The 144,179-nt window shown below is 40.2% G+C and overlaps 2 long non-coding RNA genes across 2 annotated transcripts; both read left to right on the forward strand.

Moving 5' to 3' along the window:
• Positions 1-16,239: 16,239 nt before the first annotated feature.
• On the forward strand, positions 16,240-65,945 carry LOC147648492 (uncharacterized). Its single transcript, XR_015281038.1, has 3 exons — positions 16,240-16,311; positions 64,400-64,524; positions 65,781-65,945. It is a non-coding gene; the product is annotated as an uncharacterized LOC147648492 (long non-coding RNA).
• A 48,580-nt stretch (positions 65,946-114,525) lies between these two features.
• On the forward strand, positions 114,526-125,945 carry LOC147648493 (uncharacterized). The gene is made up of 2 exons (XR_015281040.1): positions 114,526-114,685; positions 124,532-125,945. It is a non-coding gene; the product is annotated as an uncharacterized LOC147648493 (long non-coding RNA).
• Positions 125,946-144,179: the final 18,234 nt, after the last annotated feature.

Genomic DNA, 144,179 nt, shown 5'->3' on the forward strand with positions numbered 1-144,179 from the left:
GACCGCCAGCTGATACCACCGATTACCGGTGCCTGAGTTTGAAAGTGTTTGAAAGGCTCCGTGCAGTGCAGAATAAAATAGTTTATTCCCTGCTGCAAGGGGCACACGACCTCCAGTGGATCTGACAGCACGAGGGTGTGGCACAACATCCGGAGCTTGTTGCAAGACAGTGGTGCTGCAGATGTATCTACTGCGTTGGGATGGATCTCTGTCTAGATACTAAGTATATGTACAAGTGTTACCACGATTATCACTTTGAAAGAAGACAAAGTGGTCTAAGCAAAGACAGAACACATCCAGGGTGGCAGGGAAGGAGTGGGAGGGCAGCCATGCAAGAAACTAGGTAAAGGTTCATGGAGGCCTACGGTGTGAACACAAAAGCAGGGGGTTGACCTGTTTAAAAGCAGCCAAAAGAGAGATAACACAGAACTTCCAAAGTGTTTTCTGGAGACGAAATGCAAGGATCAGGCCTTGAAATACCTTATAAGAAACTACATCTGGTAAAATAAGACCATCTGAACTTTAATAATCTGAAGAAGAGTATGTATAGTTCAGGCAGGAGGGAAGAGTTTTCTTGTTTCAATTTGACATTCTGAAACAGTGTGTTAGCTTATGATCCGATCATGAACAGCAGAAAGTGGACCAGTTTTACTACAAGCTTCTGTCAGGTGCAGTAGATCAGGTTTCAGAATCCTTAGAATTTTGGAGGCATTTATCTGGAAAAATGTTCTAAACAAAAAAAAAATTCATTGTACTGAGTATGAGGGTAAATATGAGAATCAATAATTAGTTACAATGCCTTTAAAAGATGCTCTTCACTGGCCTGTTATTCTTTGCAGAGGATTTTACTTGTTTCTCCATTGTGTTCCTAATTTTTCAAGCTTCCAAGAGTCACTAGAAAGATGTTTCTTGGCACACATTAATGATTTTTGCATTGATTCATTAAGATCCAGTTTGCTTCAGGACTGCAGGTGGGACAAGATGACAGCACCCAAGGCCTATAGGGTAATGGTGTGGATCTGGCTCCACAGGGGTGTGAAAGAGCCCTGAAAGGCTGTGTCCTTGAAGGTCCAGCACCCAGACCCTGGAAGATGTTAAAAATTACTCCAGTAGTCTATCTGGCAACCTAAAGAAACAGAATGACTTTTTGAACTAATACTTCTGTTGGAGTAGAGATTGCTGTTTGTACACAAGCAAATGCATTGCTATAATTTAAATAGTGAACAGTAAAACTTCTGTGGGAAATGTCAGCTCATATAGGGCTTTTTTTGTTGTTGTTGTTTTTTTTGGGTTTTTTTTGTGGTTTTTTTTTTTTCAGGATTAAAAATGCAGGCAGCAGCAGAATTAAGGGATAATGTTCCATTTTTCTGTCCAGACTGCTGTCTCTGGCATTTGCTAATGCTGAAGGCAAAACCAGCATGGATTTTGGAGGGGATTAGGTAGACCGGCAGGCTAGAATGCCAGTCCTGGGCACTGGTCTAACCATGGGAATTTAGGGGAACTAAAAATCTCTTAAGTAGTTTTTCTAAGCTGGTGAGACTAGACTTGTCCCACAGGTGAATTGCAGGGCTAGAGTCAATGTCTGTGCTCCCTCCCTGCTGGCGTGGTATCCATCAGTTGAGAGGAAAGTCTCCGGGGAAAGTTCCAGGACCCCCTTCTTGCTTCCCCTCTGCCCCTCCCAGGGCATCTGGGTCACTATTCTTTACAGGTTTTCTTCCCTGAAATTGATTTTTGATTTCACCTTGAGCATCTCACTTTCTGCTTTCTCTGTCAATCAAAGAAGGAAAGGGACCCAAAAGAGAAAAAGTAGGCGATAGTAGCAATAACTTTGATGCTCCCCTTGCTGGCTTTGCTGTCATACCTATTGTGACTTCAGTCTCAAGGTCACTCCAGCTCTTTCACCATAGATCCCAGCAGTACCCCAATGTTTCGAGGAATATTTTCCTTTGTTTAATCTTTGTAGGTGAAAGTTATACAAAGCTAGGAATGTTGCAAAGCAGTACCCCATTATACAAAATAGAGAATGCACAAGTTGAAAACTTGTTCCTTTTTCTATCAGGTACTTTTCAGAGGTCTTAAGGACTGCATAAAGCTCTTGCATATTAAGTTTACAGTGGGCTTTAATGCATGTAGATGTGTGTGATTAGTTTTGTGTTTGTTGAGAAGGATATTCTTGACAAATTGAAAGGTTAAGTTATTGAGGCAGCATGTAAACAGGAGGAATTTTCAAGGCAGCAGTCAGTGAAAAGCAGAAGACAGAAGGGTAAAATATGGGTAAGAGGGCAGGATCGTCAAGGTACAAGCCATACACACATGTTTTTGCTAAGACAACTGTAGTCTCTATCTGTCAGGAGATCTTTTGAGCATTTCTGCTAGAAGCTGCTTAGGAGAATTCAATAAAAAAGTGAGCAGGTAATTTTTCAGTACTGGTAACAGTTGGATGATATGAGCCTTTGCATCTCATGTCTGTGTAAGCTTATTGTGGTAAAGGTCATGCAGCACTGGAGAGGATCTACACTGGAAGCTCCCTATCCTCTAGGAAAAAAAAGTTCAGCTAGATCTTAGAAAGGAAATTTTAAAGTATGGAAACTGAGAGGAAAAAATGTGCTCATCAGAGGATTTGTGGGAAAGCAGAGTTTCCAGAGTATAGCATCTCTTCCACTTCAAGCGACAAGCCCCATATTTTTTCTTTTCTGGCACATTTTAAGCAGGAAGATTTCCTTCTGTTTCTAATAGGATGCCAAAGAAAATCCATTTGTGAAGTAAGATGCCTAGATTAATACACTGTGTTCAGTTCATGGTTGGACTCAATGATCTTAAAGATCTTTTCCAATCTAAATAATTCTATGATTTTATCTGTGCTGAATCTGATCTCCTGGGATAGACAGACAAAGGTGGAAGAGACTGCAGAGGAGTCTTATTGAAATATACCTTAGGTCTGATGAATACTAATGGCATATTCCATTTACTGAGTTCAGAAGAGGGTCCTGTGATTTATGACATAATATCATACCATCCTGCACCAGTGGAGTTTTTAGCCAGCTGATTTGAGGGAAGAAATTGGAAGAGAATCAATGCATTCATCCATTTTACTCACAAAGATGAAAATTATTTCATACAGTGTAGTTATGCTGTTCTACTAGCACACATTGCTAAATGACTCATGTAAAATTCCCAAAGGAATGGGAGTAAGGAAAACAACAGGAAAAGCTATCCATAGTTATTGTAGACATGAATTAAGTACTAAATAAATACAATGGATCACAAAAAGGACAAGCATCAAAGACTGTGAATGAAGATGTTTTCCTGTCATAACCAGGACAAGGAAACATTGCTGTTCAGAAATGTAGCTTGAAGTGTGTTTCAGAAGTCAAAACAGTAGCATGAAAAGCAAGTTTCTTTACTGCTTAAAAGCTTTCTAGCATGTGAAGGAAAAGAATGAGCTAAAAATAAGACAGAGAAATTCAGGAAAGAAATAAGCAAAACTTGCTATCTCATTATGAATCAGAGAAGTAAGCCTGACAACTTCCATTTTAAAACTGGAAGGAAGCTGATTAGCAGCATGCCAATCATGCTGGGCATCACAACGTGATTTGGTTTGAATTTATTTCAGTTCTGCAGGAAGGATAGAATGGTTTCTCTCTGGCCAAAACTCTGACATCAGCAATAAATATTGATATCTCAGCTAATCAGACAAATCTGCCTTCACAGACATTTCCAGTTTATCATCATGTCAAAGTTGACATGTTAGGCTGTTTTCTGTTCTTCAAGATACAAAGCATCTGAGGTGGTGATGGAATCTCCATCATTAAATGTTCTTAGGAAAGTAGTTAAAAATCTGCCTGGCAGAGACACTGGCTGTCCTGACTGAGCCAAAGAGGTGTAATAGGTGGCCTTCTGTGATTCTGTGATAAGTGCACATATATACAAATTATCAGAAGGAGGCCCAAACCCTGAGAAGCTATATTTTCTCTTAAATAAATTTTCCCATGAGAATCGAAGCAGCCTAAAATTTGCTCCCCCTGCTCCCACCTGATATCTGAAAGCCAGATGACTTCAGATATCAAGCAGCTGTAAAAAAAATAGGGCCTTGCTTCTGCAATATGATCTTTTAGCAAGGAATTTCTTCTAGTCTGCTTTAGATCACATTTTCAGAAAAGTAGTGGAAAATAAGATTTTTGTGTGCTGATCACAACTTTGTGTTCATGAAAAGTCTTCAAAATACTTTGCTTAAAAAAACCCCAGACTACTTTTAGTTATCTAAAAGTTGACTTTTTATTTATTTTTTTCTTTAGTCTCATAATTTTGACTAAATGTATGAAAATATACATATTTTCAAGAAACTTCTTAAAACCTGGAAGAATTAAGAAATATACCTTTTTTCTGTGTCTGAAGCACAGCATAATTTAAAAAATAATGTTATAAATACAATATCTCAAATGCAACATCTGTGTTTATCTTTCAACCATATAAAATTACATAAACAAGGATTCTGCTTTTTATGAAATCTATGAGTAATTCCTCCTCTGCTCTTTCAGTTCTTATATGCTAAATGATAGAAAAGTCAGGTTTGACAGCCATGTAAAACTCATGTCTTCTGTGTAGACAAGTGATGCAGGGTGAACAGAAATTTTAGGAGTTTTCTCAGGCACTGTATAATTTTTGCACTGACATCTATACCGACATTTCAACTCTGTCTGGGTGAGACTGCTAAGAATTATAGGATCTCCATGTGTAATAATACATCTAAATATCCCGGGCCATTTGTAGCTTTATTTTCTATTAAGACTGTTTTCCTAAAGATGATGTTTGTAGTTTTTTGGTATCGACACTGATCACAGGGAAATTTTAATTCTGCAGAAATGAACTCAGAAAAGAATGATGCTAACTTAGGCTGAGACCATTTAGTAATATTTTATCAGTTTTTACAGAGTAAGAGTTATGTAGTTTCTTCCAATAACATCAAGGTGGAAGGTGTCACATATTGTTACAATTTTCTGAGATATCCTGGACCCTTAAATCAATTATTCAGAGGAGTCATTCATCACAGTACGTCTCAGTATGGATATTTGATAGGTGGTACACTCCCTTCTCTTTCAAAGTGGATAAGATGCAAGACCAAGCTTTAGAAAGCTTGCCAATTTAGATGTGTTTTTGTGAAACCCACTGCAATATGTGCATGAATAATCCAGATTCTCCCAGGCAGGAACATGTGCTGTTGCTCCTACATAAAATGCATCTAAAGTGACATATCCAGCAATTACAGTACTAGGAAGCAAATAGAAAATTAGGGCTCATCCTGTGAAGCTAGTAAAAGGTCCAAAAGAAAAGTGTACTTAGTGTCCTCTTGCTTCCTGGACTAGGAAAGTAGGTGGGTTTTTGTTTGTTTGTTTGGGGTTTTTGTTTGTTTGTTGGGGGTTTTATTTGTTTGTTTGGTTTGATTTGTTTGTTTGCTTGTTTTGTTGCAGCAATAAAGAAATGATTTCTTGATGTTTAAACTGATGGGTCAAAGCTATCATATTTTTAAATTTTGAGAGAAATTTTGAGAGAAATTTGCAAGGTGATTAATTAGACGTATCAATGTATTTTACTGCTAACTAAGGGTGCAGCCCCAAAATTTCAAGCTTTTTATTGCAAATATTATCACACAACATGACAGCTGTCATTTGAGCTAGCTCAAAGTGATAATACAGGAGCTGTGAGCTGCACCTTAGAAAGTCAGGCTTCCTTCAATCTCAGTTAGCTGAGAAGGCTGTGAACATTTTTCTTCCACTTCTTTGCGGGAAAATGCATGGCAGCAAATTGCTTTTATTATTCCTATCTACTCCTCTTCCAAAGGAACAGCAAACAAGATTTTTAGTCCCACCTTGCTGCTATAGGACAGGATGATTCATCATGGGTCTCCTCAGTGCACATGCATACCAACCAACACATATGCACATATAACTGATCATTATTTTTGCCTGCCATCTGAGTAGGGCATTAGTGTCATTTTATGGCAACATCATAGTTGCTGTACTAAAAAAAGATATGTCTTACCGTAAAACTATCACAAAGCTATTAAATGAATATCACTGTAAAATAAGCAATTATATGAATAATTGGTGTTTGGAATCTTTTTCTGTTTACATGATCTAAATTTGAAGCTAGCCATTCTTGAAGAAAATTACAAAGAATGGACAGAATAGCCCCCAGTGGTCCTTCCCAACCTAAATTATTCTGTGAGTCAGTGATTCTATGAAATTTTAATTTCTTTCATTTTGAATTGGAATGTAGTGGAGTGAATATATTATATGTAACATTCCTAGATCAGTATTTATTTGGTATGTACTACTAGGAAACCTTTGTAATGGGATAAAAATAGGACTTGACAAATGCATGTGAGCTAGTCTATTTCAATATTAACTGAATAAATGTTTACATTTTACTTTCTTTGGAAAAAATTAGGAAAAAGAATAAATTTTTTTGAAAGGCTCATATCAAGAGAATTGCATCAAGAATTTACTAAGCTGAAAAAACCAACCAGAGAAGCCCTCAGTTGCTAGCAGAAAAAGAAAATGCTATCCTTGGTGTTCAGTTGTCATTTTCATACTATCAGCAAGCCTCAGAATAACAGAATTATTTAATGTTTTTACATGCAGCGAAAGTGGTGAAACCTCCTCCTGTTCTGACTTTATCTGTCAAGCCACAAAGAAGAGCAGAGGGGAGCCTTGGGGGAGGGAGAGAAAACCACAGTTTTAAAGCAAGGTTTTGGGTCTAAGAAAAAGAATGGAAACTCAAAGATAAGGATGGTAGTGGCCACCTATTACTCACCAATTTATACATTGTACATGCTGTTGCATGTTTCATGAGAACAAGTATTTCACTTCTCTATGGCTTTGGAAATGCAGCACCTCTCAATAATGTTCATAAGACAGGAAAATGAACCTTGAACAGAGCCATGAAGTCTCCAGAAGTATTTGCTATTGGTGTATGGGGCAGGTTTGTTTGATTTGTTCATTTTGAACAAGGATAGGTTTAGATGGCAAACAAAAATCAGTGTCTGGTGCAAAGATACCATAATCCCCTGCAAATCACAATGTAAGTGAGTTATGTTGTTGCTCTCACCATCCTTGTTTGAGTGTGCCAGCTGCCTGAAGCAGAAATGATGTTACAAAGGGCAATTTATTCATGCAACTTTTCTGCTGAAAAGTACTCCCCTGATGTGATGCAACTGGGGCTTATGGTAGGATCACCAGCCTCTTAAGAGACAGGATTGCTCTCTGGCCTGTTTTCTTAAACATAGCTTTCTAAAGTAAAGCAATTTTGGGAACTTGCAATTTATCAGCTGTGTCATATCGTAAATCAGATCTCAGAGGGATCTTATGATAGCCTTGATGATGTAAGGAGTAGCTGAAATCAGTACAGAAGTGGACTGAGACATTATCCAACATGAAGTATGACACAGAAAACACCTGACATTTGTGAGCCATTCTAGAGAGAAAGTTTTAAAATAAGCATAAAATGCTGATGGCTTAAGTTTAGGGAAAATTATGCAAAATACGTGTTTTGTACATCATATGTATATTTTTATATTGTATTTAAATGATATAAAATGTATATGCTGTGGGAATAGAGAGATGGTGAGTTGCACCATAGGAAACATCATGGTTCAACATAAGACAGAAGAATTGCTACTACAGCAAAACATTTTCTTGGAAGCTGATGAGAGGAAGTGCTATTAAAGCAGTGTGACTTGTTCTGAAACTGTGGCTATTCTTGTATGAGGCTGAATTGAATCACTGACAAAGGGCTGGACTGTGGGAAGAAAATCTCCTGTCTCAGATTGAGCTGCAGCACCTGAGGACTACAATCTACATTTTTTCTGAAAGGCCAGGAAGTAGAAAATGGTGGCCCTAGGAGGGCTAATATCTCTGCAAGGGTGTCTTCTCACAGTGCTCACTCAGCACAAATGCTTTAATAGATTCACAACTGAAGTGCCACAAAGAGAAGCTCCAATCTGAGTGAGCCTGTGGTGTGCCTTGTTCAAATTACATGCTTTAGTGTAGCCACAGCTGTCTCTCAAAATGGAAAGAAAATGGAAGAAGCTGGAGAGCAAAACTGTGGCTCGTACAGGTCCTCAGGAAAATTGAGGTACAGGGGCAAGTGTGGTATGTTGATATTGAAAAAGTTGTAAGCAGTTGTCCTTGGAGAACATTTCTTCTTTGAGTAGGAAGAGACAGAGGAAGGTCTGAGTGAACTCTCTGTGTAATGTCTCATGTACTGCTCTACAGTGTTAAACTCAGGAGACCTGGGAAAACATGGACTCTGTTGAATTCACCATCAAATATCTCAGTTTTTCACTGAAATCACTGAAAGTTTCCCCTATGTATTTTTTCTCTGAGTGTGTTCACATGTGTTCTTGCTAAGGGTTTAGGAAATTGTGCAAGGAATGCTAGAATAACATTTCAGTGATGGAGTAGGGAGCTGGAAACAATCTTATTCAAAAGAAAAGTCAAGTTGCTTATGGTCTACAGATAGTCTTTTCTACGAGCTGGGAGCCCCCCTTTATTTCAAGCTGGACAGTGTCATGTGTACTGAATTTTTAAAAGAACATTTCAATCCTCTGCTTTCATACAATGCAACCTAAATTTTCTCCCACTACTTGTAGTAGAAACAGGGACAGGCTGAATAGATGCCTCATCTATGTATCAGAGTCCCATGCATTAATGTAAAAGCTTAAATGGGAATGAAGTAGTTCCATTCAGCCTAGTGACCTTGTTTTCTGCACAGTGCTAATTTCATATTTATGGCCATTCCATGGAATCTCAGTGAGCCTTTGCTAGAAAGGAAGGCTGAGATAGACTTTCCTTTCAATGGGGGTATTAATTCTGAAGCTTCAGTATTTCTTGAAGAACTCACCCTTCTTTCATGAAGATAGCAGGATATTCAGTTTGCTGCCCTGGCTGCCTCAGGCAAAGGATATCTTGTCAAGTTGGCTTATGCTGGTGATGAGGACAGTGTGCTTATAGAAACAGAAAAACCTTTCCTTTCACAAATTCCAGATGAGATGATAGATACTTCTATAGTAGCTTTGCTGCAGGGTGTCTTCACAGAAATATATGTAATCCATAGCTCTTAATTTTTGTTGGTTTATATCCTGTAGTTAGATGTATGAGTGGGATCCAAGCCCCTGCTATGCTTATCTTTGAACAGGCATTACAAAAAGAGGCCCACTCTGGAGAGCTGTATGATGAGAGGCAGGTAAAGGCTTCAGTGAACTCATGCCTCCCCCTGTGCTCAGTCCTGTTGCAGCGCTGCTTCTCTTTGTGGCTTCATTTTCCATGAAAACCTCTGTTAGTTTACACACCTTGACCTTGACTCAGTGTTGCTGTGTGGCAGGGCAGGGAAGCACAGTATCCCTCAAGGCTGTTGCTAGGACTGGACAGCCAGAATCCAGCTGGGGGCTTCCATAATGAAAAGCCTGAGTCTCAGCGCTTTCCCTGCAGTCAGATTCCAGCTAGTGGTAGTTACTTCTGTTACATATTGAATAAAGAAACACACAGATCCAATGGAGAAGAGTAGTGGAATGCTGAGAAACCTGCTAGCTTTCTGCAGAGCCTGGTCTTTCACCAGTGAGTTCACACTTTGCGTATTAACCTTTATCCTATAACAGTAGGGTAAGTCTTCAAATTCCTTCTTCCCATGTGTGCTCACAGAAATTAGGCCTCATTTAGCAGGTCTACAGCTTTACCAATTCAACAATTCTAATGTCTCACCAGCTTTTATTTTTTTATAATATAAGCAGAAAGCTTAAAATTCTGTGCTTGCAGTCCATAGTGTCCAACTCACCTGGCTACAGCTTATATGCTAGAGTCTTCTCATCTGCAGAAGAGGTGAACAAGCTCCTGGTGAGGTACTGTGATAGGTCACTAATTCAGTCCATTAGGACCTTGTTTCATGTATAAGAAAGAAAAAAGAACATTCTCTGACTTTAATCTTTCAGTACAATTTTAAATTCATAGATCTAAACCCCTAAGAGGCAGGTGCAGCCCTCTGTCATGCCAGAAATTTGCTGGCTGATTCTTTATTTGCATATGTCCACTAGCTTGAATGATAAATCTGGAGGGAGTACATTCTGCTGAACATTCCTTATAATTTCAGGACCTACTTTACGTGTGTGAAAAGTTATTTTACTTCTTAGAAAGCTGTTGTCATATCTTGTCTCACAAAGGGATCAAACCACACAGTCCCATGTCCTTGTGTTGAGTCCCATTGAAGCCTGCCTGTAGATTTTCACCTGGGATGAATCAGCACATATTTATTTAAGTCATTTGTTTATTTATGTATTTGAGTTTATTGATAGTAAAACAATAAAGACAAGTCTGTTTAAAGGATTACCTTTCTGGAATGTTATGAAGTAAAGTGTTAAATATTCTTGGCATAGTTATTCATATAGTCAATAGGCAAGATTTAATTGGATTTTATTATTAAATTACCACACAGACCTATAAAATAATCATAAATGCATGTAAACATTTTCCTATATCTTCAAATAAAAGTACTCTCCACTATAGGAAGTAAGAAAACAAAGAGTTAGTTATAAGCACAACATACCACAGAAGTATCCTAAAGACTTTGATCCATTTTTATACTACTGTGTTGTAAAATGAAGCCTTCAGCAAATCTTTTTTGTATTAAGAGTTATTCCTATGAAGAATTATTCCTCAAATCTCCCCACTAAGTGCTAACATTGTTCCTGGTAGAATCCACTTTATATACTTGAGTGCTAAAATTTACAGTGCATTTTCTCATTTGTTTATAAACCATCCTCAAATAAGCAATTAACTAAAATAGTTACTCTTGTAAATGGAGTGTAACAATAGTTAATAATTTATATTTTTCTGTTTCCAGTGTGTGATGATGTGAAAATGAATGACTAATTTGTTGTTGATATGGGAAGGAATTTTAATCTTTTATGAGAATGTCTTGGCTGTTGGTATGCTTATCTCTGAGAAAGAGAGTTGAAATTCTTCAGTGGGCAGTCTGTGAATATCATTGAGGTGGTGTTGAAAGTAAAAATAATTAAACAAGGATCTCGTAACAATTTCCTCTTCTGTATCTAAGATCCTTATCAAGAACTCTCTAAGCAAATTGTTAGCCTATATGAAACAAAGTATTATTTCAGACCTAAACCATTAATTTATTAATTTAACATTAATTGCTTCTCTTATAGGACACAAAAGCCCATTGTTACAAACAAGCTAAAAGAGCAATTTGGCTCATTTTTAATAAACATTCTCAAAAAAGTGGCTTAATGACCAATATAAGCATCATTTGTATTTCAGAAGATATGGTTGTCTTTTTGCATTCTGGGGCCATTTCCCTGTGTCCTACTCTTATGTTCATGCCTCCATTTAAAGTTCACCAGTGTGATTGAAAATGTGGGGCCAAATCAGTGTTCTGCCCTCACCACCAGCACTGCCTTGTGCAATGCCCTTCGTATATTTTTTATGCAGCCTCCTTTTTAATCAGTATAGCTGCTAGGCAGAACAAAGAATGAAGCCCTGGTCAGCTCCAGCAGCCTAAGCTGTGTTTATCAGGTGTGTACCACAGAAACACTCTTAACACTCTTCCATATGTGTACTTCCAAGAAATAATTAAAAGTCATTGTTACTGGATCTACTACCTATCTCACTCAGGGAATCACAGCATACGGAGGACTATGAATTTAAAGCACTGCCCCTCAAAGTCTTTTGGTGCTACTGTTGATGATATAGTGGTCAGTAAAGAAATGCAGGGAATAGTAAAGAAATCTTCCTAGCAAAACCCAAGAACAATGACGTGACTTGCTCCTTATACACATGCATGCTCACCCATCCTACCTACACCATTTTCACATTCTGCCATTTTCATGATCTTCATGATCTTCATGATCATTACCTGTACAAGCCACTCTTCTGTTCACACAAGAACTGAAATAGCTAAATGTGCTGCTAAGCCCAGAGACAGTCTAAGAAAAGTGGCCATTATTGTCTTAGGCAGAAACAGTGACTTAAGACCTGTTTCTCAGCATCTTTCTTTGGTGTGTGCTCTAGCTGCTGTCTCTGTTCTTCTCTTTCACCTCACTGATTACCACATTCTCAAAGCACTCCTTTTACCTTACAATTCCTGTCCCAAGAAGAGGATATCCATCTTTGTGCTTATATAGCACCTAGAATGGTGGAATTTCCATCCACTCAAACTTCTTAATGATGTTGTAGTATGAATAAGTGATGAGTGCTATCTTAGCTAGCCACTGCACCAAATCCAGTAGCTGAGGCAGATTTCCATTCTTTTCATGTATTTGCATCCCTTGCATAGTGACAAAATCTGGGCTTTGTAGATCTCCAGATACAGGAACTCATGGAAAGTAATTTCTTGGTCCTTCTCATTACAGCTGTCCTCTTTTGTTTGAGGTGCTGCAAGAGAAGGAATAGAGAGGACTGTGATGGACCCACTGGCCAAGGCTAAGCCAATCAGAGGAGGTTGCAATGCATCTGTGATATACTTAAGAAGCAAAAAAGAGGTTCCTGTGCAGATGTAATCTGGCTCAGAGAACAGCAGAGTAGAATGTGTGAGAGGAACTGCCCTGCAGACACCAAAGCTGATGAAGGAGGGACAGGAGGTGCTCCAGGAATCAGAGCTGAGGTTCCACTGCAGCCCCTGGTGCAGACCATGGTGAGGCAGCTGTGGCCCTGCAGCCCTTGGACTTCCCTGGGGATGCAGAGATCCACACTGGAGCAGATGAATGCCCAAAAGAAGGCTGTGACCCTATGGGAGCCCTGTGCTGGAATAGGCTCCTGGCAGGACCTGTGGATAGAGGAGCCCATGCAGCAGCAGGTTTGCTGTTAGGAGCTGTGACCCTGTGGGCCATGAGCACTGGAGAAGGCAGTTCTTGAAGGACTGCACCCTCCTGAAGACCTGTAGCCCACAGGAATGACTCACATTGGAGAAACTCAGGAAGAACTCTCTCCTGTGGAGAGACCTCATGCAGGAGCAGGGGAAGGACTCGTCTCCCTGAGAAGCATCAGAAACAATCTGTGATGCACTGATCATAACCCCTATTCTCCATCTCCCCACACCACTGGAGGGGAGAAGGTAGATCCCAGGGAGGAGGTAGATGCCAGGAAGCAGGAGGGGGTAAAGAAAGGTGTTTTTAAGATTTATTTTGCTTCTCATTATTGTGCTGTGATTTTGATTGGTAATAAAATCAGTTAATTTCCCCAAGTCAGGACTGTTATACCTGTGACAATAATCTGTTTGTGATCTCTCTCAGCTCTTACCTCGTGAGCCTTTTGCTATATTTTCTGTCCCCTTTCCAGTTGTGGGGAGGAGTGATAGAGTGACACCTGACATCCAGCCACGGTCAATCTGTCACACATGATCTTGTCAGCTCTTTATGACTGGCTTTGTTTTCTCTTTGGAAAACAACACAACTGGAAATTAAAACCATTTTAGAAAGAAAACTATCAACATTTATTTATTTAACATTATTTAACATTTGCAGTGGCATAGATTTTTATTCTTCTGTTTCTGTTTTTTTGGAGGAAAGTCTGTTTTTTGTTTCTTCTTGCAGTTTAACATGACTACTATATTTATTTGGTTTCATATTTAGTGTTTCTCTTTACTGATTTCATTGAATTCCACTTCTTTTACAGAAATGTAGAAAAATGTTTTTCTACAAAAATAAAAACAATGCACCTTCAATTATTTTAGATTGTAGTAAAAGTGGGAATGGAAATGCCCCATCGTACTTCTAGTTGATGCTCTTCATACCAAAATCGTTGCATATAGCTATTCTAAAATGCCTTTAGTAATAACATTGTAAGTGGTTCTCCCACTTTTCTATGAAGGGTAGAATTTACATTCCTGTAGAGTTCCCTATTAAACACTTTTCTTGATATGTCACAATTTTTTAGATGCACTTCTGACAAGTCACGTAGCTTTGTGCTTACAACACACTAGGCAACTTTCTTTTTGTTTTAAGGAGTATCATTCCAATAACTTTCTAGATTGGTACAAAAAAGCACTGAACAGTCCAGTTGTTCCTTCTTTTTGCATGCACCAAAGAATGGCATCAGAGCATGTAGAGAATATATGATTCTTATGCTTGTAAACTAACATACAAGTAAGTATATGAACATTGCTGCTGCCCTGTTGATTTTACACTGCAGAGGAGATGCTATTATTGGCTTCAGACTCAAATGTCATCTGGGTTTGGAGTCTTCCAGATTATGATTTCATCTTTGTAAATTCTAGTTTTCATAAGTCTGTTTATATGCACTGTAAACTGAAATATTCAGTCTGAAATAGTTTCAGACATAAAATGCTAATCAAAACATTTTATAGTTGAGTTATGCCTGCTTCCACTCTTTTAAAAATTCTGCTAGTGAAATCACACAATTGTATTTTAGACTAGATGCCTAACATTTCCTTGTTTTGCACTTCCTTTATCCAGACAAGCCACGATATTCAGCTGAGCAGGGCTTAGGGCTCCAAAAGGGAGATTATTTTTGGGAAAAAAAAAAAAAAGAAAAAAGAAAAAAAAGAAGCCATTTTTATTCTTTCCAAAACAGGCTTGTCATTGCGGAATTAGTTAAATCAGCTTCCCCCTTTAATTCGCTAGCTAACTTTAAACATTATGTAATTCCTTCAAATTCCAGGATAAATGCCATTATAAGATGGTACAGGATGGGGGTTGGTGATCTTTTGTATATCTCAGTGAGCAAAATAGGTGACAGGAAACAGTTCTGCCTGCTTAGACATCCATCCAAGTCCTGCTATAAGGACTGGAAGGACATCCATTGACTTCACTGGGAACTGGATGAGTCTCTAAGCATCAATAAAATCAAAGAATTCTCACAGTGAATCGGCCTATCTGGCACACGTTAAAATAAACGATTGTAAATTTTGAAAATGACTCTTCTTGCAGCATAGGCCAATTGGTCAGCTGCAAATTTGGCACAGCTGTGCAGCATGTGTCCTGGGCAGTCCACAGGAACATGATGTTCTTTTTCACTCCTGAGAGCTTTAGAGAATGAAAGAAAGGACTCAACCCATTGCTGAAGACTAAATGCTGAAATAATGGAGCTAAATAAAGACATCAACAAAAGGCTTACAAAGGTAGCATTTCTTTTGAAAGAAAATAAATTAACAATGCCCCCAAAAGATGAAATATTTTTAAGGCAAGTGTATTGCTTAATTGTATGTTCTGGAAAGAAATAACAAAATTCAGAGAATTCTCTGGCAGAAGCTGATGGAATTTGACCTTTATATCAATGCACTGTAGAAATCAGGCAGAATTCCTGAAAAAAAAAATTACTAAGCGTGTAATTTTCATCTTTTAACCATCTGTGAGGGGAGCAAAACTCATCCAAAGACAGGAGAAGCTACTGAGCCCTGGGCATCCACATTGCTGTGAAGAAATGCTGCTGCTCTAGCTTCAAATAGAAGGATGATTTTGCACACAGACTCCTAGGTGATGCTTTTAAAGCCTTGTGCAGTGGGTATGAACTCTAGAAAGAAGAGGTAGATAAATTTTCATCTGCATATAAAGCCAAAAGAGCTTAGAAAAATTACAGTCAAATATTGTGGTTCATGTAAAGCGCGAATAAGGCACAGCACATGTACACTTAGGCTTGAATGCAGCCACTGAAAAACTGGTTTTGATTGCCCTGATTTCCCACAAAGGAAGCTTCTCATGCTTAGAAAGCTGGACCAATCTCATTAATAGGAAAGGAGCTTCACCACAATAAAAGAAATGCAAGGTTCAGTATCTGTACCATGCTGTTAAACACTAATCCCAAGAGACCTTAAGTCTACTGTTCTTACAGCTCAGCATCTTGCAATTACATAGCAAGAGATACTTTGGACTTCCTTATTTCATGTCTTTGAGGGTAGTTGGCACTGGTAAAACAAAATATCACAGAATATATGATTAAATATCCCTGTGACCTAAATAAATGCTTCTCTCCAAGAAAAGTGAATTCTTGAAGAGTCTCTGCAGCTGCTAAAAGGACTTGAGAACTTGTTGGGGTTTTTTTTTTTAAAGGTATTAAAAAGTCACAGTTTAAAAAAAATGCAGTTTTAAATTAGTATTTAATTTTGGAGTCTTTAGAACTCCAGAGTTTCATCTGTGTTTTGTTTTGCTTTTTACTTCCAGCTGTTGCATGTGATCTGGAGTTCTCCTCCTCCTCTGCCTCCCTGCTGGCTCTGAATGATTTGTGACTGCATTCCACAAAGACCCAGTGTGACAAGAGCAGAAGAATACATTAAAAGACTGTTTCAGAGGTAATTTTAAAACTCTCTTTTGCTTATTCAACCTTTTTTTTTTTTTTTCAGTGAAAAGATCTGACCACTAGTAGTTTAATTTGACTCATTGCTGCTAATGGTCCATGTCCACCTCTGTTTCTACAGAAATGGATGCCAGCCTGAAGAGCAGGGAATGGTTTTAAACATAAGCTTTATAGACGTTGTCACCTACTGGGGGTCCTTTATCACTAATATCTGACTTAGAAAGTTTTCTGGTAGCAAAACAAAAGCACTGCTAAATAGCTTCTAGTACTGCTAGTTGAGGACCAAATATACCAAAATACATTTTTTAAATATATGTATCCCATGAAAATCCCAGATCCACTGACTTCTTGATCCTGAATTTTTATTGTCTTGCATCAAATTCAATAATTCACTAGATCAGAATGAGTATATTAAGTGCAATGAAAGTTAGGATGGGTGAATAAAGCATTACAAAAATGGGACAAGATTGCTTCTTTGCCTTGTAAAGAACCAGGCAAGGTGAGAAGAAAAGAAGGGAGAAAAACTGGAGAATTTCAAATATGAAATTTCAAACATTGAATATGCTCTTAAAGGGAACATAGGCATTGCTCTCCCAAGAGAACATTGGCTTTTCATAGAGACTTTGCAAGTAAGGTCTAATGCAACTTTTCTCTCTGAAAGCTATCATTCTAGGAACAATAAAAGGAATATTTCTTTAGGCTCAATAGGTTGGTGTTGTGTTGGGGTTTTTTTTTCTGATTCATGGGTAAAATTCTGGTTGGTTCAATAGATTGCAGTATTTACAGCTGAGAGCAAAATTGTTTCTAAATATACAGGGAAAACTTAAAAGCCTTTTCTTTTTCCCAGCAAAAGATTGAAAGACTTCATTGAAAATATCCATGTCTCTGACCTGTATATGTATGTGCACATATGATCTTGGACATATAAAACAGTGAGGAAAGATAACATGGAATGAGTATGTACACAGAGTAATATAAAGTATACAAGTCACTTCCACTTTTTAAATTAACTTCTCTGGTACAATGTGTGAAGGCAGAACACATGTCCTGGCATGTATGCTATTTCAGCAGATTTTGGAATATTGCTGCATGCTTGTTTTCTTTACCTTTTTTATGGGTTCACCCACTGGCTATCACCTGGTTTTAGGGTATTTGAGTCAGATGTAATCTAACATGCAGCATGCATGTTTTAATGTCTGTAGCATCTTAACAGTGAAGCCCATGATAGATTTAACATACTGAGCCTTTTGTATAGTGCATGACCCGTAGATTCCATATGTGCTTCTCATCATCTGAGGTCTTGCCCTTCATGACTCCCTCTTTGTGTACTTTGTCCATCCTCTCCATTGATCAAGTGGCAATGGGCTTTATTGAAAACAATGCTGACCAGTTTGCACCTGGTTTGAGCAGCTGGCTTAACATTGATCTTAACACAAAGAAATCTTTTTGACAATTTGTCCCAAAAGCTTTCTCTGAATAGGACCTTTGTCCTTAGACAATTCCCACCTGGAAGAATGATGTACCATTATGTGGCAAGTTTGGATTTTCAGATTCACTGGATGGACTTGAGAGAATTTTTTTCCTTGTTGAATTTTTTATGCTTTCTGAAGTGGACTAAGAAAAAGAAATGTGGTGGTGTTTATTTCCCCCAAATGCTATGGATGTGGTAGGTCCTGTCATAAGCTACAGACCCTCACTTCCCTCACTGAGCTGCTAGGATGTATCACAAGAATCCCTGATCATAGTACTATGGAGAAAACTGATGACACAGGACGTGAACATTAGCATTTGTCAGATCAATGAAATTTGGCAACGTTGACAGTAGAAAGGATTCATCTGAAAACCAACACTGTGGTTAAAAATTAGTTGAAAAAACAATTTTCAGTTGAAATGAAGTTTGCACAAAAAAATCCCTCTCAACCAGTCATATCCGAAAGGCCAATACACTGCTGATGGAAAAGTATTTGGTTGTTACTTTTGTACAGATGGCTGCATAACATTCACAGAAGGAATGATTCTAGAAGCCAGTTTTTCAAATGTCATCTTCTACATATGTAAGTGCAAATGGGTCCCTGTATATCACTTGTGCATGCAAATGATAGACCTAGCATTTGCACATCAAGCACAGATCATCTTTGGGCATAATCCTACAGATGGACAGATACAGTGTGAATCACATTTATTCAAAGAAATACAAGCTAAAATCCCTTTAGAAAGGCAGTCCCTTGGTTTCTCTACTCCCAGCAACATACAGTTGCAGAGGTAAGCAGTTACTCCTACACAATTTTGTCAAGAGAATTTTTCCATCATCTGAGTATGCTCTTATTAATCCTATTTTCCAAAGGTCTGATACTATTTTGTGAGGCTGCAGAAAGGAAGAGAGTTTTTAAAATTAATATTGTCTTGGGACATTAATAATTACACATTTACCTCTGTGCAAAAACTGACAGAAAGAAAATATGCTGGCTCAGTATTTAGAGACTGTATTATTTAAAAACATTTTGTGATATCCTTGTCTTTAATCTGTCATATCAATAATGATGCACCTTTGGCTGAGGAGCTAAGGCACATTATTTATGTTTCTAATTAAATTTAGTCACTTGAAAGGTTTTTTTTTTCCCCAGTTTATTTATTTGCAAGAATAGATTTTTACCAGAATAGCTAAGACTAAGAAATTTTGGGCCAGGGTCTCATCAAATTTAAGTTGATTCCATTGGCTTCTACACTAATTATTTAGTTGTAGACTGAAAATAATTGCCTTCATTGAGACTCACAGTAATTTGGAATAGCATTGAACTGCTAATAATATGCTATGTATAGATGTGCTAATACAAATATGATAGCTGGATATGCATCATATACCACATTGAAGGTTTTATTGCTGCTTCACTGAATGCTAGAGAAGTAGTGAGGTTTCACTCTTACTGAGAGTAGAAGCAGTTTCTCCAAACAGTATAATTTTAAATGTGCAACATGCAATAAATTACCTGCCTGAAGAATTTAAATAGTATTTATATTTCATAGGAAAACATCACAAACTTTTCCTTTTTTTAAACACAATTCTTTCCATGCCCTCTTTCTGAAGGAAAGGGAGGTCAAAGATAAAATTTTAAGCTTTTGTAGAAATTTATTATTAGCTGTGCTTCACTATTCTTGATATTTTTTAAGGACCTCAGTTAAAAGTGCCTTATTATCTTATTTGTCAGGTATTTGATGTCAATAGTGTTAACACAGGTGAAATAAAGTTCACGGAAAGTATTGTATTTCCAAAAAACAGACAGCTTAGCACGTTCTCTGTTGGTCTGGCCATATGACAAGGGGTCCTTATCATGACATGCTTGGTTTTATTATTAGAGATAAACCCTTTTGTATGTGGTGAGCTATTTGACTGTTACAGTACTGCGCTTTGGATAGCAAGCCATAAACATGTTTGTGAGCTTTCAGATGTATAAAACAATCAAGGACTTTTATAATTGCCCATGAAGAAAAAGAATCGAGTGCAACTTTTGTTTGGATTCTATAGGGAGCGCAGCTCAGATAAGTATTAACTTTCCAGCTGAAGGCAACACAGTTTTTAACTGGTTTTAGATCTTTGCATGTGCATAGCTAACTTAAGGAGGCTTCAAAAGGCTTTCAGAAGTCATGGTGCTTCTTTTTTTTTTTTTTTGTTTTCATAATGATGAGCTTACAGCACTTAAACAATGTAAGGTGCAGAAGATACTAGAGGAAATGTACATCTTCTGAGCCTACGGAGAAGGACCAGAAGACCCAAAATAGTGGAAAGTGGGTGCAGTTTTCCTAGAGGCAGTAACACACCACCAACAAAGCAAGATATCAAGCTGGGTGTAGCAATAGATACATTAAATTAATATTTCCTTCCTCTTCTCTCTGCAAATAGATTCAGAAAAAAAGGACCCTGTGACTTCTTCCCCTTTGAACTTAAATCGTTTCTTCTGTCTGTCAATTTCTGTAGCCATCTGTAGGTTGAATATGATATAAACTTTGCTAAGAAAAGCACAAAGAAATGGAGAAACTGAGTCACATCTTCAGTAATGAATAATTTTGAATGGGAAAGGAATGGACCAATGAAGCATGACAGGACAATTAGTTTTAAGACACAAGACAATTATCTCCAAAGACAGGAATTTGTAGTGGAGTCCATCATATAATTCAGTCCTAGTTCAGGGATTTGTAAATATCTATTCATCAGACCCTCGACAATAGTAGGGGTCTGATGAATAAATATTTGATATGTTTGCAGCTCAGTAAATTCAAAACCAGTTCCAGCATGGAACTGTGCAGCAGATCTGAATTCTGTGCTGGGTGTAACATTTCCAATTCATTTCAGTTTGTTTAGTGCACCTTTTACTTATGAATTATAGGGATCCTCCTGTCAAGTATCTACAAAAGATGGAACTGTGTCCAAGAACTGACAGCTATTTAGAACGGACGAAAAATTACCATGAATTCACTTTGAAGTCATCAAATGCCAAGAGAAGTTATCATAAATCCTGCCAAATTTTCTGGATGCTTTATACATGTGATAAACAAAACCCAGACAGCATTCTGTGGGCAGACATGATCTTAAAAAGCAAAGTCTACTCCTCTTCTTTCTGGTGCTGTTGCTCCATGTAGTGGTTATTGGGCCACTGAAGTCTCCGTCACATTTCAATAGCTTTCCCACATACTGAGTGCCAGGTTTCTTACACAGAGTTCTTGAAAAGACAGGTATCCTTGATCAATAGTTAACCATCCAGATTTCTTGAGCTCAAGTTCTTAGACTCACAGGTGGTTATTAATGGCTTAAGGAGAGTTTCAGAATATTTGAATATCATTTGTAATTAGGTAAGGAGGAGGGACATTTTGAGATAAATAGCTTCACAAGAATGGGTCTTCTTCAATGGGAAAGATTGTTCTTTTAAACATCATTGTTCTTCAAATATGATAAAGAAAATAATACTTTGGCCTGAAAATTTGAGCTGGGCCAGAAAAAGTAATAGTTACTTTTTCTTTCTTGGATAAGAAATTCTACCATCTTACTCTTTCGACTGTATTCTGAGAAATAAATGTAGGTATGGAAATTTTACAGTTGTGTCAGAGAAAAATCCAAGTACGGATATGTGGTAGAAGGGAGATTGTTTTTTTTGGGTTTTGTTGGGTTTTTGTTTTTTGTTGGTTTGGTTTTTTTTGTTGTTGTTGTTTAATATTTCAAATAGGTCTAGAAGGTCCAAGAGAAATTACATGTCTTGTGCTTGAATTGTTAGGTGGATTTCTGCATGTGGATGAGAGAGGCAATAGCCAGAATGTTTGGGTTCTTAAACAAGATTGGACAAATTCATACAAGTGGCCACAGATGCCACTTAATATTTTTAGCACTCACCTTTACTCTCTCAATTTGTGACTTGTGTCTCTCTTATTCAGACCCTAGTTTTAAGAACTGCTTGGTCTTTTCTTTCATGTATGTTTTTCTGCATTGTGCCTGTAACTGCAAAGTGAGCAGTTGTCTCCTGTATTTGACACCATATCCCCTTTCAGAGGGTAACACCACACATTCAGTGGCATGACTTCATAGCCTCTACAGTCAGTCCAAAACAGCAGTCTCCTTCATGTTTTTCTGTACTCCTGGAACTCTTTGGAACTTGTTCCTGGGAGTGGAATGCAGACTAATAAAATTCCAGAGTATATGAGGTTTATAAATAAATTAAAGTACTCTCATCTGAAACACTTAGAAGGGTATTTGTGAACATTAACTGTAGGCATGCACAGATATGTACCCTTACTTATCATCTCTTGTTGACTTTAAACAATTCATCCGCTGGTATACATGTGTAAAACACTTTCTCTGTTCACAGCATGCATTGCTCTGCATTTTAGCAAACACCATCTGGAATCCCATTGGCAGATGCTTCTACAGCCGCATAAGAAAGAAAATTCATACAGTACACTTCAGTGTCTCCAAAGAATTTTACAACTTTCAGGTCACAGTCACAGGTAACTTCCCCTACCCTATGTCCACTTTTAAGAGTATTTCAGTAAAAGAGAACTAAAATAAATTCACTAATCTCATTCAAGCATGTGCAATTAAATCTATGCAGATCTTTCAACAAAGGAAGAAGAACTGTCATTTAGGGAGTGCTATATAGCTCATTTTCTAATTGCTATCCCACAGCTACTTATAAGCCAGTTTATGGCTTTGGAAAAAAAAAAAAAAGAAGAAGAAAAAGAGGTCAAATTGCAGATACAATAATCACTAAGCGATAAACAGATGTTTTTAACGCACTAATGTTGGACAAAGAGAGAGTTGGACAAAGCCTCTCTTCCTCCCAAAAAAGGTACCTTTTTTGGTACCAAATTTTTGCCAAGGCTGGGCTTTTTGTTTGGTTGCATTTTGCCTGTTCTAAATCAGAAATGTCAAATGATCAGTATATTCAACTTGATTTGATTTTTCTAAATATATCTATAGTTTCTACTATATCAGATCTTTGTGATCCTGTATGTAGGGAAATAGGTAAGGCAGAATGAAGCCTCTGGACCTGGGAGACTGATGAGCTGTACTTGTGCTCCACTGTGAGGTTGTAGGCCAGGCGGTTTTCAGGGCACAGAGGAGAAGGTAAATTCCATGAATCTCTATGCACTCAGGATTTGTGCAGAGAGAGCTGGATCTTTATAAGGAATAAATATTGGCTCTAACCTGAATTGTTAAATACACCTTACCCCATCTTCAAAGATAAGGATATTGTGGAAGATTCAGATATTGTGGAAGGACACGAAATCTCAGCTCCCACTGCAGAGCATTGCACATCTCAGCCCACTGCTGGCTATATTTCTGCTTCAGATTTACTACTGCTTCTTAAGCAGATACTTCTCTGTTTAGATTTTTTTCTCATTTGGCTTTGATCCCATCATCAGGAGTTTCCATTTTCAGTCTGTAGGAGAAGGCTGCTACAAAATATGTTCAGTTTTCAGAACACATTGAATGTTGAGCTTGTCAGATGAAAGAATGTGGCTTCAGTAGTTTCAATAGATGCTATAAATATCACTTATAAAATAAGCTGCTCTTATTTAAAAAAGTTTGTTTGAAAAATGCCTATGATTTACTGGCACTAAAAAACAAAATTAATGTAGATTTACAATTTCAAACCAAAATGGACTTTTGCCTGTTCTTCTCTGCAACAGGGTAACTGTAAGATAACATAATTTTATTCACTACAGAAACAGATGACAAAACAAGATGTACTAAGAAACCAACTAGAAGATGGCTTTTTAAGTGCTGACTCGAAGTGAGTTTGGAAACATCCCCAGTGAAAAAATTATGGCCAGAGGCCAGAAGCACAGCTCATCAAGAGAGGTGGGAATCAGACTGTAGAATGAAACAAGATAAAACACATTAAATTTCTTGTGGAATGAAGTCATAAACCCCAGAGGATTACTTCTATCACTGAGTTAATTTCAATGTTGTCACAATGCTTTATTATAATTTGGATTTTTTTTCATAAATAGAAAATAGTAAATATTAAATGCTTAGAACAAAATCCAACTGTTACAGTAGAAAACTGCAGAAGTACAATGAAGTCCAAGTAAACCATCCTGCTTTAGTAGAATCAGCATGTTTTGACACAGCATAAGTCAGTGAGGAAGCTTCACATATTATGTCACTACTAGGAATCATTTTTGTCTTATGTACCCCAAAAGTCAAAAGGTACAAATGTGACCTCCAATTTAACATATCTCCCTTTTTTTTCTGGATCAGACTACTTGGAAAACTTTGCATCAGTGAACAGCAAGTTCTAAAATAATTCCTCTTACTTAATTTAATAAATTGATTTCTACTTCAGCTGAAATAACTTTTGAAAGTCAGTCTCTCTAGGTTTTTGAAAGATCCTCCATCACTGAGCTTTTACTGGTATCACTAACAGAAGAGCAAATTGATGCAGAAGGCAAGAGGTTCCCTTGGAAATACTACTCCTGTTGGTCTTGTTGGTACCTTGGCCTCTCAAATGCAATGATTTTTGTATTGGTGAATTGTCCTATATGCCTTCAGCTATCAGAAGTAATTGCTCCCAAAACAGTTGCGTTCTACAGAAAATATCTCTTTGTAGCTATGGATGCTTCCAGTAGCTGGAATCGTATTTGTAAAAGGCAAGGGGACTCTTATTATCTGCAAAGTGTGATACATTTGTCCTCCTTTTGCATATTAATCAAAATTGTGGATAGAAAATGCATAGTCTCCATTATATGGAGAAGAATTGACAATGAGAACCTGAGTTCTCATTTCTAGGTAAAGCTCATAAATTCATCTGAAGAAATCAGAATCGGAAAACGAGGATTCAAGGTGCACTCCCCACCCACTGAAGTCATTGGCACATATCCCATTGCTGTGGGAGAGCATACAAAAAGACACCATCTAGCACACTTTGTACTGTATTTAACTTTCCCAAATGAATGAGTAACAATGAATGGCTTGAGTCCCTGGATTAGCTGGCTGTGAGATAATGTCCAGAATTAACTTGATCTTCCTACATATCCATAGATAATTTAAGAACAGCTACATCATATTTAGTCACCATGAAAAACTTGGGGATTGAATCTGTAGGACCTACATGGCTAAGTGGATGAATCTTGACATCTATGCATCTTGACAAAAAACATGGATTGCAGATACTTGTATAAGTTCTCATCACCTCCAGGAGTGTGAAGTACTTCCAGCTCTGGGCATCTTGGCCTAAGTTATTTAAACTGGGAGTTGCAGCAAACTTTGCATATGTAGCTAAGGCACAGAGCCCATGCTAACTAGGTTATTCCGCCTATACCCCAAGTACAACTGACTTCAGTATTTGCACAACTTCTTTCTCCTGATTGAAATCAAAAGAAACACCCTTTCAAAACATCATGGACATAATTGAGCTCATCTTGCAGCATGACTTATGAATTGCTTTGTTGACACAAGGCAAATCCACATCAATTACTCTGTCCCTGGACAGGGGCAATGCTAATTAAGCAACGTGAAGTCCAGGTATAGAGCACTCAGCTAGTTTCTTTGTAAGTACCACATCCACCCCCAGTGAAGATATTACCCTCTGTGCATTCTTGGGTGTTTCAAGCTGTAACTGTAAGTGGCTTGAGCTGAAGTATTTGAAAGATTTTTTTAATACTCAAATTTAAAGTTCTTAGAAACACTTTTTGATCTTTCAATGGAACCACCAGCCAAATATGTTCATTGCTTAAAAAGAAGAAGGTCTTAAGTCTTCAAAGCCCAAGGATACATTCACCAAGACAGGATCTAATTTAAAGTTTTCAATTCATGTTGTTTTCACCTCCTTTTCTTAGTATCTCTTATTAAAGAGGTATTTTGACTACTCTAATTTACCCAACTACAAGAAATTTTTGAAAGGTATCTATGAGAAGTTATACTTGAAACTTCCAAATTCTTTGGTGTATCTTTATTGCTATGACATTTTAACTTGATAAAATTAATTTAAATAAATTAATTTAATTAATTAAATAAATTTAATTTAAATAAATTTAACTATGATAAAATAAAGTCAGCATCAAAGTACAATTTGCTTATCATACCAACACTGATATTTCTATTCTTCTTCCAAATATTTCACTCATTTTTATTTCTGTTGAAAAGGTTTATAAATCCTTAGTAACTCAGTATTGTCAGCTTTTTACCTTTCTTTGTCTGCTGTGTCATTTTTAATGCAGAATTGCAGAAACAGCATGAACAATACATCACATAAGCCAGTCATAGTGTTATAATCTCTTAGTTATTTATTAATACAATTCATCAGTTACTTAAATTCCTTAACTTTGTTTTCATTGCAGTAACAGTAGGATTTTGAGTCTTCTTTTGGTGAAAAGCTTTGGAATTTTTTTCTGGGAAAGAAATACAGCTTCACTTCTCAGTGTATCAAAAAACTGGATTTCACAAATGCTCTGAGCAATGAATTTCATTGGTCATTAGCAATGCTTAGCATTTATTTTAGCAGGGAGCAGGATGACGACTTGAGGCTTGTTCAGGCAGAAATGGATGAAACACAAAGTGTTCTTCCTCAATCCATGTCACATATAAATTATTAACTTTCCTAAAAATTTTTCTCCCCCTCAGTCACCTCCTGTTATGCATGAAGAGTCTTATTTTTTCCTAATGCTTTCATTTTTATACAGTCCACAGTAAAAGACTTAGTTGGCAAAATGGAGGAATTGTGCCAGCCAAATTGCAAGTACAAAAAAGTTCCTTCATTTGAAGAATTACTGAAGTTCTCCAAACTCTTCTACATTGTGGATTCCAGTAAACATCTCAGGATGCAATTCAAAGTGGAAAATCCATGCCCTAATCATGAACTTTCATGTAAATCATAAGCTGCTCTCTCCTGCTCCCTTCTCCTTCCACCCACCTCCTCAAAAAAACGAAAACAACCTGAATGGGAAAGATATATTACTATTTCTCCATCATCAGCAGACACTTGTGATAAGCACTGTGCATCACTACTCTTGACATCTTGTATATGGACAAATGTTAACCTGCTACTGGATGTCAGTTACTTCTGTCCTCCAAGTGACAGATCCATGTAGCTGAGCAGATACCTCCAGCAGAGTGAGGGTTTCCAAGCTGGCAGTGTGCCCAGTGGCACTTGCAAAACAGAGTGTAAAAGCATTTTCCATTTCACTCTCTATTCTGTCCTGAGCTAGCAACTGCCTTCCATGCTTAGTTCAGTGATACGTTAAAGTCAGTACCTTACCTGATCTGGAACTTTCCCTTCTGCTGTTGAGGTAATAATACTAATTGCATGCAGTGTAGTGAAGCAGACAGTTTGAAATGCGACTTAGAAACCCAGGAATCAGTCTTCATGTACTTCATGAGTACAAATTACAAAAAGTGACTTCATCAGGATCTTGGATGAATAAGATGAAAATTTCTGCAGAGCCAGAGCTGCAGCTGGAACTAGCTTCAGGTGTATCCACCAAAGCTAAGGCAATTCTGGATTGAATCATTCCCTCTAAAATTTTGTTTTCTCTTTGGCAGAATTCTACTCAGAACCTAAAGCAATACTCCCCAAGATGTTTCGATGTTCTGCTGTGATCGGGGTTCACACTGCACTGCTGCTCAGCACAGAAGGAAACTCCCTGTGTGCCAGCTATGATGGTATCTGCAGCAACACTTCTCATTTTGTGGGTTTCCTATCAACAGCTAGCAGTTGCCCACTGGCCTCAGAGCACACCTCGCCAGTACTCAGCCGCATGCCACCACATGAATACTGTTGTCTATCTCAGCCATAATGGCAGTTGGTTTCCCAGTCCAGCTGCAATCAAATCGTTTGCTGATCAGGTGTTATAACCATAAATATGGCAGTTAAGGCTGACAGACACTGCAGATGCTCCTTTTTTCTTGTGCAACAGGGCAAGGTGATCTTTTTCCTCCAAACACTGTAGCTCACCATGTCTCCATCCTGCTTTCTTTACTTCATGCTGCTTTCTCCTTCCCCTGCTTACCTTTGCTCTTGTTCCATACCAATCAGAGTTATTCCTTTATCATTTTCTTCAGCTGTTCTTGTTCCTTGAAAGATTCCTAGAGAATTGAAGATATCTCTCTCTCAGTTTGTCATTAAAGGGTGAGCAATTAGTTTCCTGAGCTGTCTGATCTTTAAATAAGGAGCCCTTTAATGCCTTTGAAGTCAAACACAGAGATCAGGTTTTCTTGCCTGACTAATGTTTGTCTATCATTTTTGGTTTCACACAAACTGTGTGAATCTTTCTATACTGCTCTTCTGTCTAGGTTCACAGTTTGCAGACAGGAAACTATATCTTCTGTGCTATAGTCTGAGGGCTCTAAACCAGGTCTCAGATAATTCACGGCCTTTCCTTGTCTCTGAGCAAGATACAAAATCTTTTGGTTCTTATTTTTGTCTTTCATATATGTCCCCCGGTTTGTTTTGTATAAATAGGATCTGATCTTGTTTCAAGTGTCTGCAGAAGCATGTGTAAATGACTTGAGATGACCACTGAAGTTTTTCTCAATTCTTTGCTTAGCAACAGGTAATTTAATGCCAGGAAAACAGCCTGAATTTCAAAGGTAGTGAGTAAGAAGGACCTGTACTTGTGAAGTAGGTGCAGACTATACACTTGAAGTGTTTTGTCTTCCATAAGCTCACACACTAATTTCAGCAGAATTGCAATAAAATCATATTCCCAACAAAATTACAAGCTATTTTACAGGTATAGTTGCAGATATTTTCTAAAACTGTGTCTGTACCAACATGGCTGAGAACAATTTTCAGTACTCACCTCTGTCTACCCCATGCCAAGACAAGATGCAGACTTTTATGAAGACAGCTTTTCTTTTACCTTCCAATCCTTACAGCATCCTTCATGCTGTGCTCCTGGTAGACACCAATCTCTGGCATTTATTGAAGTGTTCCCTTGTAATTGGTGTCACGTCACGATTGAAAGCCAAGCATGATATGCCTATCCTCTAACCGTGTACAGAGTTAGCTCAAGCAAGCTGCCAAGATGCAGAATGTATTACAACCATCATGCCACAGCATTTATCAGACTCCTGCTTAGAATGATGCACGATGTGACTTTCTACACATCTGTGCTACACTCTAACTAAAAGAAAGTTGCTGTTAATTAATCAGATTCTCTCAGGGAATCATAATCTCTGCAAGTTACTTCATCTGCTCTTAGGAAATTACTGAATCCATTCTCCTCTGAAGAAATCACCCCCAGAACTCAACCTACTAGACAAATCTAGCTGCAATCCACTAGTACCTTTGGTCTTTTGTGAAATAAAGCCTGCTTCTTTGAAGAGCTGCAGAGTCTCTTCTGAGCAAACAAGTCTTGAAGATATGACTGGTATACAATGCCTCCCCTCTCTTTTTAATCTTAACTGTCAATATCCAGTTTGGGAAGACTAAAATTTCAGAGTAATGATCTGAAACCTGTAACATCACATGTATTTTCCTATCCATATGGAAAAATAGTTCTCTGTGATTTTTGCCACTAAGTTCTTAGGAAGCCAGAGCAAGACAAGAATACTGCTTAAGCATATTTTTAATTTAGGAATATTATGAGACAATAATAAAAAAAAAATCTGTTGAAACTTCATTACGGGTTAAGATCAAACCTTACCCTACGAATTTCACTAGGAACTCACTTCCCATTTTTCTCCTTTCTGTTGATGCTTCAGGCTTCTTCCTAGGAGGCTAATGAGCTGTGTGTGACCATGCCCTTTGCTGGCTGACCTTTGTCTCTCCAGCCTGTAGCCCCAAAACCTTTCACCCTGATTGTGACCCGGCAATAGACCTTGCCACATGTAGTTAACTCATCATCCCTATCCTATATTTGAAATCCTATTATCAGATAACATCATTAAAACCAGCATCAACAGCAAATGAACTATAGATTCACTTTTAATTAATATCTGTATTTTTATAGGCAAGAGCTTGATTATTCATGGAGTGAGAACATGCAATGGCTGCAGTTGCAGCTGAGAAATCAGTTAATAAGTTGTAATAATATATTGGTGGGAAAGGTTCCTGTTGCTTGTGTATTGGTAGACATTGCCATGAGATATTATGATATACTTCCTAAGTCACATATGGTAGCCATAATATACTGGAACAGAGCTGTATCTATTTTGGTCATCCTTAGTGCTTGACAGCACTCAAGGCGACACCAAATTATTCTTCTGATCTTATAGATTCCTGTGGAGCTGCTTCTCTGTGTTGATTTAAGACATGTGAGAAGAGTTTCTCTTAAAGCAGTATTGTCAGAGAGCATATGGAAGTTGGACTGAATGTAGCTTAGCTTTACCCAATGGAATCAGATTCACTATGGGATTATTGAAAAACCTTAAGTATCTGAGTTGCAGGTGTTTGAGCTTTGTATACATGTTATGATTACATATGGCCAGCCAGCTTCCTTCACAGAGAGTGAAGGCTGACACATTTCTTCAAAATACAATCTCTAGAATAACACATAGTCTTGAAAATATCTCAAGTTAATATTTTCAGAAAACAGAAGTGATATATATGGTGCACCCTCTGATGAAGCATATGTTTAAGCAAATCTTACTGCATTTCAGAGGTCATCTGTGACAAATATAGGTATGCAAAGAAGGCCTTCAATATGTTTCAGAGTAGGAGGGAGTTTGAATAAGGTGAAATTTTCAGCTCAAAAGATGCATCATATGAAAAAACTGAAAACCTGACAACAATCCATGTTTTCTTATTTCATGTGTGTTGAGGTGTGTTGGGAAATTTAACTCAAATGTGGTATGATATAAAGTGATTATTTCTAGAAAATCGACGCTAGTGTGGAAAACCAGGACATACCAGGTCTGACAACCTGTGGATAGCCAGAAATAGTTTATTAGAATCCCAAGGGGGCCTCAGTCTTTTATTAATGCCTTTCAGTTCAGAGTATGGTCCTATGTAGCACAGTGCACAGTAGGCAGCTTCAGCTACATCTTAATTAATTAGGTACCTCTTAATATATTTCAGCATTGCATGAATAATGTGTGTATAAAACTAGCTGCTCAAACAAACCAAATCCACTGTATGTGAATCTTCCTTTTTTAGAAAATACAAAAAATTCTTCATAACAGGAAGGGAGGTTAGTACTTTCAAGAAGCAGTGGAATTCATTTGGAAGATACGTGAGGAGAAAGATCTTTGGCTGGGAAAGATCAAGCAAGTGGCTGCAATATGAAAGATGTGACTCTGATCTCAAGCTGAGTAAGAACTGTGAGCTAAAGGATGAGACAGATAACAGGATCTAGTAGGTTGTCTACAATGAAAATTAATTCACCAAAAACAAAACTAGGGAAATCTGAGATAATGGAAATAATGCCTGATTACATATATTGTATATTCTTATAATAACCAGCTGTTACTGGTGTCTGATTATATATATTATACATTCTGTCCATTACCAGCTGTTACTCGTAACCCTAGTAACAAATTTTACTAGAACTGCTCAGAAATGTCCAAATGGATCTTCTTCTTCTGTTAAAAAATGTGAACAAAATAGCATGAAATCAGCTCACAGGAAAATATTAACATGTGAATCTGGGGACAGACTGAGAACACTTCCTGCAAGGAGAGCTGCCAAGATTGGCTACCGGAAAAATCTCTATCAGGGGTTTGCCAGTTTGCTCAGCTGTACCTATAATGAATCCTCAGGTTTGTGACCTAAGATTTAATGGGTTGGCACCCCTGAAAGCTCCTATCCTGCATTATTCCCTAGGAATCAGCAGTCCAAGAGGGTTTTCAGCTTTGCTAATCCGGCAGAGTAGCACTTAAGAGCTGTGGTTACTTCTGTTCTTGGGAGTTTGATTTGAAATATCTGAAATGAAATCTCATTTCAAAATTAAATCCAGTATGAATTTTCCCCTTCCAAAGAAATATTGAAACTTCTGAAGACATTTTGGGGAAATTGCAGTATCATTCTCTTCCAATTTTTAATACCTAATGGAGAAGAAATTCTTACTTTTCTCAGCTCTAGCAGCTATATAACAGAATGAAAAACAGTCCCCCACTCACTTGCTCTGGCAAAGAAATGGAGTTGTATCAGAAGATAAACTTTTCAGGGTTAGCAGCTCAGGTCATGCTCGACTTCACGTAGCTTGCCTAATGGTGTTATGTTTCAGCTTTTCACTTGTTTTTTTCTTAATATGCGTTGGTCATGTCAGATTAAAAGGCCTCCCAAAAAGTGAATACATAGCCATTGGCCAGGAATTAGCAAACACAAGAGAAAACAAAGGCACCAGAATGGGAAAAATGTGAATTATTCAGAGTAAATATAGGTTAGAAAGGGAAGCTCTTTTTGAAAGGATGGTCTCTCAAGGTGAAAGTTTCTGTCCATTACCAGCTGGTATACTTTTTAGGTTCTAAGCACAACTTTCTTTCCAAGATTTGTTGAAGTAAATTAGAGAGAAAAAGACGAGGAGATTTGGAACTCCTGAACTGTTCTGGATGGGAAGAGGAAAGAGATAAATATTATCAACAAATTAGTTATAAAAAAATCCCTGACAAAAGAAGAGTTTCTACATAGAAAACTTTTAAATAAAAAAACCAAATAAGTGAAATGCTCAGTTAACATAAATACAACTAGAACTCCCTCATATAATCAGTCATAATATCCTCTTTTGACTAGAGTAGCAAAGATGTTTGTATTTCTTTGTGGTGAAAACATACAATCCATATCAAACATGTTATGTGCTGATGTTGTGGTTTAACAATGAGGACAGCTGATTAATGATGAATGCATGAAGATTTCTGCTACATTAATGTAAAGGTTTTTTACTTGTTTGCATGTTCATTGAGGATCAAGAGTCTTGGATAGATACTCCTCTTACTAACATTCAGGCTTTGTCATATAGATTGTTAGCAATACAAATGTTGCAAAAGAGATGCACTCCAACAGCTGTGCATTTACCTTCTACTTCTGGGCTCCAATCTGAAAAATACAGGATGGGAGTAATTCACTTGATTTCCACTTGTCCAAACATAAAGAAAAATAACAGTGGAACATAGATGTCGTATGCATTGCTTTAGCCACGTATACTTCTCATGAGGAAAATGCAATGAAATTAGACCTATGGTTGAAAGATGAAACAGAGGTCTATTTCTCCTGACTCTGATACACTGAAGCATCTTTCTAAGAAGCTGTGAGTGTTTATACAAACAAGATGATTATTGTTTCAAATTAAGAGAGTAATTCAGATGGTCATCTCTTTCATATTATCACAAATAATGTTGACAATTAAAGCATGAAGTTGCCACCAATATAATTGTTTGCAACCTCTATTATATTCACATACTCTCACTGTCCAGGAAAATAGATTTTCTCTATATTCCCTCTGCAAGATTTTTTCTGCTCTGTGTTACTTATTCATGGTATTTGAAACAGGAATGCATTGCCCAACTTTTTCATGGAGAACTACATCAATATTCTGCGATTCTGTACTCTCAGTCAGAGAGAAAGAAAAGGCTAGAGCTGTTACTATTTCTAATGTTTTGTTGTTTTCAGCTTTGAGGAAAACAAATCCGGTATCAGTGCACACAGACAAAATAACATTCACAGCTTAAAAAATACTTCTGCTTGCTGTTGTAGTCATTTACTGAACACTACTCTAGGACAGTGCAAATATAGGCTCTGTGTCATATCATTGGCTTTCAAGACACGAGTATAGGATTCCTCATAGTGTTAAAGCCTTTCACGGTAAATGTCTGTGCTATAAATTTTGATGTACTTCCCAGCTGAATGGATGCTTTGAGTGGAGACAGACTGGCTGGAGCTAAAGTAGTTAGGTTTGATTTACCTCTTCTTTATTATTCAGTTCTATCGAGAATTTGGAGGAGTGATATCAAGGCATGTTGATTGACTTCAGTTTGTAGATTGAAATAAAGTGAGTGCTGTTTAACCTTGGCCAATACCATACCACCTTATAATGGTATTATCAGGATGAAGTAATGTGTAAGTTTGTAAGACAGACAATGAAACCTGATGTTTGCAAATAAATCCATTGGCAGATGAGTTTTTCCTAATAATCATTCAGCGTGTGTTTTTTGTGCAAGTCCTTATGGAGTTTCCAGAATTAGAGAAGTACTTGTGAAGAGTCCCTGTGTGTGCCATTTCTTAAGCTCTATTTATATTTAGTTTGATTTGTAAAGTTTGGTTTGCATATGTTGGCCATATTCATGCAGTGCATTTCATCTACTGCTTTTTCTAGAGCTAAAACAGTTCCTGCTCTCCAGCATTTGCAGAATATTCCTCCTTACTACAAATTTTCAGCTGCAGTGTAGTGCAGTTGTAGTGAGAGTAAGATAGTTATTAGTGTGACTAAAGTGAGTGATGTATCCATTTTCTAATTTCTATTATGACACTCTATAGGCTTCTTTATAAATATCTCTATATTTCTAATATTTCTTCTCAGATAGAACAGCAGATATTTGTGGTGTCAAGTAATTCTCTCATTAGTTCTATCTAGCTTTGTCACTAAAAAGCAATATATGATTTCTCTTTTCTTCTGGAATCAAGCAATGATATTAGGGTTACTTTCCAGCTAATTGTTAATGAGATTCATTAACAGTTTTCCAGTCATTAATCCTTTGCAAAGCTCCTGTGTTCTGCTGCAAATTATAGGTGGCTTTTAAAGGATTGTCAATAATGACAGTTTAAAGTACCATGCAGTAAAAAAGACAAGCACTGGTGGGAAAAAACAGAGAAAAAAAGAAGACAGATGTGCAGCCATCCTGAGAAAGATCAGGGGTCTTAAAATGGAATAAGTCCTTGCCAGCAATACTTCAGAGGGTGGTGCAATAGTTATATGTGAATCCCTAGGGGCCTTCTGAATGGGAGTGCCTGTCAACTGTGGCAGCTATAAGTTACACTCCTCCAAGCACATACTTGGTCCTCTGCATACTTGTCATGCAGTCTGGTGGCCCAAGGTTAAGCCAGAATTAGGATATTTATATCCTGAATATTATTGCCACTAACCCACACCAGAGTTAGACACAGCTGAGCTGTATTTGGCCATTGCATTAGACTCTGCGCACTCGAGGGAAATTCCCAAAAAGAGGAGGGGAAGGGCTGAGTGGTATCAGCTGTTACCATGCAGCAAAGCGACAATTAAACACTCTGTGTGTACAGTTCTGGTTAGTATCTATGTATGCAGAAATCTGACCAGCTCTCACAGGCATATCTGCTGTTCCTGTGCACCATGCCACGCTGCTCTTGCCCAGACAAAACTGTCAGCAGCTGAAGGTGGAGCCTGATCCTGTGTTCCAAGGCCTTACTCCATATCCTAGAAATTAACTAGTCTAAACAAGGTGAAATATAGAATCCTTGCTGTCTTTTATCAAAATAGAACTCTATAAATTAATCTCAGTTTATTCCTTTCCCTCTCTGTTGATTTTCTCAGACCAACCCTTCCCACAGACCAACAAAAATGCTTAGCATTCAGCTGAAAAACTATATCAGGCTCCAGCAGAATTTGAAATAGTTGCAGCTTTTAAGCTTCCAGGTCTTTCAGAGACTATGAAAATCCAAAGAGTGTGTGCAAAACAGACCCTGCAGAGTGAAGTTGCAACAGGAGATTTAGCCTATCTTGCATGTCCTGAAGATTCATACTTGGGTTTTTGTTCCAAATGAAGAAGAAGTCTGCATACAATTGGAAGGTTATGCAGTAAAACCACATATAGACCATTGAGTTATCAAAAGAGTGTGGTTCCCATTCATTAGTTGTAGTGGATGGGAATTCCCTTTGAAGTTCTAGTATTTTAAGTTCTAAATTATTTGCTGTAAGTGACTGGCCCTATGTTTTGAATGCTGTATTTAATGCCAGGTAGAATATTCTTACAATGGTATGGAGGGAAAAAATAAAAAGACGAAATTGTGTCTTTTCTGTTAAAAAGAAAACCATGCAGTCAAGTTTGATGTTCACCAGACAGCCCAGGACAGAGTGGAGATGAGGAGGAGAGACCTCACAGATGCAGCTCCACAGATGTAAAACCAAGAGCTGCGCTCCTGACCACATCCTTTGAAGTGGTTTCTAAGCCAAATCAGTTTGAAGGAGCCTGGGAACATCTTTCATCATCTGTCTCCTTGCTGCCCTTCCTTGATTAGTGTCAATGAGTTTGAGGGTGAGGTCTGAAAAAGGCTTGCCAGTGCGGCACTCCTTGTTCTGTCCCTCAGGCAGAATTCAGGGAAACACATGCAGTGAATTGTCTTTACTTCTAAGTATTTTTTAGGTGAGACTAATATAACCACCTGTCTGATGGCTGTATGCAAGACATGAAACATATGTGTTGCAACTGACATAGTTTTGTACTGGCAAAGAGTCAGTACCCAGTGTAATTTAAATATCCTGGACTCAGTGCTAATCAGTACCTTGTCTCTGAGAAGACTGTGCTGATATTTCTAGTTGCTACAAAAGTGATTTTAAAACCTAAGCTGGCCTGGTTCTATGAAGTAGAGTGTTAATATAAATTACTTAACATTGCCATTTTCCATGATGTTATGAATTATTTTTCAGAATTAATAACTATTATCCAGGAAGGCAGCTGTTCTTATTTATTTGTGTGCTTCTGAATGACTCGAAACACATATTGGAATTACCCAACTATGGAGATGTAGAAGACAAAAACTAAACTATGACTTTATACTATGACTATAAACTTTATCATACTCTATCAAGCTCTTTTAATTTTGTTAGGCTATTCTGCTTGTTTTATAAACTCTGTTTTCTTTAGTGCCATGCTTTTTAGTCTCCATAAATTTCCGTGTCTGTAGCTGAAGTAGTTTTTCTGAAATCCAGTCAGTTGGTGTCAAGCATGACAGCCTTACTGCTATTAGGAAGAAAAGCATGCCATCATATTGAGCCACTACGTACATAATTTCTAATTCCACGTGACTTTCCATAGCAGTGACAGTGTTCTACTTAGTGGGTATTTTTGTGTACATGTCTTTCTAAATCTGGCGCTACAAGTTTCAGAGGCAATGATTACCGTACTTTCAAAAATTTACTCAAAATGTCAGAAGTTCCTCAAGTCAGTGATAAGTAGACACCATTTTGATAGTTCTCACAGTTTAACATATCTCTTAAGGAGCTAATGACTGCATCATAATCTCATCTTTCACTAAAAAATACATGCATAAATAAATTCCACTCCACAAACCAGCCTATTGAACAAAACATGAAAGTGGAACACTGCAAATTCAAGCATCTATAGGTAAATAAGCAGACCTCAATATGCATTTTTAATTCAATTCTCATTGTTTTTACCAACACCTTCAGCTTTTTGTGATGAAGATTTTTTTCCCCTCTTTTTCTTCTTCTTTGATCATTCAGTGTTGGCAACAAAATCACAGAACCACAGAATCATTTAGGTTGTAAAAGATGTCTGGGATTATCAAGTCCCACTTTCAAAGATACTACCCTCTTAAGTAGACCATGGCACTTAATGCCACTCCAAGTCGGTTCTTTCTTGATCACCTCCAGGGATGGTGACGCCACCATTTGGATGGCAGTCCATTCCAATGCTTTTCAACCCTTCCCATGAAGATGTCCAGCCTGAACTTCCCCTGGCACAGCTTGAGGTAATGTCCTCTTGTCCTGTCACTGGTTGCCTAGGAGAAGAGACTGATCCCCCCCCCCGCTACCATTTCCATCCAGGCAGTTGTAGAGAGTGATAAGGTCACTACCGAACCTCCCTTTCTTCAGGCTGTCTCTGGCTCTTCTCATAGGATTTGTATTCCAGACCCTTCAACAGCTCCACTACCTCAATGTCCTTATACTGAGGGCCCAGAGCTGGACACAGTACTCAAGGTATGGCCTCACCACTGCAAACACATCATGCTACTCCAGAGAAGAAATTCTAAATCCACTCCAGCTCTCTAGTTTAAGAAGTGAAAAAATGATCATCAGTTATCCAGTAGAAAAATTTAAATGCCTAGATCACTTTCACATAAGCATGTTTCTGGAACTGTTTTGTTTCTGAAACTGTTTACTGCCTAAGATTCATTGACTTTGTTAACATATTTGATGGGGAGACAGAAGGTGATGAGTACAGATGCATTTTGATAAGTAAATGTATAGGGCTACACACCATTTCTGCAACAGAAGTTATAATGCATAAAGTAAGAACATTTTCAGTTCAAAGAGAAATGCAAAAATTTTAAAAAGTTTCAATATATAAATTTCACTTTCTGTTTGCAAAATACATCTATGTTTGCCATATTCTTATCAGCCTAATGCCAGATAGTACCATTTTCCTTGGAACGGGTTTTTCGATGTAAGATTGTTTAGCTGTGGTCAAATCTGAAACCTAGGAAAATGCTACAGTGGTTCTCCTTTGGCAAAGTGACCTCTCAGTGCTGTGGTTTTAAAAATGCAATTGTAGAGGTTGTGTCGGTTGGTGTGGAAGAAGTAATACACCCAAATTTTCTCTGAATTAGGCAAGGAAATTCCATTTGAAGTTTTTTAGCAAGCCTTAAGTCAATCATCAGAAAGAACAGAATAAGGATGAAGAATCAATGGTAAGGGCAAACAAAATTTTTGTGAATTTACTGTAAGATTTTCACATTTAGAAAGTTAAACTTCAAGAAATCCTTCTGAAATTTTTTAGTTAATTGTTAGTTTAAACTGGATATTTTTCAGAATATCCTTCATATTTTTGGTTCTGACTCAGATGTGAAAAGATCCAAAGGAATGACAAGCAGCTAGAAATAAAAATGATGTGATCTGCAATAGACTTTTTTTTGGCCCAACTGTTCAGGATTTTCTGTGTGTGGAAGAGCCACAGAGTAGTTTTCAGAATGCAAGGAATTAGTCCAAGCTAAAATTTCTTAGCGCATCATGCCATCAAAAATGCTGTGATAAAACTACGCCACATTTTTAGAAGAAAAATATTTTTTTTGTACTTGGATTTTGAAGAACTTGACCCTGTAGTGACTATAGCAAAAAGATCTGTTGAAAATTACTTATGAGAAATAACATCTTAGTATGAAGTTGAGTAAAGAAGAGCTACCGGTGTGCAATGTGGTGCAGTCAGAAATGAAGGCAAACACACTACTGGTGTGTATTAGAAGTACCTCCATCAGAAATTGAATACTGCTTCAGTCAGACCCCTCTACTTGTCATTTGTGAGAACCCACCTGGAGCACTGCACCCAGGTCTGGGGCCCCATGGGATGATGGCCAAAAATCTAGCAAGGGCCAAGGCTTGCTACCTACAGCCTACACTGTGTATCTGCTATGTTATCTTTGCAGATGGAGAGCTGCATAACACACATCAAAAAAGGATGTGTTGGCTGAAGGAGAAGGTCCTGTATAGATAGGATGGGCAATGGCTCTGATGAACTGCACAGAATGCAACAAATTCATGTGATTGGAACTTCAAAGGGCGCTGTAGCTAAAAATATAACTTTTAGAATCACAAAGTCATAGAATGACTAAAGCTGGAAAAGACCTCCAAGATCATCCAGACCTTTGATCATCACTGTGCCAACTAAACCATAGCACTAAGTGCCAGGTTCAGCTGTTTCTTGAGTACTTCCAGGGACGATGACTCCAGCACTTCCACAGACAGTTTGTTCCAGTGCTTGACACCCCATTCAGTAAAGAAATTCTTCCTGATGTCCAGCCTGAACTTTCCAAGGTACAGCTTGAGGCCATTTTCTCTTGTCCTGGTAGTTTGCATATTAAAACACACATCCTGCAAGTACTAGTAAGTATAATGAAGAACATGCTACCATGTGTATGATCAAATTACTCAAATTGTCTGCTTAGGTCATGCTATGTGTAACAGAGAAGGAGGTAAGATTGGGTTGTGTATAAAGAAGGTAGGAATTTCACCTAAATTAGGAGAAAAACCCCAAATCACCTTACAGACAGCTGACTGGCTACCTTCCTCTCATTCCTCCCAAGAAGAAACACTTGCTAAGCTTCTGAGTAGGATGGTTGTTGTTATTACCCAGGTTAGCACAGTATTATTGCTATTAGAGCTGTATTGCAGTTAGTGCACTCAGAAATTACAATGCTGAATTTGTATGTCTGTTGCTTAATAAACCACCGTATTTGTGAACCTGTGATAGCAAAGTTCTTACTAAGTGACTGGACCCAAACTCTGGGGTTGGTTAATTGCACCATTCATGAGTCTGTGATACCACAAGTTCTTACTGAACATGATGAGACTTCTAGTGTCAAATGGGTTATAATCAGAGATTATTAAGCCTAGGCACACCCAGACTCTTTGATCTCTGAGGACCAGGCGGAATACAAGGGGGATTGTTTCCTGGCCAAATTGCTTAACCTTAATGCAACAGACCCTCAACATACAAAGGGAATGGCCTCGTTGAAGCAGGTCCAGGAGGGCATGAAGATAATCAGAAGGATGGAGACCTCTCCTATGAAGACAGACTGATGGAGTTGGGTTTATTCAGACTGGAAAAAAAAATTAATTTTGGAGGCACCACTCAGCAGCCTTTCTACAGGAGGCCTACAAGAAAGCAGAATAGGGACCTTTTAAAAGGGTCTGTAGTGAGAGGATAAAAGTTAATGGCTTTAAACTGAAAGAAGGTGGGTTTAGACTGGATCTATTAGGAATAAATTCTTCTTTGTGAGAATGGCAAGGCACTGGAACAAGTTGTTGAGAGAGGCTGTGAATGCTCCAGTGTTAAAGGCCAGGCCGGATGAGGCTTTGAGCAAACAGGTCTAATAGAAGATGCTCCTGCCCAGGGCAGGGGGGTTGGAACTAGGTATTCTTTGTCCCTTCTCAGCCCATACCTTTCTGTAATCCTATGATGAAGCATCTTTCATATTAATTACAATTTATTTAATTAGTTACTATAAACTACAAGTATAATTAATTTCAAACTTGGATGTTGTATTTAAGAAAGGTTAGTTTGGACTATGCTGGGAGAGAAATGGAGGAGAAAGAAGAGATTATGTGTTGCAAGATACTAGAAGAGTCTAGTTCACTTTACATTGTAAAACATAAACTATGAAGGAATATATTCATTTTCTAAAGCAAGGAGGAGTAATAGTTATATACAACAGCAGTTTTTGCTGTCATAAACTCAAGCATAGCCATGGCTCACATGCTGAATTAAGGAGTCCTTTAAAACAGAATAAAGGAGCATATCACCGTAAACTGGTACAGACTACTGTGCATGCAGTTGGAGAAGTCTGCAGTTCAGCACTTATGAGGTCAATTCCAGTATGGCTTGCTATGAAGACCAAACAGGGAAATGAGAGCTGATCTGGATTTTTTTTTTTTTTTTTCAGAGAAATCTGTTTCTTGTAGGAAATTCTAAATTATCAAACAAAAAATTTTCCCACTCTGGTTGGAAATTTCTTTTTACTTGAAACTTTCAATTCCTTTTTTTCTTCCCCCTCCCCAAGATTTCATTCTTCATCTGGACTGGGCATAAGTATTTTTTGTGTGAAAGGAAAACACTTTCCTTTAGGGCTTTTTTAGCAGCCATACTTGTGCATTGTCTGGCTGTACTGAGAGGCAGTGATTTACATCTCTATTCCATTTGCTCTTCAAGATTTTAATTCTATTTTCCACTAAGAGCACTTATTTATGTATCCTCTGTAACAGTAAATACCCTTTTTCTGGTTTATGTTGATTCTAAGCCAATATAAATGAAGATCTCTGTTATCTGGATTTGATCAGTGATGATTGGGTATTTAATACTCAGACTTCAAAAAATATCTAGAATCACAAGTACAGTAGCTGATAGACTTCACAGGTTTAGAAATCTATCCACAAAAAAGGGTAAAAGAATGACAAAAGGCATGGAAACTTTACTACACATGGGAAGAATGTCCATCAGTCAAGAAAAAGTCATGCTGAAAGCTTTTTCCGAAAGCTAGAAGCCTTTTTTTTGGATGCAGAAAGTGTGATTTAGTTCAGGTGACCTGACTATTTTGTTCTTTCTTGTTTTAAAATAAATTTTAATCTATTTTAATTTGAGAGACATAAGAGATCTTCCAGGGATAAGTGGGGTAGGCTACATGACAGACTAAAGAAATTCTGGACATGTCTGCAGTGCAAATATTTGAGCTGACATATATCTGCTGACACTAGAAGCCCAGGTTTTCTACATTTTGGCTCTGTGTTAAGAGACTCTAGGCCCTGAAATTCCTAGTTGCAAGGAAACTCCAGCTTCCCTGCAGGACCACTCCCCTGGGACATGCTGGATTCTGTCAGAGACAGCCCGTGTCCTCGGGAACTGATTGAAAGTGCTGGAAGGAGACTCTTTGAAAATTTGAATTATTTGAAAATCCTGTCTCTGAAATACATCCAATTGTATTCCTATGAAAATGTTTTGGATAGGGACCATTCCTGGCCACAGTTTGTAAGAAAATCCTCTACCTGACTGAAGAATGGGAAGACATCAGGTCATCCTGATGTGCAGCCTCAGAGAGTAACACATTACACAAACTACATAAACTGTAGTTTACTTGCCTTTCCCTCTTCATTCCTTCCATTTGTCCATTCCACTGCCTCCACAAATATGAAAATCCAAAGGGATCTGCCCTTCTCAGAGCTGCAGCTTTTCTTGGTGTAGGATGCTTTCACTTGCATTCTTGGAGAAGTACATGGGGGAAGTTCTGATTTGCAGCCCTTTCTGGCATGAAGAGATAACATACTGAAAACATGTTAATTGCCTAGTTGAGTTGGAGCTAAAGAAAAACTGAAATAACATCACCAATAGCTCTGTTAGATATCTTTTGTGCTAAAACATTGTTACCTTCTAAGCATACATTAAGACAGCTGGCAACATTAAGCTGAGCAGAAACAATTAGTAAAATCAGACTGAGAGATGAGATACAGTTGGAATTACCTGCCCTCCTCTTTTTCCAGATTTGGATTAATTTTTAGCTGTTATTTTTTTTATATTTTCTTATGCTTCAATTCTTCCTTCCATATCAGCATGTGAAAAAATATTGCAAGATCTCAAAAACTCCTATGGATTGGGAGATACTTGAATTGGAAATCAAGATTCAAGAAATTCACAATTCAAGAATTTGGAGAGCAGATATGATACAAATAATATTATGCATTCCTCTTCCTTTAGTTTGACTTTCCCTGAGTTTCTTTTCAGTTACATGAATAGAGATAAACTTATTACAGTGTAAAATGTCAGAGTTCAATGACTCAGACAGAAAGCATACATCTTCCTGCTACATGACCGAAATACCCTTTTAATGTAGCTTCTTAACTAAATATCTGTGATTTCAGCACATGCAGAGCCTGAAAAGTGTAAAAGGAATGAAAAGCTGGCAACACATCTAAATATAATGTTCTGTTCAATGCCAGAGTGGCAAATTTTAAAAGCTGCCTCACCACATCCCGCATGTTTTTTGTTACAGCTGAAGCCTTTTGGTTAATGTAAATGACTGTGCAGCTATTGAAACTGGTGTACACAAAACAAAAAATTAATTCATGATCTGAAACAAGAGAAAGCTACTGCATTTTTCTCCTCTGACTAAACTGAAGTTGTTGTTCTATTTACAATATGCAGCATTCTGGAGAGAGAAGGAGGTTTGTGTGGGACTGGTCTCCCAGAAAGATCAAGCAATGCAACAACAACTTTGTTGTTTAGTGGTTTTCAGAGGCACATTCAAAGCTCTTACAGGAAGAGCACATAAAAAACCTTTAAAGGAACACAGTCAAATACTAAATTTAAAGCAGAAGTGAAAATGTGGTTTAAAATAGACTAGGAAACACGTTCCAAAGAGACACCTCTCAAGGCTCTTGAATGATGTTAGAGAAGATATCTGCAAGCTAGGGCTGAGAGTGGTCTTGACAATAATACAATCATACACTAAAAGAGGGATCCTAAGATTTTTAGAAGATCTTTTTGTTTCAAATTTTGCGTGACACTAAGTACTTCTGTACAGTGCTAGAGTATGATGTAATTGCTAATTAAATGCTCTTCCCGAGACTCACAATAGCCACATCAGCTACATTTACATTATTACATAAACAGGGGCCAAACAAGAGAGTTGGATTCCAGATAGTTGAGACAGATTGACTCCTGTCTATCTGTCCTCTTTGCTCCACTTGACTCACCTTGTTTCAGCCTCTAAAAATCCACTCTGGCATAGCACATTCTTCATGACCTCACACAGTTCCAGGCCCTCTTTCCAGAAACCTTGCTCACCGCACCTCTTGCGTTTAGCTGCGCTGACGACCGCAAAGCACAGTGTCCACCGGAAATATTTGCACACAATTTCCTCGGCTAACAATACAGGAGCAGGAATATAAGCACACGCAAAGCAATCAGGGATTGATACTTCGTGTGCCCCAATACTTTGTCCTCAGGGATTTTCTGAAGTAGAGATTATTTAAAGTTTAATAGTTCCTACAACATGAAAACTTGTCCATGGTTACAAGAAATTGAGCGTGAACTTTGATTTGACTAAATATATGTATATTACACTCCAGTCCTATTTTACACCCCTGCTGGGATTTGGGAAAGTTTTTTCAAAAAAGAAAAAAAGAAAAAAGCTATTTTAACTGCTTGTTCAATTGTTCAATTGTTCAATTGTTCAATTGTTCAATTCAAAACCATATTTTGAAGATATCCTCCACTGTCAGGAAGGCCACAGGTTTTTTATTTTGTTGACCTGAAATACGTATTTCTTAAGCAGTCATTTGAGTTTAGCAACAAGGTCTTTAGGAAGATAACCAACCCACTGTGAGATTTGGACATTAAGAAGGACACAGAGCAATAGGACCAGGATTCAGAGGTTTCTTTTCCAACCTTGTGCTTTTTCTGCTTTTGTTTTTCCCTTGAGTGTTTTAAAAAATACTATCTTATAATCAACTGTATTTGGTAGTTTATGAAAACCACTAATTTTTAGGGTTTTGGTTTGGGTTTTTTTCAGTTTGTAAAAACTGTCATTGCTTTCTTGCATGAAATGTTAACACCAGCAAGAGTGTTTCAATCAAGTTGAAGCCTGTTTATCATCTCTCTTGGCACAGCCTAAATCAAGGCAATGTAATAAACTATCCGGAGAAATGCTCTTCTTCGTATTGCTCTTGGATGCAGATGAAGAAGTTGAGCTTATGAAAACATTTGTGTTTATGAGTATAATCTTTGTCCAATCTAGCTATTTTAACAGATCAAATCAATACTTTAGAAAAAATGAAATATAAAAATATATTTAAGGGCAACAAGAATACATTACTGCAGTTCAGAAATAAAACAACAAAAGATTCCTGTTTCATTTTAGTTTGTCTTTCACAATCATTTTCCTCTTTCACTCTGGATAATGCTTTCTCTCTTTGTGGCACACCCAGTCCAGTAGACTATGTGTATATTTCCCTATTCATAGATCTGAAAACACACACACTTAAATATTCTATAAGTTACTGTAACTCACACAGAAACTGTGGGTGAATATTGAAATTGTTAGCTGTGTCTTTATAAACTGTTTTATGCTGACAGTGTAACTATATGATGATCCCTTCTGGTTTTAAGAATCCTGACTATGTATGGCTTTCTAGAAGACTATTCATAGGTGCACTTGAAGAAAAAAAGGTGTGTTCTTCACACTTTTCCACTGAAATACAACTAACTTCAAAAGCTACCTTTTACCTACAAAAGGTAACTTAAATCAGCTTAAAACAAGCTATAACTCCAGAGTGGAACATTCTCACAGTTCAGGTGCTGGTTAAAAAATCAGTTTGATGCTTTCTGGAACTGATGCAAGAAATGGATGAAGAGATTTCTTTGAAACACAGGAAAGGTTTTGTTTGCATTATTTTTCCTTGCTGGATCCAGGTTTAGACTGGTTCTTATTTTATCTGTGGCCTGCTCCCCACCTTCACATGAGTACACACAAAGCGGGGGCTTCAAAGCTGACAGCGCTGGCCTAACTCTGTTCTCGTTAAAAGCATTGGCAGAACTCCCAGTGGCTTCAAGAGCAACAGGATTAGGCCAACTGTGTGTGCTTTGAAAAAAAAAACCAAACCAAAACAACTCACCCAAGGCAATAAATCTAGCATTAATTCACAAAAAAAAAAAAACAAACAGAAAAAGAAATGAAGAGAGAGAAAAGAAGAGTCATCATTCTGTTGCTCAAAGTCCTTTAACAGAAAAATTACCCCAGTTATATATTGTGGTGTAGGGTCTGTGTGTCTGGTGCATGAGGGTTTATGTTAGGCTGCTTAGGACTGTGCAGAGAGTGAAGATCCCTTCCCTGGCCGCTGTGCAGAAACTGCTGGTTGTCCTGCTGTTTAAATGGTGCGAGAGCAAGGAGGGCTCTGAGATCACAGCTCCAACTCACCCGGCCACAGAACTGCACTGGATCAGCACATGCTTCACCCTTTTCCCTGCAAAGCATGGGCTGCTCCAGCCTCTAGTGCCTTGAGGCCCTTTGCTGTCATTTATTTGACATATCTGTATCCACTTCTTCTCAACTCATCTCACATGTCTTGCAGTTCCTAAGGGGAGCCTACAAGAAGGCTGGAGAGGATCTTTTTACAAGAGCATGTAGTGTTAGGACAAGGGAGAATAACTTCAAGCTGAAAGTGGGTAGGTTTAGATTATATATTAAGAAGAAATTCTTCACTGGGAGGTGGAGTGTGAGACACTGGAACAGTTTGCCCAGAGAAGTTTGGATGCCCCATATTTTGAAGTGTCCAAGGCCAGGTTGGATAGAGCTCTGATCAACCAGGTCTAGTGGATGGTGTCTCTGCCCCTGATGGATAAGTTGGAAGTAGATGGTCTTTAAGTCCTTTCCAACCCAAATCATTCTATGATTCTATGATTTACATAAACTTTTTTACCACTCATTTACCTGTGCCTGTCTTTGAATTACCTCCCTTCTGTTGTTTGGTGGTTTAGTGTGGGGTTTTTTTTTTTTGTTGTGGTTTGAGGCTTTTTTGTTTTGTTTTTGTTTTTATTTGTTTGTTTGTTTTTTGGGTTTGTTTGTTTGTTTTTATTTTGTTTTGCAGATTTTTAAATTTTTGGGGGGAGTTGTTGTCTTTTAGGCTTTTGTGGGGGGTTTTTTGTTTGGTTTGGGTTTTGGCTATTTTTTTTTGCTTGGTTTGGGTTTTTTGTCTGTTTTTATTTCACTAAGATGTGAACCTTGGAGAAACGGGACCAAAAAATGCAATGGCAAAATAATTTGGGTATAAATGTAGTTGGTCTGGATTTTTGCTACCATTGCTCTGAGTACCAGAACCTCCACCTGAACTTTTTTTTCCTTTCACCCTTATATCACAGCAGCCTTTGCCATCTTCTGTGCTGCCACAAATGCTCAAAGCATTGACAATGCTTTTTCATGGAAAGGTGGCTTCAGAAATTGTCCAGATTCTTCTTAACTCTCACAAATAGCAGTTATTTCTCACCTTCACAAAGTGACTTGCCTCTTAGAGATGCTGACCTTGTAGCTGGTACAGTATGTCCCCTTCACTGTTCACGAACTCCTCATGCTTTACACAGACCTACAGTGTGCCATTATCACTGTGCAAGGACTTGTCCTTATCTCAGAGAAGGAGAGCATTCACACCTCCTTGCTGACACTGGAGGAAAAAGAAGAATTTTATGTAACAAAGATGTTAGTACATATCTTGTCTCAGACACCCAATTGTGATTTTTATTTCAACCAATATTATTATGTTAATCCCAAAAAGCTTTATTTGCAAATTCTTCCATTCACCCTTTATGGTATGAGGAGCTAGATGCAGGGTTTGAAATGGTAAAACTGATGATTCTGGCATCCTTTTTTAGCAACCAGGACCTTCAGATTTGCATTGCTGTAGATTCAAAGCCTTATATTCCTTTTCTGGCCTTCAGCATCATTCTTGCACAATTTCATGATCACAAGATGAATTAATGTACATTTTAAATGTGAAAGAAAATCCACAGTGCAGGTAAAGAACAAACAGACTGAGAGGGTTTTTGGAAGAATACCATTAATCTATCTGAAAATTACCTAGGAGTTTGATGGCCACACAAAAAATACAACTGTTTTTTTGCCAAAGAAATGCTCCTAACTAGAATTTTGTATCTAGATCTGGGGAATTAATTGATTTTCAGGACTCACTGGCAGATCCACAAGAATTCATTTTGCATGAACCTGGAATGAATGGTACAGCCAAATGAAAAGTAGGAAAAACAATAATTTTTGATTGACAAGAAGTTTTATGTTTTGGGAGGGATTACCTTTTCCTCATTCATTCTTTTACAAAATTGAAGTTGATTTCCAAACGTTGAGAACTAAAAAGAAAATCTCAAAACTGAAATGCTGACATTTTTCCAGTTTTGAAAGGTTTTTTTTAAAACAGCTTACACAAAAAACAAAAAAAACACCCCAAAACAACAAAACAACAGCAACTACAAAACAAAACAAAAGAAACAAAAAAACTGAATCACTGTTATTCAGGAAAAACATTTTGGCCAAAAAAGTTTTATCCAACTCCACATCTGATATCCTCCCATAGTGATTCTCTTTTTTAGTACAGAGTGGAAACATGCTGAAATGCCAAACTTGGTGCAAATTTAGTAAAACTATGCAAAAGGACAAGTCAGCACAGAAGACAGAAGGAATTACGATGTTTAGTTTTTATTTAAGCTATTAAACTAGATGATAGCTGTGTCCACATCTACCTTGCTAAACCATGCAGAACTACATATTTTTTCTTCCTTCCTTTTAGTAAACCCCGGGATACTTCTAATACATCTGCTTCTCCTTATGTTCAAAAGTTAATTGTGATCTTGGAGTGGGAAAAAGTAAATGTCGTTAGAACAGGAAATCACACATGATACAAAATAAATGCATTGTTATTTTTGTGTTTCCTTGATATTCGCCCATTTGTTATTTTTGTATTTTCTTGATATTCACAACTTGTAATTAATATTAGTGACTAATTTAAAAAGCAAAAGATGATCTTATTCCCTAAGTAAGTTACATGTCAATATTCCATCAATGATCACGGCCAACTTGTTAAACCAAAGGAGCCTGAGATTTTAATGGAAACTGTCACACAAATATGCAAACAAATACTTATCTATCTATAGGCTAATGCAACAAGTACAGAACCAAAGAGAGAATGAATTGGGGAAGTTTTAGTTCCTTCACAGACAATTCACATGTGAAACACAAACATAAAGTGTGAGGTGCTGTGGTGTGATGGGCACTTTTATGTCAGCCCATGCATAGTCGATATGAGTACAGAGACGGGTAGTTACGGCAAGTGGTTCTTTAATTTGTAGGAATGTTAATGTCAGTGAGGTTCCCATTGCCTTTACTGGTATTTAGGTTTGGCCTTAAGGTAGCAGCAAAAGCAGCTAGCAAACTTAACTTTTAAAGTCAACCTACCTTTGAAACAGAGGTTCATATCTAGCCATTGTTATGGCATGGCTTGTTGCAGTGGCAACCAGAGCACTTTCTGTATGTTGCACTTTTGCTCTCTGCAGTCTTCAGCAATGATCAGAGCAGCCCCAGTGGTGGTGTGAGACAGATTCTGCAAATCTGATGCTGACAGTAGCCTGAAATAATTGTAGCAGCAAGACCCTTCCTGGAATCCAGCAGCACAGAAGTGATACCTGAACAGTAGGATAAATGGTGTGGACTGGACTGGCTGTTGGAGCTGGGAGAGATCATCGGTGAGTATAAGAAGAAAAGGCTGATGCATCAGTACTTGGTTTATATAATCATTTGGGAAAAAATCACAGGCCTGAAGAGTGACTGGAGCTTATTGTGACTTCTGTTAAGTTTGGGTTTCCAAAGTACTGTCGATAACTTATTGGGGTAAAGCATTTATTTTGAATTAAATGTAAATTCCCATTCAGAGATGTGAGTGAAATTAGATGGTATTTTCTGTTGTTACATTTGAATTATAAAAGTAAAAGGTACATAATCTTGGCAAAGACTGAGATACACTAAGTTTGTTCCTCTGGAATTTCCCATGAGATCTAAAGCTGATTTTTGGTTCTTCAGACATTCTAGATTATGTCAATCCAGGAAAAACATATTTGAAAAGGATCTTACATTCCTTTTCCAGTACTGAACTTGGTTTTCTGCCAAAGTGGTTTGAAGAAATCTCTCAGCCAGTACAGATCTCAGACCTTAGATTCTGAGCACAAAACACATAACCAGAAACCGCTGAACTGACCTAGGGATAACAATTTACCCTGGGACACTGGAAGATAAAAATGGGTTAGTTTGGAGTTTCCTGGTTCCATACAAACAGCAAAAAAGCTGAAGCTTAGAATTTTTGAGCTAAGGTTGAAATATGTGGATTAAAGAGCAAGACTGATATTGAGAAATAGATATTGTTTTAATGATAGCTTAAAAAAATAGCCCAAACACTCTGGAGGTCTCTGCCTTCCTTGAAGTTATGGTGTGATCCCAGGAACATCCAGAAGAACGGTGTGATCTCCACATTCATGTGTGTCCTTACATTTTGTGTTCTTGAAGGCAACAGGAATTTTGTGTACCTGAAACAGTAGCTGCAATGTTCTGAGTCACTAGATGAGCTTAGGTACTACTTTGAGAGCAGTCTTTTCCCATACTTCAGGCTGTGATTCTGATCAAATGTCTGGAGAGGGTATATGCAATGCATATTGTCCCTGAAATGCCCTTCACACCGCAGTGTAGCTCCATCTTTTAATCTCATGTTTTTATACAACTACTTGATATTTGCTAACCTCAGGCAAGACTTTGGTCTAAAAAATGCACATAGTCATTTTCTCTGCTGTCAGAACAAGTTCAGACATGCATGTTACAAGTGATTTTAAAACAATGCATTCATTTCATAAAGCACTTGAATTACTACCTGGCACACATCTGAACTCTGTTTGATAACTGCAGCATTTATTTTGACAGTTTCCAGCTTCAAAGTCTTGCACTCTGATGAAGTCCTGACCACTTCATAAAAAGCAAATGATGGCATTAATGTTGCCAGCAGGAGGGTGTAAGGCACAACCATTTGAAAAAAAAATGACATGGCTCTTTTTAGTTGAGCCTCTCCCTGGGAGTTGACTGCTAAAAGTCAGCTGGGAAAGAGAGGTGAGAATTAGCTGCTTTTACAAATGTCAGGGCTCTTAGAAGGTTCAAGTAACAAGAGGTGCTGAAAAGTATATGGCAACCAAATCCTCATCTCCTGACACTAATCTTGTCACTTCTGTGACATTCTTGGCCTCTTCTAACCTAGCGTCTGGGAATTTGAGACTTAATCTTTGGTCTACCACATGTTGGTGCAGAATATAGCTGCTGCTAAATGAGACCAACCTACAAATGGGGAAAAGATCTATTTAAAAATGAAAAATCCCAGCCCCCTCATTCTTCTTTAGCACAGGCATTTTTAGAACCAAACTTCAGTCTCACACTGACCACTTAATACTTTGTAAGCTGTGTTGCTCAGTCCAGACAGGCAGGAATGTTTTGCTGTTTGTCTTGAAAGCCATCATACCATCATGTACTCCTCTGCTGGGAGCATCTACTCATTCAACACCACTGTGTAGTTCACATTCCCATTCTTCATTTCAGGAAAACTTTGTCTGGATTTGTTTAAATAGCAGGCCATAAGGGAAGTGAAATAGTATGATAATTAATATTCCATCAGCAAGATTAAATTTGCTTAGTTTTGTAAGAACACAGTTCATGGCCTGAATAGGCGGTGACCTGGTATGTTGATGGTATCATCTTCCCATTTGGTCTGCATTGTTGAGAGTTTAGATCATGAAGAGATTCCAAATACTCACAGAATCACAGAATCACAGAACATGCTGAATTAGAAGAGACCCACAAGGATTATCTAGTCCAAGGCCTGGCTCTACACAGGACCATCCCCAAAGATCACAACATGTGCCTGAGAGAATTGTCCAAACACTTGTTGAACTCTGTCAGGCTGGTGCTGTGACCACTTCCCTGGGGAGCTGTTCCAGTGCTCTGGGTGAAAGAACCTTTTCCTAATATCCAACCTAAACCCCCTCGACACAACTTCTGGCCTTGGGTCCTGTCACTGCTCACCAGAGATAAGAGATCAGTGCCTGCTCCTCCTCTTCCCCTCATGAAGAAGTTGTGACTGCAATGGGGTCTCCCCTCAAGTCTCCTCCAGGCTGAACAGACCAAGTGACCTCAGCCACTCCTCATACGCCTTCCCTCAAGGCCCGTCACCATCTCTGTTGCCCTCCTTTGGATGCTTTCCAACAGTTTAAGGTTTTTCTTATATTGCATTGCTGAAAACTGCCCCCAGCCCTCGAGGTGAGGCTGCCCCAGAGCAGAGCAGAGCGGGACAATTCCCTCCCTTGCCCGGCTGGCGATGCTGTCCCTGATGCCCCCAGGACACAGGTGGCCCTCCTGGCTGCCAGGGCACTGCTGGCTCACATTCACCTTGCCATGGACCAGGATTCCCAGGACCCTTTCCATGGCACTGCTCTCCAGCCTCTCATTCCCTTCTGTCTGTACATCCAGGGTTGTCCCATCCCAGGTGCATAAACCAGCACTTTCCCCTGTTACATTTCATATGGTTGATGATTGCCCAGCCCTCTAATTTGTCAAGGTCTCCCTGCCCTTGAGAGAGTCAACAACTCCTCTCAGTATTTTATCATATGCAAACTTGCTTAATATCCCTCCCAGCCCTGCTCCTGAGGCATTTATGAAGATATTGTAGAGCACAGAGCCTAAGGTGGAGCCCTGAGGAACCCCCCTAGTGACAGGTCCCCACTCTGATGTCACCCCATTCACTGTAACCCCTTGTGCCTGACCCACAAGTCAGCTGCTCGCCCATCAAATGATGTGTTTATCCAGCTGAGTGCTGCACATTTTGTCCAGCAGGACAGACACTGTGAGAGTACCAAAACTTCAACGAAATAAAAAAAAAAAAATCATCAGCTGGCTCCCCCTGATCAGCTAGGTGGGTTACCTTGTCATAAAAGAAATTCAGGTTTGATAAGCAGGAATTTCCTTTCATGAAGTTGAGCTGTCCATGACCAAAGACCATGTTGTCTTTCAGGTGTTTTTCAATACCTCTTAGAATAACCTACTGCATTACTTTACCAAGCACTGAAATGAGACTGACAGGCCTGTAGTTCCCTGAGTCATCCTACTGGCATGCACTTCATTCACAGGTTGTGCAGTTTGTGGTGGGATTGTGCTCAGGGCAATAGAGTTACAGCCACTTACTCCTAGGTCCCTTAACTTATGAGGGCCTGCAGTGCTCCAGGGAACTACCTACTTCTTCTCAGTTACTGCCAGTGTCAGGTATGAGGAGGTGGCTGCACCAGTAGCTTTACATGCCATAATGCCTGACACATTTGAAGTGTTGCTGGGTAACGGTTTTAGACTTTATATCTTTTTTATTATTAATGACATATATAATACACTCAGCACAAGATATTTTCGTCAAGCTTTTAGTGTGTCTTGGAGGTAAAGTCCAGTAGCATGCCTTTTGCAGCTTGCTCAGAAATAAAGCTAATAGCCTTTAATATCAAAACTTGAGCTGCTGGGAGCCTGAGACACTAGCATAGAAATATCATAAAACAACGAAGTTCATGTCAGCCCTGCTCTTCAACCCATGCTTCCTCCCAATGGCTCTGCTCTAGGATGGCTCTGTTTAAAACATCTTTTTCTACAATAGCTGACCCTTTGACACACCCTTGCAGCCACCCCACTGAGGTCAGGAGACAGGATGCAACAGTGAAACTGTCCAGGGACAGATCCCTTTAGTTTCACTCTTGCTTTTCTCCCCTTCTCAAAGGTGTGCTACTTTTCCACACAGTGTTATGAACAGGTATTTCCTCTCCCCAAATTGCCCCTCTTCCTTGCTCATAAGAAGAAGCCCCTACCTAGATATTAGAGGTCTGTAACAAGTACAGGTATGGGCCAAGAATTAGAATCTCTTAAGCTCAGGTTCAGGAAAAGTCTATCGCTTCAAAATAATTCTTGTAAATGGAAGTGAGGCACAAGGGCTCAACTTATTGCCTCTCATCTGGCAGAGTGCTTTTGGAGCATCTGGAGCTGCTCTCCATCAGAATGACCTAATTCTACATACATCCATATTGATCTGATCTGCATCATCATCAGTTCAGTGTTCATTAATGCAATTGGGTGCAGAAAGCTTTCAGGGGAAATAGATGAAGAGAGAGAATAATGTATGCTGTACTCTTAGAGTGGGAGTGAAATTAGATTATTTTTGTGCTATTCAGTTGAAACCTACTCAGTGACATTTTTGAAAGGTTCTGTGCAAAGGCCCTCCCTCTCTCCCCCTCTCATTTCTTCTCCCCTTTTTCTCTTTTGCCTGCTCCTTGTCATTGTTGTTGTCTTCCTCCTCCTCATCCTTCTCTGCACAAGGCAGTAGTGGCGATGGTGTGCACTGAAAGGTAGCTCCCCATGCAGCTTCTGCCTCTGGCAGAGACCAAAACCCCTCCTGCCACCAGGCACGCTGGTGTTCTGTTTGGCATGACAGTACAGGCCAGCAGTTTCCCCCACTGAGGGCACCGAGCATCGTGGCAACCCAGGAGTAACTCTCTTCTTAATTTCAGTGTTGTAACTGCAAATCTTCAATGGAGTCATTCCCAGTTTATCTGTGTGAGTGAAAGATAGCACAAGCACTGAATTAATTTCACAGATTCCATGCTGTGTTGAGGATCAGGTGGTCCACAGAGGAGGAACAACCTCCTAGCACATCCCCACAGGCTCTTAAAAGGATGTATTTGCTCACGTCCTGCTTCTTAGGAGGAAAAAAGCTTGTCTCTTCTTGTTATATTTCTCATTAGAATACGAACTGCTGGAATTGTTCATGTTAGAGGAAATATGCGGATGCAGAGCAGTTCTTGATGAGATGAAAAGTTAATGAGATCGCTTTGAGCTAGAGGCACCAATAATCATATACTCCCAGCTGGTATGGACACCACACACTTCTCAGTTGAAGACTCAGCACATAATAAATGCATGACATGAAAGCTTTATGGGTGTTAGCTGAGAACATACATTTTATGTACCAAATAACACTATCATGTATTTTTAAAACTATTAGGAGAAAGCACAAAGAATTGTGCTCTGAGATTTGGGGCAGAGTGTTACTGTATGCTGGTTTCTTTTGATATTATTCGAACTCCCTTTTCATTCTCCACAAAGGCAAGGTCTCTGACCATTGCTGCTTCCATTGTATGACCACTGAGCTACAGCAGTAGGATATATAACAGACAGAAAATAGACTGAAATTAGGGAGATGCGAACTATTTACAAACATTTGGTTTGACCACAATACAGCAATTATTTTGTTGTGTGATATTATGGAGATAGATTTAGTTAGTTGTATCACTTTGCTTCTATTGCAAGAGGAAGATATAGAAAAGATGATGCAAGAACACAATTAACATAAAGGAGACTTGTAAAGCAGAACTGGAGAAAAACCTGAGGGAATCTGTAGTTAATTTCAACATGCAGTCTGTGCAATTCACAGCCATACTGAAAGAAAAACAAAAGTGGAGACCAATGATTTTTGAGTGCCCCGTCACAGCTGCCATTTGGTGTACATGTCAAAAAAGTAAGCACTCTGATGCATACTCCTCTATCTCTCTCAGGAATTTTCTTGCGTGGTTAGTGGTTCCAGCCTGCTGTTTCCATGAGGGATTCCTGACCCCTCAGTCACACTGTTTCCCTCCCCATTTGGGCATGCAATTATTAATAGAAAAACATAACTTTTCTAGGACAGAGGAAAAAAAGAAAGGAAAGTTTTATCATACCAGCTTTTAGGAAATGGAAGGTAAGAAACATGTAGCACAGTCCTAATATGTTTCTGTATTAATACACTTTGATAGTCTTGAATAATTCTGTGGCATCTAGAAATGTACCAAGACAAATTCTTTTGCCAGATTGCTCTCTTTGACATTGTGACTTTTCAGTTAACTAAACTACAGCAAAAATGTAGGGAGAGAGGAAAGTACTTTGTAGGTGCTGTGATCAATTTACCGCTGCAGCTGACATGAATGCACCCGTAGTCCTACTTGATCTTCTTAATACAATGTAATCCTTAATTATCTGTTTTGACACCTAATGAACACACAACACATTTGTGAACTCCCAAGGCATGTATCTGTCTTGCCTTGCTAATCCTGTTACCCTGGCTGCTCCTCTGCTAACTCTACTGCTGTGAGTGACTCACAGATGTAGTGTCTCTCCTTGCTGCTGTACCTCTGACATGTAATCATAATAATTACTCTCCATCATGAGGAAGGTCTGGAAACAATAAAATCTTCCACCTGTTGACATATGTTGAAGTCTGTGCATGTTTTTAATCCAGGGTATAGTTGGTCAGTCTGGTGTTGAGCTTAAAAGGCCATTGCAGACCTTTTAATGATATTGATATTCTTGCTGTGAACAGTCAACTGAACAGTGCTCGATTTGACACAGCATGAAGCTATGGCATTAGAGTGGGACAAAGGACAGATGGTACTTACTCATGAGCAATCAGGCATGGATTTTTCCTTGGAGAGAGAGAGAAACATTCCTTTCCTTAACACCTGATGTTGCCGGGCTCTTCTACCTGAACATCAGTGGGGCTGTAGTTGCTAGCTGTTCCTCAGTAACAGATTGACGGACTGGTCCCTACCCTTCCTGAAACACAGAAGGAGATTCAGAGATTTATCTTTCTTAGATGATTTATTCTTTGAGGACTGAGCCTTAGTAAAAATTAAAGTCTAAAAAAAAAGGAATTCACCATGTTGTAGAAGTTAAGGTATGGTGATTCCAACTAAAATCCCTGCATTTTTAGTATCTTCTTCACTGACAACATCACCATATAACTTGCTGCATTCCCACTAGACTGAATACTAGGATGAATTTAATGATGCTGATATCAGTGGGGTGTGGGGTAGCTTTCAGGATCCAGCTGGGATAATTCAGAGGGGCATCTAACCCCTTTGCAAGAGAGTACAGCTCTCAAATAACTGTGATCAACAATTTCTCTGGTTCCACCAGATAAGCAAACTTTGGTAAGAGCAGCAGGTAAGCAAATCTTGATAAGAGCAGCAGACATCCAGCTTTTGATTCCATCAGAGCCCTCAATTTCAGCAATGCCAGATGGAAATTCAGAACTCATGAATTTGGGTCAGCTCAGCATAAATCTATTGAATTGAATCCACTGGCATGAATGTATGTCACCCAGAAGAACAGCAATAAGCCAGTGTGCTATCACAAGGGGATTAGCATGGGGGACAGGCTGTGACAGTGGTGACTGCCACAGCACATCTAACATCTTGTGGAATTTGGTGTCATTGGTGATGGTGTGCCTGCTATGGAAGCACACTCGTAAAAGGAGGAGGCACATCAATCTTCACTAAAATGTCCACACTCAACAGCAGTTCATGACTACAAGAGATGCTTGTACTATACAAGTGCATAGGACACTGTGCAAGCAGTTCAGAGCTAAGAGAAAAGTGCCACTGCAGTTATCTAAAGCAGTTCTGGACACAAGGCATTTTCTGTGCTTGACCTAAGGTGTTGGAGTGACTACAGGTCTCTCTTTACAGTTACTATGCCTAAAGCTATTTTGAAAATCTCTGTACTCTGTTTCACCATGTGATGTAGACATTATTGTCTCCCTTGACCGAAATATGGGTGAGAAAAATGGTCCTTCCACAGCCCTGCTATGTTTGCATGCAACTTGTTGTTGAGGTGCTATTAATTTTAAACATCAGAAGTCTAGTACCTTGAGCCCTATGGAAGTCTCAGCTTACTACTTGATGAATGTGGAATTTAAGCACTTTTACAGTCTTATGGTAAAGTCATATCTTGCAGAGATTTTATGAGGTTATAAAAAGTTCAGTGTGAATTTGTGACAATACTGCCTATCAAGTTTATTCACCTTCATAAGTGCAGCTCACAACCAACATAGATTTCTAAGTCTTCAGCATTTTATGGCTTCAACACTCCTTTGACACTCAACCTTTCCAATTCCTGAGAATTTCTTGAAGCCAAGGGCTAGCTGAGAGACCACTCTGCTGGGCATCCCTGAGTTCCTGGGTGCTGTCTAGACGACAGATGGGGTCTATGCAAATCACATGGAGATACAAGTTAAGATCAGTCGTCTAGCAGCTAAAAAGGCAGAGACCAGAAGGGGAGAGGCCATCTTCATAGTCTTTACAGCTGATCTTGTGAGTGAGCCTAATCCATTCAGGAGCAAGGCAGCCGGGTAAACTCACACTCCCTCCCTGGTGTGGGTTAACTAATCTCTTTGACTTTAGCTTGAAAGGAGAAAGAAATGTTCATGCTCACTGCTTCAGCTGAGTGGTGGTAACTAGCAGCTTAGGGTACAAGCAACAGCCCACATCCAGCCACTTCTGGTCAATCTGCAAAGGCTGTGCCTGTCCCAGAGCAGAAGTAACTACTGCAGTGCTAATCTCAGTAATTACAGCTTCACAAGAATGGCTGGATATACTCTGTAGTTTATGCAGTTGCTCTAAGTATTATTTAGAATAATTTTTTATGGATCGGAATTAATGATATAAATATGATAGTAAAATGCAGGGTTAAATTGCAAACAAATACTGGCAGCAAGCTTTACTGCACTGACAGGTTCCCTAAACCTTTATTCTTGTGACCTTTATTTCTGAGTATTTTTAGGATTCACAAAGTGCTCTGAAATGGACAAGACCAGAGTAGGTGTGAAAAAGGTATGTTTTCAGAATGATGGGCTGTATGGCCTCTAGTTCTTAATAATCCTGGAGACTTCAAGAGGTCCTTCAAGAGGTAAAAAACACACTATGTATATCCCATAAATCTGCACGCTTCTAATGGTCAATGAAAGGAATAAAAATCTAGTTTTATACATCAGAAAATGAAAAGAAAAAAAATTTAAAAAGAAACAAAAAACCCTATTCCTTGTGAAATAAGAATTTTGCACCTATGATAAAACCATGGCAATTCCCCTTCTGTTCTATGATGACACACACTTTAAGATACAGTGGATACATTTTATTGTAAAACTAAGTAAACAGGACTCAGATTCAGGCAGCTATTAAGTGGCTGCATAGAAAGTGAACAGGTCTGGGGAAAGGAACTTTAATTAGAAAAGGTTAAGACATAGCATTTAATACTAAATGAGAAGACCATAGCAATCACAAGGCTCAGAAAAATATTCCGTTCCTGGACTCTCTGGCACTGTTAGAACTAGAGCACTGGACATCTCAGCTGTGGAGACCCTTATTTCACATTCAAACATGTAACTCTTTTCTGCAGCCTAAAAAGCTGGCCTCTCAAGGAATCCAATGGCAAAGACTTCTTCCCACTATCTGTACCCTGTGAGATGAGTTCTTGAGCTGGCATGTCTTGCAATAACATTAAAATAGGAAGTAGAGCATACCGTTTTTGCATAACAAAATGTGTAGTATTTTTGTATAGCATGCTTTCTTTTGAGTGTTTCTTGGATAGATTTCAAAGAGAATATAAATCACAAGCATGGTTTTATTGGTCTGAGACGTACAGTTTTAGTTGGGATCCTGTTGGTGATGTTTTGATGCATTAGTGGCTCTATTCACTGATGACTGTCATCCTGCTCATGCCTGTTGTGTTGCTGCAGTGTGAGAAGGCGTTGCTGCTGGACACTGGAAGGATGGATGCAGGAGATCTTTTGCTTGGTGAAATAGTAAGAGTTGAGAGGGGAAGACAGGGACAAGGGATGATTCTCTATGGTAGCAAGCTGTAGGTTATAAAATAAAAAAAAATCCACCTTTTTAAGGAGCTGTGGGTGGTACTGACATTTTCTGCTGTACAGTTTTGTCACGTCCAAGACAAGGAGCAGAGTTTCTGAGAATGTGCAGGGAAGCAGCTCCCAGCCCAGCCCAGACACAGCAGCCTATCTATGCAACTGCAAGTGCAACACAGAGGTGCAGCCCCACTCTTTTGGTGGATAACCCTCTCACCGATCCCACATGCTGCAAGGCAACTGAATAGGACTCTGTTCAGAGAGAGCACTGCACTGCAGAAAACTATGGCCTGACTCAGATTTACATCTAACCACATTAGACCATTTTGGCAGTGCCAGCAGGTCAATCAAGTGGGTATAAATGGGAGTCAGCATTTGCGACAGCTCCAAAAGAACAAGGAAAGCTCTGCCAGCTGAGTGGTGACTATTCAGCCTGCAGTATTTTCTTTCCTTTATTTTCATTGGCACATTGTGTAATTTATATGGCAGCTTGAGTGCTTGTGGTGCTTTGTAACAGATAAAACATTCTACTAACCATGAAGGGAAATAGGACATGAAGAGACAGAGAAGAGCGCAGGTGGAGAGGATGCTTCAAACATATAGAAAAGAGGGAAAAAAAAGCCCCTGATGAATTAAAGAAGGTATTCAGTGGCGTGGGAAATGGAATAGTGACAGCACTGGTACATGCTTAAGGAGGAAAATACAAGAGAAGAAAGACTGAAAACAAAATTGCATTATCTTGAAGAGAAAGAGAACAGGGGAGTAAAATTAAGGATAGCAAATAATCTGGTTGGGGGGAACTGGCAGAAGTGGTAGACAAGAGAATGGAGAGTCTGTCAGTAATGGACAAGTCTGTTTAAGTCTGTTTTAAATCAATCACACAGGAAATAATTTCCTGAATTTAAATATGGTAGACCTGCTAGAGGCTGGACATCCTTGCAGAAGCGGGTTGGTCAGGAGACCACAGGACACAGAACTCGGTCTGCAAAGTGATCACAGGAGAGAGTATAGAATGTCTTTCTACAACTTGACAAAACAGAGAAAGGTTGAAGGGAAGAATAATTTGTAAGCAAAACAGTCTAGAAAGAATGACCTCTCTTTCTTCCCTCCTAAACAATCTAGTGTTTGCCTGTAACAAAAATTTAGATTATAAATTCCAAACTGTCTTGATGTATTAACCCTGTGCTATAGTGCTAGGAAAGATGCAGGAAGCAACCTTTTCTAAGTAAAATGAAGAATGTTGGTGAAAGTTATGTAATGTCCTCATTGCTAGAAGCCAAAGTCCTGGTGGGAGATCAAGTTTTTGGGGATTCCAAGTGGGAATGGGCACTACTAAAGACTAATATCTTAAGATTTCCTTGTCTTGAATGCATTTGTATAGCTTTGGTAGCTGGCCTCTAGCCAGTGTGGTAAGAATGGATATTCCTACAAACATTTATAATGGAAAATGGCGATGGCTAACTGTAGTAGGATTTTTATGTAACTCCTCACAGATCAGTTTTATTTGTATAAAGTCACTGCTTAATAAATCTTAGAATTAACATGGCATGAAGTGCTGTTTATTAGGAACAAAATTTGGATTTCTGTTGTATGCCTCAGAAGCCTCACCCTTTCAGAGCCATTCTGAGTGTGCTGCCATTGTTCCTTGTTTAGTTTCAAGGGAAATATCTGGTTTTGATCAGCTTTCTCCCTGTTGTTCTGGGGATTTTTGACTGACAGCTACATTCTTCTTCTTGATGACTATGAATGAGAGATCATCTTAATGCATTAAAGTTAAATACAGATTGAGGATAACTCCACCCACATTCAAAACACAGAGAGGTTCAATCAATTCAGCAGTGTTGAAAATACTCTTCTTCTATCAGGGTGACTCAGTTCACTCTTTCAAAATAGGCTGAAGAGGCTCAAAGTATTTTATTTAATATCTCTTACTTTGCTGAGACTTTGCTGATCAAAATTACTTCTGGCTTGTACAATTAGGTCACCTTAATATTTTTTCAGCTTTGAATTTGCTTTGAAGAAACCACACAGAATCAATTCAAAGTAGATCAGATATCTGTGTGAGCTATTCATCTTTCAAACTGTGTTCTTTCCAAGAGATGGTCATTTGCTTATCAGGGAAAATCAAAACTGCTTGTCATCTGAATGGAGCAATGAAAATACATTTAGCTTAACAAGGAACAGAAGCTGTGTTTTTGTGATCTGTTTACTTTTAAAGTCTATTTGATTAAATCTTTTGTTAACTTTCCTAAAACAAATAAATGACACTGATACTTTCCTAATGCAAGTCATACTTGTGTTTGCTGCCAGCTTTGTTTTTCTGTGGTGTGTTGACATTGGAGGCATAGGAATTGTTCATCCATTTTGACAATAGTTGTGTCTATAGAGAAGCAGCATTACATTGTATGTATTTTTTTTAAGTGGTAAAATATGGAATATTCACAAACTCTTTCCCTGCATTCATCATCATGTTAGCTGAGTGTTTAGAGATGCAAATTTGTAACTATTGCCAAATGAGCACCAGTTAGCTTCATCACACTGCATATCTTTCCTCTTCTGTTGGGTGAGGTGACTAATAGATTGCTTCAGGTTGATGGGAATAATACGCTTACACTCATAGCCTGAGACAAGGAATATGCAACTTGATCATTTTTGTAAAGTACGTAAGGCAAGTCACACTCACATTGTCTGAGAGATGGAAGGCTGAAGTCCACACTAAGAGAAAATGATGCCAGACAGCTTTGACCACAGATGAGCTGCTTGTATCTCCAAAGATTTTGAATTATAGCCTGTCTTGTGGGTTTTATGTGTCAGACTGTTCTGCATCAAAATTACAGTATGCTGTCACACAGCTTTTTACTTCTAGGATGGAAAAAATTTAAGAAGAAATTTAAGAATTTAAGAAGAGAAACTCCTTCTCTCTCAGCTACAATACTAAGGAAGAACGCTGTCTCTGTAATGTTAGTGAAGTGTTTAGGCAGGTCTCTGCATAACTAAGCAGCCTTGCCACCGAACGTATCTTTCTGCATAATTTCAAATGGTTATACCTGAGGGGTATATCCTTTCACTGTCTCTTTGCTATTCCTCCAGTATGCTTACCTTCCTACCTTAACACATTTACCCCTGTTGTTTTTAGAAACATGTCTTTACTGAAGGCATATGTTCCATCCTGGATTTCAAAACTCCCATTTTCCCCGATGAGCTGTGAAGACCCTCTAGATGGGTTTTGTAATGCACTGTCATCTGAGATATTCGATATTTCCTTGTACATCAATGTTTCATTTAAAAGGTTATTTTGTTTCTGCATTTAAAGCAGGACAATTTTGTAAACGGAGGAAACATCATAGAACTGAATTAATTAAATACTCAGCTTTTAACTCCTCTTCAGGTTTCTAACTTTTTTTCTAGAAGCCATAAATAGTTTGTTGCTTTGGACATTTGCCAGAATAGAATCTACGTTCTTTCAGATGGTGGAATTAGTAGATTCCTGACTCCCACGCCATGTTCTGCAGAAGTATAGCTTTAAGTATACCCTTTTAACTTGAAGTTTCTCTGGTTCAAGAGAATGCCTCATTGATGTGACCTGTGTTGAATAAAAAAAATGAATGAACCCCAATCTTTCTGCACTTTCTGAGGAGGCTGAATCAGCCAGCACACTGGTTATAACTCCAGTGGCTTTTTCTATGTTTGCTTCATTTGTTTTCTGCTTTCTTTAAAATGTTGGTAGTAACTATTCACTGTCTGAATGTTATTGTTATGTATGTTTTTAATACAAAATACAGGTAAGCTTTAATGTAGGTCGCAGTAATTTCACACTTGATTTTAGTTACACTTATTTTTTAAGAGGAGAAACCAACAGAATTAAATTACCTGTCATGTTTAAGGATAATGTAGTTTTTCATGAGAAGAACTCCTTCACTGTTCTCTGAAATAAGATTTATTCAAAATGCACATTTATTATGCTACTTTAAATTTCAGGTTAAAAAAATACAAGAAAAGCACATTACTCTCTGTACACCAGGACCTTTAGATATGGAAATCTGCTGAGGGTTAAATTTGTTAAAGTGAATGGTCCCACAAACAGTCAATTTTATGGTGCAGCTGGTAAATGTCAAATTGATTTTGTTTCATCTCAGTGGATGATCACTTTTAAATTGGATCTGTGCCTGTTGTGAAATTTCACATCATCAAATTATGCTCCTGAAATGCTGCACTTTTCAACCCTCTCTGCCCAATACAGGGCAGCAGCTTCTTTCTTTTTGCTGTTCTTAGTGAACTGAGAACACATGCTATGGAGAATGTCTTTCTAATTATGCCACAAGTACCTCTTACACTGGGGAAAAGTTGTACCCTCTGCATTGCCCCATAGGAGATCTTCCCAAAGCACTGCTATTGATTACTCAAATCCCATGGAATGGCAGAAAGATGTAACCATTCATAAGGCTGCCATTTCAAGGGGACTTAAACCAATATAAGTACTGTTCAAAAATTTTTGCAGTGATCTTCTCGCGTACATGACAGATTTTGGGCTGGAGATGGGCTTGAGTATCATTTATAAAATGTCAGATTTTTCCTTCTTTTGACAACTGAATTGTCATCAATCCTTTAATAATTGTCTATCAGTATGAAACTTTTCATTTCAGCTAAGTATTTCATAGGCTTCTTTCCACATTATCTGAAATTCATGCCTCTTTTCTTTTACCTATAGCATTAACATCTAGTTTCATCCTACAATCCAGGAAGAATTTTATGTCATCACAACAGGAATCTTTGAAGATTATGCTTGGGTTTTATGTGCTTTCCATTGTCACATCATCATCAGAAACAAAAATGTAGGAGCTGGCAAATATATGCTAGGGGAAAAGATAATCTTTTACTGACATTTTATTTTGCAGGAGAATAATCCATCACTGGCTGTTTTCATATCCATGGGGTGGTGGATCTGATGTGCTTGAGCAAACACTCTTGTCCTTGCGTCAGACATCTCTCATCACCGAATAAAACTAATCTGAAGACCTGGGTATGTTTTAAGGGGTTATCTATACTCTCTAGTCTATGTATTTCTGAGGGTGAAAAAAAGAACAAAAACACAAAACAAACCAAAAATAACCACATACAGAAAAACCCCAAACCCAATAAAATATCAGAAAAAACAAGAGCCAGTGAATCTGAGAGAAACTAATCACTTCATTTCGGAGACCCCAAATAGTATGAACATAGTATATGATATAGATAGATATAGATATAGATATAGATATAGATATAGATATAGATATAGATATAGATGATATAGATGATATAGATGATATAGATGATATAGATGATATAGATGATATAGATATAGGTATAGATATAGATATAGATATAGGTATAGATATAGATATAGATAGATAGATGTATTTATGTATGTATGTATGTATGTATGGTGTATATATATGGTGTATATATGATATTTATATGGTATATATATGGTATATAGAGAGTATGAACAAATAGTATGACATAGAAAACTGAGGGGCTGCATCTCACCCCAACACTTTAATGCCTCTGTCTTCTAGTCACCTTCCCAACTCCCTGAGGAACAGCTTTGTTAAGTGGCAGAGGGACTGTGAGTGCACTTCTAGGTGGGAGCTTTGAGGTCTCCACCCAAGTATGTAGTTGTGTAGTTGCTTTGAGTGTGTGAAAAGTCAAGCCAGCCTCGAAAATTTCCACACATGAAGTAAGTTTAACATGCACATTTTCCATACAAAGACTGTTAGTTTTTACTGAGTGATTGCTGTGGCACATGCTCACGGTTCTCTATGTGACAGAAGTTGAAAGTTCACAACAAAGCTTAATAAAAAAAATGCATAAAACTAAGTCGAAATCAAATTTTAACAAGAAGATACACTCCTCCTGGAGGATGCGTAGGTGCAGATAGTGGTAGGCTCAGATATTAATTCAGCTTTAGACTGGATGGTGGGCATTCAATGAATTCAAAGAGTTAGTCCTAGGAGGAAGATGTGGGTGAAAGACCTAGCAGGAACCAGAGCTGGGAAGTTATTCCTAACATTGGGGCTGGCCCTTTTTACCTTCCTCAAGTGTAAGAGTAAGACCAATGAGAATATTAACCTTTGCTACTCACCAGCCATCTTCCTCATATTTGATCTGTATTTAGAAATTAATCCTTTTTCCTAAAGTTTCTGACTTGTGGGATATGGGCTTGGGCAAGCTCAGTCAAGTTTTTTCCAGCTATAGTAATTGACCTGTTAAAAGAAGTTCTCTCTCTTCCCACAGACCTCTCTTCACTTATGTCCTCAATCTCCGCAGCTGCAACTCTAATTGGCACTGTGACAGGTATTGGAAAGGGCTTTCCATCAATGACAGGTGGAAAATTCAGGTTTTTGCAAGGCGCTCCTTGGTGACTGTCACTTTTTAATAAACTGGAAAATGACTCAGTAGGTAAGAGGTGATGATGACTACTTTAAGATGCCTGAAGCACATCCCCATTATAGTATTGTATTGTTCAAATTATATAACAAAATATTTGTGGTACATTTGCACAGTAAGTGAACAGGAGAATATCCAGGAAAACTGTCACAGTAATGACCTAAAATTTTTGAAAGCCTTTTATGCCTGATTTAGCAAAGAACTGGCTCACAACTGACATAAAGAATGGATGTAGTGAACTTTAAAATGTCCTCTGGATTTTGTTGTGGTTGGTTTTGCTTTGGTAATTTGTTTTTTATGAATTTTTTTAAAAATTGATTTAACTTTTATTACAGCTTCTGTTTAAAATCTTTCAACTGATCTTGCGATTCAGGTACAATGTACCAAAAGAGGCAAAATGCCTGTGCTTCTATGAGTTCAAGAGAAAGTTTTGGACTTTATAAAAGGACTAATGTAAACAGTCTTTTTAATGCTATAGATTTTTTTGTTTCCTTCCAAGCATCTCAAAATGACTTTTGAGAGTTCAACCCACAGATGGATTACACACCTAATTAAATTTTCTAAAAATCTGGACATGAGGTGCAGAATAGTGTGCGTTTCTGAGGCTGAATTAGGAGATACCACATTCATAGAATCTGAAAAGCTACCTTTCTGTGACAGTTTTATGTCTATTAGCATCATTCTCTATATGTGTACTGAAATGGACAGACTCCTAGAATATGAAGAGGAGTTGCCTAGTTACTCGTGATTTTAGCTCTATTTCAGCTGAAATATATCCAATGCAAATTACAGCATGTGGTGACATTGATGGAACTCTCCCAGCCATGAAGTCCATAAAAGTGAATGAGTAGCATTCATCTGTGGTAATTTTTATAATGGCAGAAGAGATATAAGAGATATTCTTAATTCATGCAACTCAAAACAAATTATGGAAGCTAGATACTGCAGAAATAGGGTTTTTTTTTTCAGATGTTTAAAACTGTTTCCTAAGAAAACCATATAATGGAAGTTGCTAATGTAAGAGTGGAGAGAAATCAGTCTTTTATTACGATGTGCTGTATTTTCGGTAAAGAGACAAGTATTTTATACTTTGTTATTTCGACCAAGGCATGACAACTAATCTGTGGCATGTAACAGCCAGACAGCCAGCCTGTTATATGCCTATCACTTCACTACAGAGCATGCCTGGCAATGCAACTACTCTGACTGCTAAGTATCAGAGGAGCTGTTTCTCAGGAATGCAATACTTGTCCATCTTCAGCTTAGCCCTGCGAAAGCTGCAAGTAGCTCATAAGACTGTGAATACGTATAAGAAATGCATTCTAAGGTAACTAGGCATATGAATGAAAATCTATTAGCAGCTAGCTGTTCAAGGCATGGAAATAACCCTCCTTCCTTCCCCATTAACCTCAAAAGCTACATTACATTCAAAGTCCTTGAATGATCCTATAATTATCATCTCAGTTTTCCAGGTCAAGGAAAGGAAAACAAGAGATGTGAGCATACAGCCCATAAAATAATAAGCTAACCAGCAACACTGATCTCATTCTTCATGTGGTTTGAGAACATATATTTTACCTTAGGGAGTGCCTACCCTGTCCAGTCTCATAAATAACCAGTCTTTTGCTCAGTTTTAACCAGATGTTTGAATGGAGGAAGATACTTTCACTTTCATTGATCCTATATGCCTGTCTATTTTTATTAGCATTTCTTCCTCTCCCATTCCAATTTGCAGATCTCAAGAAAGAGCAGTACAAAAAGAGACATCTGAAAAGCCAGGGCAGTTCTACAAGGTTTCTGAAGATGAGGTCCTGGGTGGTAAAGAGGAGTGCCCCATGGAGGGCATGGCGAGCAGAGCCCCACTCATACATGTCTTTCGGCCCTGCCTGTCTGGGTTACACCACCTGCTGCCCTTTGTGGTGTGGAGGACTAGGCAGATGAGGAGTAGGGAGGGAGCTGGTTTATTTCAATGAAACCATTTAAGGAGAAGGTTATGGAGCAGAACATAAACATCCTTAGAAGACAAAGCTTGCTTAGTCGTAGTTTTTCTAGCACAGCTCATTTTATTTCCTTAAATCATTTTACATGATGCATATACTTTCTGCTTTAGTCTTGCTCAAATTTCCCCAGCTTGTGTTCTGGGTGCCTTTTAAATCTGCCTTGAATGTAAGTTTGATTACTTCAGAAGGAAGTCCTTACAAGTAAAACTTGGATTATACAGGAACATATTTGTAAAAAATGCATTAACATTGCAGGAAAGAAAAATACAGCTGCACTCAGATAAGGATTGCTTCTTATTTCAGCTCTAATTTCCAGGGTTTCAGTGGTGGTTACATGAGTAGCTGATTAATGGCAGCATTCTTTCATTGTGGCTAAAGAATAGTTTGACTCAAAGCTTATTAACTAGGACGACTCTTTATTTTAATTTCAAGGAAAATAACTTAAGGATATGTGAGAGTTCTCTGTGTCCCTATCAGGCTGCTATCTCTCACTCACCCCTGCAGCTGTGGGTATTCAAATGAATGCTGTAAGCTCTTCAGGGCTTGTTATGCACTAACCAACAGCCTAAGAGGGAGCCTAAGACTTCATTGAAAATTACCTGGAAGGGTACTACTAATAGGAAATGGAACATTTAATGAACTTTCTCTCTGAGTAAATGAGAAACCCATTCTTGGCTTTTGCATAGGTGGTGTGCAAATCACTTATATGACATGCTATACTTCTGTCCAGGTTACTGGCAGGATTTGTCTTGGATATAAATTCCAGTAGGCCATCAGCTCAGTAAATAGTGGCTGAAGTTGTTGTTTTAAGCTCACTGGAGATCTAATTCTATTACTCTGTAAAGAGTCCTGAACAAGATCAAGTGCACAGCAGCTACAATTGCTAGGTAGTCCCAAGCTGCAGGTAAGTGGCAAACAGGCTGGATACATGTTGTGCTGACTCCCATGTGGCAGGGGAATATTGCTGTCTGCTTCCTGGTGCTTTGTCACATGTATGAATGGGTTCTTGGGAAAGACCAAAGGAACAAGTGTCCTTGTTGGTTGTGATTTACCTAGCTCGGTGGATTTCATTGACTGTAACCAAAAGGGATGAGCAGGGAGTCTGCCTAGTTTTCATCAAAATTTAACCCACTTTGCCATCGGATTTTGGCAAACAACCTCCTTCTTGTCAATGCCAGAAAAGTGAGGCTGCTTGGAATTGCACAAAGAACAGCTACATCATGGGGTTTCAAGGCTGGATGAGGATTTTGAGTCCCTGCTCTCCATGCAGGTGCTTGGAACATATAATATTACTATGTTTTTTATTTATGTAACATGTGAAAGTCTGAAAAGTTGTCAAGGTACAGACAAAACATAGGCTTAGGGACAGTCCCTGCTGTTTTCTGGATGAGAAAGAGATGTCAAGTCAGAAGCATTGCTAACATCTGTATTATATCAAGGGTGATAAAAGGAAAGAGTGGTCAAACTGCCAATCTAAGGAAGCCAGAATGTCTCCAGGTTTTAAGCCACACAGCATTCCTGGAGAGGGACTCTAATCCCAGCTCTGGAAATCGAGCTGAGGAGTAATGTATCTCCCAGCCATGGCATGCATTCTGGTTCTCTTTGCAGGGTTCAGGGCTGACGGGGTCTCACACCAATACTGCAAAGAAACGGGGCTGGGTCATCCATTGGTGTTCCAGAACTGGGACGTTTTCCTAAAACAGATGTAGCTTTTGATATTCAAGTCAGCTGGGCTGAGAAATGCCCTTCAGGTACATTTGCCAGTGTCTGTGCAAACTGAGGGGATCCTGTTAAAATTACTAGGCAGGCATTGGACTGCAGTGAGGGAGAAAAGTCCTGCTACATATTCTTTAAAAAGCAAGTTTGGATCCAGCACTACAGCCAAGTCCCAGATATGGCTTCCAACATTTTTGCTGCACAAAACAAGATCCTCTACTTTCCTTTTCTCCCATACACTCTGACTGTACCAGGAGGGTACAACTACTGGAGTGTCAGACCTTCTCAGGCAGGAGAACTAAAATTAACGTGAGGCAGTGATGCCATCCAAGTGGTGCCGTGGCCTCCTGCCAGAACAAGGCCTTGGGGATCTTGTTAACACCTTCTGTCCATTTTCCTGCCAGCTTCTGCCTAGAAAGTTGTAAGCCCATTGTTTAGTTATAACATTACATGGAAAAGGAGTGGAGGAAGTCCTAAAGAGAAATTCTCACAATTTTTATGAAAACAAGTATTTAGGTAGAATAGAGAACAAAATTAGTGATTCATCTAGGAATTAAAACATCAGAAGTGCCCTTGAGCAGTTGGCAGCAGCAGGTCAGCAGAGCAGTGAGGTTCCAGCACCAACCTGGTGGTGTGCACCAACCAGTGCCAAGGCCAGCTTGGACCAAGTGCCACATGTGCTCTGAGCTGATGAGGATGCATGCAAACCTGGGGGAAGCTAGTTTGCTTTGGTAGCTGGTGGGGCATTTAGGAGACAAAAACCACAGACCTGCAGGAAATCAGGACAAAATAGCTTTATGACCCATGCACCTTTAAAAAAAAAAAAAAGAACTAATGGCAAAATGACAAGCTGAGCTCTAATTTTATTGCTGTCACCTCCCAAGGCTGCTAACAGGATTTCAGTGTTTTTTGATGATAAATCTGTTTCTTTAAGTCCTTGTGGCATTTGTTTTGTCTTGCCCCTTCATCTTTATATCCTTTTTTTGTATTGAAAGGGATTTGCTTTACACTATCCACTGTGAACTTTTACTGTAGGAAACCACCTGCATGCAATACTCACCTTTAGATACAGGAGTTTTGCCTCTATTTACCCAAAACTGAGAAGCTGCCATTTTTAATTTCCTCTTTGCAAATCTCAAGTACATAAAATAAGGAAATAATATAAGGAAATAAAGAATGATGTCTTACATAGCACATAGTGAATTAACCCTCGTAAATACCAACTTTTTCAAGCAACTTGTGTGTGTTGTATGTTTATTACATCTGCCTTTTCATCAGCTGTTCCCTTGGTACACAGTGCTTGTCAAACGCTTCTTAAGACAGCAAAATACATGATTTCACCTCAATCTGTAGACTGCCTAATCCAGTTTGCTTCCTAAAACGCTTCACAGAGAGCAATAGTAATCCTTGATTTACGCCTGAAGAGCAGTGGATGGAGGAAAGCAATTAATTGTAAGGGCATGCAGTTCCTGAGTTCCTGGAGGCGCAGGACTCAGTGGAGCGGAGGGCTGCGGGTCCAGATGGCTCGGGTGGGCGAGCCAGCGGTGGCTGCTGCAACAAGGGGGGATTGTGCTTGGGTGCAGAGAGCAGGCTGGTACTGCTAGGGCAGGAGGAGCAGGGTGAGGGAGAGAGCATAACAGAGCCCAGTGTGTAAAGGAAGAAAGTCTTTAGAGGGTTTAAATGCGTGGAGGGATGGGGATTTTGATACTGATTTGGAAATGAATGGGTGAGATTAGTGAGCTAGTTGTAGGGATAAGGGAGAGAGATAAATGCTGCAGAGGACACAGGAGAGGCAGGAGACTGGAAAGGAGATCTATGAAATTAGAAAATATAGACAAGCTTGCCAAACATCCAAACCAAGCAGCCGGACAACTTGCAAAGAAATGTTAGCTTCCACGAACGACAGATAGCTGTGGCAGGAAATAAACACAATGTGAACTGGAAGTTGTTTGTACGTCTTGCAGGAGAAATTACTGTCAAATTATATATAGTATAGGCTAAATGCGCCTCAGGGCAACAAGGAACTATTTTCTTACTAACACAAGGAACAGTCTCTGTGTGTTTCAAGTGTTGCCATCAGCTGGGCAGGGGAAGAAGGGGGCTGTGATGCAGAACTTGCAGACTTTCTTGTGAGTCTGACACCTGCTTCCTTGACCAGCTGCCTGGAAAAACACATTTGAATGTTTTGGGGTTTTTTTCTCAGATGAGGAAGGAAGTCTATACTACTTCATTTTCCCAGGGGAAATCACTACTGGCAAAGTATCTGTCAACAGCATATTTTAGTAACGTATTAAACATGAAGAAACATGACGTTCTTATGTCAGAAATCTCCTAGATTAAAAGGGGAGCTGTAAATGTAGGACTTTCTTTAATAAAAGTAAAAAATTCTTTCTCTTTCAATATCAACAGGCAGTAAAGATTTTGGAAGAGAAAAAATATTTTTAAAGAACCTTCTCAGGCACTTACTCTGATCCTATTTCTTCTTGAACAAATGCCAGCAGTTTGTTTAGAAATACACCTTTTCAGCTGCTGAAGGTCAATTAGTCACAGTTTTTTCACAAGTGTAAATCCCTGAAGGACTATTGGAAATTTGAAACAGTGGAGGAAAATGAAAAAGTGAGTTAGGACAGATCTGGTGGTCTGTGGCAATGGAGCTGTGGCTGCAGGATTTGCTCCTGTTTTGTGGAGTAGACAGCAGCAGCTGGCAGTGCTGCGTGTTTGAGAGAGGTGCTCTGTGCCAGGGCTCTTGCTATCAATGCCTGGCTTCAGATACAGAGAAAATGGACTGTGGAAAATCAGCCTGCTGGAGAGGCAAACGTCCTTTCTTTGAGCATTATTTTCTTCTTTCAAAGCTGACTTCCTCTGATTTCAGTGAAAAGTGCTCCAATATTCCAATGAACAGGAGTCAGCAAATATCCATCACAGGCATAGCAGAACTGCGCTTCCCTCCTTTCACTTGCTTCTTTTTCTGCTGCTTCAAACTACTTTCCCCAGATTGGCTGCTGCTGTGTTAGAGTAAAGGAGAGTGCAGGGGTTTTCTGCAGAAAGCTGTCATGCTGTGGCCAGGAGGACCAGGAGAATGGTTCAGCCATCAGTTTCTGCAGGCCAGCACAGTTTGCTTTTGGAGTTTACCTGCAGCACTTCCCTGGTGTTATCTGCACTAATAGACCCTCATGGGTTTTTTAGCTTGGAGTAGGAGGAGATAGAGCTCGCATTTGCCTGCACTGTATAAATAGACAGTCTTGCAAAAAGGCTTATTCCATGCATTGTGGACTGAGATAATATGAGACATACTTACTTAGATCACAGCACTGGAGAGACTAGTTTGTGAAGAAACCAGTATATTTACAATCTCTGCTGACAATCATTTAATGACATTTTCCTCTGCTTAAACACAGCAGTATTTCTTATCTGTTTGTATAGGCTCATTTACCATAATAACTGTATGTGTTATACTAATTAACAGGCATAACTTACAAGTACCTTTGAGACATGAGGCATATTTATTTTTCTTTTATAAACTGAGAATCTGAAGCAAAATGTAATGCAGTGGCTTATGGTAAAATTATAGAAAATAAGACCCTGAATACTTTACCGCAGCTTCACGACTTCATCCGTCAGCTTTGTGAAGTTCTGTCTTGAATTACACTCAGGGCAATTTAGGGAAACACTAAAGTGAAACTCTGGGCAGAAACCTCCAGGGTTATGGACACCCCCAAACATCACACCTGGGACAAGCTGTATCAGAGTGGCTGAGATTTACAGACACATCCAACACTGCAGGTCAACAGGGACTTTTAACTCTAGACCAGAGCATGTCTGTGCTGTCCTTGAAGTCTGCATGGAACAAAGAAGCAGAGTTCATGTGTGCTGTTGTGACTGGGATACTTAGCTCCACTGCCAGCTGTGCAGCACAGACTACTCACAGCAGCCACAAGCAGCCACTGCTGGCTACATGCATACGTGGCACCCCATTTTCTCCCTCCAGCTGCTGTCAGTGCCAGAGCTGCTGCCCCAGGGCCATCCAGCACCCCACCCATCTGCCCTTGCTGTGCTCAGCAGTGGTGTAGGGCAGATCCTGCCACAGCAACAGGGAACAAAAGCACAGTTACCAGCAGCTGTTGCACTAGAGCAGGTATCCTTGCATGTGGAGGAAAGCCAGACTCCACTGGTTTTGTCAAGAGTTTAGAACATCCTTCAAGACACACAGACCTTACCATCCCTACAAAGCCTTCCCTTAGGCACTGTTTTGCTCCCTTTTGCTCACTGGAGAGGTAGAACAGTTCAGAAGCATGTACCTTATGCTGCTTCAGCTTGTTAAGGTGGTCAGCCTCATAGTCTTCTGTTATAGCAGAGAGGTGATGGCATCACACTGGCCTTCACTTAAAAAAATGTCTCTGCACCTCAAAATCAAAATCATCAAACACATACACAAACCCTCCTCCACCCCTGCTTCTGTGCTGTTCCATTTTCTGTACCAGTTCCATCTTCCCGGTCAGCACTACCTAAGCTGATGTGTTGCAGATTGAGTTTTCGCAAGAGCTGGAGGACTCAGCTGCATGGTTGACTACTGGCTCTGCGAGCAGAAACCACATCCCAGTCTCCACCCTTCCCACACTCAGACAGAACACTCAACCACTTTGTCACAAGACGCTTGATGTTTGCTCTTACTTGATTCTTCACCCTACAGGAGAAAGTGAGGGCCGTGTCCCTTTTTCCCAGAACCGACTGGATTCAGAGGATATCAGAGTTAGACACAGAGCTCCATTTGGGAATGGTCCTTCCCAGACATACCTGGATTATCTCTGTAACTAAGTGTCTCATTGGTTTGGTTGTGTTGGCTGGCCCAGGAGCCTCAGGGATGGGAGCAGAGGGCAGGTGAAAGTGGCAGCTGCAAGAAGGCAGAACTGCCACAGGGAACTTACAGTGCCATTATGTTGTTCTTCTTTTACCAGATTTTCCCTGTGGCAGCTACACTGACTTTTTCTTTCTAGACAGTATGCATGGATCTCCCAGGCAGACCTGTCATTTTGATCTGGAGGCTGATCTGAAGGGACGGAGCAACACATGGCTCTTTTAGGGACTTTTGTTTCCTTGGGCAAAACACTGCCAGTTCCAGCACATGTTCATTTGCAGGTGTCCAGCAAGATTTTTAAAATAAGCAGCTTTTTAAACAACGCTCCTCTTCCACTGCTCTCTCAATTACAGGCATTTGGACCTAACTTTCCACCAGGTGCCGGCCCCAGAGCATGCAGATGTACAGGACTCGAGGCAAGAACTTGCCTGTCTGGTGAGCTCCACACGGCTGCAGGAGCATGGGTGCCATGGAGAGGCTTGGATTTGGCACCTCTTCTCATCCAACAGCCTCTGCATGTGAGGAAATTAAAGATGAGCTGTCCTGAGCGCAGTGACTTATTTTGCCTCCTTTTGGGGATGAATACAGCTTTACCTGAAAACCAGCAGCTGGTTCCCTGACTCAGCATGAAGGCAGGAACCTTCTGCCTAAAATTAGCCTTCCACATACACATCTGTATATATGCACATGTGCACACAAGCACACACATGTACATATCCTCAGGACCAGGTGCCAGCCTTCCAGGCCAGTGTGGGATGCCAGGTATGGGTGCAAACAGGTACTGCCACTGTCTGAGAGCAGCCCTGGGAATGAAAGGTTGACAGCTTGGAGCACACATCTTTGACTCAAACCCTCTCTCCATGTTTTTTCACTCTCATATTTTTAGGCATTTTTTTTGTTTCTTTTTTGGTTTTTTTTGGTTTGGGGGTAGATTTTTTGTTGTTGGTTTGGTTTTCTTTTTAATTTTTTGTAGATTTCTGGAGCGGGCAATTTTTTTAATTTTTTGTTCTTGTGGTGGTTGTTTTCTGTTATTTTTTTTTTTTTTTGTGGCTATGAGAAGCTGGAAACATGCCTTAGTGGCTTGTGAGACAGAAGTGGGAAACCTGTGTGCAGCACAGACATGCCTCATATTCTGTGGATATGCCTTAGAGACCTTTGTTAGGGCGGGAGAGAGGCCACAGGGGAGGACAGGAAAGAAGGCTCAAAAAGCAGGATAGATGGGAACAGCAGGTCTGCAGCGGTGTCTCTGATCAAAGCCTTCCATTGCATTATTATTTTACCCAAGGCTAGTGTATTAATATGTTTTGCTTCTGCAGGGCACTAGTGACATTTTATTAAAGGTGGGGTGGAAGAGCTGTATTTCTTCCCCAGTACTGAAGAATCCTAAACTTGAAGTTTGGCCTGGATATCAGTTTGGTGAACCTATAAAGATATTCCTTAGTCTACTCAGAATGTGGCACAGAAAATTCTGGCTAGCTGGAGAAGCATACTTCGTACAGGAATCTGTGCTGCCCATGGAAGATGCAGTTTAGCCTAGAGGCTCAATCACAGAAGAGTTGATTTAACTCTGGGGGTTTTTATGTTAGTTGTGTGCTGTTTTATGAAGAAGTTCTGTGGACATCCTCGCTAAGTAATTCAGTTTCTATGGATTGTGATACTAACAAAAAATACTTGTAATAATTTTTCTTTTCCCTGCTTCTTCTCCTCTCACACTGGAATCAGAGCTTCAATACGCAAAACTGACGTATGAGAGCTTGGCTCACTGTGATTGCTAAGGGCAAGTAGGTGACAATATGCATCAGATTCCCTGCTTCTTTGCTGCCTCAGACTATTCTTAGAAGCAGAGCGCTGTTTTCACACTTTCTAGAATAATTTCGTATTAAGACCCTCTCCTTTGAGATGGTGGTGGTTTCTGCAGCTTCCCATCATTTTTTTTGTATTCATTGATCCACTCTCCTGAATGAACTAAACTTCTCATTTTGAAAACAGAACCTGGTTTTAGGGGATATTTACACCTCCTGATAATCTCAGACAAACACATTATCTTCCAGACAATAGTTGTTAAATGAGCTTGAAAGAAATCTAGGAAGAAGGGAAAAAGCCCTGAAAAAACAAGCTAGTTGATGTGAAGAAAAAAAAATCCATTTTTAAATCCCTTTCTTCCCTCCCCATGTGTAAGCATTTTTGCTGTTATTTACAGCCAATTTTATTTTTCTAAATAATATTGCTGAGCCTATGCCTCCACCCATCCGGCAGCTCTCATCTGGTTTTCCATAAATGCTCTGTTCATGTTCTGTTTCGTCCCTGTTAGAATCTCAGGGTCTATGGCTGAGCATAATAATTTCCTTTTCCACCTCTCCTGATCACCTAGCCTTTCTGCTTGTGTTGGACAATGGTGTGTTGACAACCCAAGTTAATATCTTACCTTCCTTAACTTATCTGCCTTATCTTGTATCTAAGAACTACCAAATGCCGGAGGGAACATCTGTCACCAGATTAGTAAGGATGGGATAATAGGAGCCGTAATTACAGCTCTAATTGTGCATATATCTAATAAAAGAAAGTCAGATGTGGTAAAAGCAGATCACCAAGGAATTCAGACTGGCCTTGTGACTTGTTTTCCTTCTGGGAAGTCACATATTGTCAGAATAGAAAGAAAGAAGAAGAGTCACAGTTAAGGACATACAGAACTTTTGCTCAGTAATTAGCTGACACAACTGTCAAATGGTTTTACAACAGGCCATATGACTGGAGCTCCAGACTCAGAATACAGGAAAAATTAGAACTGGATTCTGGAGATAAGGATAAGTTGAGTCTCAGTTAATAGATATTCAGAGGTCGAAGATATAATATCTACAGTTTCTGGAGAGACAAATACAAAGAACTGTGAGCAAAATCCCACCGGAAAATCAGAATCATATGTGCATACCGATGTATAAAAGTGCTATCTGCTTGCAATCTAAATAATAGTAAATCAAGACAATTTCAGGAAATTTTAACTGAAATAACTAAAATGAAAGAGAATAGGTCAATCCCAGATATAGATATTATCTATTTAGTTTTCTGTAAAACTTTCATCATGGTCCCACATGGTATCCTTATCTCCAAACTGCGGTGACATGGGTTTGGAGGGTAGAGAGGCAGAGAGCTGTGGCCGGTGACCCTAAGTCCTGGTGGAGGCCACTGAGGAGCAGCGTCTCAGGGCTCTGTCTAGGATTATTCAATATCTTTGTCAATGATGTAGACAGAGGAATTAAGTATAAGCAAGTTTGCAGGTGACACAAAGCTCAGCAGTGCAATTGATGCAATAGGACAGGATGGCATCAAGAGGGACTTGAACAAACTTGTGCAGTGGGCTCAGGAAAACCTCAGAAAATTCAACAAGTGCAAGTGCAAGATGCTGCATCTGGGTCAGGGTAATCCCAGAAAAGAGCACAGACTGGGAGATGAACTCACTGAGAGCAGAGAAGGATTTCGGGGTGCTGGTGGGTGAGAGGCTGGACATGACCCAGCCATGGGCACTCCCAGCCCAGAGAGCCAAACGTGTCCTGGGCTGCATCCAGAGCAGCGTGGGCAGCAGGGCCAGGGAGGGGATTCTGCCCCTCTGCTCTGCTCTGCTGAGAGCCCACCTGCAGGGCTGCCTCAGCTCTGGGGTCCCTGCACAGGAAGGACATGGACCTGCTGGAGAGAGTCCAAAGGAGACCACAAAGATGGTCAGAGGGATGGAGCACTTCCTCTATGAGGACAGACTAGAGAGAGCTGGGATTGTTCAATCTGGAGAAGAGGAGGCTTTGGCTAGACAGTAGAGCAATCTTCCAGGATTTGAAGAGGACTTACAGAAAAGGCAGAGACTGATTTTTGCATGGGAAAATAATGATAGGACAATGGAAAACAGTTAAAAACTAAAAGAGGAGAAATTTAGACTGGATGTTAGGAGAAAATTCTTTACTCAGAGAATAGTGAGGCACTGGAACCTGTTACCCAGAAAAGCTGTGAATGCTCTGTTCCTGAAAGTATTCAAGGTCAGGCTGAATGAAGTTCTTGCCAACCAGGTCTGCTTGGCAGAAGAGGTTGGAACTAGATAAATTTTAAGGTCCCTGCCAATCCAAACTATTATATGATGGTTCTATGAAAATCTTACATAATGAAAACCAATTTTAAAATGTTCTGTTGGGTGCAGAGGGGCCAAGATTTTACCTTTACCATCTGCTTTTGGATGGCAGACTAATAATAGAAGAAAATGGAAAATTATTTTGGGGCTTAGATATGATTCAGGAGGGAAGATTAAGCTTTAGATATGAATGATTTACTACAGAGATAACAAAAGGGAGTAGTTTTCATATTTAAAAGCTGTAAATCTTGTTTTTTTAAATTGAATTATAACTATCACATTAAAATTTACTGTAAGGGATAGGATTAAGGTAGCAAGTGTTTAACCTGAGTGATAGTAAAATTTTTGTGATGTGAATTGCACAGTGCCACATGATAAGCCCGTTCCCAGTATTTGCTCTGGGATGTAGCCTGGCATGCCAGCTGTGCTGAAAGGTGATGCTGTGGGAAGAATGTGGGGTCACAGAATAGCTGAGAGTGGAAGAAACTTTACAGGTCATCTGGCTCAGCCTCTTGCTGCAAGGAGGTCTGATTTCAAAGCCAGCTCACTTTGCTAGGAATTTGTTCAGTCGCATCTTGGCATGCTCTGGGGATGGAGATTGCACAACATTTCTGGGCAACTTGGCCTGTCCTTAAACTACTCATATGGCAATATTTTTTACCCTATATCCAACTGGAATTTTCCTTGCTGTGACTTGTGACTGTTGTGTCTTGTCCATCTGCTTAAATTGATAAATTTGTTTTTTCTCTAGCTATCCACAAGATCCATGTTTTAAGATTCCTATGCCCTCAAAGATAAAGCATACTTTCTATATAGGATACTAGAAGTTTCACACAAAAACACTTGTGGAAAATAATTTACTAGAAAGCTGAATGCTCAGAGGGTGAGCAGCTGAAAGCAGTATTGTTGTATCTGAAAGCAGTATAATAAATATAATTATGAGATGCTTTCATCCAGTTCTAAAAATAAATTCAGAATGTGTCCTTGTTTGGGATGTAGGTTTGGAGGTCACAAGTACCAACTCTTTAAAATTAAAAATCACATTAAAAACACTTCACAGCTCTGCAACAGACATCAGAGAGCTTGTGGGAAATCAGCCATCTGAGTTCCTCTTCTTTATCCTTGCGTATCCTTATCATATCTAATGAAATATATAGTGCTGCTGTAAACGAGGTAAAGAGCTCCTGCAGTGAGGGCTTGCAGATCCATGCAAGTGGAGTGGTTAAACTGCCCAGACAGCTGGGGTTGTGGAAGGCTGGGGTTCATTCCTTATTGAAAACACACAACATCTTCAGAAGTTTTGTTGAGACCACCTCAGTTTATGCATGCTGCTATACCCTCTGGTAATTTTTCTCTTGCTATTGTCTCTCCCAGGGACCCCTTTAGCTGGAATTACACTTACTTGTGTGCAAGGGGCGGGTGTGGGGGGGGCGTGTGTGTGTGTCTGTTTTTTTGGAATCCACAAGCTCTCTTCCTTTCTACACATCAGCTCTCAAGTGGTAGCTCTGTAGGAGGGAAGTTAGAAACATTGCTAGAAGTAGGAGACTGTTTCTAAAAGTGCACTAAGATCTTCACCTACTTCAACGTTACTGCAGATTTAGATATGTAAAGATGATTCAATTCAGCCAAAACTCTTTTATTCTGAAACCCTGCCCTTAACAAACAGATTTTTGTCATAACACTTGTCAGATTTGTCATGGCATGCATTTATACATACAGATAGATATATATATATAGTTACACAGTTATGTAGGCTCTGCCATGCATATTTTTTGAAGCATACAAATAATAGTTTGCATATACAACCTGAAAGGTAAAGCCTTCTATCCAAGTCCAGAAGATTTCCACTGCAAAATCTGATACTTTTATGATATCCTTCTCTACTCTAGTTTGATAGATGGAGGCACATATTCTAAAAATTTTACAAGATATGAAACTGGAAATTTTGAGTGCTGCCTGCAAAATTGAAAACAGTCTGACAAGCAGATATGACTAATTTCTCTATTGCTTCCATTTCACTTTTTCGGTATTCACCTTAGGAATTTATCTGAAACTTCTTTTTTAAACAATATGGCTGGACCTAAACTTTTGGAACTGAAAGATATTCATCAGTTAGGCAGAAATTATTTTAAAAGAATTTTTTATGTGGATTCATTAAACTAATCTCTGATAGCAAAGGTAAATTGTTATGTGACTGTAAAAAGAACACTAATATTTTTGTAGGTATAGGGAAAAACAGGAGGTCACTTTTGCATCTTTCATAGTTTCATTTTAGTTTAAGCAAAACCTCCTTAAATAAAGGCAACTTAAAATTTAGGAAGTCTCTGAAGTTTCAGAACATGAAAGCTATTCATAACAAATTGCTAGGCATAAATTATTGCTGTTTAGATGTCAGTGGAATGGAAATACTTTCCTTCTGTCTTAACTTGCTATTGTTTACTTAGCAAAAAAATGTTGCTGCTAAAACTTCTCCTTCACATGCATGGATGGAATGGGATTCTAGGCTCTTAAGACAGAACTTCCAAACCAAATCCCATCTTTGTTTTTTTTCTGCTCTTTGCATTGTGATTTCTGTGCAGCACTGAGTGGTAATCACTTTCCAAGTTTACAGAGGAGTGTTGTGTTTTGATTTTCATTGAGGGGTGGATGAGGATTAGCTATCTCTCTTTTGATGTCAAAAGACTGCCAAAACATTATGCCAGGCAGGAATAAAAGTCACAGTTTTGGCAGGTACTAGATAAACATCCACAAACCATAAATAATACTACGTTATTGGCATTGTGTATGCTGTACTGCCTACATGTCTCTAATTAGGAAATAAAGTCTGATGACTATTTAAGACAAGTTATTGTTATAAAGCAGAAAATTAGTCTGACTGTGGAGCTAGGATGAAAGCCTGTAGGAATAAAAACTATAGGAAACAGGGCAGTGCAGCAGCCTCTGGAGAAGGATACCTGAAGACATCCTAGAGAAAGGAGTTTCAGCCTGTGGGGAAGCACTATGCACTCTGAGGACAGCTTCTGTGCATGAGAGCAATTGCAGGATTGAATGTGGGGGCAGGTGGCTTGATTTGTGCTATAACTCTGCAATCCTGTTAAACTCCGTGTTATTGCTCTTCTGAGGAAGAAAAATTCTACTGTTTTGGGTGATCATTCAGCGGTGTTTTCCTATCATTTCTGCTGTTCCAATGATGAGTAAATGAGGAATTATATTTTCATCACAGCTCTAAGAAAAATGCAATCTCTATACCTTAGAAAGGTGGGGAAAGCATAAATTTTCATTTTAAAGCACAAGATGGAACAATCTGAACAATGAAAAAAGGAGGTGTTTCTTGTCCTTCTGCTTGGGAAGAGGAACTTTGAGTTTGTAAGCCATGGCAAATCAATATAAGCAGGTGCAGGAATCAAAAGCTCATTGCTGATTGTTGCTCAAGATCAAAGGTTCTTTGTGTCCTCCTCTAAAGGCTGATTTTTCAACCTGGCTAAATATATAAACACACAAACAAACAAACATCCCTGATCTTGAGGGATAGCCCAGATGAAGTGAATGGTGCTATGACATCCAGTTGGCTCTATGTTGAGACAGAAGGTCTTGCTGAGGGGGTTACATGGAATGAAATTACATTAAATGCTAAAGAAATTAAGTATTAGGGGGTAAAACCCAGATTCAAATCTGAGTGCAAGATGAATCCATTCAAATCCAGCCAAGCTGCAAAAACGTCTGCCAAAGGTTAGCTGTTTGACATGGTTTTACTGTAATTAAAATGACTGCCTTATTTGCTATCCTGCTAAAGTTGATGAAGGGGTGATTCCCAATTCAATTGTACTCTTTTGGCATGCAAGTAAAATTCCCATAATATATCCCACAAAAACCCCATCAGCTGCTCACACGTGGTGCTTAGACAGCGTGCTTCATCCTCTTTTGGCTGATGCTTGCAGCACTCACTTTCTCAGACCTCACAGACCCCCCTGCTACATGTGGGGAAAAGGCTGCCTTGAGTACCCCATCTCTGGGAGGTGTCACTGGCTGGCAGTGAGGGATAAGTTCATAAATAGCTCAGATGGTGAAAGAGAAGAAGAAGGAACTTAGCAAAAACTCTGAAGTGGCCATGAAGATCAGTGTCAGTTCTTACTGCTGTTCCAGAAATGTCTTCCTCCATTTCCTGCTTTACAGATCTTGTAGCACAGCTGTACACGGACCTCCCTAATACCATGCCCTGAACGGTATCTCCACAACAGTCATGAAACCCCTAAACATTCCCACATTTTGACTACATGCAAAAGTCTGCTTACATAGCAACGTCAGCAGTGGGGTCGAGGTACTCTGCTTTGGGCAAATTTCATAAAGCGTTATGAGTCAAAGGCGTTTTGTCACCTGCAGTCTTCCTGGGCCAACAGGGTGTTCATGATTTTTTTTCTTCCGTAATGAAGCCACTTGTTCCCTTTTCCTGGTGTCCTTGAAAGCCCCTGAAGAGAAGGCAGAATGTACTGGCAATATGTTTCTCTTTGTCTGTGCTTGCCATGGGTTCTTTGCTTGCTCTATTCATCTCTGCATGTTTTAACACCTCTTTTTTTACCCTTGCTTTTGGAAAGCTATCAGGACTTTCTTGTGTCATCTTGAATTCTCTTTTTAGCCAGGCAGCATGTGTAGTCTTGACTTTGCTTTCTTGTAAAGATTTTCTGCTTTCTCTCCTTGGGGTTTTCTTTTTCCCCTTTTTCTATCCCCCGTGTTTTTGGTGGTTTGTTTTGTTTTGTTTTGTTTTATTTGTTTGTTTGGGTTTTTATTGGTTGGTTTGGTTTGGGTTTTTTGGGTTTTTTTGGAGGGGTGTGGTTATTTGGTTGTGTTTTGGGGATTTTTTTTGTTAGCTTTTTGCTTTTGTTTGGGGTTTGTTTGACTCCTGATGCAGATAATTTACAAAAAAGTTGAAGAGTACTAGCCCTAAAACTGAGCCCTGGGGATCTCCAATGGTGACTAGCTACCAGCCTGATGTGACCTCATTTATTACACCTCTTTGAGTCAAGCAATTGGTCACCCAAAATATCACAGACTTGTCTAGCTGTCCAGTGAGATACTGTGAGAAACAATATCAAAATGCTTGCTAGAATCCAAAACTAGCACATCTTCTTGCTCCCCTTGGCCAGCCAGATGGATGATCTTCTAAAAGGGAATCAACTTGGTTAAGCAGCACTTCCCTCTCATGAGCCCATGCTGGCTCTGACAAAAGACTGAGCTGTAGCTAAAATGTCTTCTTATAACTTCCAGAATAACAGGTCGATGTCCTTCCTGTGCAGGGACCCCAGAGCTGATGCAGCCCTGCAGGTGGGGTCTCAGCAGAGCAGAGCAGAGGGGCAGAATCCCCTCCCTGGCCCTGCTGCCCACGCTGCTCTGGATGCAGCCCAGGACACGTTTGGCTCTCTGGGCTGGGAGTGCCCATGGCTGGGTCGTGTCTTGCTTCTCGTCAAGCAACACCTGCAAGCCCTTCTCCAGGGACTGTGCACCAGTCCCTTTGACGCCAACATCCATTGTCCACCCAGTTTGTATTTGTGCTTGGGAGTGCCTTGCCGCAGGTGCCGTACCTGGCACGCAATTTTATTGAACTTGACACTGTCCACCCCTCAAGCCTATCCACTTCCCACTGGATGGCATTCCTTTCATCTACACCAGACAGCTTGGGGTCCTTGGCAAACTTGCTGAGGTTGCACACAATCCCATTGTTCATCTTGCTGACAAAGGTTTTAAAAAAGCAGCAGTCTCAAAACCAACCCATGGAAACTATCAACTACATAATTAAATGTACACCTGGACCAGATTCAATAACTGGAAAGATAATTGTTATAAATATTACTAGGATTAACAGAAGTTTAATGGTTATAATGCAGTGCAAACCACTTTTTCCTATATTTAACACCATATTTCTTCTACCAAAAGAAGCTTCATTATATTTTTACTCTCTCTTCCAGAAAGGAAAGCATACATGGGAAGCTTTTCTTTTCTAACTGTATAAGTAATCTAAACATATAAATATATATATAGTCTAATATAGTCTGACCAATCAGTGACATGAACTGGTTAGAACATCAGCAATCAGGAATGAGAAAGGTAGTGTAATGTGCCTTGCTGCATGATACAACAACTGCAATGCACAAATCCAATCTGTCTCTTCCTCAAGCAAATTTTTAAATACAGTAGGAAGAATAGGACTTCTTTAAGTGGGTTCATTATACTTTCATTATCTGCATAAAATCACAGTGTGTCCTCATGCCTCCTAACTGAGATACAACCACCTGCAGGAGCAGGAAGTTCTTTTTGTGCAGTTCATCCAGTAAATTGTATTTTCAGGGACATGTACTGGACTGGATTTTCTTTCTCGCATCATAAACTCATCTAAAAGTGGAGATAGATTGAAAAAACCTAAAGCAACAAACAAAATAGTATTCAAGCCAGATAAATAATTGATTTTTTGATTTGTGTTAATTCTTCAAACAGCTGGGAAAGTATCAGCTTAGGTCAACAAGAAGTAGCTTAATTCAACATCTTCAACAAGCTGAAAGTCTACAGAAAGTATTTTTATTGTAGTTTAAACTCACAAGAACTAATGTGTTATTAATAGATCATATAATATTGCATTTTGTTTGTGAATGTTTTTCAGAAGTAAACAAAACATTGGATGGGATCTCCCATAGAATATCAGTGAGCAAAAATATTATCTTTCTGCAAATTAAAAATACATGAACAGCCAATTTTATTTCTTTTTCTGTGTTCAATTCCATCTTCCCTGGATTCTGATACAAACAAGTTTGTTTCTTTGAAATGAAATTTAGATATTGAAAACAATGTACTATTTCCAGCACAAAAATTATCTTACCCAGTTCTCTTTAGGCTATTGTTGGAATATCATTGTCAAGTGCTTTTAAAAATCTGTCCAAGAATGTCAGACTCAAAGCTATTATGGGTAGAGCACATCTGAACAGGCTGTTATTTCTGTGCCTAGTTGGAAGCAGAGGTTTGAAAATTTGGCCACAGAGATACTCATTACTTGGAAACCAGGAGACAACCAGTAAGTACACAAAACTATTGACATGAGCGGTCAGGCCATTTGAGACAGATTGCCTGCATATGAAGATTTATAGTTTTTCACACATCTCTGATGTTCTTAGCACTGTGTAATAAACAGAAAAAGAAGACATCGTCTTGCCCCTGCTTTTCCTGGAAGTCTATTTGAAACAGCATGTCATACTCAGGGGTGTCCACCTGACTGCACTGCCTGTCACCTGAGAATGCTAGTAAATTTTTTATTCTGTCTTGTTTCTAAATTTACTATAGGAACATAACTTCCAAGGGTACACTTTATTTTTGAACTGAACTTCTATTTAAAGCCCTACTTTTCTAAATTTGATCTTCTCCTGCATCCTGGTTGAAAGTGTAGTGTGCTCAAAAATGCCGAGGCATGGTAGCTTTGTGTTGTGAACTTCAGGCTAATGGATGCTGCTTCCACAATATCTTTGATATTGAATTCAGTATCTTTGATATCTTTGATAGTGAATTCTCTTCTGCTGCTTACCTTTCTAACGAGCCATCTGTCAGATTTAGAATGCTAACCAGTGGAGCTGAATCGTGCCATATATTAATACGAACCTATTTGATCACTCAAGAGGTCAGCTTTAGAAAAACAAGACTTCTGAGGAAGACTTCCACTAAAAATGCAATGTCTGGCTAATTACCAGATCTCCTCCCTGCCTAAATGTCAAAAGGGTTGCAGGGGTAATGCCACATTAGAATAAAATTGAGGGATGAGTGCAATAAGGGCTGGTGGCTATTTAAGGGAGATGGTGTTGCAATATGCCTCAGTCAAAAGAGTTACTGCCTTTCACTTCAAAGGTCCTCAATGCAAAAACTCTCATGATGAAACTCTCTGCGCAAGGAGTTAAAGTTGCCAAAGGACAAACAGGTTTCCTAGCTGGAAAAGATATTTTGCACAGGCAAAGACTCCTCTGAATTGTTGGTGCTCTCCTTGTCTTTTCTTGATACCTCTGGCCCAGAGTAGAGGCAGAAAGGGTAGCCAAGACTCCATGTTTAGCTGCTGGGCTGTGAGTTAACAGCAGCCTCAGAGTCCAGAGAAGAAAGTGGAAGTATGCTGTAAGCAGCTGCTCTTGAATAGAGATGACTTCATGAGAGATGTGGACTTTTCTTCCGAGAGGTGAAATTGCCTATGTGTTGTTTCACAGAGCTAAAACTGACATAAATATCCAAAGAATCAGAGAGACCTATTTTGAGATATCTGTCTTGACTCCTGTTCCGATTGAGAATCTAGCACCAAAACCCCTGTATGTGCTGATGGGAAGCAAAAGTATAAAAAATAAATCCCAGGTCATGCCTATCCCCCTCTTGCTCCGATAAACATCGCATCCAAATCTAGGAACAGAAGCGTTCAATACTCATTCGGAGTTGTGCTTCATCTCTTTTCCACACTTCTCTTTCAAAAAAACTCAGATGTACAGTGGTGCTGGTGCTTCTTTGCAGTGCTGGGGTTTTGCAAGAGGGTCAGCATTTCCCCTGTGGAGGCACTGTCATAACCCTAATCCTTCGGCTGGGTGAGGGCAGGAAATCCCTTCCCAACTCATGTGATGAGCCAAGGTCTGACTGCTCATGACTTCAGTCACCCTCAGGACAACAGATCATGAAATTGCACTGATTCTAGCATCAGCTGCCTCAGCAGACTTTGGTAATTGACCATGAGAATGGGAATGACTCATTCTTTTAATCTGATTCACATTTGCAGCTGTTATCGATTGAATAATATAATACTTGCATTCTTATACTCCTCCCTCCAGCAAAGTGACAAACCAAGACATTTTTATGGTGCTAAAATAGCATAAATGAGGCCTTTTTGCTTCTTTTCAAATGTTCTCTTTCCCTGTTCTTCTTCACAGTTTGTTCCTCTGCTCCTAAATCTCTTTACCTGTAGTTCTTGTATTGGAGCATACTTTTATACGTACACATGTACATATACAAGGATTTGAATGGTTTCATGCACTTTGTACTTGTCCAGTGTTGGTCCATGTTCCTTAACCCAGGAGATCATCAAAGCTCTGTTTTGCTCACAAATGGCTTGAACATCACAGTAGCTTTTTGTCCACTCCTTCTGATTCAGTGTGTGACGATGGTAAGCATGAGTTCTTGGCTGCCACACTGCCTCTAGGAAAGCATCCAAGATATCATGGTGGGAGTATGGAAATGAATCTGTTGGCATATTAAAGAATTCCTCTACATTAAAGGAAACTAGTGGGATGGGTTTTGCCTCCAATATTAAGTGAGGGCTCAGGACGACTTTACTTCTCCTTTGAAAAACCCCCTCTTTTCCTATATAGGGGCATTAGTCAAAGCCTTCCTGGATGTGCTTTAAATGCAAGACTCATTTTGAGAACCCTGAGAGTTTAACACCCTTGGCAGGTGAAGAAGCCATTCAGAAGTCATAATTCCCAGTAGGGAGTACATGGCGTATAAAATCCTTCAGTATAATAAAACCAGGTAATGGAAAAGCCACACTGGGCTTCTTTTTTTTTGTTATGTCAAGCAATTGCCTGATGAACCATGTCATAAACTAGCCTTCTAATGTAAGCTTTTATTCCTTCTGCATGACTTGATTCTTGTTAATTATCAGCCTAAGTCCATCAGTCACAGAGGAGCTAGTACCTGGCAGCAAAGGCTCAACAGCCCTGAGGTCTTCAGGGTTGTGTCTGGCAGTCCTGAGACCCCACCTCTGCAAGTCCCCTACCTAGGCAGGCAGAATGAGCAGGGTCTGTTTCTGCCTCTTTGCAAAGTGTCTTCATGGCCTTCCTGTCATGCCCAAGTGTATTCCACCTGCTCTGGTCTGAGTGCACCTTCAGATTTTCTTGTCCACTCTGCAGCTAACCTGACTTTTTCTGCTGATTGTTGACACAGAAGGAGCTTGCCCTGAGGCCCCATCCTTCCCTGAATGGTGGACTCTTTTTCCATGTTTGTTTTTAATCACTTGTTGTGGTCACCTATCCAGCTTTAATGATTGCATGATTCTGAGATCAGTAGCTCCCAAAAGTTTACAAATGACAGTTCTTGACCCACAGATCAATGTGCTGGTACATTCTAAAACCAGGTTGGTAAGTACAGAAATCTGGTGAGAACAAGGAGGAAGAGTTAACATCCATACCAAGGGCAGTGTAGTTGTCTTTGGGTAGCTGAGCTCTTAGCTCAAAAATTTGCTTTTTTTTGCCCACAAATGTGGGCAAAAACTTCTCCTCTTTCATTAAATGCCACATGATTTGGTTTTGCAGTAGGCAAACAAGACTGGACCAAGAGGAAACTACTTTGCAGAGGCTACTGTGCTTATGAGAAAAATTGGCTTGTTCTACCTTTAAACAAGCTTGTGATTTATTGTGTTTATCTAGCAGAAAGTAAGTTGAAGCAACTTGAAGAATTTGGCCCAGAAAATCCCCAACATATTGTACTTCCGTACAAGACATGTGCAAACATGAATGAACACTGCTTAAAGTCTTCTTCCTGATCATGTGCATTCCTACACAGAGGCACTCTGCTCTACATGTAGTTGAACTGAATAAATGGCCTGTCTTGAATTACATCTTGGATAAACTGGGTGTGTAATGTATCCAGCCAGCTTTAGTGTTCATAACTGTCACTTGTATAACTGAGCAGTGCATTTTTGAGGCACTGCCAGGTTCAGAGACATCTCAGAAGAACAATCTGTTCTTATAAACAAAAACGAAATATGGTGGAGGAAGACAGCAAGGAGGAGGGAAATCAAAGCTTGATAGGTACTACTGTCTATATCCTATAAGCAATTCAGTTCTGGGGAAAAATAATGGAAATCCATTCATATTTGAATTGTCTTCTTCATCTCTCCAAAGCATTCTGTGATAGTAACAAAAGACAGAAATAATTCTATTACTCTGTCATCCTTGGATTTTTTCCTGACCTCAGACTCTGGGGACTGGAGTAGGTCATAGTCTCTACACTCTTTTCCAAAACATGTCTCTGCTTCATAGTAGCAATGAGTAATATCCTCTCTCTTTGCATGCACTAGATCAGAGAGCCGTTCTCTCACCTCTGCAGTAACATTGTCTCATTGTCCAAGAGTGAAGGCAACAGCTCTTCAGACATTAGAAGCCGCAGCCCAAGCTCATCAAAGTATCTGAGCGATGGGGTTGTTGGATTTGCAGTAATTTCTCCCACTCAAACCGTGGAACAAGTCTGGAAGAAGTATAAAGAAAGGCTGTACTTCAAACAAGTCAGGGAACTGTAGCATCAAAACTTGTTCCACACAGAAAAGGACCTTTTCTCCTCCCATTCCTCTCTGCAGTCCTCTTTGTTCAGCTCCCTCAACTTTGCATCTGGTTTGACAAGATTTCTTATTTCATTGCTCTCAAACCACCCCAGATATTAGGAGGCAACTCAATTACTTCTTCCTTCTCTTCAGTGTGTGACTGCTGTGAAGATTACTGCAGGTCACAGCTGCTTTATCATATTAAGCTCCCTCTGTTCCTCCTGGTGCATTGAAAAGGTCAAAAGCAGCAGTCTGGCTTTCTCCTCCCAGGAAAAGGAGCACGAGCAGAGGTCAGCTATGCACAAGGGCAAGTGAGTCTTCACATTCATTGCCATTTCCTCAAAAGAAAAGATCATGGTGTCAGAGTAAGAGCTGGCATAACAGAGAAGCTTCTGCCTTCCATTAAATATAGCTTATTTCTGTCAATACTTAATTCTCATCAAGGTTTAGTTTCCATGGAAAATGTGAGTTAAAAAAAGAGATGGATAGACAAGCAAAGAGAAAATGAGAATGCTCCTACATTAGGTCTAAGATACATACATGAATTTAGAACCATCTCTAACCTCTCACTGGTCCTTGTTCTTCAATGTATTCCAAGGTGTGTAGGCTTAAATCCATAGTACTCCAGTACCCTAATGCAGACCACATGCACTTACATAACTTGGGATGAAAAGCTTTAAGAAGACAAAGCTAGTGATTCTGATTGGCCTGTTTTGGCCTCCTCTGTGACATCTGCCTGTCACTTCTTTGCTAATTTGATCCTTTTTTCAGGACCTTTGACCTAACTGCAGATAACTTTGTACTTTCATTACTCAGCAGCTAAATTTTTTCAGCTATGTATCTGGTTGTCAAAAATGAGATGAACACAAGTACAGAAGAACTGAAAGATGAGCACAAGTGCATGAAAGAACCATAAGAAATTTTTGCCTCTCTTAAGCTGTTGCAAAACCACTCTGAAAAAGTTATAAGCCAAGCACTCCAAGCCTCAATGTCTGCCAAAGCAGCTGGGATAACTGACAGTGAGGACTGAGTCCATTCCATCATACCACAAAGGTCCTGGAACTCTGATCTCACACGTGATAACCATAGAGTGCTCTTCGCCGCTCATCAGAAAGCAGGATGGGCAAGCAGGCATTTGGCAGGGCAAGAAGAGATGAAGTCTATGCTCTGTATGACAGCAGGGTGAAAGATGAAATTGTCTCATTTTGGTGAGTGCCCTGATTGATTTTGGGAAAATGAGCTACTTCCAAGCAAAGTTATTTTACTGAAAAATCTTTCCACAGCACATGAGCCTGAGAAGCTACAGTGCAATTTCCAAAGCTTTGTAACACCATAAAAATGAAAAAATTAAAAGTGAGAAATTTGGAGTAGCATAAATATACATTCCATTGGAATAAAGAGGCGGTATTGTTTAGATTATTGTTCACTTCTGGTTTTTTTCTGAATAGATAATTTCTTATTTAAAGTGATGTGCAAATTACCTGAAAAAAAAAAAAAAAAAAAAGAGCTGGGGATGGAGAACATTAAGAAAAGAACCCAGAGAAGAACTTCAAGGTGTTATTCCAGTTTCTCTGACCTTCTTCTTGTAATACACCATGAATAAAGCCCTCCTAACAAACTCAGAGTCATATTTGAAATAACAAAGTTCACCCTAGCTCTCACATGTGATTGTTTAAATGAAGTATCAAATTCCTTTGATTCCTGTCTTCTCACCAGCAATGGACTTGAAGGTCTACATACCGCCCAAATTCATCCAAATCCATCTAACATGACACACACGATGGTCTGTCTACCCACCTTAGCGTGCCCAGCATTATTCTTTAAATAGCAGGCACCAGAGACAACCAGCTTTACTATTTCATTTTTGTCAGAGCTTCTGAAAGTTAGCACCACTGGTGTCACCCCAGGACAGCATTCTTTGCTGTATTTGTGCTTATAACAACATACTTTTGCTGAAACTGAGGAAAACCTAGTTTGTTTGCAGAGTATTTTTCCTCCTATCATGATGAGAAAATCATCATCCATGGAACACTCATGGCTGTGATCATGTAGTGATCATGAAAGAGAAAATCATGGTGTGATTTTTTGGGGTTGTCCTGTGCAGGGTTTGGAGCTGAAATCTCTGATTTTTGTGGGTTTATTCCAACTCAGTATATTCTATGATTCTAAAAATAATTACACTTTACTGTCCTTTTGCTTCCCTAGTTTTGTTTTTCTCAGCAGTGCTACAAAAAAAGCAAGGTATTTGTGACAGTTCTGGTTTCCTCTGTTTTCAAGGTAAATTCTGTGCTCCTGGAAGACAGTCTTTTTAATTATGTGTATCTGGACTGCTTCTGAGAAAAGCGGGGACAGTGTGAGGAAGGAGATTTTTGTGTCTTTATCACCCTGAGAGGAGCAGATCTCAGAGATCTCTGGTGCATGAGGCTGCTTGGCAGCCAGGCTGGGCTCTGCCCCAACCAAGCCATGCCTGTACTTAGGTCATGCTGCCAGGACATATTGTTCTCATTTAGATATCCAGTGATTCTGCAGGTGGAAAACAAAACAGAAGGAAGTTTTTGGGTTTTTTTCTGCTTTGATTCCTGATATCAGCTCATGGCCCAAAGCAGAACTGTTTTCATTAGTCTTTCGGTAGCCTCTTCGGCAAGAGTCGAATGTCTGGCTCTCACGGAGTTCAATTGCTTGTGGCTGCATTGCAGAGATGTTTTTTACAGATAGATAGGAAGGAATGTGAGATGGATTGCATCTTTGATGGAGATAACTAAGTACATCTGCTATTTCTATATGGCATTTGCCAGCATCGGTCCATTTTGAAATCTCTTGTCATTCCAGCAGTCCCTGAAGGTAAATATTCCCACTGAAGCATCCCTGTCACTGTGGTCCCCTCTATACAAGTTCCAAATTTTCTCTGTGTTAAGGTACTTACCTAAGTCTTGGAGGGTATTGGTGTTAGGTTTCTTTTGATGAAGTGCCTCATTGTATCAGAGGAAGGCACAGGCAATTCTGGAGCAGGTAAGAAAGTGAAGGCGTACAGATGAAGCAGATTCACAGTACAAGTATAGAACGATAGACACAGAACCTGCTAGAGGAAGCAAGACTATGCAAAGTTACTTATAGAACAAAAACAAACAGTAAAATGAACAAAAACAAAGCCTAGAAAGACTTTGAGACCATGTGAATTATGAACAATCAGATTTTCAAACAGGCTTCTGGCTTCTCTTGTCTTTAAATCATTTGAAAACTGCTATCTATACAGAGTTCTGTGTAATTGATGAATGTCAATACATTTTTATTTAATCTAAGTCAAAAATAAACAATCAGCCTAACAACAACCGAAAAAGTGGTCTTCATAGCCGGCCTCCAAGGTGGGAAAATTTAGGCCGCAAAAAAAGGCCTTGTCTGGGGGAGCAAGACTGATCAGTCCTCAGATCAAATCTAAGGAAGAATTGTTCATCTTGTCTGTATCTTACACTGTGGTCAAAATACAACGGCAACCTTTTCTCCAAGGAGCTGCCAGCACAATCTGCCTGTGCACCACTGCTGTGGCACAAAATTTGAACCATGACTATCAGGCCTTGGCCACACTCTGCTCTGCTAATCCTAGGAGCACATAGCAGGAACATCCCAGCGACATCACTGCAAGGTGCAGGCTGAGCTGTAGGGGCTTTAGATAACTCCTAGGCCATGCTAGGCTTCTAATACAACAATCTAAGCAGGTGTGGGCAATAAAATTGAGTGTCTGTGCAAACACACTGTGAATGATATTACGTTTGTGGTTCATTCTACTTATTCAGTACCTAATAAATGAGGAATTAGAAGATTATCAGGGGGAAAATTAAAGCAAAGGTGATAGGGAAGTCATTCTTGCAAAAGTTAGCACATATGCACTTGGGCATTCAGCAATGATTTATGGTTTAATTGTGTTCAAACTTGTCAATTAAGTTAATTAAAAAAGATAGTAGTACCTCATAGTTTATAATTAGACATTTGCAATCAGAGCAGGGTTTAAGGAAAGGATTGAAATCAGACCAGCCTTCTTCTTTCCAGAACTAGGACACTTCTGAAAAGCCGTGCATTTTAAAAAGAACAAAGTGAAGAAAACGTAAAAATTCCCTTTTTGCAACAGGTCAAATGGACAGTGGAGATTGAGGTCATGGCAGAGGTTGGTAGATACACATAATGACAGAGGAACTGGCAGAGCTTTTGCACTATGAGTGGTATTAAAGGTAATTCCTGGAAATTTGAACTCAGGAAGCCAGGTGAGGCTCACAAAAAGAAGGTTTATTTGCTCAGAAAGACAGGGATGGGAAATCATCTCCTTTATATGCCTGACGTCTGCTATGTTTTTTAGATTCCCAGCAGAATGCTGTAGTGGGCATGTGTGAAGATGAAGATCTGAAAATTTCAGATAGATCTGAAATATGAGCAGAAGAAGGGAGCTGAATGCTGATGATGGTATGTAGGAGTGAGCATCAGCACTTTCACACTGCTTACATGTTAAAGTGAGTGGAAGGAACATTGTGAATCTATCAAGAGATAAAAGGTAGGAACAGAGAAAAATTAAGAGGGAAGTGAAAGAACTGAGTTTTGACAGTACTAGGTCGTACCTTCAAAGCATGTTTAATGGTGAAACTTCACTGATGTCACCTGAACTCAACTAATTTCCCAGAAACTGAGGATCTTAGATGACCTGAAAGAGATACAGGCTAGAAAGTGGGGATTGTGAGGGCAGGCAAAACCTGAACTAGTTTGCTGAGGAGGACTATTCCAGACGTATTCAGAGGCACTAAAGAATCACTCAGACAAAATAGTGACAGGATTGACAGACTTGAGTGTGAGGACACGACAGCACATTTTAGCACCGGATGGCCTGATTCATCCTCTTTCCAAGCACAGCAAGGATGATTTATGTCAAGGCAGAAGTAAAGCCAGTATTTTGAAAAAAAATTCTTCCTCTCCTGTGGACTTTGACCTGTGGAAATCTACTCTCTTGCCTGAATTTTGCCTCTTAGCAACTAAAGACTTGGCGATGAAATCCCCTCCTTTCTTTTGGCACTAAAAACTTTTTTCAGACAAAGAAAATATAGATGAATTAGGCTGATAGCAATTCAAAACAATTTCATGTGGTTGGGAAGTCACATCTGAGAATGACTGGAAAAGCAAATGTGAGATGAGATGAGATGAGATGAGATGAGATGAGATGAGATGAGATGAGAACAATAGCAACATTCAGATGCACCAGTTGCATCTCTGATGCAAACATATTTTGTGAAGGGCTTCTTTCAAGGCCACACAAATACACACACACAGACATATCCTTTGGAGGTAGCATTAACATTCAAGAGGAATGTTTTTTTATAAAATGCAAGGAATTTGTATTCTTTCAGAGAAATCCAGGGGCTTTTAATAAACTAGGAGAAAGACAGCTGCTTTTCTCTGAGAAGATCTTTTTTCCCTGAATGATGGTCCCAATTGGGTTGTGAGGACTAGAGGGGAAACAGAAAAACTTAATTTTTTCACAGACAGTCATAAGTTCAGACACATGAATTCCACAATAGGTAGTTGGATTGCAAGCATAATTGCATCCCAGTTCTGACAACAAAATATTTGTACCAAGTTGTCAGAGTATAAAATACACAGCCTGCTGAAAAAGTCTTACCAAGGATGGTTAAGGCAGGTGTTGAGGATGCAACATGGAACATAAGGAAAAAGGCCAGTTTTCTGAATTGGTTTACTCTATTTTAATGCACAGATTTCCAGGGATCTCGACCATACAGGTCTGAATTTACTGCTTACTTTCTTCATCAAAAAAACCCCCAACATAAAATGAGCCACAAAGATTCGAGCCACATGTGCAAGATAAGGATCAAACTTTCCACAAAACTCCAGTGTTTTTAAAATCCAAGGTTTTGCTCCTTCTGACTTCATATAGAATAGGTAGTTTTGTGCTTCAGGTGTGATTTTCTTCACCAACAGGGAAATCCTTGGCTAATTTTTTTCTGTGATGTCTTCTTCCATGATACCACTAAAATAAATTAATGCAAGCTGGTATGTATCAGAGATAAAAGAACACATAAAATTGAAGCAGGTAATTGGAGACAAAATGTTTATTTCAGACTGTGCTTACAATTCAAATCTCCATTATCAATACTAGTTTTGTCTGAAAAGTTTCACAGCTTCTTTTTTAGGTCTGAACTGGGTGTAAACAGAAAGGGTAACTGCACATACGAGTAGACAAGATTCCAACATGTCAAGCAAATGCATTCTCCTGATTGAGAAACTGAGTGAACAGCCAAGCTCTTTAGACAGCCTGATGGAAAAATACAGGGATTAAGTAGCAATCTTTGGGTGTTTTGAGGAGGAACAGGGAAGCCCTGGCCTCCATACTATGGCTATCAGGAGCTTTCCAGAAAACTGCTTTGACTGGACAGAGGCCTTTCCTTTGGGTGGTGTGTCCAATAGCTGGGTAACAGATACCGGTGCATGCTACCCCTCTTCTCTCTCTTTCCCTTTGCTCAGACTGTGGGTGCTGCATGTCCTGGCTCTCTTGCCTGTGTCTGTGCTGCCAGCCCATTCTTCTGCCCTCACTGTGGTGTGGAGCCCAGCTGGCAAGGCCAGCAACCATGTGCCCATGTAGACCACTCACACCAGCACCAGTAAAGGGAATCCATAGTTCCTTAACACAGCCTTGTCCCCCTGAGGAGCACTAGGACATCCTTTTCCAGGGCTTTGTCTGTGCTCTGAGAAGCACCAATTCCCTGCTTATCTTGGGCAACTTTCTCATCAGCCAGGGTGGCCTACATGGTTTTAAAATGAGAGAGGACAAAAAAAAGCATGCAAAAGGGCTGGCTAATGCAGGAAATAACCATTTCTCCCAGATGAGATCCCTGACCTCTCCAAACAGCACTGGGAAGTGAGACCAGCAGAACCTACCCTCCAAGGGTGGCACCTGGGGTTCTTCTCTACTGCAGATTCACTTCCATGTTCAGCACTCATTGCTATAATGCAGTGGGCTTAAGTGAGCAGTGAGGAAAAAGGTTTGTGTTGACTCTCTTTCCTATGCAACCTGACATTTCCTTCCCATGCTTGTGATTTCCTCTAGTACTGGGCCAAATCCCTACTACCTGCTTCCTGCAACCAGCACAAATCAACCAGTGTGGAAGGAATGATAAATATGAGTAGGGCTTCTAGGCAAACACCTTATGCACAAAGTAAGAAAAAAGCCATGAAAATGAAATCACAAAAAAACCCTGCCTTTAGTAGGGCATTACTTGGTCATAAACTATGTACTTTTGAGCTTCTTTTGCTCCCCTGCCAAAGGGACTCTCAGAGAGGGACAATCAGGATAGATACATGAAAAGAAGAATAAAGAATAATATATAGGAGAGGGAAAAAAAAAAATCATGTCCGAGTGTGACTATAAATCTCTCCACCACTGTTTACCTGACTGACATTTTCCCAGTGATGGCAACAGAAGCTATGTGTTTATACTGTATCTCAAAAAATTGATAACTCCTAAGCATCTCCATTTTCTGCCCTTGCTGTGTCCTGTTGTGTAACTGTGTGTCAGGCCAGGAGCCAGAGCTGACATCACATTGCAGAGTACTGCCCTGGGTCTTGCATAACCTTAATAGGACAGCCATTTAGAAAGTGTTTATGTGCCATTATGTGCCATTGCTTTTCTAACTACTCTACTGCATTAGGAGAGTCATTGTAGACCAGGCAGAAATATTAATTTCATTTGCATCATTGATGATGACCATGAGGTATTTCAGTAGGCCCTGATATTTCTGGTCCTGCTCCCATCCCAGTATGAGCAAAACTCTGGCTGTGCCAAATGATTGTAACTGGCTCCAGTACTATTGCATTTTATCCCAGGAGGGTTTTGTTACCTCAAAATGATTTGTGATTGCTCTGTAGGATATCATCAGAAAGGTTCCCATTGTGCTGCAGATGAGTTCAGGGTCCATGCCCAGCATCATATCATTTATGTCTCTGAATAACAACATTCCTGTTTGCTTGTGGTGTGCTGCTTATTGAGCCCAAAATATCCAGCATGCTTTTTAGATAGGTGGTAGCAGACTTAGAAAATGGAAGTGTGAGGGAACTAGAGACAGATGCAAATGCATTCTGCTCTGCTTGAGAAGTGTTTCTCAAGCACTCTCTTTTTCTCCCTGCTTCTACTGTGACACTTCTCACTGGACACAGATGCATTCTGCTGCCCTGTAGCAGCCAGAGCCTGGATAGACACAGGTCCTAGCACAAGCTGCTTTCCTCACCTCACTGCTAGAATGACTCATGAAGCAAACCAAGGTTATTAAATCCTGCCAGCCTGTATCTTCCATTAACACTTCCTTTCCTACCAAATGGCAGGATTAAGGATATGCTCATGGAAACGAAACATCACAGGTGGCTCAGCTAATCTTGCAACATGGAAGGTGAAATGCACCTCTGCTTTCAGAGTGGCTGCTCCCTTCCTGGCCTCTACTAAATAAAGGGGATTGGAGGGAAAGGTAACAGAGAGAATTTTCCACCAATGGAGAGGAGGCTCAAGCTGCTGCATAATCCACTACCATTAAATCTACTTGTACAGGTACAAATGAACTCACTTTAAATAGTGTCAAGAGATAATTGACTGCCTGCTTTTCTTCCAAGTGTCCTTTCTGATTTTGCAGTGATGGTGATACTTTTAGAGTATTAAACAAGAGGTAAAGATTTTCTATCTCATTCTCTTTCTGTATTGTATCTAAACATTTTTAGAGATGACAGATACCAGCATTCATAAAGTGAAGATTTGTTTTGGTAAATTTGTTCCTACCATAATTATGCTGACAGGTTCTCAAAAGAAAGACCTTTCCTAAAAACTTTGAGTGAGATGCTTTGATTGTACTTTTAGGCTGAAAGGAATTCTGTTTTGTTGCAGAAACCATTCACATAGTGCAGGCTGTTGTCATTCTGCTTCCATATGGTCCCAGAAAATCTTATTCTTTCAGGAGAGTAAGTTGGGGGGAAGAAGATTTTAGGCAACACATTCTCCATCATGTCCCTCCCCCATTTTCTCTTTTCTGGCCAGAATGTTTCTTCTTTGGCAGGAGCAAAGAAAATGCGTTTAAAATTAATTTCCCTACTCTAAGGAGCCAGTTCACAGAAAAAACAATTTGCCCCACAGATCCTGATGATTCTATAACCATTTTGGTCACTGTAAAAGGTCATACTACCAAAGAAAGTCAAACAAACCTGCAATAGCTTTGGTCTGAAATTCTTCCTTTAACTGGTTGCCCACGATGGTGTACAGGATTTCCAAGGCATTAAGTATCCAAACAAAGTACTCCAGGCTCAGTAATTTTCAAATAGCAGCTGATTTTAATATTTTCTTTGGCATTTATACACACATCCTATTGCAAGCTTGATTCATTTCTTTTTATGCTGGAAAAAAAATGTTAAAGCTGGAATGGGAAGTCAAGAAAGTGGGAGTTCATACATTGAGTGCATATGTGGTTTAGTGGTGTGCGCCATGTGTACACATCACTTACTGGGGAAGTTAAATCACTTTTGGATGCAAATTTCAGCAACTGCTTCCAAAGTTCCGTCAACTTTCAAACTTTGAAGTTACGTTCTCCACAACCTGTTATTGAAATATTTCTTGCCAGCTCAAAGCAAGCACCATTCTCTGAAGCAGAGATTTTTCTTCCTTTGCTCTGCAGGCTGCAAAGTGATGTTCTTTACTTGCATTTACAGACTGTCTCCCACAAACTGGAACTGACTGTTTTCTCTCTGTTAGGAACACAGCACCTCCTGTACACTGAAGGTTTTTATTCTGTCTTTAAGTTCTCATACTTTCTTCATCACCCATGATAAAAATGAATGCAGTGTTCTTCTTCATGAACAGGACCTCATTCATTTGCACAGTTATTGGGGAAGCCTTGGAGCTGTGGACATGCACAGAAGTCTGTCAGCTCAGCAAACTACCAGTCCTTTGTGGTGAGTGCCTAATATAGTAGTGACACAGAATTTACATGACAAAGAAATTAAAATGTATCTTTAGCTCTGAATTACAGATGACTGAAGAACTAGTTTCAGTAAAAGGAGTTATGACTCATACACCAGTTTGCAAAAGTGCCTCCTGTCACTAGGAAGAACAGCTTTCTGTTTGCTCCTTTCAGGCTGTTTCCCTACAAGAGGGGACAGACTGGGTAGTGGTCTCTGCGCTGGGAAGCTGTGACTCCCCACTGCATCTGCTGTTTCAGACCTGGGTTTCTGTGTTCTGGGTTTCAGATGGCAGCTGCTCTGGTCACTGGTGGTTCCTTGGTTCCCTTGGGCCTCATGACATCCACACAGACCCTTCAGAGGTGGGGGGGGGGGGGGGGGTCAGGTGGGCCCCAGTCTTGGCACTGTCTGGGAGGATGCTCTTTAGAACTTGTTGAGCTTGGTGACCTCCCAGCACACAAGAAGTTCAGTTGCAGAGAGACTTCCACATAAAGCTCAGATACTGAGGGGAATAATTTAAAACCTTATCTCCCCTTCCACTGTTGGTGCCTCTCTGGCTGTGTCCAGCCTCCCTTGCCCCATGCCTCCACAGCTCTTGCCAAATATTGGGGTGTTTTTACTGCATTTCCCCTTGTTCCCATTGCAAAAAATACAACTGATGCAAATATTGCCTCTCTGGGGAAACTGGTCTTTGCTGGGCAATCATTGTCACTGCAGCCTTCCCAATGGAATTTAATTATGAGCTTGCGATTAAGCAAGGAACATAGTAAATCAACCCTTTTATCTCCACTAACAGGATATTTCCTGTGAACCTTTCTGCCAAAAGAACATAGGGGAAACATGGGACGACTCTGCATGTTACATAAGTGTGTTTATTTCAGGAGCTCTTAGCACAGTGTGTTGTACAAAGCCACCTCAGCTCCAGCTCCAGCTCCAGCATGGACATCCAGCTCCTGCCCCGTGGCCAGGGCACCAGACCTGCACACCACCCTACACTGGGTGACTTGACCACAGCCCTCAAGCCCCATTCAGAAGCAGGGAAATAAATTTCAAAGATGTAATGCTCTTGCAGATGAAATTCCTTGGGCTCAGTGGAATGGTCACCCTGTCTGAAAGCACTAGGCTTGCTGAGAGGGGGATCTTGGAGCTGCTGTGAGCTTTGCTGAGCAGATAAAAGAGAAAAGAGGCCACCCAGGCTCTTGCTCTCTCTGTGTTCAATTAGCTTGTTCACTGATGGGCTAACACTGCAGAATGGATTTTCCCACTGATTGATCTCTTAATGTAAATGAGTTACGGTTTTAAACTCAAACCATACCATACTTCTTTTTTTTCCCCTTGAAGCTGTTCTTCCCTCGTATTCTGTTCAGAGTGTACTTTCCCTCCAGCGACTATTTGCAACACCATTGCACTTGAGGGCCTACATTTTCCTTATTTCTATAATCAGCTCTGAGGTGGCCATTTGCCTCAAAATGTCTGCATTTATTTATTATTTTTCCTGTCTCTTCTCTTTTACTGTTTGAAAAGACTCTGAAAAGTTGACCCATGAAATCCTTCACCCAGGATTTTACACAGGAATAAATATTTTATGGTATATGTGGCACGGTTCCAAGAAAGGCTACAAAGGCATGATTAGCCACTAACACTCTGAGCAAACTGCAATTCATTTAGGTGTCATAAGATTTAACTTCAAAAAAGAGATTCTCCTTTTTGAATACAATATATACATCTCTTCTGGAATATTTCTCTTGTTCATGATTCACGTGTTCCCTATTAACGCTTCATACCTTGATAAGGAACTTTGCTTTCTGTACCTGAAGCAATAACTATTTAGTGCCTAGTAGCTCACTTCTCCACAGTTAAACTGCCACTTGAACAGTGTTTTGGATCTTTAACAGTAAAAACCCAATAACATGGTGGAAAGCAGAATAAGCTTTAACAAACTCATGCCCACTTTCAAAAGTAGATTGGGTCAGTACTTTAGAATCTAAAATTTTACCCTCAAAGTCTAATTTCTATGTGTTTAGAGAAGCAGAAGCAGATAGGAAAAGTGCTAGAAGGTAATTGCTTCACAGTAATATTATAGCTGCCTTATTAAAAAAAAATAGAAATTAGAAATAAAACTTTTAAAACTTGTTGTCATAAAATTGGAATTTTCCTTAGCCAAGTATGGTATTCCAGAACACTGATATTTAACATCTAATCACATTAAAATAGGCACTTCATAATACATATTTATGAAGACAGTAGCTCATGAATTTTGAGATTATTTCTATTAAAAGCAACATAATAACTCTGTCACTTTTGGTTCCTGTATGAAATGTAGCAATAAAGTCCCTCAGGTAGAACTGAAGATATTGTGAATTCTTCCAGCCAAGAATAAGCCAAATTGCATTTGGGTATATATAGGTTTTAAAATAACAATTCAGATTCTTAGATTAAAATTATCCTCTGGTAATTGAGCATCTACTTACGATAATTTGTATCTTGTTTTTCTTTTTCATTGCCCTGGAAGGAGACAGGAAATAACCCCAAATCAATGAAACTGTGGATAGTTCTGGAATAATTTGGCATAAATCTGAAGCGCCACAGCCTGAAGTGGGAACAGATTTGCAGTGCAGCCTGTGGGTTATTCTGGATGTTGGTGGTCACAGGTGGTGCTGTCTCCCCTGTTCAGAGCTGACTGAGGCCTTTCCCACCATACCTGGGGGTACTGACTCTTCAAGATGAGACTTAAGACCTTCTGGAGGCTTGGGGAGATAAGGGTCAGCAATCTCGTGCTTATTTTGGTCATCAGTGTTCTGCCTGAAGTGAAGAGCACTACAATTTAAGGATGGAAAATTCTTCAGCATTATCCTTATAAATATATATATATAATATTATACATAAATTCTTACTATATAAATGATTGGGCTTTGGTTAAAAATATCAGGCAGGCCAGATGGCATTTCCAAAGGCATCTGGGGAGATTTGAGATACACGCATGATGGCCAAAATCAGACGTGGCGCAGTGGAAGATGCTCTGCCAGTGATGTTCCATAGCCCCATGGGGCAGAAGACCAGTGTGTGTTTCCGTACAAGAAGGCTTGAGAGCTGACATTTCCAGTCCAGAACCCTTCTCCACCTCAAGCCCAGTCCTCCTGGAGGGAGTTTAAGTGTGAGCTTAATGGAAATAGATCTATTGTGAGGGAACAAGGTGACCAAGAGACCAGAAAGCTAGGAAAGTGGAAATGTCTCTTTTGACTATGCAGCAGGACAGTCCTTGTGTCATATGTCCTTTTGTCCCAGAGCTCACACAGCTCTCACCCATGTCATTCACCCCCAGCCTCCTGACAGTGTTTCACTTCAGGGCCCCTTCCTCCTCCCCATGGCCATCAGGAACCAAGTCTGTGGCTCCTCTGCAGCAACTGGATGGGGTCTCAGGATCTCACAGACCTCCCTGCTCCTCCTCAGTGACACCCAGGGGGTTGAAAAACCATAGGAGTTGAAGAGTCAGCTTCCAAAGTGCTGAGTTGTTTGATTCTGTTTTGCAGCAGTGCTCATTCCCATGGCTTCAGTTTGTTCCACAGCCCAAAACAGCAGTAAGGAATGCTCACTGTGTATATGGTGTATATGGACATCTCACCCTGCCTCCTGCACACACACCAAAAAGCTTTTCTGCAGACTGAGAATTCTTGAAAGCATTGCCACAACTTGCAACAGCTGTCTGCTCAGCAGCCACAGAGGTGAAGTCAGTTCTGTGCTCCCAACCAGGGATTTTTACCAAATTCTGTGTTAGATCAAGGAGTGTGTGTGCACTAGCCCCATGATATTGCTACTTTAATCAATAGAGTGTGACCAAAAAATCATCTGAAAGTCATCAATTTCTCCTTATTGTAGACCAGTTACTTTTCATTATCCCAAATTTCAGAGCCTGTCATCATTTATCTATTTGCCCTCTGGACTACAGATGAAAAATCTGCACTGTTTACAAACTGGACATGCAGCTTCTCATCTAAACACAGAAAACCACAGTACTTTGAGTATCTCAAGGCTGTTCATTTGCCCCTTGGAGGCATTTATTGCATTTTTTAATTTCTTTGTTTCCTCCCTCTTACAGTTTGGATTAAAATACTTCCTTTAATACAAATATTTAAATAAATCTAGTTCTCTTAAAGTCTGGAAGCAGCAAAATCAACACATGAGGGAGAATTCTGAAGAGAACAAAAGAACAAAAACTCAGCATGTTACAACAAGGGTGTAATTACAACTGACTATTTTTTCTGCAGACAGTAATATTTCTAAAAATCAAAAGACAGTTGCAAATTTCCTTGGTCTGTTCAAGATAAAAAGAAAAGAAAATTAAAACACTTCACTGAAGAATAATAATGAAATTAGGCAGCTATCAAGAACATACAATTGAAAATTATCAAGAAAACACACTTAGAGGGACAGGAGTTCAAATTAGCTTGTTGCATGATAAAATGGTAGTGCTCTTAACTATGAGCTGCAGTATCAGTAAGTTCTTGACCATTAGTACTCAGAAAACCCACTGTGTTTGTTATCTACTCTCCCATGACTCATACAGAGCATTCATTATCTTGTAGCACCACAAAATGGACAAGCCAGATTTTCTCATGGTTGGTTATATGAACATCCCAGTGGAAGGCTGGTTCAAAATCTATGGGAAGGCCAGTCATGGTCAGATATAGGCATTACAGAAATTAGTTTTTATATTTTTTTCCTAGATTTATTCTTACCCAATTTCTATCTCCTCCAGCTTTATACGGACATCAGCAGCATGAAACAGGTTCAATAGTTCAAAGATTATGAAGAAAGGGTATCTGATTTTTATAATAAATATTTTTTTCTGCACTCAGCATCCCTTTTGGGGAAAGCCACCTGTCCTGCCCTCCTAGAGAACAGAAAGGGCAGGTTTCTCATAAGATCTTCCTTGCATGCTCCCTGTCTGGGAGTAAATTAGTCAAAGCAGGACATTTTTGCTCGAAACTAGATCAATACAATAATTTTATGCTTTGTAAAGCATAAATGCAAAGTGCAACTGCTTCCACAAGAGTAACTTTAATATTTCACATAAATCAGGTAGATTTTCCTGAGCACCAATTATTATTATACGTAATATTATTATATATAAATATATATATAATATATGTGTATGTGTATATATATATATAAAAATATAAATAATATATGTGTATGTGTATATATGTGTATTATGTATGCAATGATATATAATAAATGCAATTTTCTGAGCAGCCATCATTGCAGAAGTGCCAGCAAAGGCCAAACTCAAAGCTGCATCTCTTCTGTTGGTACCTGTGAGAGCTGCTGTGAGGAAGGGTAGTTTGGGATAGCTTCTCCCTTTTTTGGGGATGGCCAAGGATGGCAAGGTCCAAAGTGTACCTTGCACTGCCTCTCTTCTTTGGCCAGGCTTGTGCTAATACAGTTCTCAGCCTTCAGGAAGAACCATGCATAATTATGTGAAGGAGTCAAGGCTCGTTTACTTGAGGTCAGAGATTGAAAGAAATTCGTAAAGAAAGCAGGGATGTTTTGTGTCAGATATTCTGAATCATTTTATTTAGCTCAACAGTTTGAACAAAATATATTGCTGTTTTGGCACTTCCAATTCCTCCAATAGGGTTTTATTTTGACCTTTTGTCCAGATGGAATACCAAACCTGGCATGTCTAAGAAGATCTGATTTTAACCATCCCTACCAAATACAACACTTGATGGGAAAAAATAAGGTAATCTTTCAGCTACCCCAAGAGAATGTAATTCCTTTGCAACAAGTATCTGTAGCAATATTGCCCAGTGTATGAGCTCTGGACTTTCTGCTTGTTGAGCAGTCCAGAGCTTTCTCACATGATCATTTTCTCATGCCAAAAATGCATGCTAGGACCTTCTTTCTGAGCCACAGTTCTGACTGCAGCTGCAATCTTCCTAGCTGGGGTCCCATTGCCTTTGTACACAGGCAGAAGAATAGGAGGATCAGAACTGTGCAATGCTACAGACCCCTGGCTGTGGTGGTTTTTCCTGAGCTGTCCCCACCACTTTTATAACACCTTTATAGATTATTACATAGCCAGCTAAATGTGAAACCCTTTACTCCAATCACCAGCATCACGAAGTGTCTCCCTCAAAAAGAGTAATTTTATAGTTAAAAAAATTACCAAGATGCACAACTTCATCACAGAGTCGAGATTTACTTGTTGCTGCTGCTGAAGAGCTGTGTGAGAAAATAGTCTGGTGCCCTGGAGTTCAAATCTACAGCAGTGCATTCAAGATGTCTGAGCCCTTGAGAGCATTTGCTGGTGTAGTGAATTAAATTTAGAGCTGTGCAAATCCGGCTTTGGATTTAGATTTGTGAGATTCACCTTTGACCTGGCTTTGGATAGAGATTTGAATGCCTGTCTTGTCCTGTTCAAATATGGGAGTAGTGTGCATTTTGTGCTACTTTTCAGGATAAAAAGAAAGGTCATAATTCCTATAGAGAATACTTTATCTACTGGTTACAAATTCAGGTTATGGCATCTACTTATTCTACAAAATCAGGCTTTAAAATGTCTGTGATAAGAAAAAAATCAATTTAATAGTCTTGATTCAAAGAGCAAACTGGGAGAATACCACCACAAGCTCTAGACAAAGATCTGAGTAACTGGATTAATGTATAGACTTCATGAAAATCATAGACAGTTTTTCAGACAGTAAGACACATATGGCTTGTCAGGGAAGGTTAGGTTTGCACTGTGTTGTCTTTTGGGTTTTCTATTTCTTTAGTGAGGATAGGGGACAGTAAAGCTGAGGAGAGAGATTCTGGATGTCCAGAAAGATTCCTGGAAACACTGCATTAAGAAAGACCTTTCTGGATTGGTTAAGCTGAACATTTAATTGATGAACCTAACCCAAGCTTGCAACAATAGGTGTTCTTATCCACCAGATGAAACCAAAGAACCTCTCTGTGAAGACTGCATATGGCCATCACCCTCCAGCCAGCCCTTCCTCCCCCTAATTAACACCTACACATGGGCACCAGTGTCAAAAGCTACACCTCTTTCCTAATCTGGTTTCAAAATACTCCACCATCTCAGCTGTCCAGACTTCCTGTACTAATGGTTGCCATGACAGGAATTTTCTCTTTAATCCCTTTTTGGGGACACCCTTTCATCTACAGGAGTGATTACACTGGTCACAGCTTCCTGCTGAGCCCTGTCTGTTAAAAGGAAAATGGAAATAAAAATGGAAAGCCAGCCCAAGTCCTTTATTCAATACAGAGTAACACTATACACAGGCAGTAAATAAAAAAAATATGACTAAATAACATATAAAATAAAATTAATAAATATTAAATAATTAATAAAATAAAAAAAATAAAATAAAAGCTAGAAGTTTTTCTGCCCTTAAAAAAAAAAACATAAAAGAGAATGCTAAAAATGTAGTTTTTCAGCTCCTATCTGGTTCCCAGGCTGCAAACAATAAACTAATCTCATTGAATCTTAAAGAAGAATTCATATTGTTGAATCTTAGATGAGCGAAGGTGAATTAGCAGCCTCTGAAGTTGATTTGAGAAGAAATCTCTCTGGGCAAAACCTAGAAAGGGTATCCACTGATTGCAAATTTCTCAGATTAGGAGTTAAAAGACACCTCTTGGAGCATACCAGAGCCCATGTGCCCCCAGCACTGTATCCTTTGTGTCGACTCTGGCTGCCCGACCCCCCTCCAGCCACAGGATGGGGGGTCAGCATGGCCCCAGTGCTCCGTGAGCATGCAGGCAGGTCCCTTGCACTATCACTGTGACCTTTCCAGGACTCACCTGCCAGTGACTCTGTCTGCATTGAAATCCTGAGCACTGTCAGGTCCCAGCAGCTTTGTAGTTGTGCTGAACAGGACCAGGCACTTACAGAAGATTAAGGGGACCAAACATGGTCCATGTCTTTGTCTTCTCAAACACCACAGCCCCAGAACATGGGCCTTTCACCCCTTCTCTGTCTTTTCCCTGTTGTTGCTTTGCCTACACATCATTACGCTGTTGTTACATTAAAACACTGTAATTACAGTCCCCAGGTCAAGCTGCTGTTAAACAAAAACCACAGCAGCAATGGCCAGGTTTCCCAGCGGGCTTTCCCTTGTACTGTCAATCTGTGTATCTCGGGGAAACGCAGAAGAAAGTGGTTATTAAGAGCCTAGAGACACAAACAGAAATTTTGGTAGCTTTGCCAGAGTCAGAGACCTCTATAAATCCACTTTAGCTGAAGATCTGGGCCTGTTTCATCCAGGAAACAAGACAGAAAAAGGGATATACAAAAAGTGTGTGAAAAGAACAGCACATTGAAATGATGCCCTTTTTCACCTATGCACACAAAGGAACTGTGCCAAATTTGAAACCACGTTCCCCTACCTCTTCCTCCCTTCCCCAAAGCTGATGTGAGAGTATGTCCTTCAGCCCTAGGCAGGAATGCAGACCTGGAAAGGAAATGGGAAGCATTCAGTGGGCTGGTCCAATTGCAACACTGGGAGAGATGTGAGCACTGTGGTTCCCAGACCTCGCACACTCACAAGGGCACACACAGCTGTAGGTAGGAAGATAGCTTTTGTCGTGCTGAAGGCTTCAGATGTCTCTCTGATATTCCTAACTCTACCAAAAACTCTGCTGCTTTGTCAGCTTCTTCAATTTTGCTGCTCCCTTCCCTTAATATTTTCCTCCCCTTGTTCATGTAAACTCCATACCTAGGGAGGAGGAAAAGACTTGCACAGGGTGGTAACTGCAGCTCAATCCTCTGCAGACTGAGGATTTCCTTTTGTCATTCTCTTCCTCCAGCCCCATGTTTCTGTGGTGGTTTGCACACCCAGGGGTGTGCCCAAGCTGAGCAGTATAGAAGAAAGCTCACACAGAAATGTGCCAATCAAGTTTATTGGAAAGAGATCTCAAAGCTGACGATGATGTAGTGAATATATAGCTTTTGGAACTGAATAAAAAATGAAGAATGGATTTTGGATATCTTGATCCCCAGCTAAAATGCCAAGAGTAATATGAAATTAAGCAACAACTGTGAAAACGAGGGGAAGCAAAGAACATTTTCCTTTCTTCCTGACAGACTCATTTTTGGACTCTTCAGTGACAGTCAATATTTTTTCTGTGTTTTGACATCAGTAACATTATGAACACACAGAGACATGTTTTCTACTGAATCTTACAGCTTAAGATGTGTTTTGATGTCACAAAGTCAAGGGCAACGGGCAACTGTAAAAATACAGATATTTTAAAACTTCCCTAAAGTTCAAGCTACTACAATCCCCATATGGATTACTCAAGGTGAAGCAGAAAAGCAAGCACACATCACTGCACATCCATGCTGGTAAAATCATCTTGCCAGAGGGATCTTCTGGGAAGTGCTGCGGATTCACAAAAGACAGGTCAGACACAGTGGCTATGTTGGGTTTTGGACTGCCAGTCAGCCCCCCCCTCCCTTTACCAAGGGCCAAACATTCCTTTTTTGACATACTATAATCAAAGCTTAAACAATTTCACTCACTCTTTATTCCCTGAGGTTTTTACTGGGAGCTTGATCTTCTCCAGATGGGCTGATGGCTTCCCCTGAGCTCTTTTTCCTCTGCTTTTTTTGTTGGCTCAGGCATCCTACAGGCTCTGGGAGTTTGCCTCCCTCTCTGCATTCATCTTGTGGCTCACTGAATGGGCATAAGTTCTAATGTCTGTGCTCTTTTGTTTCTTTGTTTGCTCTGCCGATCTGTACATGACTTCCCCTTGCTTTCTGAAGCATTTTCCTCTGCCCCCTCAGAGCCTGCCTGCTGAGCTGATTGAGCTTTTGCTCCACCACCCCTGGAGCTCTGCCATTCCCATGTGGCACAGAGAACGGCAAGCCTGATGCAGGAGGGGGGTAGCAGTGGGCTGGCCATGGTGTGCAGCTGAGGCTGCTGTGGGCTGGGAGAGCACACCTTGCAGGTCCGAGGTGAGGTGCGCTGCCTGCGCTGCACCTGAAGCCACAGATGGAGGTCCTGGCACGGCTCTCCCTGCCTCAGCCTTCCCCCAGGTACCATGGAGGGAATGCTGTACCTGTGCTGAGCAAAGGAAAAGGCCTGAATGGCTCAGGAAGGCATTCTTGCAGAAAGCTGACTTTATCCTAAATACTGCATGGAGAAGGTAATGCAGCCTGTAGTTATGCTGCAGAGCCACCCAAGGACTTCACTCAAGTTCAGACTGATCCGTGCCATGGTTCACTAGCGTCCTGAGGGCAGCAGTGAATAGCCCTACTGTCAAACACACCTTTCACAGGCCCACCTTTGTTTGCTGTTTTGCTTGGTAGTCTGATATCTCTTCCTGGCTTCACTTAAACATGTTTGTGAAGGCTGATCACTTTTAGATCCCGTCTTCCGCTCTTGATGTGGAACAGCATCACCTGTTAACCCCAGAATGAAACCTGGGGAGGATCACTTGTGCACAGAGACCCCTGTGAAAAAAGAGACAGAGATCAGAGCTTCAGTGGGGAAACAGTGGTGCCTTTTATCATATTAATCAAACTCTGAAAAAAATAAATTTATTTATTTAATTTTATTTATTTACCACAAATGATGCAAAGCCAGGAATTTACAAGAATGACTAGAACTGAAAGGAACATGTTTTTTCCCACTCAATATCCCAAAAATAAAGTAGATACCTTGTCATTCACCAAAAGCCAGCTTCAAGGTGGCCACCAATGTCTGCTGGCCAGCACAAGAAGGCATGCTACAGTGGGCAGAGGTGGGCAGCTCCAGGAAGAGCTTCCCTTCCCCTGGGATGGGTAGGACTCTCCACTCGAGCTTCACAGCTGACTTTTCTGGGGCTGAAACTTCACTCAAGAGCCCACCACAGAGGACTTTCAGAGGGATGAACAGCTTCCTCCAGGTGCCATTACTGCAGCGGGTTTGCACAGAAGTCGGCTTTTGCTTCAACAAGCAAAGGCAGGAAAAACAACTGTCAAAGCAGAAATATAGTAAGGAGTAAACACAAGTAATTTCCAGTTTGGGCAGTGCTTTGTTTACTTACTTTTCATATATGTGAAAGAGGTAAGTCTACTGCTTTCTTAATCATCTAAAAGGACTGTTAAAAACTGCTTCAAAACTCCTGTCATAAAAATATTTGGTCCATGACTATTTTTCAGCCTTTTTTATTACCAGTTTTCTACAGAGACATTTTACAGCTGCAATCAATCAGATGTCCTATTGTCTATTTCCTATATAAAATCCCACATACAAAAACACCTTACTAGGAGCTGGACTGTTGTATATGGTTTTTTTAGTAGAAAGCAAATCTTTGAAAAATGTAGTCACGATTTACAGCTACTGCAAGAGGTGTCTCAAGTTCTGCCTGCTCAAATTGTGAAGCTGAGAGTGCATCAGAAACCACCAGTCCCATTCAATAAACTGTGCTGATCTTTTCATCTTGACTTCCTGAGTCATCCTAGCTCTGGACCTAAGCTGCCATATGGAATCCCACTTTGTAATACAATCTGAAACACACTTTCAGCTCATAAATGTGTTTGTGTTTAGAACTACAAAGAACACTTCCTGACTCTTCAGTAGGGTCTCTCTCTCCCTCTCTGTCTGTCTCTCTGTCTCTCTCTCAACATCAAGCCACTTGGCCTGATAATGTGCTTATACCAGCTCAATTCTCATGTGATAACTTTTGAATAATAATCAAAGTGCTGCTTTAAATAGAATGTGGATCCTGATCCTTGGTTATCAATTGCTTTTAATCTCTTATTTTGTAAATGTTTTGTTCAATATATTTTATTTTTGTGCTATTTTTAAGGGAAATTTTTAAAACATTAAAATGTATGGCTACTGCATCACACCGTGAGTCAAAAAAAGAAATAACTGATAAGTAATTTCATTATCAACAAATGTATAAGAGGGTTTTTTTCTTTTTTTTCTCTTAGACTACACCTTTTTTTTACATCTTCCAGCAACATTGGCATGCTGTTTTTTATTAACTACAGCTGTTTGCATATTGGTGCTGTCAGAGTCGGATGAGAGACCACATCTGCAGCGCTTGCATGTCTCAGTGACTTTGTAGCTTGGACTTGGTGAATAATTTGAAAATTGCACACACATAAGGCTGATTTACATTGTTCCTTCTTTAAAACACATTTCAAAATATTCAGTTCTGAAAAGCTCAATTTATTTTTTCTAGTGTGTTGTAAACATGACAGACAGGTCATGAAAAAATGGAGAAAGGAAAACTCTTTGCAGACTTACCTAGCCCATACTGTACATACAACAAAGCAAGCTTTTAGAATATCATCTTATAATAGTGCAGAGAGGTCAAGGGGAGTGTTTCTGCAGCCCCACAGTCCTGCTCTGCCCAAAGCTTTCTGGGGTTGAGGCAATACTACAGCACAACACAGGACTGCATGCTGATACCACCTGGTAAGGTGTATCCCACCTCTATGGTGGCAGGGCCATCCTTTACCTCTTGTCTGCTATAAAAATAGACATAGAACAGAAAGCAACTGTGCTGTGGTCAGGCTGCAGAGAGTGTTGCAGGACTTGGAAGGTACACAAAGAAACCCCCGAGCACCAGAAATGTTGTTTCGTTCCAACCTCTGTGTCCCTTGCCAGGGACAATACTTGGACTGGAGCCAAAGAGGCAGAGATGTGTCCAGCAGCAATTTCCCCAGCTTTTGAGAAGCACCCATTTGTTTCCAAGGCTCCTGTATCAAGTAGTACAAAAATATGCTTTTCATCCCCTGAGCAAATACCAACACCTTGTTTTTGTCACTTCTAAGGGACTGCCCGTGTTGCTGTGGGAAGCAAACATGGTTCCTGTTGATGTCTGTTGGTCTAGAGGATTTCCAGAAAAAACACAGGGGCTGTACTGTGCACAGTAGGGATCCCAAGCGTGCAAGGACTCTGGGTGTCCCATCACCAGAGACCAGAAGCAGGTGTTTTGGCAGGAGTGAAACATGCATTGTCCTGGAGGGGTCCTGCTGATCCCATCCTCTCCTGGCGCCTGCAGCTCCCCACAGCTGTGGGTGCCACAACACGTCACGGAGGTGCTGGGCTTCTGCAGCACAGATGTGGTGCTGCTGTGCCTTGGACCCACAAAGCATGGAAGGACATCAAAAGAGCATATGCCCCAGCAATGGCCCGTTCCAGCAGCCAGCTGTCCGCCTGCTCAGAGCCATATGTGCACCCAGCCCCTCAGGCCCTCCTGGAAAAGAGCTTTATTTGGAGAGGGGCAGGCTGGACACAGAGATGCAGCCTGGTCTCCTGTCACACCACTCTGCTTGGCCTCCCTGCCAGCGGATCTGCCAGTGGGAGAGAGACAGCACAGAGGAGGGGAGCTGAGGTGATGCGGGATGAGGAGTGGCTTGTACATGAAGAGGGCTTATACTAAGGGATTTCCATCCCAGGAAAAAAAAGCAGCACATAGGTGGTGTAACAGAGGCCTTTGAAATACCAGAGAAGAATAGGGATCTCTTAATTCATTCTGGGTCATAGCAGGAGTACTGAGAGGCACAAAGAAAGAACAAAAATCCCAGAGCAAAACCCCCAAGAGCCAGCTCAAAGTCAAACCCTGAAATGCATTGTCAGAGGACAACTTGTCAAAAAGCATAAACAGAGTGAAAAGGTATTAGGCAAAGGAAACATCAACCAAACCCCATGAAATCCTTATCTCAGGAGGTCTGGGTTACTAGGGACAGGTACTCCTTAGTTTATATATTATTTATATTTATTTATATATCTACACTTTATAATTCAGTGGTATTAGAAACAAAGCAGGAGACTATGCTGAACTGTGGACTGATTCAGAACAGCTCTTTTGCTGACATGTTCACAGAATAGTTGTGAAATTATTCAAGATTTTTTTATGAATTATTTTAAATTTCAAAACAGATTTGCTTTTTTCTTCTTTTTTTGCAAAAGTATATGACAGAACTAATTTGGTACCACAAATGAAAAAAGCCCCAGTCACATGTTTGAAAACACTGTGAAGCTAATGAGGAAGAAGTTTATTCCGCATTTTAAGTGTATCACAATGAGGAGAGTAGAAAACTAGCAAAAATGCAGAAGGATCTAATTACAAGAAGGTAACAAATCACAGCAATTTTTTTGTTCCTGATGGACAAGTTATGTTGTTTAAATGTAGTTAGGAGAGCAAACCAGAAACTGTCATGTGATAGGAAATAAAAATTTTTAATAATTTTTTCTAAACTGTGGCTTTGCAACTCCAAAACCTGGGAAGAAGAGAAGCAGATACAAGCTGATCAGTTGGCCACAAGTGATGCAGTTTCTGAAAGTCTGTCACCCTGTAAGAATGGAAAGCATTCTGGAGATGTTTGTGAGACATGGGGTTTTGAACAGGGGTAAAAGATCAGTAATTGTGGTAAACTGAGTGATGAAAGTTCTGCACACTCAGTCAAAACAGCTTTTAAGCAATTCTTGTTAGCTGAAACTGAAACAATTAGAGGTGCTTTGGTTATATATGGTATTTTTTGCTCAGTTTTTGCTTTCAGCAATTTTATTCTTTTGTGCTTTTTAGCAGATTGATGCAAAGGAATCTGAAGTCACACAGAAGGTCTATGATCTCTGAATTTCTTTTCTATGCTCCTGCAGGCTCTCCACTGCTTGGGCTAACCACTGAAGGACAAGGCTCAGCATCTTGAGTCCAGCTCCGGCTGAGTCCCACTTGACCAAGTTTTGGTCTGGAGCAAGTTGAACACCAGCTACCATTTTTGCTCTGTGTCCTCTAGGCAGTCCCAAGGCAGCTGTTGAGGTAACTTCCCAATATGGGTCACTGAATCCAACTCCCTGCTCTTCAAAGGACTACCTAAAACTTAACCGTACAATCAAAAGTGTCATACAGATGCTCCACAAGCTCTGACAGGCACGGAGCTGTGATACTCCCTGGGGAGCCTGTTTCAGTGAAGAACCTTTTCATAGTGCCCACTGTGAACTTCTCCTGATGCAGTTTCATTCCATCTCCTCATGCCCTGTCAGCAGTCACAGAGAGAGGATCAGCACCAGCCCCTCTGTTTTCCCCCCAGAGGAAGTTGAAGGCTGCCCTGAGGTCACCCTTCCGTAAGCTGAGCAAATCAAGCAACCTCAGATGCTCCTCTTGCCCTTGAGACCTTACACCATCTTGGCTGCCTTGCCCAGACACAGTCTAACAGTTCGATGTTCTTCTGATACAGAGGCACCCAAAACTGCGCACAGGACCTGAGCTGAGGCCCCATCAGTGCATTGCAGAGCAGGACAGTCACCTTACACAGCAATGCTGTGCCCGGTGCTCCCCAGCACACAGCTAGCCTTTTTTGCTGCCATGGCACACTGATGGCCCATACTCAACTTTCCATCAATTTGAACCACCAAATCTCTTTCTGCAAGGCCTGCTCTTCTCCCTCAAGTTTTATGCATAATAAGGTACCCCACCCTAAGTGGAGAACCCAGTATTGCCTCAGTTAAATTTCCTGTGGTTGGTACTCACCCAACCAACTCCTCCACGAAGATCCTTTCCTCCTTTTAGGAAAGGCATACCCCATATGTTTCCAGCAGGCTTGGTGTCATGTGGAATAATTCATGATAAAAAAGAACAACCTCTGCCAGGGACACCAGACTTAGAGTGCAGTATGTGTCCTTCTGGGCCTTCATGTTTCTTCCTCCACCTTTCCCTGCAACTGGAAGAAAAGAAAATAACATTTCTTGTGTTCATGATTCCTTAATGAATCCTTCCAAGGCCTTCGAGTCTCTCTCAGCTGTTCTTGGGCTACTTAATGCAACTTCATCACTGCCAAAATGAAAAAAAGTCAGTAATGGATAATAATCCATAATAAGGTCCATAACATGGTAGGAAGATTTCTCTTCCCATGTTTAACCCAAATGTAGGGAAGTAGCAGATTTTCCTGAGAAGTGAGTCTGGTCCAGCTCTCTTCTCTGCAAATACAAGATTAATTAATTTAAAATAAGCTAGTGAATAGAAGGAAAATTGTGAACTTCACAAGACACTGTCACAGACACAGACTTTTCCAAGGGGTTTCAATGAAATTAATAATGGTTGGTTTAGCCTCTCCTCCAGTGGGTTTTGTCCACTGTTACTGTGAGCATTGTTTTCTGCAGAGAAATACAAGTGAATCCAGAGACATAAAACTTTGCCTCCTATTCCCAACTTCAGCTTTGATTGCAGCAAAATACCAGAGGGGAAGAAAACAGCAGGAACTGAAACTGGATAAACTGTTTCAGATTGGCAAAGCACGGCTGTGGGTGCACCTGAGCATGCCTCTCCATGCAGATACGGATTCATGACCAGATGCTCTAGATCAGCCTGGAAAAAAAACATTATTCTGTTGTGTTTCTTTCACTTTTCCTCAGAAATCTATGCCTCTTTTACCATGATAACAATTGGAACCCACCAATAAGGCAACTTGTCATTTGTTTTTCTGTACCTATTATTCATTTGGGGTTTACATAGGCATGGTTGCCATGGAATCAAAGTGAGATATTTCCACTTTTGAAATGTATTCAATGTTCTTTTTCTGTGCACCTTTTCTCCTCCACCAATGGTGACTCTTTAGAGGTCCCACCTCTCCCACTGCTGCTTTATTTGAGATTGCCTTGCCCTGATGGGTTACTTTCCCACAGCACCCTGCGCTGATAATGTCCATTCTTACACTAAGGTGGCAAAAGTAAACAGCTGTTATTGCCAGGGGCAAAATGCTGGTGCAGGAACTTGTCCCAAATTCTGTGTTCTTGTTATAAACATAGGAGTCTTGTTCTTCTCAGCAGCAGGGTCAGTAAAGAAATAGATTTTTTTACTTTTTCTCCAAAATATTTGAGCAGTCTTAGCAAGTACCATAACATCTACAGAGAAGCACCTTAGCCAAAAGGGGATAGCTGAATAGCAGCACTGCTGCAGCTGAGATCAGCTGAAGGCTGGGTGAGATGGGTTTTCAGGTCTTTTCTCTACTCTTATGGTTAAGTTTTATGCAGCTCAAAATCAGGAAAAAGTTGTAAATAGTCCAAATAGTCAGAACTTCTGAACCATTGAACCACTGAAATGATCAAAGTCCCAAGGACACCAGAAAAGCAGGAGTGAGATTGGTGGTGAATGAGTGGGGGAAGAACATGACTTAAGTGATGAGACTGGTTTTTTTTCTGGTGGGTGAACAGCTTTACAGCTCTGCTACATTTTAGCTGTTTTGTGGATTTTGGTGTCAGCATTTTATTTTTTCTTAAATTTAGAAGAAATCAAGTTTGGTTTTTTTTTGTTTGTTTTTTTTCTGTGCTCTACTCTTTCTTCATAAACGCTAAACTACTTTTCTGTTGTTATCCTTCTCTTCAAATGGAAAAAGTCAAGTACATTGGTCTCAGAGCTAGTTTCCCAGCAAGGCACTGAAACAGGCTGACAAACTTCTGTGGAATATCTCCGAGTCAACCACACTCTGGAGACTTCAGCCATAAACAAATGCTTGCAGAGAACCTTTGTTATATTGCATTTGATTTATGTTTCCAGTTAGAATAGATGTTTTTAGCTCATTTCTCAGCTCTGCTTTATTGCTGTTTATATACTATCCCTATTTCCCACTTGCATTTAATATGCAGGTTATTTTTTTAACAGTGTCTTTTTCTTTTGTGGAATCTGGCTCAGATTCCAAGATAATGCATACAGACCACCTCAACCCTTTGTTTTAGGGTAGGAAGAGACCTTATAACCATTCTTCTGGCCGCACTTAAGGAGCAGACATCTCTATTAACAACTACAAAAAGTCTCTTTGTGCTGCATAGTTTGATTGTTTTTTTCTAAAGGTCTTATGCACTCCATTCACCCCAGAGTTCCCATAAAATGTCTCATGGTATATTTCACAATAACCAGGTAGTAATCAGTGTCATGATTGTGTCTTTTGATAATGAGCAGAATTCTTCCCATATCCACACACTATTAGCTTGAGCAGCAATATAATTATCATCTAACTTGTTGAGTCAAAGAACTGGTCTTTCAGGAATCCTCTACTGCTACTGCCAAGACTACTTTTCCCACAGCCAAGTGTTTCTTAGGGAAATTCCAGGTCAGTCTTGACACGGGTAGGTAGCAGGGGACGGACCTATGCCAGGAACATCTGCTGGTATAGGTGCTTTATAGATTTCCCACTGCACTTGTTCAATACCTTTTGTGATAGCATTCTGTAAGCTGCCCATGACAAAGCATATGAAATTAAGAAAAGAGATCATCACTATGAGTGATGATAAGTATTGGGTTAAAGACTCAGGTGGAGCCATTTTAGGCTGCAAATAACACAGAATTATTGTCTCCAACTGCTCTATAAAAGATTACTGCATAGTGGTCCTAATACACCATTCTCCAGATCCATCAGAAAGCTCACAGCAAGTGAAATACCTAAACTGCAGGAAAGGAGATTTAGGTTGAGAGTGGTGCTTTCTTCTTCTCTGCCCGTAAAGAGAGAGAAGCAAGGAACTGCATTGGCTGGAAGGTCATAGGGTCCCATCTTCAAGAATTTTCCAAAAACAGGTTAGACAAGCATCTGTCAAATAATCCATATTATTATATTGATTGCTTCTGCCTATTGGGCTAGGATGAAAGACTAAATTACCTCCTGAGACCATTCCAGTCCTTCATTGTCTCTGTTTGTACAGTTGTGCCATTTAAAGAACTGCTTCACCCTGGAACAAAATAAGGACAAGTGCCAGATTCTGAATGTGGGATGGGGCAACCCTGGATGTAAAGACAGGCTGAGGAATGAGAGGCTGGAGAGCAGCACTATGGAAAAGGAGATGGATATCACATTCAGCAGGAAGCTGACATGAACCAGCAGTGCCCTGGCAGCCACCTGTGTCCTGGGAGCATCAGGGACAGCATCGCCAGCCGGGCAAGGGAGGGGATTGTCCCGCTCTGCTCTGCTCTGGGGCAGCCTCACCTCGAGTGCTGAGGGCAGTTTTGGCCAATATAAGAAAGATGCAAAGCTTTTGGAGAGAGTCCAAAGCAGAGCAATGAAAATGGCGAAGGGTCTGGAGGGGAAGCTGTATGAGGAGAGACTGAGGCTGCTAGGTCTTTTCAGCCTGGAGAAGAGGAGAGTGAGGGGAGACGTCATTGTGGTCTTGAATATCCTCACATGGGGAAGATGAGGAGCAGGTCCTGTTCTCTTCATTCTCATGACCAGTGACAGGACTTGAGGAAAAGGCATGAAGCTGAGTCAGGGGAGGTTTAGGTTGGATATCAGGAAAAGGTTTTTCATCCAGAGGGTGGTTGGGCATTGGAAGAGGCTGCCCAGGGAAGTGGTCACAGCACCAGGCTGACAGAGTTCAAGAAGCACTGAACAATGCTTTCAGGCCCATGGTGTGATATTCATCATATTCTATGATTCTATTAAAAGTATCTCAATATGTGATGAAATTACATCCATTTTGGCACAGAAGTCTGTTCTGATCTTATTAGATAATTTCAAGTGCTGCAAAAGCAGAACAAATCTTACTCATATGAAGAAACAGGAAACTGTGAGAATAGTTATTTTGTATTTAGTCAGCTTGTGTATTTACTTGTCTATTCACCTTCCTCCTTGCATATTTAAAGGGAAAAAGGAACATTGGCAATTTGGTATTCTCAGTATTTCCATGAAACCATGTTACTTCTCCATCGGTCTTCCTTACACTCACTTCCTAGTTTGTCTGCCAGTTTGTGCTTGTTTTCAGGAATGGGGGAAAAGCTCACCCCAGGGAAAGCTCTTCCTGCTCTTGTCAGGCTCTGTCTGTTCTGGTTTGCATCATTGTCTAGCTCTGAGACAAGAGACGAGAGCTGTGGCTCTGTGTAATGGGGAGGTCCAGGTTAGCTTAATCATAGAATCACAGAATGTCTTGGGCTAGAAGGGGCCATAAAGATCACCCAGTTCTCTCTCTAGGAGTCGCACATAGGTAAGGACACCTTCTTCTAGAACAGGTTGCTCAGAGTGCCATTCAGCCCAGCCTTATGGATGGGGCATCCTTTACCTTTCTCTGGGCAAACTCTTCCAGTGCCTCACCAACCTCAACCTCACAGAAAAAAATGTCTAACATCAAATATAATGATGTTTGAACCCATTCCCCCTTGTTCCCCCTTCTACATGCTCTAATAATAAGTTTCTTTCTGTCTTTCTTGTAGGCTCTTTTCAGGTATTGGAAGGCCAAAATTGCATCACCCCTAAGCTTTCTCTTTTCCAGGCTGTACAATCCAAATTCTCCCAACCTTTCCTCATAAGAGTGGTACTCCATTCCTCTGACCATCTTTGTACCCTCCTCTGGGCTCACTCCAGCAGGTTCATGTCCTTCCTGTGCAGGGACCCCAGAGCTGATGCAGCCCTGCAGGTGGGCTCTCAGCAGAGCAGAGCAGAGGGGCAGAATTCCCTCCCTGGCCCTGCTGCCCACGCTGCTCTGGATGCAGCCCAGGACACGTTTGGCTCTCTGGGCTGGGAGTGCCCATTGCTGGGTCATGTCCAGCCTCTCACCCACCAGCACCCCCAAGCCCCTCTGGGCAGGGCTGCTGTGATCTGTCCATCCCCCAGCCTGGGCTGGTACCAGGGCTGCTCTGACACAGGTGCAGCACCTTGCATATGGTCTTGTTAAACCACATGAGACTGCCATGGACCCATGTCTTGAGCTTGCCCAGATCCCCCTGATGGCATCCAGTTGTTCAAGGGTGTCAACTAGCCCACTCAGTTTGCTGTCACCTAAAAATTTGCTGAGGGTGCACTCAATCCCTTTGTCTATATCAATAAAAATATTAAAAAACGGTGATCTTGATATAGACCCCTAAGTGGCCATGCAGTCACTGATAGCCATCAGGTCTCTGAGACATGGACCATCACCTTCTGGATGCAACCGTCCAACCATCTCTCTCCAGTTTAGTAGGAAGGATGTTGGGTGGGACCATGTGAAAAGATGTAAACAATTCCAAATAAGTGACTTCTGTAGCCCTTCTCTTGTCCAGTGATGTAGTCATTCCATCATAAAAGACCACTTGATTGGTTTAAGGAGCTATGAGGATTCAGTACATTTGTTACAGTCAAATCTATATATTGAGTGCTGTTAAGCATAGTGTACTGGTTGGTATGGTAACAGCTAATGATATTTAGACAATATATGTTCTTTTTATTCTCAGTTACAACATCTGAGACCTTCAAAAGAGATCTTGGAGGAGTGGTGGGTGATGATAGGGAAGGAAAGTCAGAGGGAACATTAGGATACAGCAATTTCTTTGAAGATTGCAGCTGTACTTGTCTATCTGCTGTTTATTTATTAGACTTGAGAAATTCATTGCTACCTGCTTCATGACCTGCATTGAGGCAAAATTCCACCTGCTACCTGGTATGAGTCTGAGTACTCTTCAGAAACACATACCAATGAAAAGGACCTTCCATTTTTTCCTGCTAATCCTCCATGGCTGGAAGTCTTACAGGTGTACTTTGCTTGCTCTGGCTACTCAATTAGCAGCTGCAGACCAAAATGCACTTCATCTTCCATGTCTGAACTTAATCCATGAAGATGCCAAGTATGAGACAAGGCACATAATGAAAATAATATGGTGCTTTCCTGTGTTCTGAATTGGCTAGTCTTACTAGGATCAGTTCACCTCAGTTCATCAGAAAGCAGTTCCTTTGAGAAAGAAGCTGTATGTGAAGTAACCTAACCCATCTGGAGACAGTCACATTAAAAAAAAACAGGAAAGAAAACAATGTTATCCTTCTTTAAGTCAGCATCTTTTTAACACAGACAGACAATATCCCGAAACATATAGTGCCTGTTGTAATTCTTGTAATTCCTCCTGGTATTACAAGAGGAAATGAATTTATTTCCTGGTATCTGAAGTCTCTCATGCTATCAGACAGGCCCAAGTTATCTCTGGGCAGGCACATATATACAATAGAAACTTTTTCAGAAATCCCTCTTGGCATGAATTTAGTATTATGGTTTATCTCTTGCAGTCTGTTCAGAGTCACAAGGACAAATAGTATTTTTAATGGAATACTAGTGCTTTCACAAAAAATAGCATATTAGTCCTGAGAAATTATTATGCTACAGCTGAACAGGTCTCTTATTTGGCCATTTCATATTTGTAGTACAGAAGTTTGCATGGATTTTATTTGAAGTATTCCAATATGACTTTTTTTCTGGAGCTTGCCTATCCATCATAGAACTAAAAGTTGTGTTCTGAGAACTGTGTTTAATGAATATTCTGGATAAAAGTTATAAAATCCCCAAACAAACAAGCATGGATGCAGTTAAGTAACACTTAAAAAGAGATAAATGTGAAGCCTAGCATGAGATGAACATACCAAGAATTAACATGTCTTTGCCACCTTGGTTGTTCCCCTTCCTATTGCCATATGAAGTTTGGACTACTCTTTGCCTAGAGCCTGGGTTTGGGTAAGAGGTAAGATCTTCCTTTTCTCTGGAAAACCACGTGGCGCGTCTGTCTGCCAAGTGACAGGATCTGAGCTCCATCTGTGGCATGAATACAGGGCAACTCTAAACAAAATGTGCACATATGTCAACTCTACATGCTAGTAAAGGAAAGCCAGAACCCCACAATAAGGCAAAGAGAAACCTTTTTGCGTTGTAGAGACACTGAATTAAATACTCATTTTTGCAGTAAGCAACATTAATCTTTAAACTAAAGGCTTTGCCTAAAACTCCAAGTATTTAGGTTACCTGGTGGTTTGAAATGCCATTTTGAAAACGCTGGTTTCTCAGACTCCTGCTGGCACTGATATGCCAAGAGCATGAGTTTAACATCTGTTGGGAGCACATAAAATCACTGTAGCAGAACAGCAAATGTATGAGCAATGGTGGCACTGAGAAGCATCATGTGTCAGACAGATCAGATAAAAGTATTAAGGAAAAAAATGAGGGACAATGGGATAAGAGAAGGAGGCAAAATAAAAGGGTGTATTAGAAAGGAAAGAGCATGTGAAAAGGTGGTGTCTGTAAATGTAATTTGTCAGCTACAGTAAGAATTACACTGGCAGAACTTTTCTGACTAAACGCATGTTATAGGATTTTGATCAAATTGCATCCAGGAGTGACAGGTTTCCAGGTGATTTCAAAGCCCTTACAGAAAGTAATACATACTTTTTTTGTCATTCTTTTGCAAAAGGCAGCTTCATATAGGATAGGTCCTGCAATAAATGGAATTTCTTTCCCCTCCTCCTGCAAGTTCTAGTAAAAACCAGCACTCTAAATGTAAACTCACCTTCTAAAGCAGTATCAGTATTCACAGCTGGGAATTAAAAAGTGAATTACAGCTGAGTGCATTCCATATGTCAGCTGGTGAATTAAGAAAAACAGCTGTTGGTGGCAGCCAACTGTGAAGATCATGTGGACGATGTTATGTTCAGAACATAAAGTGAACAAGTTGCATGCTGGCATGGATTCTGTTGCAGCAAAATTGCCCAGTGCCTTGTAAAACTTTACAAATGGAGCCAAACTGCAGAGATTTGAAGTGATACAGACAAATAGCTGTGACTACCCAACTAATGCAGCTAGCCTGGGCCTGGTCTTGCTGGGGCCCAATGTGAGACATGCACTGCCATTGTAGGGTTTAAACCTGATACCTGCTAACCTGGGGAAAACTACACCCAGAAATAATGAGTCATTAAACCACCCTGATATGTCTTAGCAGAAGCACTAATTCATAAAGACACTTTGATATATTTTTTGTTTAATTTCAGAACACTTTATGCCAGAACTAAGATCTGTAGTTCAGAGTGAAAATATTAATTCACATCAGGGAGAGGCAATCATTTGTTCTCCATGATGAGTTTATAGCCTGAGAACCAAAAGACTTGGAAACCTGTTTCCAAATTATGCTCGGTCCTGCTCTTATACATGGGCAATTTCCATCTCCCAATTACAAGAAAGGAGAGCTGACTCCTTCCACGCTTAAACTGAGCTCATTACAAGGTTCACAGGAGTACCAGGGATCCTGCAAGATCAGATCTATGATCTGTGTGGGAAGAGTGAAATTCCCAGTGACCAGACATCCAATACGGTGGCAGTGCACAGGAGAAATGGGTCACTTGACAAGTACAACCTGTCGTGGGTGACTGGGACAGAGGCAGACCTTGAGACACAGACCTTTTTAACACAGAAATGTGTCTCCTCCATTTATAAGGTATCCTGCTATGAACACAGCCCTCAAAGTGCATAAGCCCTGAGCGCTCTCATGGGAAGCTGTAAGACTGACATGCTGTGCAGAAGGCTTTATGCTCTTCCAATTGCAATGCTTAATCAAAAACACAGAACAGCACCTCACTCCTTCCTCGTTTACTAGTGATGGACATTTCTCACTGGAATTTCTTTTGCCTCTCCCCCAGAATATGGGACTCCTTGCTAAATTTTTCTCTAAAGACTGAATGTTTGACCATTGACCATTGGTTATTCCCCTCCCCTCCCCTCCCCTCCCCTCCCCTCCCCTCCCCTCCCCTCCCCTCCCCTCCCCTCCCCTCCCCTCCCCTCCCCTCCCCTCCCCTCCCCTCCCCTCCCCTCCCCTCCCCTCCCCTCCCCTCCCCTCCCCTCCCCTCCCCTCCTCTTTCCAGGAAGTTTGTTAGGAAAGTTCATGTCTTTTCTATTTCTTATGCAGCTGTCCTGCCAGACAGCAATAGGGATGCTGTGTGCAAAAGAAGAGACATTCTTCTCCATCTGCATGAGATGCATTGCCTACAGACACCTCCTCCAAAGACAGTTGCTGCACTTCACGAGCTCCTCCCAGCTGGGACCTTTTCACTCCTTGGAAAGTTGCTCCCCTCTTTGAACACCAGAGACATCTACTGCTGGAGTCCTCTCAGAGTGTCCTGTGGCCCTCATGGTTGCCTCATCTGACTTTTCCATCACATCTACTGAACATTTCCCTGTGGAAGGTGTCCAGGCCTGTTTCACAGACATACTAATAGAGGTGCAGAAAAGCTAATGGTGGGATTGAGCTCATCTTCATTCACCTAACCCCAAAATCAGGGATCTAATCAGAGCTAGTCATCTAGGCTCTCTCTACAGTCAATGACGAAAGACAGGTACCTCCACAGCATGATTCACTCCTCTTTTCTTGGACAACTATCCTAAAAGAGGTTGAATTTTACTCCAGAGACGCCTGTCTATCTGCCTGAATGATAGAGGAGATCTAAATAACTGGTTTACCTGAGATACCTATCTGTAGGATGACTTCAGCTAAGTGCTGGGCTCCTGCTTCAAGTGATGCACCCAAGCTCAAGAGGGGAGTCTGAGGCAGTCAGGAGTCAGAGCCTTTCTCCCACCTCCAAGGCATCTTCCAAATTAGAGTCCTTCTCAATGGAAACATTCTTTAAAGCAGGAAAATGTTAAAAAGTTTCTCCCTGTGCCTCTGATATCACACCTTTGACCACTTTTGTTTCATTCAAATACCTTCAAAATACAAAAGCTGCTATGAAAACACAGATGTAATTTTTCCTCTGGTTTTTTTGTTCTTTCTTTAAAAGAGCAACAAACACAACAAAAGAACACAAGAAAAAATCAGGAAAAAATGCTCAAGGCTACAGCATGGTTTCTATCTAATTTGAATTCAAATAAGTTTTTCATTATTTCTAAATTTAATTATAGCCTTCAAGTGTATAGAATTGCATGTGAAAATAGTAAACAGGTCTTAAATACACCATAGAACACCAGGCAGAATCACAAACACTTCTAATTTGCAGGGATGCTGTTTTCTTGATCAACATAACACCATACCTTCCTTTGTGTCCTCAGCCAGATTAAGCAGATGGAAAAACATCTTTTACATACCTTATAAATGTATATAAATATGTCCTTATCTGAGATCTAGCAAGCAGATTTGACCTTCAGAGAGAATGCTAGGACTCCTTTTTAAAATGCCCTGGAGAAAGTAACTGGAACCAATAATTTTCCAGAAGTACTGTTTAACTAACCATAATTGTTCTTATATCACATATATAATTTCCCAGTAAATGCTCTTGGAATTTTCAAAACTTTCTGTATCTCTGCATTAAAATAGAGTGCACATGTCTCAGAGGATTTTCTATAATGTTCTCTTTTGGTCCTATTGAATCCTTTTGGCTCATAACCCCACTCCCTTCTCATGGATCTTATAGCAGTAAGGGTCCAGGACATGATCCAAATACAGTGGCTGTTTCTCCTCCTTCATTCTGTGCTTTCACAGAAGCCTATCTTATTATTTTTCAGCGAACACAAATAAGAGTGAGGATTGTAATGAAAGGCAATTGGTTTGTTCTTTACAAATCCTGAAACTAATTTCATTAAACAAATGAAAGGTAGCTTTTTCACACACTGGATTTCAAGGATACAAAGATGTCAGAATATCTTCAAAAATAGGTCTATAATATATAATTTTCGAAGTACTGGGTAACTTAATTCAGCATGTCATTATAATAGCTCTCACAACAACATAGAAATACTAGTATGTGGTGGAGCTAAGGGGGAAGTTCACATCTTTCCAAAGTTTGTTTACTTGCTTGTTAAACAACCCACAGACCTGGAATGCTCTAAGATATACCCAGTTTTTAACTTGCAGCCAGAAAAATGAAAGAGGTACAAGTGTTTCCTCTTTTAGGTTTTGGGTGGCATTTTAGTAAAAGAAGTTCAAATTCTTGTTTTGGGTTACCCTACAGCAAAATTTTAATGATGGACTGTGAATTAATTCAAACTCCAAATCTGTATCATCCAAGACTAAGAATATTTGAGGGCCTTGTTCTGATTCTGAGTTGCTGATGAATTATTTTTATTATCACAGATCTTTAATTATTGTCTGTGCAGGCTTGTGTTTAACACACACCATCTCCATTCTCAGTTTGCCCATTGGCAAACCTCAGAATCCCTGTCAGAATTCATGCACAGATGTGTACAGCTCTGGTCCAGCAGATTATAACGTGTTGATGCTCAGAGGAGGACAGAAGAGTTTTTTCCTGCAGGAACTTATGTGCACAATGCGTTTTTCATCTAACTGTCAGTTGTAAGTATTATACTAGATTGGGTTTAAATATCAAAAGTTTTGGTAGTGTGGGGGGCTAGAGGAGCTGCATCTGTGAGGATATGCCAGAATCTTCCCCCACATGCCACAGAGCCAATGGCAGTGAACTCTGAGATGGATTTGCCGCTGCCCAAGGCTGAGCCCCTCGGTGACAGTGGCAGTGTCTCTGGGATTACATATTCCAGAGGAAGTAAACACCAACTGCAACTGTAGATGGAGAAAGGAGTGAGAGCAAGTGAGAGGGACAACTCTGCAGTCAAGGCTGGTGAAGAAGTTGCAGGAGGTGCTCCAGGCACCAGAGCTGAGGTTCCCCTGCAGCCCCTGGTGAAGACCATGGTGAGGCAGCTGTGGCCCTGCAGCCCATGGAGGGCCGTGGTGGACCAGAGATCCACCTGCAGTCTGTAGAGGATGCCAGAGCAGAACAGGTGGTCATCTGAGGGAAGCTGTCATTCCATGGGAAACCCTTGGTGGAGCAGGTTTGCTGGCAGGACCTCTTACCCTTTAGGGACCCATGCTGGAGCAGTTCATGAAGAACAATAGCAAGTGGGAAGGACTCATGATGGAGAAGTTTGTGAAATAGTGTCCTCCATGAGAGGGATCCCACACTGGAGCAGGGAAGAGCTGGAAGAGGAAGGAGCAGCAAAGACAACGTGTCATGAACTTACCACAGCCACCATTACAGTCCTCATACACCCCTCAGAGGGAGGAGGTAGATGAAATTGGGAATGAAATTTAGTCCAAGTAGGAGGGTAGGATGGGGTGAAGGTATTTTAGGATTTGGATTTATTTCCCATTAGCATACTCTGATTTTGATCAGTAATTAATTAAACCAATTTCCTCAAGTTGGACGTGTTTTGCCCATGAGAGCAATTGCAGACTGATCTCTCCCTGTCCTCATCTCAACCCACAAGCCTTTCATTATATTTTCTCTCCTATGTCCTGCTGAGGAAGGGAGTGACAGAGCAGCTTGGGTGGGCACCTGGCATCCAGACAGGGTCAACACAAATATAATCATTGCAAATTTATATGGGTACAATGGAAAATTAAAGTACACTGTGTTGTCACTGAAAGGAAGTGGAATTACCTGCCTAAAAAAATGCAGAAAGGAGGTAAGGTCAGGTTGCCGCTCTTTTTGGCACAGAGCTCCCTTTGGAGTTACTCCTTGTGCACAGAGAGGGTTGCTGCTTACTGGGGACTTGGCTTTTGAGCTCTTGCCCAGCCAGTGCCAGCCTTGCTAGTTCGCATCCCATCTCAGCAGGGCCAGCTACCAGCTTCAAAATAAGAAGCTGCTATGGGTCCACTCCTACCACTTGGGACTTAGAGAGACCCTAAAAACCAACTCATGAGAAACAGAAAACAAAAAAAATATGTGTGAGTCTTGCTCATGAATGTGCATGAGGTGCCATTAACAGACTGGTGGCCTGACTAAGTGTTCATAGTCTCACTCTGTCTGTTGCAACATTTTCCCTTTTGTATGCTCAGGATTTCGGTTTCATCTTTGGAAAATCATCTCCAACCTAGAGCCAGTGTACTCCATCCTCCATTAGTAAAGTTCATGATAACTTGGCTTCATTCCCAGTTGGAAGGTGTCCTCTGCACTAGCAAGCCACTGGCCAAATTTCTCCCTGGGCAGCCTGAAAACTGCCAGACAGAAATGAGATCTGTAAAACCAAGCTGACAGCACGAGGTCTATACAGACTTTTCCAGGACTTTTGCCAGGCCCTAGAGGCCTAGTTTTAGAAAGACAAATTGAAACCATAACTAGCTAGCTAAGCTCTCCTCAAACCCTTTTACAGTGACAAAACCCTGCCCTTGCCTAGCCCTTGGTACTGGTACATTGCCAATGGTTCTGAAGAGACATAGCAGAAGTCAGGAAAATGTCAATAGAAGGAAATCTGAGACACACTCCAGCCTTCTCTCCTGTGTGAGCCAGTCTAGAGAAATGCAGCAGTTGCAGGTTCTGGAATTTCCCTTTGTGTGTCCTGCAGGTTTTCTGCTGGGCACTAAAAAGGAGGAAAACAAGCCCCCAGGCTTAAGCAGCAGTGCAAGTTCACATCTGGGAGAAAGCATGAGAAAAAAGCTAACTAAGAGCCTGCTGTTGTGATCCAGCAGCTCACTTATTTCCCTCAGGACACCATCCTCTTAGCAGCACCCACCACTGCTCCCACTCCCATGGGCTGTCTGGGGACCCAGCTTATCCAGGGGCTGATTTGCAGAAGTCAGGACTTTTAAAAGTCAGGTTATTACCAAAAGGTGGTTTTGTGTGCATAGAAATTCATGTAGGACACAAGCCTACATCAATTTTTTGGCAGACATCTTAAATACCACTAGAAGGTGACAAGATACTCGGGCTTAAATGAATAACATATCCTTTCAGGACTAAGGAAGACATTGCAATTGCTTGATGTTTAATAGAGTTCTTTTTTGCTTTCTTTTGAATCAATGTATGCATAGGAATTACTAGGGCAGGGAAGCGGGGCTTTTTTAGATGGAAGCAGCTTTGTATAGTTAATGTTCTTTATTTCTCATAAAGGTATTATAGAAAAAAGGAAAAGTACAAGCACATTGTGTGCTCAAGTATTAGTGGATATCAAAAATAAAAGCACATAAGGTCCGGTGTTTGTAAAATCAAACCATGCTTATGAGATATACAAATGACTACAGAGTCCAGTTCTCTGAAGACTTAATGCACTTATTTATAGCTGTCTGATTTGGGACTAAAATTTTGGAACAAGTTCACATATTCTTGTTTCTCCTGCCACAGCTTGTAGTTGTCTTATCTTTTTTTTTTTTTTTTTTTTTCCAGCAACCAAAGGAAAGAGAACCTTTTTTAACCACAGCACTTGTCTCCTTTCCAAGTCATAAAAAAGTAAATAAACTTTTACTAAGCACAATGCACAAATTGAGGGGAGGATCTTTTCCGTCCAGCAGTCTTTCATCTTGGAAAACTAAACAATAATATTGACTCTTACACAAAACTCCAGTGCGCTACAGAATTCTTTCCGTAGAAAGGGAGAAAGGGAACAGAAAAGAAGTCACGATATCCTAAGGGAGAGAACAAAACTTTTATTCTTCAGTAGTCAGTGCAGTCACACAGCTTGGAACAGAAAGGCTTGGGAGCAGAGGAACAAAGTAATACATAATCCCTGAACAACTTCCTTACCTAACCACAGTTCCCTCAGTCCATGCCTTTATATTCTTTAATTCTTGCCTTGTTCCATGGTGCATAACACCCTTTAGTGCTTTTTTTGCAATTAAAAAACAGATCTCAATGTTGATTTTTGTGTCAATCTGTGATATTTGGGCGCAAGGTACTCCATATCTTGAAAAATCTCTGGCGTGGAATTAATAATAGTTTGTAATATGCTCATCTGTACTTTACCTAGTTTGGTGGAGAACCTTGCATAAATCTTTTCCTGTATGTCTAGGTTTGTATTTTGGAGAGATTATCCTATTTTTGACAAAGCTTTGCAGTGTATCAGAAGATCAAGCTGTTTCTCAAGAGTACACTTTGTGCTATGTATAAAACAACATTAGTGACAGGGTGTGCTTTTTTCAGTTGGAAATGACATTTGATACATTAGCCAAACAGGGACCACAGCCAGATCATAATTGGATATGTATTTTCAACATCCTCAGCCCTTCAACCAATTGGCTGGGATTCCAAGAGGCACATTAGTTGAAATGCAGCTTTATCATTTTTTGCTAATCTAACTAAAGTGAGAGAAGGAAGGAAAGGAAGGAAGGGAAGGAAGGGAAGGAAGGGAAGGGAGGGAGGGAGGGAGGGAGGGAGGGAGGGAGGGAGGGAGGGAGGGAGGGAGGGAGGGAGGGAGGGAGGGAGGGAGGGAGGGAGGGAGGAAATAGCAGACCTTACATGTCCAGTTGCAGTTCAAAAGAACTATGGCTCCTTAAGCTTTGCAGGCAGTGGCAACATGCAGAAAGATAACACAGAATGGCTTTTAGATAAGGAATATTTTCAAGTTGTAATATCTATCACAACCAAACATTTGATGGCCTAAAGGAAGATTCCACGTGGCAGCATTGGCCGAAATGTAGCATCTTTTATTCTGTTTCCATTTGCTGCTAAAGCAGGTTGAAAAAATGCTGTCACTGAATACATCTGCAAAGTCACACCAAATCTTTTTCAGGCACATAATTTTTTCTTCTGTCATTGCACATCTGCAAGAACAGTTTATGTATGATGCCAACAGAGAAGAAATTAATTAATATTTAATTCACAGATTTTGCTAGCTTTATTAAAAGTTAAGTTAAAAATCCTTCTCTCTTGCATGGGTCATCTTGATGAGGAGTCTGGCATATTTTAGTAAGAATGAACAAAGGTATGTCAGAAACTGTGCAAAGGGCTACAGTGTAAGGGATGAAACTGGAGAAACTTTGCAGGAAGTTTTGAACTGTATGTGAAGTGTAAGCCCAACATTTTGGAAAATAAATCTCTAAAACTGACCTAAGCAAAGACTGCTGCTAAAATAAGGCAACACATGGATACACCCACAGAGAGTTCATTGCAAAATAAAAGCTTGCATGTGCATTTAACAAACTTGCGAGCTGTAGGACAATTCAGTAAACTGTGCTTTCACATGTCTTCTTCCAGCTGTTGTCAGCTGATGCTTTTGCCATGTGTGAACTGATAGGTTCTGCTCTGCTTTGACACACGAACTTAGGCAATGAATCAGAAGCACTGAGTGGTAATAAGTCACAGCTGTAAGGAACATGGAAGTGGCAATAGGCCATCATTCACTGCTTGACAACAGTCTTAGTGTTGCAAAGGAAAATCACCAACCAAAAATTTTCCATGAACAGTTGAACTACTATAAAATAGAAATGCTTCAAAAAGGTTTCTCTGGAGTTTTTTGCCTTAGGGAAAGAAAAAAATTATGAAACCTTTATCTGACAGTGGTCTAAATGATTCTATTACATTCCCAACAATGATCAGATGTTATCAGATGGTATCTGGAAGCATTAGGGGATGCCTACGCACCTTTTTTTTTTTTCAGAAGTGGGTAGAGTTAAATAAAAGCCAGAGAAATATGTCTGAAGACTTAGTTAATTTTAAAGTCAGCAAGACATCCATCTCTCAGAGCACAGAACAAGGTGGGTAGTTTAAACTAGTTTGGCAAAATAGTCAAAGAATCAGTCAAGCAAGTTGAGTTTCCACCCCCATCTACTATTGGTAAAATTCAGAGACATAATGGCTATCAAAGGTGAAATGAATTGTGGTCATTGGTTCTTCTCTGGTGCTTTTCCCATGTCTGAACCCAAAATGGAGTAACTGGGAAGGTCTGTCTGAGGGTTCCTTACAACACTGAACGCAGTGGGGTACCTGGTTTTCTCTGAGTCACTGGGATGAGGCATGACAGATGTCAGAGTTTCACTCCTTAGGGAAAATCCATGTGGCAAGGGTTTGTTTGGTCTCCATCTGAAATATTCCACTTCCTAAGTTGTTCTTGATGTATAAGCAAGAGGCTGAAGGGGTATTTCTAAAGCAGAGAAAATTCACATTTAACTGCAAAATGTCCTGCAAAGCCCAGTCACACTTCTAATGGGCTAATGCTACTTTCCTTCTCATCCCTTTTTCAGCTGCTCTCAGTATTGTCAGGTGGAGCCAGTGAACAACATCTCCTTCCATGGACAGAGCTTTTCATCTTGCCATAATTCATTGCTGCCTGGCTGCCAGCTGTGGGGAGCAGACACCCTTCCCAAACACTGCCTTTCCAGTTCTCACAGGGGATAAAACCCTGGAGCTTCAGCCACTTTCAGGGGTCAAATAACAAGTTTAGGTTCACAACTAGGGTGGGCTAAAACTGTGCAAGCAGCAATTTGATCACTTATAGTCATCTGGCCATACCCTTGGGAAATTTCTAATCCATAACAGTGTATTACTGAGCCAGAAAACATTTACAGTTTTTCTTTAGCCTCTGGAGATGAAGGGGGGAACTAAAGTCCAAAATAAATTGTTTTGCACTCTTTCACTCAGGTTCACAAGTAATTCAAACAAGCCCTTACTTTTAAGAGTATGGAGTCTTTTAGAGATAGGGATTTAAGCAAGTGCAGAATTTACTTCATGCAAAGTATGGTTTTGTTTCTTTCTGCAGTACTCCCAAACTATCTTTCCATGTTTTCTCATTTTATGGTAGATGATAACATTATTTAAGTGTGTCCATTGAAAATCCTTCTCTTTGGTAGCACAGGTGGCTGACTAGACATCATCTCTGGTAAAGTATCTGTAAAACAATCTGGTACCAAAGCCATAAGAAACCAGCACAGTAAAACCAAAGTCTGCAAGCATCAAATTTGACTTGATTTCTTACAGGTTTTCTAGGCTAAAACTCAGTGATTCACAGGTTATTCAAGTTTGCTACCATGAAATATTTCTTTATTCAATTATTTTCCTAATATTCTTCAAGAGTTGTTCATCTTTTCAGTCCCCTATGGATTTTTTTTTTTTTTTTCACCTGCTAATCTGTTAAACATTCCTTTTAATTCATTTCATCTAGTGAAGATATTCAAAAGAGAAGTTTAGGTTTTGGATAGTGAGTACAAATTATATGCTTCTAATAAAAAAATCTCAGGTACCTAATCCACCATGCTAAAATACATGGAACTTTTGAGATGCACAAAAAATTATTCATGATCACTTTGCTACAGGGTTGTAGCTAATGCAGACCAACTATTAACTGTTAATGAAGTAGGCATAAGGGTCTGAATTATGGAGAGTATGGTATAATGATGATTTCATTTACTTCAAGTCCACATTGTGAGTTGTGGTAGTCTGCAAACACAGCCTGGAAACAGAGGTTCCATATGGCTGCAGCATTCCATGATAAAAATTGTAATTTTGCTCCGTCGCCTAAAAAAATCCAAAATCCCACAGAACACCATTTCTAAACCTGTGAAATGAAAGTGCTGTCAACAGCCATGGCACAAAGGGCCCTGCAAATACATGAGGATGCTTGCTGACAAGTGGGGTCATTTGGTAGCTGTACCATGCCATAGTGGCATATATGTTGCAATAACTGCCAGCATACAAAATATACACATAGATTTTGATAACTGAGTTGTGAATGATTTACCACAGAATTACACTCAAATCAGACAAGTAAGCCATGGAGTATTTTTGTTTATCTGATGGCTTCAACCAGACCCAAGTTGGTATCTTGAAATAACTGGGGGTGCTCTAGTGATTACGCTTTTTAAAAAGTTGTCTATCTCCCTATTTTTGCTCTTTTATGAATCACATTACTAGCAGAATTGGAAAATTCCCAGTAGGATGATGAGTTTATACTTAATACAAAGCATATTTAATTTTCTTTGGCTTGTCTTAAAAGCAAGGGTCTTTAGTTAGGTGAACTCCTGTTGGTTGTAGCTGAAGTTTGCAAAAATTTATTTTGATATGATGGATCTTTGTCCAAAAGGAAAAGCAGGAAGCAAAATTCAAATCTCTAGGAACAGTCTTCAGAATTTAATCCTTTGCCTTAGCGTGGGTTTAGCCCGAGGAAAGACTTAAAGCTGTCTAACTGGATACAGGAATACAGCAGAAGAATGCAGGTCTGCTAGTGAGGCCTGGTGAAACATGGGGAGCAATACACATGGAAGCATGCCAGCTCTCTTGCCTTGGAGCTGCTTGGCACACTGAGCTGCAGGGGTTTAGCCATTAAATGATTGCAAAGCACTACGAGCTGGCTGCATGTAAACAACACAAAAGTCAAATCTAGGATCTAGCCAAATGTAGGATTGCATCTACCAGCTGAAGTCTATGGGCCAGAAAGGGAAGCAGAAGTGAGGCCCCAGCTACACCTGGGAGCTGGGAAGTCTGGGGTCCCAGGGAGTGTCCTCATTGCAGATTGCACACATGCAGTGAGGTGTGCCTCCTTAGGCTGGCATGGTTGGCAGGGACAGGAGGTGGAGGTACATCCCTGCAAGCTCCAGGAAAAGCAACATCTGCTTCTTCTCTGATGCAAATCTGGGCTATGGCACTAGTTTTGGTCTTATTCATTCAGATTTGGATGAGGGCTGGGAGCCCCCTACAACAACAGAGAGTAAAGGAAAGGGAAGGAGAAAGGTAGAGGCATTTGGACATAATTATCATGTACATCCTGGGGCCTGTGATGCTCCTAGCTCCTCCTTCAGAGTGAGGTGGGACTGAGAGAGCAGTGCTGTCAGTACCTGTGGTGAGCCTTTAGGCACACAGCTCCTGCTTTGGCATGCATTTTCAAGCAGCCAGTGGAATGGCCTGGATCTGGAGCCTCTTTGGAATGTCATGTCAAGGACTATGGTAGATGCAGGGATACAACGCCCCGTCTAGATCTCTGACAGGCAAAATGGAGAGAGTCCCCTAGTCAGCATCACTGGTGCTTGCAACATGCTTAAAAACTAGCATATTCTAGCTTACTCTGATGGTTTCCAGCCAGATTCTTCTGCTTTAGGCCCATAAAAAGTGGGGAAGGGTGTTGCTTGAGCTGTTTCACAAATGAGTGGCTGTTGGACTTGGAGGGAGGCTGCCTGAGAAAACACCACCCTCAAAGCACATGCATGAGTCCCAGGCCACAGTCCTGCTGGGACCGGTGAGAGGCCAGGCTGAAGGTCTGGCTGCCAACTTAACAGCCCAATTAAGAAGTAAAAAGAGGTTGTTGAAAAACTCGAATCCACTTCAGAGGACCTGGTGAGCAAGATGCTGTTAGCTTGGCAGTTGGTGTCTTCATGAAGAAATCTCTCCTACCAATAGGTGTGCTGCTACAGCAGGGTGTGTGCTGGCATTATTACAGTGCCCTGACAAGAAAGCTGGTGGATCAGCTGGGAAAGGTATACCTTTGTTCATGGCCTGTTTTTTACAGACCCATGCTCAGATGGGCTCGATGGCCTAACCATTCCTGCCTGCTCTGCCCCCACTCACTGCACTAATGCAGCTGCTGCATGGCTCCAGCTTCAACACACTGTCACACTGTGTTACATGGTGTCTTGTGCACAGCAACAGAATTTAGGCTATATCAAGATGAAAACATAATTGTTTTCAACAGTGGTATAACTATAATAGCTACCTCCAGGAGCAACCCCTCCATTTGTAAGGTTTATGCCAAAGGCTCAGGAAATCGCATATCTGGTTTGCTTTTTCTCCCTTCTCTGGGCTCACTGAGGATTGAACCATGGATTCATTCTCTACTCTGGAGTGAAGGACAACTTACTTACCAAGACAAACTAGGACCTGAATTGTAATTCAGTTACTCTCCAAACTGTCTTTCTCTGCAGCTCCATGTTTCTCTGCAGCCCATCCTCCCGGTGGTGCAGACTGAATCTGTGAGCTGGCAAGGATGCCAGCACACCGTGCAGGAGTCTCAAAGTGCCTGAGATCTACTCCCACAGCCCCTACCTAGTGTGGGCCACCAGGAGTATCTCTGGACCAGCAGAGTTCTCCAGTGTGGATGGGAGAAGTCAGTGGTCCATGCAGTGGGCACAAAGCAGACATTTTAGCATTACTGAAAAACAACTTATTACAGAATAAGGTCAACCTCAGTATTTGTGTCTGTTTCTGGCAGTGGGCCGGAGGCCAGCCAGCTGCTGCTGCCTGGGGGAAAAGACATGGTGCCAACCAGCATTCAGCACTACCACTAGTGGCTGAGCACCTAGGTGCTGCCTGCTGGTCAGTTCCTCCTCCTTGTCCTTGTCCTCCTCCTCCTCCTCCTCCTTCTTCTTCCAGGCAAACATCTAGAATGCGGAGGGAACTGTGATGGGGCATCAGAGGTCTCCTTCTGCTCCAGAACCCAAAGAAGAAGGCAGTGTATCCTGGATGGTATTAAGAATGTGTGTGCAATTGTCAGGCCTTGTTTTGACTGTGTGAGCATCACAACTGACCCCAGCTCACCATTTCTGCAACAGAAAAAAACTTTTTGATGAAACATGAATATAAAAGAGGAAAATGCTTTCCCTAAAAATGAAGGGTTCATGGCAAGTAGCAAGGGCTTGGAAACTCGAAATTGCTCTCTTTTTAAAAACAGAGTAGAAGAAGGTTAATGAACACTGATTTTTAGTGTAATTGTGTTACAAACACAAGTTCCCATGCGCTTCTGAGAGCCAGCTTATTTCTGCCCTAATGAGCAAGCTGAAACACAGCCTCGTGTATGCTGCTAAAGGCAGAGCCAGAATACTCCAACACAATAAAAATTCTCCACTGCCCTCAAGCCTTCATCTAAAATTGTATCCAAACCTGAACTGAATTATTTCTGAAAGAGTAATTACTTCTTGATTACTTTTTACCAACCTCTAGGCTCCCAGGCTCCAGGCAGAAGTCAAACTGTCAGATGTCAAAAGGGAGAGAGAGAGAGAGAGAGAGAGAAAAAAATGTTTGTACAGCTACTCCAGCCCAGCTGGAAGAAAGGAACACAATAAATCTTTTCTTGTGGGAGCTCCAGACCACTTTCCAGAGGCTGTTTCTTCTGATGCATTTCTGATAAGCCTCCAAACCCTGACAGAATGCTGACCTGCCCTTGCTGCACAGCATGGGAAAGGAGGCAAGAGCAGTGAGATGCAAAGGTGAGAGTGCATGGAGGGCAGACCATCTCCGCTGGGTTGATTTTCAATCCTCTGTAGAGGTGGGCTAGAAGAGGGTCTGGTCCTTCTCTTTCCACCCCAACCAAAAGCCAGAACAGGTCTCACACACAGTGAAGCATCTTTCACCACTGTGAGTGGTCTGATGCAGGAGTGCATCACACCTGCCAGGAGTGTTCACCCTGCCAGGAGCTGCCTACTAGCCCTTGCCCAGACCAGGTGGTGCATTTGCAAACTCTCCCTCCCTCTCCCTCTCTCCTCTCCAAGCTTCACTCCTCACATCAAGCCTTTCCAGAGAGGGTTTGAATTCTTCCCTGTTTGGCTATCTTGGCTGGGCATGACAGCTGCTTGCACGCAGCACCCCTAGTTTTCCACATCATCCTGTGTAGCACACAAACCACTCACAGGCAGACACCCCACTGGATCCAGAGCACAGTTCAGGTTGGGCAGGGATTTTGAAGCCCAGCACATCATTACTATTGACTGCTTTCCATGCCAGAGTCCTGTCAATGATAATTCTCTTTACACCAAAGATACTTTGTACTCCTGTATCTTCCCCAATACACTTTTTAAAAACGTTTTCCTTTCTGAGCAGGGATAATGGATACTAGATCCAGTATTCCTTGAAGAGGTATGTTTCTTTTTCCATAGTGTAGTGTGACATTTTCTCTTTTGCTTTTTATACATTTTAACAGATCCTTACATTAAACTTTCTTAGTATGGAGTGAAGAATTTTCTTCTGTGATTTCAATGCTCTTAGGTTTCTTATTGAGAGACATTTGCTCATTTATAGTCTATTCATATGTATGTAAGGCTAGGGCTGTTTTTTTCCCTGCATGCATAATGCAAAAAGCTTTTTTTTTACCATTAAATTTCATCATGGCAGTTTATCACCCAGTCATTCATTGTCAGTGAACACTGAGAAAGTAATTTTTCTCCAGCATAGCTAATAGAATTATGCATGGCTTTTCCTTTGTGGGATGAATATCACCAATGCTGCAGCCCTTGACCAGATGTCTTGGTTATAGCTGAATAAGTGAAGAATGCTGGAAGGAATGTGAAGTCTAATTCATTCTCAAAAGGAAGAGTCTGATCCTGAACATATTTATTCCTGTAAGTATTTTAAATTATGGCTTCCTTCCCTCATTTCACTTTGATTCAGCAGACGCTATGAAGCATCAGGAATACTTTGGGGAATATTTCATTCAAAGTCACCATGCGCTGGTTGGGTTGGATTTATTTCCACAACTTCATTCAACCACAAAGCTACCACATACTTTATATTCCTCAGTATATCAAAGCCAAAAGGCTAGATACGATGCCTCCATAGGTGCATAAGTCCATTTCTAGGATGTAATAGGAAAATACAGCACAAACTGGTGTGTTACATGGGGCCTAAGGCTCCTGTCTCACACATCAGATCTATTATGTCAAAAAGGCTTTGTTGAAGAATCAAGTAACCCCTATATTTTTACAAAAGAGTGGAACAAAAATAGTCCTGGTTTAGGGATAAGGCTGTGGTGACTGAAGTGGGTGCTAACATCAGGCATGTCAAAAGGGAGCTGCCATGGGCTTTTTAGACCTAGAACAATGTCAATGGGCTTCTTAGATGGACCAAAGCAAAGGCGAAATCTCAAAGGAGATCTGTATTGTTATCTTGACCGACTGATCCAACATCAATAGAAAAATACTGATTGTGATTTTAGTCCAAATTCCTTATGTCCGGCAGATAATTCTGCCTGACCGTGGATCTAGAATCATAGTAGTGTGAAATTAACAGGAAAAATTATGATTGTTATGTAATTTGAAAAATGTAAGTCCTATGAAAAGACCAAAGAGACACCCATTATGATTAAACCAAGATAGTTTCATTTGCCCTCAATAGTGGGTGCATGGGCAAGCAGAAATTCAACTAGTAGAAAATGTAGTAAGGTGCAGCTCAGATCAGAAAATTATTCCATGGCTTCCAATTTTTGTATCTGTATTCAGCTAAGATATTCAAAGCATTTTGTGGCATTGTCTTAACACATTTCTTTATTCACTGATCTTTCTTCTCAGGCTGAGAAAGTGTTTTTTTTTTCAAATTCCCTTTTATTTTTCAAATAATCTAAAGGTCTACCTTCCCACAGCAGGTCATTCCTGCAAAAATTATATATGACAGATATTTATTTTGTTTACTGAGCATTTCTGCATCCATTTTTTTAGTGCATTCTCCCTTTTTATTTTAGAGAATATATATAAGACATCTGATGCCACATGACTACTTTCTACACTTACGATTAATTTAATTTAGAGAGGGTTAAACTTTTGAACCAGATGGTAAATATTCATACAGAAATACAGAAAAGAAAAAACATGTTGAAAAGCTTAACCTAATATTTTATTTTAATCAGGCCTTTTATTTTCCCCTCAAAGGGTAATAAAAATAATGCACACAGTCAGCACAGTTTCATTTCCTCAGGAGATGCACAGACAGAGTATTGTATCAGGCGTTACAAGGGCTTCTGTGGGAAGTGTGGTCTCTTTGTTTGTCCTTTATACCTCATCAGGTTGTGAGGGAAAACGTGAGTAACTTCTTGAGACATGACCTAGGAGTTTTCCCCACAAGATTTTTCTTTAGGCTGGGTGAAGAGGGGGGTGTTGGCAGTTGTGGGGAAAAAGAAAGCAAAAGAGGAGAGGGTGAAAAGGAGAGCAATATCAAACCCTAGACTAGGACAGACCAGGACCCCATGGTTTGCAGCAATTGGCACCATGAACAGTCTTTGATTTTGACTATCTCCATTTTTATGAGAAATGGATACAACCAGGAACAATTTTGGTGTAGCTACACTGCTTTGGCCAGTTGCTTAAATACACTGTCTTGGAACAGGGAGTTGTTTTATTAAAACCAACCACGTTTGCCTGGGTGCATGTTTCAGATAGTTGTCTCTGGTTTGGGCTTGTTTTCATGTTTCATGTGAGACTTAAAGCTCCCTCACCAGCTTTTCTTTGCAGCTCCCTCTGCTCTAGTCTGTGGCTGCCAGAAGTGTTTCATTGATAGAAAACCAGAGAACTGTGTTTATTTAGTAGGAGTGACCCATTTAGAGCAGAGGCAGAGGCAGGGGAGAAAACACAACTCCCAGATATCAAATTATATATTCCATAGATGAAGTGTTTGCATAACTTTTCAGTGGCTACCAGTTAAAGAAAGAAAACCACCAGTGGGTCTTTTTTTAATATATTCCTCCAAGTTTGGCACGTCCACTGTGTTCTGCCAGCAATCATTTTGTACTTGGAAGGCGAAGCTTCTCGTATCTCCACCGTGGCCCCTGTGCCAGATAGCAAGACAGGACAGGCCTCCCCCATTTTCACAATCTTGGCATTCAGCTGCCAGCAGTGCTGGGGGCTGCCCAGCCCTCCGCACCCACAGGGGCCCGTGCCTCGCAGCACAGGAGAGCGTGGGCTTGTTTGAGTGCCAGTTATGTGTTATCAATGATCACATCTAGAGAACATTCATTTGGCCATTTCGGCTAGCTGCTCAGTAACTCAGAAGAAACTGTCCAATATTTCTGTTTGCTGGGAAGGAAAATGTGACAACACACAATTTCAGCATTGGTGCTTACAGCATTCCTATAACTGGCCAGATTTTTTTCTTTACTAAGGAATTATCCAAGCAGATTTCCTTTTCTGACAGAAGGTGCTCAGATAAGCCTTCCCACTCTGTGGCTATTGAGCACATGTCTCAATATAGCTTTGCTCTCTTTGATTGAAGCCTGAGGGTTTTCAAATGCTTCTGGAACTTTTTTTTTTTTTGCTAGCAAGTCACCCTCCTTATGTTGCTCAAATTATAATTTGGTGAAATCCATGAAGCCCACGTACCTTCCCCTTACAGTGGGATGGTGCTTGGGCCACCTGGGCCACTCTGCCATTGACAAGTTTGAGCTGAGTTTTTCACACTGGGAAAGGGTGTTTTCTATTTTTGCTGCGAGCCAAAGCTACCAAGTGTTGTCTCTGAAATGACAGGCTGTATGCCAAATAAGAATTCACAAACAAACCCTGTAATTAGATAATGCATTACAATCAGTGGAAGGGGGTGGGGGGAAAGCAGTCTGTGGAGACAAATAGCACTGTTTTAACTGGTTTTGAAGGGCAGAGTGAGACCTTTGATGTTCTTTCATAGCTGAGATGTACTAAAACCATGTGTAATGGCTTACATTTGAAAGCTTTGGCAAGATTTTTTTCATTCCCCATTTCTCTTCAGTTCTATCAAAAAACCACGTGGTCTGGAGTCAGAGCAAAGCAGCAACTTTTTTCAGAGTTTTTTCTTAGAAAATTTCCGTTTTACAAAATGCTAACTTCCTCTTATTTCAGAGAAAAGGATAGCCTTGTGATGCACTTCAGGTACAATGAACAGTAAGATGGCACACACTGGTGGAAGATGAGTGGTTTAGGGAGGAGACAAATGACATCATTTTTTAATGACCTTTTGCAGTTTCTCTGCACACTGATCCTAAGTGATAAGCTATAGCATTTCAGCCCAACTGTACCAGAGGTATCTTCCTCAACACTTCCCCCAGAGTTTTTTGTAGTGGATATGATCATTTATGTAAATGCTCCATAAAATTCTTGTCTCCTAAGAAATTAAATGCTGCCAGATAAATAGGGGATATTATTTGTGTGTTCTGATACTAACTGAACCTTCTGCTTGAAGCAGGATGTTAAGAAAAATGACCTCCAGATTTTTCTTATAACCAAATTTTTTCTACAATTTTCATTAGCTGAAAAATCTTCAGACAAATTATTTCATATAAGTATATTGCAAATAGGTATATTTTCTCATCCTGTCTGTTCAGGTATGAATAAATTTTTCTCCTTTTATTTGGATCTTCATATAAACACTGTGGACATGGGCCACAAGAGCTCACTCTATAAAGTAACATGATTTAAAACCTAAAAATTCCACCATTCCAAACACAATGCTGCTCTGAAGGTAGCTAGATTTTGGCTACTTTTAGCTTCACCCATTTCTGACTTCAGTGTCAATTGTCTTCCATCTCCAGTACAATAAATTCTGGGTTAGGAGTGTAGTACAAAAGGGTTATTTGTTATGCAGCAGCACTGAGCATGGTTGTGCAAGGAACAAGCTGGCTGCAGTCCAAAATAGTCATCTGAACACAACAGCTACCCAGCTCAATCCCCTTCTTGCTGACTGATTTATCAGCTTGTCCTGTGACATTTGAGTTGCACTGTGTATCATTTCCACGCCAGTTACACAAGCTAGCTGGTTTTCCACCAGTTTTCCATCACCTGAGCAGACTTGAGGAGCAGTACACCACTACAATAAGTTGAAGCTTCAAGACTGCCATGGTGCCCAAATTCAGCAGCTGTTAATTAAAGCTACAGAGTCCCCAGACAGTCCTCCTCTCTGCAAATGTCAAATTGAATCTCGGCATGAGGTTTCTGAAACCTTTTCAGTTCCATGTAGCGTAGAACAAATCACAGGAACAGATCTAGCTACTTTATGTCTGTGGAAAGGCAGGAACAAAGCCTGACTTTGAGTAAGAAGTCAGTTGAATCCTGTGTAGACTGACTAAAGGTCCTATGCAAAAAAGTCAAAGCTCTGCAACATTAGTTAGGCCTGAGAATCCTTCTTTAGCTGCCAGCTGTGCTTTAAAACATTTTTTCAGGTTGACTTTAGCTGTGCCCCTTTTTTTTCAGGATTTTATTTCACTGGATTCCTTTTCACATGTGGTTTAATAAAACCCCCACAGCAGCTCTAGGTGCTGAAGAAATCAGGAAGTGGAACAGCACAAACAAGGGTGGTCACTCTGAGGGAGAGAACACCTGCAAGAGGATTTATGTGGAGGAGGATGCCAGGTAAATATAAAGTCCTCTTAACTTATTTCAAGAAAAAATAAAAATAAAAACTCTAAAACCAGAGCATTGTATAGCCTAGCTAAACTTACCAGCTTTGTCAGTTCTCATTTCCAGTGGCCTCCATAACATGGTTAACAAGGTATGCAACCAGTGCTTTTATAAAAAGTTATTTTCTCATGAGTCATGGGACATCCACCTATGTCCTTTATGTACAAGCATAGGTATGACACATAGGTGGTACATTTTTGTGAGCCTTTCCTCTGCTAGGTTTACACAGAACCATGGGGATTTCTGTTCACATCATCATTAATCTAATAAAGCAATACTTCAGAGTGTTAGGTCATTCACTAAGAAATGTGAATTAAAAGTGATCTTGAGAAGACAGTTTTCTACGGATTAAATTCTCTCATTCTCTTCCAAGAAAAAAATGTTTGCAAGGGAAGGAAGGAGGCAGGGACTGAATGCACAGACTTGTATGGTGGGAGGAGACATGCTGATGCAGACAGAGCTGTGGTTGTGTCACCATGGTCAGTGGCTCTCCAAGCTCTATGCAGACCTTTGCAGAATAGCTGGCCTGTCCATTTGAAACAACATGGGGCCAGGCAAGGTCTACAGTTTGCAAAATGGCCATGGGCTGTTTTCAGAAGGCCTGGTTTAGTTGCCAATTGATAAATAAGAAGTCCAGAACCAGCCCATGTGGTCATGTTCTACTGAGAAAAGACAAGACGTAGACTTAGAAATAATAATAACTTTAAAAATTACTGAGACTCTTTAGTCTAGCAAAGCCCTCAGTTATGGCTGGGGAGCAAACCATGACAGGAATGCACCCTTCTGTGGA

Source organism: Cyanistes caeruleus, chromosome Z (genome assembly GCF_971803275.1).
Source record: "Cyanistes caeruleus chromosome Z, bCyaCae1.hap1.1, whole genome shotgun sequence".
Taxonomy (NCBI): Eukaryota; Metazoa; Chordata; class Aves; order Passeriformes; family Paridae; genus Cyanistes; species Cyanistes caeruleus.